At 39.5% G+C, this 144,179-nt stretch overlaps 7 protein-coding genes across 13 annotated transcripts in view; 4 read left to right on the top strand and 3 right to left on the bottom strand.

The window, feature by feature from the left end:
* Positions 1–15,770: 15,770 nt before the first annotated feature.
* Positions 15,771–37,162, top strand: sim2 (SIM bHLH transcription factor 2). The gene is made up of 11 exons (XM_066699484.1): positions 15,771–17,247; positions 24,310–24,392; positions 25,343–25,432; positions 28,198–28,306; positions 28,973–29,058; positions 29,761–29,960; positions 31,807–31,913; positions 32,427–32,574; positions 32,796–32,961; positions 33,283–33,691; positions 34,664–37,162. Exons 1-11 carry the CDS (start codon positions 17,073–17,075, stop codon positions 35,389–35,391), a joined length of 2,301 nt encoding a protein of 766 aa, XP_066555581.1. The 5' UTR covers positions 15,771–17,072; the 3' UTR covers positions 35,392–37,162.
* Positions 37,163–41,376: 4,214 nt separating this feature from the next.
* On the bottom strand, positions 41,377–71,167 carry hlcs (holocarboxylase synthetase (biotin-(proprionyl-CoA-carboxylase (ATP-hydrolysing)) ligase)). Its single transcript, XM_066699485.1, has 11 exons — positions 70,846–71,167; positions 70,185–70,337; positions 68,301–68,463; positions 67,077–68,065; positions 66,790–66,972; positions 59,130–59,401; positions 45,845–45,912; positions 45,153–45,313; positions 43,931–44,045; positions 43,448–43,661; positions 41,377–43,093 (listed from the first exon to the last, which is right to left on the bottom strand). Exons 1-11 carry the CDS (start codon positions 71,095–71,097, stop codon positions 42,922–42,924), a joined length of 2,742 nt encoding a protein of 913 aa, XP_066555582.1. The 5' UTR covers positions 71,098–71,167; the 3' UTR covers positions 41,377–42,921.
* A 741-nt stretch (positions 71,168–71,908) lies between these two features.
* On the top strand, positions 71,909–74,370 carry ripply3 (ripply transcriptional repressor 3). 2 transcript variants are annotated; one of them, XM_066699486.1, is made up of 4 exons: positions 71,909–72,233; positions 72,651–72,714; positions 73,084–73,157; positions 73,467–74,370. In XM_066699486.1, exons 1-4 carry the CDS (start codon positions 71,977–71,979, stop codon positions 73,666–73,668), a joined length of 597 nt encoding a protein of 198 aa, XP_066555583.1. In that variant the 5' UTR covers positions 71,909–71,976; the 3' UTR covers positions 73,669–74,370. The 2 variants fall into 2 exon arrangements, with proteins under 2 accessions (XP_066555583.1, XP_066555584.1); XM_066699487.1 differs by having other exon boundaries at positions 71,910–72,233; positions 73,482–74,370.
* Positions 74,371–77,660: 3,290 nt separating this feature from the next.
* pigp (phosphatidylinositol glycan anchor biosynthesis, class P) lies at positions 77,661–82,703 on the bottom strand. Of its 4 annotated transcripts, none has more exons than XM_066699492.1 (6): positions 82,614–82,703; positions 81,748–81,873; positions 81,373–81,458; positions 80,953–81,025; positions 80,004–80,122; positions 77,661–79,132 (listed from the first exon to the last, which is right to left on the bottom strand). In XM_066699492.1, exons 3-6 carry the CDS (start codon positions 81,452–81,454, stop codon positions 79,011–79,013), a joined length of 396 nt encoding a protein of 131 aa, XP_066555589.1. In that variant the 5' UTR covers positions 81,455–81,458; positions 81,748–81,873; positions 82,614–82,703; the 3' UTR covers positions 77,661–79,010. The 4 variants fall into 4 exon arrangements, with proteins under 4 accessions (XP_066555589.1, XP_066555592.1, XP_066555590.1 ...); XM_066699495.1 differs by having other exon boundaries at positions 81,373–81,462; XM_066699493.1 differs by having other exon boundaries at positions 82,624–82,702.
* ttc3 (tetratricopeptide repeat domain 3) lies at positions 82,647–107,394 on the top strand. 2 transcript variants are annotated; one of them, XM_066699488.1, is made up of 46 exons: positions 82,651–82,835; positions 84,611–84,677; positions 85,397–85,442; positions 85,964–86,123; positions 86,297–86,378; positions 86,731–86,784; positions 87,023–87,152; positions 87,254–87,339; positions 87,736–87,830; positions 89,386–89,448; positions 89,695–89,749; positions 89,932–90,094; positions 90,199–90,247; positions 90,513–90,597; positions 91,072–91,108; positions 91,546–91,606; positions 92,946–93,036; positions 93,374–93,523; positions 94,975–95,055; positions 95,223–95,338; positions 95,486–95,612; positions 95,964–96,086; positions 96,299–96,400; positions 96,692–96,784; positions 96,989–97,053; positions 97,267–97,394; positions 97,621–97,938; positions 98,180–98,455; positions 98,646–98,689; positions 98,891–98,950; positions 99,173–99,255; positions 99,892–100,047; positions 100,182–101,043; positions 101,272–101,340; positions 101,452–101,601; positions 102,254–102,393; positions 102,646–102,714; positions 103,002–103,098; positions 103,186–103,289; positions 103,669–103,753; positions 104,026–104,127; positions 105,045–105,382; positions 105,522–105,648; positions 105,889–106,032; positions 106,296–106,388; positions 106,486–107,394. In XM_066699488.1, the coding sequence occupies exons 1-46, from the start codon at positions 82,696–82,698 to the stop codon at positions 106,612–106,614; spliced, it is 5,895 nt and encodes a 1,964-aa protein (XP_066555585.1). In that variant the 5' UTR covers positions 82,651–82,695; the 3' UTR covers positions 106,615–107,394. The 2 variants fall into 2 exon arrangements, with proteins under 2 accessions (XP_066555587.1, XP_066555585.1); XM_066699490.1 differs by lacking the exons at positions 105,045–105,382; positions 105,522–105,648; positions 105,889–106,032; positions 106,296–106,388; positions 106,486–107,394 and adding an exon at positions 104,742–104,952 and having other exon boundaries at positions 82,647–82,835.
* A 305-nt stretch (positions 107,395–107,699) lies between these two features.
* On the bottom strand, positions 107,700–117,427 carry vps26c (VPS26 endosomal protein sorting factor C). The gene is made up of 8 exons (XM_066699491.1): positions 117,319–117,427; positions 112,220–112,363; positions 111,928–112,077; positions 109,656–109,736; positions 109,444–109,518; positions 108,972–109,122; positions 108,704–108,856; positions 107,700–108,590 (listed from the first exon to the last, which is right to left on the bottom strand). Exons 1-8 carry the CDS (start codon positions 117,373–117,375, stop codon positions 108,508–108,510), a joined length of 894 nt encoding a protein of 297 aa, XP_066555588.1. The 5' UTR covers positions 117,376–117,427; the 3' UTR covers positions 107,700–108,507.
* A 2,948-nt stretch (positions 117,428–120,375) lies between these two features.
* The window catches only part of dyrk1aa (dual-specificity tyrosine-(Y)-phosphorylation regulated kinase 1A, a), a 32,036-nt gene continuing 8,232 nt past the window's right edge, over positions 120,376–144,179 (top strand). The window contains exons 1-5 of one of the 2 annotated variants that reach the window (XM_066699497.1): positions 120,378–121,051; positions 134,289–134,401; positions 136,056–136,125; positions 142,355–142,551; positions 143,601–143,693. In XM_066699497.1, the coding sequence (XP_066555594.1) occupies positions 136,116–136,125; positions 142,355–142,551; positions 143,601–143,693 (300 nt within the window). In that variant the 5' untranslated portion in view covers positions 120,378–121,051; positions 134,289–134,401; positions 136,056–136,115. Of the gene's footprint in view, positions 121,052–134,288; positions 134,402–136,055; positions 136,126–142,354; positions 142,552–143,600; positions 143,694–144,179 lie in introns of both variants that reach the window. The other variant, XM_066699496.1, reaches the window with a different exon arrangement.

Here is a 144,179-nt window from a genome sequence, read left to right on the forward strand (position 1 = left end):
TATCATAGCTTTATTATTATTATTATTATTATTATTATTATTAATAATAATAATATTTTGACAATAACATTGTATAAAAGACAATAAAAAACGTGTTTTTATATCCTTAATGAAATGTATTTACAAATATTTGTAAATAATATAATAACAATAACAACAACAACAATAATAATAATAATAATAATAATAATAATAATAATAATAATAATAATGTCAATTGAAGATGTTTGGTTACTTTAAATTGTATGGCTACATATATTATTCTGTTTTTTATGCGTATTTTCTTAAGATAAAGACAACTTTACACATTTCGAAAAACATTTTGTACATTGCATTATTATTATTATTATTATTATTATTATTATTATTATTATTATTATAAAAAATAAGGTTTTATTGGGGAAATAGTTTGGTTGAAGTAATATTGCATCAATTATAAATATAGCACTTTTCCTGCATGATTCCCGAAAAAGGCAAGATAAGAAGCGGGTCGCCAGTGATTTGTAAAGCACAGTTTATGTCATTTCTACTCCAGCAAGTGGATACGTGACAGTTTTGTGGAGACTAAGGCACCTGAGAGGAGTTCATTAAGTGGCCCTAATGAGTAATTCATTAATGTGTAGGCTATGCATCTTCTTCGTGTGGCAAAGCGGGCTGTATTTCAGTAAATCCATTGTTTACCTGCCTCAATTTTCTCAATATAACGTCCCTTCCCTTTTTTAAATAGAAAGCATCCTCCCCAGTTTGTGCTTAATCTACAACTCAACATGTTCTCACTTTGTGCTTAATTTTTTACCAAGTTGGATCCGTTTGATTTATGTATTCATTTAGTATATTTGATAGAGGAACTATTAGCCTGCTAATATTTTCTTTAAGATTGATAGAAGTTAATTATTGAAAAAAAAAACTAATAAAGACGAGTGCGAGAAGAGTGCGGACAGATGAAAGCGATTTGTTTTACCGAGACAAACTGGCCGCTGCAGACCCGCAAAATCAATACAAGAAAAAGAAGGACCATTTTAAGAGGCAGGTGTTGGTTTGAATACTGTGCTATAGAAAGCATTTAATTAATGTCCCATTCTATGGACATAGCATATCAACTTCAAACCTTACAATACAATAAAAACATGCAGTTTAATTTAAAAGCATTTTATAATAATTCGATTTAATTTTCCTTTTTAATCAGAGATTGCAAATTAAATTAATTATGATGCAGATTAGCTTGATCTTGATAGGCGTACTTTAAATTGTATAAGGTAGCTATCAGGCAGCTATCAGTAGACAATTCAGTTATTTTACAAAATCAAACATCTGTTTATTCTATTCATTCATCATCATTATACAATCGTTAAACGTTTTTACTACAGTAGCCTATATCTGGTCATCAAACCCATAATGCAATAGTTCAAATACTGTACATGTACTCTCAATTTGTCATTGATACGTTACAAAATTATTACATTTGAAGTACATAATAATAATAACCTTTGTGTTGCATATTATTTTTATTTAAATATTTAAATATTTTTCATATCCTGTTGTCAAATTATTTTATAAATCTAAGTAGGCTATGATGATGATGATGATACAAATAATTTAACATTTACACCTCCCATAATAATGTGCACACTTTATAGAAAGTAAATTCAAAGCTAGAGACATTTTCAGCAATCATATACAAATGCAGGACGGCCGTGTATTTTATTAATAATTTGACTTTCAGAATTTAATTGAGATGGAGATATTATTAATTTGCGTTCATCCCGCATTTCTCCTAAAGTCGCCGTGCTTTCCAAGTTGTTTTCTCGGTCACGATTTTTTTATTGAAAGGATTATTTTGGCACGTCGCATTTCTCAGTGACTAGAAACGCTCTTGTGTGTTTGTTTGCTGCATGATTATTCTTTTAAGCTCGTTCTGATCCCCATTCATGAATACAATGTTAGTAATAGAGAAATGTTATACGTAATGTCCTTTGACAGCCTATACCAGCCCTTTCCTTGGACAAGGAAGGCAATGCAAACAAGCTAATGGTGGAAATGTATTCTGCAGCATGATTGCCCTGTGTATCACATTACCTTAGACTGTTGCTTCCCACATGTCCAAACCTCCACAGCAAAATTAACATTGCGGACTATGTGGTATGTAAAACACTGTTGAATTTACGTATGTATGTATTTATTTATTTTCCTTTGAAGATCTGTACCCATGACATTTTTCTATTCATGTTTTGTTTAATGCTGGAAACAGTTGCGGTTTACTGAAATACTCAAAAAGAAGCTTTGAGCATATCTTATTAGTAGTATTATTATTTGTTGTGGTTGCTGTAGGCTACTAAACAGTATATCAGTATGTAGGAGTACAGTATGTTGACTTATGTTGGGTACAGCTGCTCTGCTCGAGTCGCCTCTTGACTCGAAACCTCCTGAGTGCTGAGCCGAAGTTCAGATGGGGTCATGGATCACAATATTGATTCAATCAGGCCTGAGAAAATATAAGCACACGTCACAAAACCACCACAAACTTCACCAGCTTAGCATGCAGCCTTGGGAGGAGAAGGAATTGAATAAGCATGGGGAACGAATTACTGTAACTCCTCTGCTGGGAACAGTGCCTCTTAGTCTGAGTGGTTGGACAAACTGGAAAAGTCTACATGGGCGCCATTCAGCTAAAGTACACCTGCACTGTGTGAGACATAAAGATATATGCCTTTTTATAATGGATTGTAGACTTTAACCTTTAGTAAAATAGCAAAACATAATGGATAAAACATAAATCCTTGTAAAACCCAATAGACTAATATGTTTTTTTATGAATTTAATACTTCAAATATTCTTTAAGCAGATACAATCATGCCCCCTGTTTACACACGGTCCTCTGCATAACAACGGTCAATCGGTGCCAAGATGGCCAAAACAGAACAAAATCTATTGCTAAAGTTTCCTTCCACAAAACAAATGTTCCAACAGCAAATCTTGACAGGGTTTCTGCAGATTGCGTCGCCCTCTGAGAGACAGAAATCTTGTGCGATTCCCTATGTTATTTGAAATAAGACCTGGTCTCTTGTAACACGTCACACAATCTGTTGGTTCAGATATGGAGGGAAAATCAATGATCAATGTCAATGTCATTTTTCCCTTCATTTTGATTTTCACCCACACTAATGTAAATTGCAAAATAAAACAATAACAGGTGACATCAATATTTGCCTGTTATTGATTTATTTAGCAATTTCCATTTTAGAGACTCTTAAAATTAAGTACAAGTGAATTTGCCACCTCTGTGACACTGTGTGGGACACTATAGAGGGTAAAACCAAATCCTGACAGACAGGTGAGTAAGAAGTAAGCAAGCGCGAGGAAACACGCAGAAAAGACCAGCGACAAGCGAGGCCAAGCAGAGGTGAGCCTGGGAGTGCTGTGTCCTCTGTGTGAACTGGCCGCGGAGCCCGGTGTTCATACAGGTGTGCAAAGGCATTGTCACATGATAAGATAAAAACAACAAACGCCGAACCAATCTCTTGGCAGTGTTTTAACACCTGAGCGTTCTTGTTTGTTTGTTGTTGATGTTGTTTTTTTACAGTGTGACCAATTGCCGAGCTGTTGGTCAAAGACACCCGTTCAGGAACTGTGACAGGAAACAAATACATCAAGTCAAGCCATGGGACGGTGCATTTAGTTTACTCCTATATGGAAGCAGCAGCAAGTATCCAAAATAATAATAAGGTAAGGAGGGTTTCTGGAGACCATAAAGGTAAAGAAAATTGCATCAGTCTCTCAGAAATAACGTGACAGAGGTTGTTGCAAACAAGCACACATACTGAAAAAAAAACAAAACATAAAAAAGACTCGACCTTATGGAGAGGTTAAAGAATTCTGGAAAAATGTCTTTGTGGCACGGTAGTAAATTGATCTATTCACTGAAAACACTGGAGAAAAAAACACACACAACAAAAAGAAAAACCTTGCTGATACCATCCTCCAATATCAGTGTTTGCCCGACAGATTAGCCGTTCTGTTCTTCTATACAAGGGCCTCTGCTCAAAGCTGGGAGTGCAGCTGCTTGTTGGGTAGCCCTGAGCTCCTTCTCCAAAAGGTTTGAATTGTGCGGCCCTACGGCTGTGTGTTTGTCAAAAAGCAGAAAATCCAGTCTTTAATAGAAAATATTTGTGTGTGAGGGAGACGGGGATCATTCGAATGCCTCTAAACAAGAATATGTGTGAGTGTGTGTGTGTCAGCGTGAGTGAAATGAAGGTGCTTAATTTCTTGTGAGATGCCAGAGTGGGACATTTATGTCCAGATGTCACAGGCGAATATTTGAAGACTCTGAAGATTAAGAAGAAAGCTGTACAGTTACGCCTTTTGGTTTACCACTTACTACACAAACAGACCTCACAACCGGACCTGAAGAAAGTCACACATTCACAAACACAGCAGCAACCCTCAACCAAAGGGTGGTGCAGAATTTGCTCTTCTCCACCTTTTTTACAATCATCACATTATTCTTCATGTAAATCGGGGGCCAACGGGGTTTTGAAGGAAGTGTCCAACATGACCATATACATCCCGTCCACTTAGAGGATTGGAAACATCAGAAATTAAAGAATATTTCTAACCACGGTAAATTATAATGAATGCATTGGATTCCTCTGCCCTTCAATGCACCGTAATAGGTTTATGAATCAAGGTTGTTGCATGTGTCAATGATTCCAGCTGTTCATAGGAGTTGAAATAAATACAATACAAAATAAAATAAAAGGTTACAAAATGATGTCCCCTCACCGCCTTCAATGGAGCAATTTGCACTAAAGAAACTACTACAGTTTATCAACAGCTGTTTTAAGGCCAGGTTTAAATGTGCAGTATTGTTAACTGGCAGGGTTTTACTTTAAGCTCCTTTGGGACACCCAGAGCAGATGACAACAACTCTTGAAAAAAAAAAAAAAAAAGGCTTAGGCGTACCTAGTCTTTAAGACAACTCACCTAGACTTGCCACCCAGAGTCTTGTTACAGATAAGCTGACCTACATCGTCTTTTCTCTTAAAAGCCAAACTGCAATTTGTATAAGGCTATAATAAATAGAGGTTCCTTTAAACATTCCCTTTTCAAGAAAACAAAAGGTATTTGGAATTTAACCTTTGGCATACTAAACATATAGTACTGAAACGGTTGCTTAAATTTGCGCCGGATAAAGAGCCAGTGAGCCCTGACCTGTTTAAGAATGAGGCTGCGTTTAGATAAAAATGTGTTTCCAATATGTGTGACAAAACAGTTTGCTGAATATCAGAATTATCAGTCCTAGTTTGATTGTTTTTTGTTAACAGGGCCACCATTACTCGGTTAAGTATGAACATCTTTCAACACCGAAGATGATCCTTTTTCTTTAAGTCTCATCAGAACAGAAACTTGTAATTTGAGAGATGAGGATCTGAGCGGTTGGTTAAAGACCTCACTTCAATATCATTCACACTGCTTGCCTTAATCAAGTGTGATAAGCATCACAGTGAATGAAGGCAGAGAGGATCACATGGCCTCTCTGGGTGTGGAGGACATCATATTTGCACAGCCTATTGAAGGCATCAGATACTGTCTCCCCGAGACCCCAAAGCCAGGTCGGGCCCGGGCCTCTCTATTCTGAACTCTGAAGATGAATGGCTCAAGAAAGACTAAAGATAATAACAGCTTCTGTAAAGTTGGTGCACCTGACTTCTGCTAAAGGTTTTCCGTTCAATGTTGTTGTTGATTTTATTTTTTCAAATGCCTGCAGGACAAATTATACATGAAGGAAAAAAGAAAGGGAAAAAAGGCTGAGTTCACCCCATTCAGCGAAAGGAGGCCGGTGAACAGTGCAAAACCGAATAAACTGAGGAGACAGATGTGACTTAGCGTGTCCAATGTTATTGTAGTATCTCCTGTCAAATATCATAAGGATTACCTGGTCAAAGAAATTAATATAACAATGGCCAAACCACATGCAGCATGTCCTAACAGGGCCCGTTTGTCAAACAGTCTGCAGTTACAAAAACACAGACTGGCGGGAGGTTGTTTCTTATAACAGTTCAGCAGACTATTGCTTTGTTACTCTTTGTCTTTGCCTGTGTTCTTGCCCATTAGCTTACTCCCATAATGACCTGCATTTACCTAATATACTAACGCTCTTAACATAATCACTTCAGTAACAAGGATACAAATGGATATCATTATGTGGGTCTTTAAAATGGATTGCAGGTTTATGTGCTGCAGACAGGAAAACAATTAAATGGTTCCTATTTCACGTTTGTGGCAAGCATAGTATCTTGGACGCTTTCTTTACAAGTACAATTGCGCCTGAGGGGACTGTTAATACTCTGGAAGACCGAAAATATTCAATTGTGCGTGCATGTGCGTTTCAGAAGTGTCATTCATAATAAACCTATTTCATTGAGAATGCAAGTGTAACTGGCCTTTTTAGTAAACGCATTCCAGTTTCCAATTGCAAAGAGCTACAGCAAGATTGCTTATCTGTAAGAATCTTGGTGCTGAAACCATCCCCTTTCTCCTTCCTGACAATGAAGTGAAATCCTCAATCTCTTCAAACCAATGCCATACTCTATAAATGTTATAATTCCCCGTTTAAATTGGTTCCATAATCTGTGGCCCTGCGTGGGGCAAAGAACAGCATTTAATGCAGGCATGTCATGTGATGACTCCAGTATCAATGTCTACTTGTGGTGTATTACACTTACTGCACTACCAAGGCCTTTGATATCACGATTGCTGGTCACTGTGCTGAATGGCTACCCTGTAAGAGCTCCATTACTGGTCAGGCTGCTGAGCTAGGGTGCAGCCAGTCTGAGAGGGTGTGCAAGATGGGCTTTCAAACCCAGTGGCTCCACAGCTGCTAAATAAACATTTGCCCATGTGAAATGCACTGTGCTGTAGAGAGCTGACTCAAAAGAAGAAAGCCTTGGCAGGACACACGCACTTTGTGGCGAGCACTGGCACCTAAATCTGGGAAATAGCTCTTTAAAACATTAATCCTCTTGAGAAAACTTACTGTATTGTGTTATGCTTTCTAAATTTACATTATTTTGAAAGCTTTTTCGTTTTTCTCCTTTCAAAACTGTGGGGAGCTGGTCGAGTATTTGCTTTTCCAGTCCACAGTTCCCTGTAATTCTCCCTGGCGTGTGTGGAGCGAGATGCCACAACCTCGGCCCTCTGATATTCTGGTTTTGTTGCTGAGCTTCCTCTGGGAAATCTGGCGCACGGGGGCCACAATTCCCTCGACCTCAGTATAATAACGTGCTACTGATAAATGCCACATATAAAAGAGTGGGGGGGGGGAATGGAAAGCTCTAAAAGAGATCATTGTCAAAAAATAAAACCTGCTCAGCCAGCCTGTATATGAAAGTGAGCAAAACAAGAAAAAATGAAAAAATGAAACTGCTAACAGTCCACTTGAGTATCTGCAGACCCACGTATGTGTGGCCTGATTTGATCAGTGTCTTCTGAGCGCACATCTCTCTCTGACTACAGTAAGAGCTCCCTCAGCTCCCTTTATGGCTCATGTTAGTTTTCATTAGATTGACATGCAAACGCTGAACTTCTTCAACAGAAACGGCAGTGAGGGAATTTCCAAGGTAATGCCATGGCAGTCCGTATTTTATCATTAAATCAACATTAGTACAGTTTTCTGGGGCCCTCCTTACCGGCATGGTAAAAGAAGTTTAGCAAGGGGGGGGGAAGCAATATAAGAGAGCCCATGTTTCCAAATTGGCCTAAATGCATTCAGGTCTCCCAGTGGTTTATTTTAGAAAAAAAATATCCTTTGCAGAGGAAGTCTGTTATTAATCACCTCTCCTCCGGTTAAAGCAGGAATATCAGTGATATAGAGGACTGTCTTTTTATTTTGCAGATGTGTAAATCCTCACATGCCATGTTTTATCCAGCTTCTTCCTCTGCTGTGCTGAACATGGATGCCACACAGACCTACTAAAATCAATAGAACCCACATTAAATTGTTCCCAAACGTTTTTATGAATGTATGCGTCATGTTAGTCTGAACGTTCATTCAGTTGTATTTATAATCCACAGTCAGCCGAACTAAGGCACTCGGACAATCCTTACACTCAAGTCTGCACGAAGACAACTTTCTCAAATCTACTAAGGCCGGTTTATTATTTATTCGGGCAACCTAACTTCAGACGCAGCGCACACTTGAGATGTTTGTAATGGCACTTGAAGAAGAAATTCTAGGCTATAAGGACCAAGAATATATTATAAACACATTTCTAAGGAGTGCTCACCATACAAAACACAGTAATGGATATCCAACAGATCTGTTTTTTAAATTAGAGAACTGTCCCTAACTGGGAGGCGGATTTTTTTATTATTATTATTGTTGGCTAAGTGAGCATAGCACGGTCTGCACCCTCTTGTTGTGCTGAAACCCCCAGTGGAGTGAAGGGCTGATCATTCAATACTGCAATCCCTTAACCCCCCCTCTGTGGCAGGCTCATATCTCTATCAAGTCCAAAAAGACAAAAAAAGAAAGAAAAAGTCTACATGAAGCACCACATTAAAAATACTTGGCCTTGGGACTCCACGTGTAAGCTCGGCTTTATTGTTTTGCCAATTTAAAATAATCTTGTCTTAAAAACCACAAAAATAATTTAAATCCGGCCATATGGACTGCGCGCGCATGTAAAGTTATTGCAAGATAAGCATAACAGGAAACAGGGTGTTGATGGGGGAACTGATATCCAGATGTTAATTTGGACATTAAACTCAGTCATGTATCATTAATCATCTTTCCTTCTGGCATTTGGTATATTTTCGTTTTTCAAGCAAATTGAAGTTTGATAGAGGGGAAAGTGGGCTATTGATTTAGTCGGCAAGAACAATTTTGTGTCCGGTTGTAGGTTAGCAGATGAGGAAAAACTTGAATGCAGACATAATTTAGCACCCAAAGGCCAGTCAATTTGAATACCATCTACTAGTGCTTCATTATAACAAATATATACAGGCCTACAATTAATTTGAATATGAATCTTGTTTGACAAATCTAATCAATTTCAACAAAGTATTCATAGACTTTTGGAACCTTTTCCGATTAATCAATTATCTTGAAATGGTTGCTTGTTAATTACCGGTTATTCATTATTTTTATTATGATTTGAAATTTTCTACTTGATTTAGTTCAACTTTGTGAGGATCTTATTTAATACAAATTGTCTGTGTTACTGTGTCGAGTTTGAATCCGTTTGACACTTTTTGTTTGGGTCATAAAATCCGGCAAAGGGTTAAAATACGATAAACGAGCGCCTATAGTTCATTTCAAAGATGCTGTGTATTTGTGTATTTTAAAGTTGTTGTTGATTAATTTGGAGGATCTTCTAGAGGTTTATGTGCTTCAGAAAGAAATGAAGGCTACAGTCGAGTATCCCTACCTCAAGTGTTTATTTTCTAAAAATGTCTTTTCGTTTCCTACACCTTTTTATCCCTGTATTTTTTCAACCCTAAAACTACAAAAATACCTTCCACTTAAATTAATTTGTACAGCAATAAAATAAATCATTGCGTATGGAAACATTTACTAGTAATAAGAGCTTATTATGTTAAGCTATTTAGTTAAACTTTATCCTTGCTGTAATTCTATTATAGACAATAATATGACGAGAGAGAAGGATTTAAAAAATGTTTTATTATTATTATTTGATTAATGTATACGTTTATCAATATCTATTTTAACGTGTAAGTGGGTCGCATATGATTGTACTTATTTATACAGTTCAGTAGAACAAATATGTGATTTAATAAAATAGACCAACGCTTTTCTTATGATTGCACAGATATCCATGTGTTTTTAAATGTCTCAGAATAAACTGAACTGGACTCTTACTGAACAAAGTGGAAATCGAGTGACCTTGTTGTGTGAAAGTTCAATTAGTGAGTAATTTCCACTAACTTGGGTTAATAGGGGGTTATAGCATTCACTATATCTGCGCCATTTCACAAACACACCTAGACCTCTGGGAGAAAGGTTCAATTATTATTAAGGGAGGGGGGACAATGTTTGAAATCTCAACAATTTGGTTTTAGAAGGGAGTGGAGAGAAGGTCTTTCTGAACGTGATGCTAATGGATTGAATCACGGGGAAGCCTATATATATATATATATATATATATATATATATATATATATATATATATATATATATATTAGTTAAGCAAAAGTCGATCATGTTGTTTTTGTTTGTTTCTTGCTTTGTTTTGGCACCCCTTAAACAACCCTTCAAAGATTTTAATTAGCAAGCCACTGCGATGCATCACTGCCACCAGACAAGGCTGACCACGGTTTAAGGTCAATCTAAGGTTGTGCATTTCCCTCACCTCACATCACGTCTGATCTAGATGCCTTACTTGTTTGTTGTATTCTGTGTTAGATGGTAAACATATATATTCTATATCTTACCCCCATTCGAGTAACTGAAGTTTTTGTTTGCTGCATGCGTACTATTCTATATTAATTAAATATCGTTCATAAAACAATGTTGACATTTTACACAATATAGTAACCTACTCACACTGTGTTGTTGCTGATACAGTAACTTTCATAAATAGTCCAACTGTTTGTTTCAACCAGTCTCCAACACGCACTGCATTCAACTCAACACAAAATGCGTTGTCCTGTTGGCACTAGGAATAGGTCAAAACACATCACAATATAAGTAGTGAACTGTGTATCCTGGGGTGTTGATGATATCATTCATCGAAACTAATAGACAGTAACTATGCGTGATGTTTATTCACATAAATTCGCAGTGTCCAATAAAAATAAATTAATTTCTTAAGGGACTTCCAGGGGTTATGAAACCACTGGATTTGGCCAGGAAAAAGATCAGCACTCAGCATCTGAGGATTTTCCATATCGGGGTTTCGCTGAGTTAATCCATCAGCTATGACAGGCGCACAGAAAGTGATAGCTTGAATATCACAGCCAATGGTGAAACATAAATAAATGAACTGATTAGACTTTTAAAAAGGCTGCCCTTCAGCTTGTAAAGGACTCAGATATTTTCGTGGGGGCAATTATCCTTCTCGGGTATTTAAAACGCCATATGTGGAATAAGAAAGACTTCTTGAAATAAGAAAAAAATAAAATAAAGAAACAGTCTTGGCCTAGCTGGAAACGTAGTTATGCTACAGCCGCAATGCTACACTAAACAGATACACCTATGTGTATTTTATTTTTTATTTTTTATGCTATCACATTCACTCTACCACTGCCAATGTGGTGCAGTTTCACAGATGACATGTTCAAAGTCATGCATCTGAGCTATATACCTGCTAAATAAGACATGGTTGATCTATAAAAAAAAGTGCGTTTTATAACTAGTACAAGACTAAATCTAAGCGTTTGCTATTGTAATATTGCACCCTGTTAAGGCTGACAGAATACTGGAGTGTCTGAATGAGTTCACACCACACAAAACGTTTGAGAATACTAATCATACTCTGCCATATGATGTGTACATTTATTCTCTCAATATCATTGTTTATATCTATATCCGTGAATATATTATATTACACCTGTGTATTGTCCTTCTTCAAACTCACTGTGCGTTGCTTTTAACATATTCTCTCTAATTGTGCTATACGTTTGTAACGAGGTTTGCTTATTTTCGGGACAGTGAAAACAATGTGATCTTACAGCTCTAATGGACAGGGCGGCCTCTCCCGTATGGCGAGAAAAAGCTCTACTTACGACAAGCTATTTAACGTAGAGACAGTATTGGGCGTCTATGGCCTCCCAGGTCCCCTAGGTGTACGTGATAGAAAGAGCATTGCCTCTTCAACCTGTCTGCAGATGGACTCAGTGAAAGTCTCTGTCAATCTGAACTTTAAAAAGGGTAAAAACAAGGTACTATGTCGGGCTGTTTTGCTCTTCTCTCAGAGCTTTTGTTCGGTTGCAGTATTGGCTACATTCACTCCATTGCACAGGCAAAAATTGTGTATTGGTTCATTACCTATTAGTAGTAGGTCAGTATCATGATTTGGGGGAAAATATATATACATATATAAAAATGTATGTAATTGAAATGTATTTCAGTTCTCGCGAGTCTATTGAAAATGAAGGTAGGCTAATTAAAGAATTCAAGTGTGTGGGAGTCAAATTGTTGTTCATTTATTCTGGTTGCCTACACTGAAAATGGTGTATTTTACAATGGTTTTAATTTTCCATAATTACAACGCTAGGCATGAACACAGCATAGTTTGTTCTATTTGTTATGTTTATGGTCTTTTAGAAAAAAATATTAAAACATTGCAGTTTTGGGGTTTGTGTGTGTGTGTGTTTGGGGGGGTTCATTCGTTAAGTTACCCGCATTATGATTAAACAATAGACTGAAGATTCAGTGACAAATGCGCAATTCAGAGACCACCCAAAAGCTTTTCTAATTAAATTTGATATCATCTTAAAAGCCCACTCAAAACACATCTCAGAGAATCTGCCAGCTATAGATGACAAAGTCTTTATTGGCAAGTGTTAATGCCGGCATTTCTTTAATTGTAACTGATAGCGCATTAACTGGAACTGATAGCCTCCAATCCTTTCTATCCAGAAAGCTAAACTAAAGCAAATCGACTATTATTTTTTAATTTTTTTGTTAAACTGAGACTAAATTATATTTCAAATTTATTGTTTAGTCCAAGGCAATACATAAGGAAATTATCTTTAAAATGTATTATAAAAACGCTGGTTCGTGATGCATCTATTTGACCGTGGGCGTGATTTTATATCCGTTGTGCACAATAAAATAGTTATTAATTAACTAATTAACGAGCAATCATTGTTCACGTGGACACGTAATTGAGAGATTTTCTCAATATAAATCCTGTACAAGTGAACAAGTCTGAAGGGAGTCTCCTGTTTAACTGAATGGCGACATATCTTTTGGGTGGGGGGTCGCAAATCCGAGTTTAAATCGCAGGATGAGAGAATATTGCGCGGATCTCAAAGAGCCTTCAGATCAAAATAGACATACCTTGGGTACAATTCTAACTGAATAGACAAACAAAGTATATATTTTAACTTACCAAAGAAAAACAGTCGAGAATACTACACATTTTTATTAAAGACAAATTAATAAACTTTCAGCTATTCACAATGTACACTTAACCTGACACGAAACACCTGTCTGGGGAATAGGTTTGGGTGACTGTAATCAAATTTGCCTGTATTCATCACCGGTACGTTTCACTTTTAGTATTTAAAGAAAGACACATTGCACATTGCAATCAATGTGTTACATGTGTTTTATTGTTAAATTGTTGTGAACGTTTCATTCAAGTTTCACGAATAATAATGTAAATAAATGTACATGAATAAGTATACAACACTTACAATCCTGCCAAATAGTTTCAAGTTCCTTAGTGACACATATTTGGACACACAAAATTGAAAATTACAATAAAAACATATACAATAAAATAATATTAAGAGCAAATTAAAAATAAAACTTAGCCTTGATAAATTGGTAGGTGGGGTGATGTATGTGTCAGAAATACTATAAAATATAAATTAATTTTCCACGTTTTCCAAGAATAATACAAAGATATATTCCCATATTGTATAATTAGTACAGTCGCTGGTGGATGCAAGTATGGTAATTATGGTAATGTTTTCCATATGCCATCACAGCCTAAATGCGATATCAAGAGTTAACAAGTCGCTGAAATGTATTTTACATTGATGTGAAGAATAATGTACATTGTACATGAGATTCAATTATTTTTCCACAAACAGGCTCTGTTGGTCTTTTACTCATCGTAGATTATGCCGTGCATTGCTTACATTTCTGAATTGTCAACCACTATTGACAAATCCCAAACTCCCCTCCTACAGAAATTTTCATGAAAAATAAAACCAATATCACCATCATCATAATTTTGTATTTTCCAAATAACAACACAGAAACATTTCCAGGTGGACATTATGTATTTTCTATAATTAATATTAATATTATTATTATAGAATGTCAAATACGAATCAACTTTGCTGATACTTTGTTTCCAACAAGTTTCAATCTTACACCAGCACAAGAGTACAACAGTCGCAACATTCATACTCTTTACATAGCCTGCATCAAGCCAGATATGCGGGTAATTCATTAATTAGTAATTAGTTAATTAGATTAATTGGTTAACGTTTAAGTGGGCCATTTAACATATTTTCTTAAGTAAATATGCAGATGTATGCATGTTTCCTAAAAGTGGCTGTAAATACCTGTCAGGATAGTATATCAATTAGCATGGACCATGCGCTTTACAGTACTGTAATGCATCAAATGTTAACGTTGGAACTCTCTAAATATCTCTCCCAGACCTAAGGTTAAAATATTTACAAATGCTACAATTTATCTGTAACGTGATATGTAGTCTATGCAATGTATACACAGTACAGATATTACAAATTGTCCTTATCTAACATTCAGAAAAAAATACTATTCCACTATCTCGCTGCGTTGTCAGAGCAGAACATCGACTGTGCTACAATATGCACAATTTCTCTCAGCAATATATTTGTTTTCAATATTGGTTAGGTAGCAATAAACTTTTGTATCTGTCCGTGTGTCGAGAGTGAGAATGGGAGTTGGAGCTGGAAGGGTTAAATTAATCCACTAGAGCGACAGAACGGCGACAGTTAACATTTACCAGAATTTTAACAGATTCCAAAGAACACCGGAAAGATAATAATACAAAAATCCTTAATTGATCCCAACTATATCGTAAAATCCGCGCACGAAATCTGAAGCCATACTGCGGTTGTTTAATTTAATACATGAAAAATAACCTGATCCTTTATTATGCAGCCTTGTAGAAGAGCGCTAAATTTGGAAAAATACATTCAAAGCACAAGACTGTTTAAATGCATGCGTCTTCTATGCAAAAGCTTTCGGATTCGAGTGAAATAGTGGTTAAATTGTGGCTTAAATAGGCTCTCTATCAAACGTGCTTTAGCATACATAGCGAGCAATGAAGATGGGCCATAGGGACAGCTTGAAACCCGAATACACAAGTTTACCTCTCGTATTAAATTAAATTAAATTAAATTTAAAATTCTGCATGTAGAAATAATTCAGGTCACATGAGCTAAAAAAATGCATCCTGTTATTTATGTCCTGGCTATCTGCGCCTGGAAATGTGAAACTCAATTGTGAAAGTACAGATTTCAAAGAAGAAACTGAAAGATTACAACCACGTGAAAGAACAACATTGTACACAATATTCCATACGTGCTGGATTTAATATATATATATATATATATATATATAACAACAACAATAATTATAATAATAATAATTCTTCCAGGTTATGAGGTTTATTTATGCATATGCACAATGCGTCAACGAATCCTATGGTCATGATGCCGGGGGAAATGGACAACATAGTGTTTTTTTATTCTCAAACAATGTATACACAGTAATGGGTTCAACTCCCTTCAGTATGCGGTTTGAGAACCGGCATAGACAATTGCAAGACACCCAACGATACAGAACACCACTGCAAAGCCTGAGATCCCACCATTGATAAAGCCCCATCAATGCCCACTGCTGTTTTACTGTAGTACATTTCAACCCCGGGCGAGGTGACACCGTGACGTCAGCGTCGGGAAGTCTGCCCTCCCGCTCCCGCTCCGCCTCCCTCCCCCGGCACCCCCTCGCTCCTGCAAAAGGAATTAGCGGGTGCTGCTTAGAATATCATCCCATCTTTTAGGATTATCGACCCCCCGAACAATGCACGCTCGCAGCTCTGTTTGCAGCAGCACCGCGCAATTACTGACAGTGATGGCACGCCATGCGCCCTCTCTATAGCAACCGCCGCCGGGGATGCAGCCTCTGTCCGCGCGAACCTGGCGTCGCCTTGCAGAAGCGAGAACCGGAGCTGGATTCGCCCGCCGTTCGTGAAGCCAGGTGCGGGTGTCAATCGGGATTCACTTCAATTCGTATTTCGGTGTGAGGACATCTGAATGGTGTGGACCAACATCATTATTAGACAATTCAGCCCGAATGCGAGTTCAGTTCGATTCAGTCACTTGTAAACAAAGCTCACGTTCTGTCCTGGATATATGCAAATGTGTGCCAACCTGCCTCAGCTACCGGAGAAAGTGTCGCTCGACCCAAATTACAGCTTGACTATATTGGCATGGAATACACCTGAAGGAATTGCTCTGATAGCGAAGAGTGTGCATTTAAAAAAAAAGGTTATGGACCTGGAGCCACTTCCATCTCACACTAACTTCTAAAAGTGCAACTTCTGATCTGCAGAGGAATTGTGTTAGGGATCACTACAGTGTAACTGAAAAAGTGCGGTGCAGAGAAATAGTGGGCATGCTCTCCAAGCCTGTCATGAGGTAATCTTAAAGATCAGGAACATCTAATTTTAAAATAGTTTACTTGGACTAATCCGAGACCATTTGCACTTGGAACTGGTTTCTTGACACTTTTATGACTTGGTTACAGAGAAGCAAGACATATATGATCGAGATTTTAAGAGGATTACGCCACATTGAGGTTTACAAAACAGTAACATTTTACATTAAGATTATGTTGACATTAGTGCAATATGGAAACTTGTAACCATTGCATATTTGTGTCTGTATCCAACGGTTCAGCGAAATGTTACGGGAACCCTTTATAGCAAATCAACTTATTCGTTTACTGTATGTGGCCTGCAGCCAAGTCTGACACCACAGATTGTTTTGTTGACTGTCTAGAAATTACCTGTAGCAGTCAAGAGTCCTGGCACTATTTTGTTAATGAATATAAGACGCCGTTTATGCATTCGAATAAGGAATCCCTCTTATTAAAAAAAATATGTATTGGTTTCAACATGTCCACCCTGTTGAACACAATGCGAATTTAACTTTTATGATGAGGCAGAAATATGAGATATGCAAGATGAATTATTCTGTCAAGTGTGAATATTTTCTGATTCAAAGATAGAGGTACAAACAAACACAATTCAGTATTTGTGGAACTGAAACGGGGGGAGTTTTATTATGCCAGTGGCATTATTTCGCATTAGGGGTCAGAAATGAAGGAAAAGTCTAAGAATGCTGCGAAGACAAGACGAGAAAAAGAAAATGGAGAATTTTATGAACTGGCAAAATTATTGCCCTTGCCTTCAGCCATCACCTCCCAGTTGGATAAGGCTTCGATCATCCGACTGACTACAAGCTACCTGAAAATGAGAGCTGTGTTTCCCGAGGGTGAGTCCAGCAAAGAATACATGCAAATTAAAGCCAACAAATAACACATTTAAACGTATTTAAACAAAATAATAATACTAATTATTATTAGAATTTTATTTAATACATGTTTGCTTATTTCAGTGTTTTATAAGTGCATCTTAAGATCAATCTTAAATGTAATTTAAAATATCAAAACATTGCTTTTTCATCATCATTGGTCTGGACTACTTTCCAAATATTTCATGATAATATTACATTTCAACAACTTGCACCTTATCTTGTTTGTTCTAGATTCAAATCCTATCGTTAAATATTTAAATATCCAGCACAAAAGGATTGGTACAGTTTTTGTCAAATTCAAAAGTTGGTAGCATAACATTTTGCATAACTGAAGCGCTGCATGGTTCTGACGTGGCTTCAGTTGAAACGTCACGCTAACGTGTGCATTGATTAACTAGTTTAATTAAGCTTTAGATAAAGTCTGTTAATGTTTTCCATTGACAGTTGATGTTTAATTATTTCATAGACTATGAATAACTTATATGCAAAAGCTGGCTAACTACACGTACAATGCTAATTTCCACAAATAATTAAAACAGATACAATGTATTGTCTATTAACACATACACACATTGTAGAAATGTCCTGTAATTTGGATGCGTTTGGACGTATGTAAATGTGTTTATGTGTATCTGTATAAAGAAAGGCCTTATTGGAGCTTCACAACTATACATTAAGTACAAAATGTAGTATAAGCTGGCACAAATGTGACTTACTAATTATAAACATGCAATAGGTGCAAAGATGGTCATTTTGATGTGCGTCCCAGTTCTCAGTCACACTGGTTTATTTGTTTTGATGAAGAAAAGTTAATTCACACCATTATTATGTTATTTTCGTGTGTACTTTGTAGCAGCAATAAACACTGGCAGCTTAGACATTTAATTAAAACCAAGTTAATGTTTTACAGGGGACTAAATAAACAATATAAACACTCTTTACTGACATGACCTCACACTGATGTGCTAAATAAAACGAATGTGAATGTAGGATTATAATTAACATGGATTTTGACATTTTCAACCATTCTATGCTTAACAGGTTAATGTTAATTTCATGTAAATGGTTTAAATATGTTCAAAATATTTGTGAAAATAAAATGGATGAAGGGGAAAAAAGCAGACAGTCTACAATCGTATAATAAACAATCTAATTATCCTAAATAAATCGACCACTTCACAATGTTTGTTTTCCCCCCTTAAAATTAATTTGTCATCCGTCATCATGTCACACAAAGCTTACACTGAAGAAATTAAGGCCTGTATTTACACACAATTTGATATTGAATCTCTACATTTAGTTTTTATTTGACAGTTAAGATTAATAGCTAATAAACGGCATACACGTTTTATTGTAATTATAATTGTGTTTTTAAAAGACTATAAAGCGAATATAATGTAGGTGTTACATATTTACATTAATTAAAACAGAAATCTGTGCAAAATCATAACTATTATACATAAAAGGCCTTACAGGACACATTATTGGGGTGAAATTGAACTAACCCGTTTAAAACCCTATATTATACATTCGTGGTGTGATTTTACTGGAGTATGTAATCGTTTTCCTAAAAACTGTATAGTATGTTTGACGAAAAGATAAAACCAAAAATATGTATTGAAAGTATTACATCAATTAACGCTTCGGCCAATTTTGTCTTCCAGACCTGAGATTTTCAATTGAAAAATATCCTAGAAAAAATACGCTGTTTTCTTTTTATTAAATATCTATATTTCCATTATAACTGGAAATATGTAAACCGAAGGCTACGTAAGTTTGGAAATTGTATGTTAAATACTGTTATATATCTTATAAGACTGACACGTTTATTAAACACAGAGCAATCATTTAACCATCAGTCATATTGAGCTTTGCGATATTTGTTTTTATTGATGCAATAAAATGAGTTATCGACCACTGTTTTTGACAGCTGTTGATCATTTCACAATTTCAGTTAAATACCACCGTGTTTGAGAATTTGTACTGTAAGTGACAGAGCCATACTTTTCCATTTATTATATCACAACATGCCCCCCGCCTAAATTATAAATGCGGTTCTTAAAAGCATTTACATACTTCTATTCGATAGGGAAAAATAAAGCAAATCTCCCATGTCAGAATATAATTAAGTTTTTGTAGTTAATTGCATGACAAATATTTCTCCAAGCGCTCTCACGAGTCTTACAAACGATACATTTTATAATATATAAATTCAATAAATTATATTCAATGTACAGGATTGTTTAAAATCAAATTGACATTGGTGCTCAAACTATGCTATATTGTTTTTCTTTTGTGGATTGTGCTGTGTGTGTATTTTGTGTGTGTTTTGTGAATTGTGTTGTGTGTGTACTTTAGTTATAAAATATGACACGTTGAGTGATCTTTCCCAGTATTTATAAAAAGCTTCATACACTAACTCTAACGTCATATAAAACCGTAACATCCCATAGTAGGCTACTGTTCTTATGAACCCAATATGAATGTGAATATAATTTAATCCGATTTTTTAGCCAATCACGATGCGTGTTTTCTCCAGCTATCTTTCAATATTGAAATTGACAGATAATAGTTTGCAGAAATGTACAAGTAGGCTATTTTGTAAAATGCTGTCTACAGAAAATTCAAAAATATGTTCTTACAATTTTAATGCCAGTAATAAAAAGTTCAACTGTCATAGAGCAATTGAAAATCATAAATCTCTACTCTGGCTGGTGCAGGTCGGTCTTTTACTCAGGAAAGGCAATACGCCTATTTCAAATAACATGACACTAAAAAAAGGCTGCCTTAAAGTAACGTTGATTTACTAGTAAATTAATAGTAAGATCTGATTTCCACCAATATATTCGAATACATGTTTCATTCATTGGGAAAACTGTTGAATCCACTGAGTACCATATGTAGAATTTAATTTGCAATGTATCTTAGCCCAGCAACATATACATTTAGTGATATGCTGCTATTATTATCATCATCATCATTATTATTATTGCATAAACTAACTCTGAGAACTACTAATCCTTCCTGAATTAGTTTCTATGTCGTTTAAATGAAAGTATATTGAAATTGCTGACTTTTCAGACGTTTCCCTACGGGCTCAGTTAAGTGAGTGACAGGCGGCTAATTTTGAATAATCTAAGAAATTCTAATATAATGCACTGCATGTATCCCATAATTATACAGCACATATCAGTAATAATACAATTTGATTTACAGTCTCAAGATGTGTTAAATGCAGGCATATTGCCATAACAATAAATAATTATTTATTTCACAATTCATATTGTAGGGTATTTATGTTGCGATTCCATCCCTTCAATAAAGTAACTTTGTACATTAGTAGGCTTGCAGTCTGAGTTTGAATATATTTACATCAATATACTATTATGGCACCATACCAGCTAACAATATCACATTGCTAAAACGTTGTGAGGACGTTGTGCGTTAGTCTGCGAGGAAGGACCACGCATAGCAGAGGGACATTTCCCTGCTTTTCATCTCTACAGCCGGACAGCCACCATCACCGCGGTGCAGACATTGCCCTCACCTAGACAGCTTTGACAGCAATTGAAGGAAACGTCCTGCCTGCAACCATATTGTCTGTATATAGATTATTATTTTCAATGTCTTTCCTCTGAAGGCCTTAAGTCAACAGGTGGCTGGTTTTATTATTTGAGCTGGTTATGGGTTTTCACTCCCCACCCCCTCCACTCTTACTCTCTCCCTGTTATTTTTCTCTTCTCTGAAAAGGCCTAAATGAAAACTTTTCCGTATATATATATATATATATATACATTCTATGTCCAATGCCCAAGAAAGAACTTATACTATAATGCACTTAATTGGTTATTTATTAATCAAACGCATAGCTTACCTATTCGATAATTGGCTGCAGTTTGAGAACGCATCGTGTAGTCCCAGATTATTCCGTTTCCGAGTTTCTTGGGCTAAATAACTGAAAAGTATTTTCAAAGGAGGAATATTTTTTGACATTTGATACGTTAACGACGTAGTGCGATAAATAAATGACATTTGTGTGGCATGAACGGTAAAAGGTAATGTATGTCGACATCACGCAAAACCGACGGCTTTCTTTGCACTACAGATCGTTTCAGGTCATTATCTAACGCTATAGCTAACACTAGGTACACGCATAAAGATATCGTTTTTGCATAGTCAATTGAAACCTAGAGTAGGCCCACCTCAGCCTATTATAGACTAATAATACCCACCTCTGCCTCTGAGTATTGTTTCATAGAGCTTTGCATTGAATATGCAGTAATGCTAAAATGTAATGTGCTGTTAAATAATAATAATAATAATAATAATAATAATAATAATAATAATAATAATAATCAGAAAGGAGGAATTGTACTGAAAGTGCTGAAAATAATAGCACTACGAAACTAGTGCTTTAGTTTGATTGTAGTAAAGGAGGGCAGCGAGCATGTACATTTATGTCTAACAATGCCACCATACTTCTATATAGTTTATTTTTTAAAGCAGAAAAACTAGATAAAGCACTTTCTTTTCATTCCCTTTCCCCTCATAATCTCAGACAAAGCCTTTGCTACCTGACTCAACAATGACAGCCATTGTAAAGAAGGGCCAAGTAGTAAATACACAGGCTAGATGTTTGTTTTATGTGGCAGTGAGGCACAGAGAACGTCCCAAAAGTAAATCTGCTGTAATAGACTACACCTGCTGGAAAGTGAAACCAAGGAATTATTCCAAATACATTTCTTTAACCACACGTTTTTAAATGAATTCAGATTGTAGTATAGTTAATGAATGACTAACATAAAGTACAGATATCTCATGTCAAAAAAACCTTTAAGAAAGTTTTATTTCCCGTCTCGTGGGTTGCCATGAGAAAGCGAGGCATCTACAGGTTAAACATGCCAGTGAATCATGGAAACACAATCATGTAAGAGTCACAGACCAGATCAGTGTTATGCCCACTACAGTGTATTACGTCTCTTACATTAGGAGGGGGCACATCGTAGGTAGAACATGCCCTTTAGAAAAGATAACAACAAATAATGTAAAGAGGTACATATGAAGGTAGTTCAACATTCATTCCCAATACACCGCTAAATGAAAACAGAAGGAATGAAGGTTAGAAATGGTGAAGCAGCACATTTCCCCCAAAACGCCACCCCCCCTCCAGGCTGGTGTCCTCTTGTGTATATTATGAAGTCATCACTACAGCCTGACATCTCAACATTAACAGGTAGCCCTTGGGGGTCCATTCATCATCCCAGTTATAAATCAGAAATGTCTCCAAAACTTCAGCTCTCTCAGGAAAGCAAACATTTACACAAACGACATCTCAACCTGTGTGTACAGCAATCGTAGTTGTGATTAATTGTTTTCCTTAATTACACTAATACATTCATATAATTTCTGACAGGAAAGTGTTCAGAGTTTGGGCAGTGGAGGGGTTATTTTCACACAGGATGCTGGTTTTGTGTGCTCACTCAAGACCCCATAGCTTGTTTGCTATCCACAACTGAGATGAATTGTTGTGGGCGATTGAAAAAACGCCTGGATGGCATAAGAGCTGGTGGTGTGCTAATGCTTTTCGAAAAAGACCTTCTGCACCTCATTTACGTTGCTCATAGCAACAGAGAAGATATATAGTTAAGACTGAGCAGAGCAATATATTTGTCTGACTCTGGTGCATAATCACTGGAGCATGCCTGACATCTAGGCAGTTATATTTTTAAATTACTGTTAAGCTTGTGCCGATTGATGCAGATTGGCGAACCAAGTTGTTGTGCGTGAGAGCAGCTATGGGCAAAACGATGATTGAATATCTGCGATGCTGCTGAAGTCAATATTTTTGTAAAATCGGCTCAATATGTCTTGGTTTTTGACCAAATACAAATAAAATAATAATGATTTAAAAAATAAATATAGGCTACTTTCTACTTTCTATAAGCATGATCGAAGGTCTGTCCACAGAACCCACAGGCTGCACCATCAGTCAAAGGGACAGATACTTTCCGCTCTGCTCCCTTCACGAAAGTCTCAGGTTCTTGTTGGATACGTAATGGGGCTGGGTGTCTCATGTCTCAGGTGGGCCTGAGCCTTTTTCACAGCAAAATATGTATCGGTCATTGTGAATCTGTTTCCAAACAGGTCACTCCCCGGAGAACAATACATTTGCAATGATTATCCGCGATTTAAGTTTTTTTTTTTTTTTAACACATGTACTATACAGCACATACAGGGAGTGTGTGTTTTTTTAATGAATTAATATGCATGTAGCTGGAGCTATCTAGTTTCAGAGAATTTGTACGTTGGACTTTCCATTTGCCAGCCAATGGGGTGAAGTGTGAAGGGCTCAGGAACGGCCTCTTTAAAATAACATTGGTGCCATTAAGACGTCGTTTGGCAGTTGTGCCTGGATCTCGGCCATTTGTTAAAATGGGGTGGGAAGCATTGTGTCAACAGTGTTGTGTGTGCGTTTCCGCATTATTCCAGTCAGTGCCAAGGACAGATGATGCCGAATGATTTGTTTCGAGTTATTAAATCTCATCAGTGAAACAGGAGCAACTGGTAAGCATATATCCAGTGACAGTGGAGGGCTCAGGTGCAGAACCTGTTAGCAGATGGAATCACTTAATCTTTTTATTTACTCAGATGATCAAACACTATGAGGTCTCTATCTGTACACGCTCACTAGCAGTAGTTATAAGTGTCTGCTGCCTGTGCTACTTCTGCATATGTTTCCTGTAAAAAGAAAGGCATCAGAAATACTGTTCCAAAAAGCATGAACCTACCTCTCTTGTATGATGACCACTAGGGTGAGTTTTTGAAACCTGACTAAAACTAAGGACTTGATAATTTTCTGAAACCAAATCAGCACAGTTCATCTGCCAATTGCATCACAACCTGCTTTTGTTGAATTGCAGACAGAAGCAAAAGGCTGCATGCATGTAGGTCTCTTCAGATTAAGTGTGAGAAATGAAACGTGCAAATATTAAAAGACCTGTGGATTGTATTTTATTGCAGGTTTAGGAGATGCTTGGGGACAGCCGGCACGCATTAGCCCATTGGACAACATGGCAAAAGAACTGGGCTCCCACCTGCTTCAAGTAAGCAGGCTTTGTTGTTCTTCTGAAGTGGAATTGTGTTGAATTGTAACAGCGAGAATTGCATTTTGAACCAGGCATTTATGGGAAATATATAATTGTACACAATGGCATCTTCAGTGTTTTTTGTTTTTGTTTGTTTGTTTTCCCCTTCTCAATATCATGCAATTTTGGAAACCAGCAACTTTGTCTTTAAAGCATTTTTATAATGTATTTAATTTTTGAATGATGGATTCTGGTGGTTCCAGAAATGTGCTGGAATCTAGCCCTACCCGGACTTGCTAAAGGAGCAAGCACTGAATTAAAATGACCGAAAAACAGCTGCCAATGGAGAGTGACTCATAACTACAGTGCTAGTGTTAAATGCTTTTGTTGTTATTCAGCAACATTCAATGACTGTTCAGCAAGGTATTGCAAAGTCTGCACAATAATTCCTTCTTTGCGATGAGGGCTATACACATTCCTGCTAGAGGGAAATTATTTTGTTTGTGAGAAACAATTCCTGCGACAACTGAAGAGACAAAAAAAAAATGTAGCGGTGTGTTCTTTAAAGAGGAACATTGTGTGGCTTTGGTGATTTTCCAATGAGATGATAATTAGTTTAGATACAAAGGCAAGATTTCATTCCCTCCTTACTCGCAATGTTACCAGAGCTATTTTTAGACACTCTGCCATGCTCACAATCAGAGGTCACAGAAGCAATGGTATGGTTCTTATCTTGCTTTTGAGAATTGCCTTATTAAAGCATATATATAAGCAATAGTAATCTTGCGCTGGGGTTATGGGGGATATAGGTACTGTGACTCCACACTACATTTTTCTGAGCCCATAGAAACAAAAGATTATGGTTTATTCTGTTTGCATCCAATGGCAGCAGAGCTATGATAAGCTCTTCATCCGACTCTTTGTGTTAATTGATTTCCACTCTCTGTGACTCTTTTTTTCCCCCACAGACGCTGGATGGCTTTGTGTTTGTTGTAGCTTCTGATGGGAAAATCATGTACATCTCTGAGACAGCCTCTGTCCACCTGGGATTGTCACAGGTAGGTGCTAAGGAGTGATTTAAGAATACTTCAAAATCTGGAAGCATATGGTCCACTGGGAATTGGTACTTTACGGCAAGAGCACTTCAAAGTGTCAGTGATGAACTAGAGCAGGAATACTTTCTCCAGCTCGATTTTGGTAATATGCCGAAGCTTGTAATACGCTAGTTAAAGTCTCCTATGACACGTGGCAGGTATAAAGGCTTTTCTCCCCGGCCAGTCGTTCTCCTTCCTGCTACTATATGTCGAAGCATATGGACAAAGTCTCTGCTCCAGACGTGTTGTGTAACAGGCAGGGCTCTGTACAAACACAGAGGATTTAGTTAAGCCACAGGAATCACATTCACAGATTTTTTCCTGTTCTTAACAGCTGGGAGTTGCATGTTAAAAGCTTTCTCAATTGTTTCGGAGTTATCTTTGGTAATGCGGCAGGCCTCTGTCAGAGCCTACGGGGACAACAGGGGGAGTCGTGAATAGCAACGTGTGGAGAGTAAACAAACTCACAGTATATGTTTTTCTTCACAAAGTAGTACCGTTCAAAATATGGTCTTCAAAACTTCTGATGCACCCGTTAGAGGGTTGGCTTGTGACCCGGGATTACTCTTGGAGCTCACTAAATGACTTATCCCCTGATAACCTACACTACTACTGAGATTGCTTGAAATGAAAAATATCACAATATGCCAGCCCCACACACAGTTTCTCTAGTACAGGCTTACATATGCCAATCTCATTATTCAAACTGTAATCAAGAGAGAACGAAGGAATGCATCATGAACCATGAGGCATGTGAAGTGAACCAGGAATGCTCTGCTGAAGAGGACGCCTGCAAATGCCCTCTGGAACCCATGAGTCCACATGACTCACAACAGCCTCCAATGTCATGACACGAGGCAGGGGAGAGGGGGAGGAGGCAGGAGCGTCCTTCCAGGGAGACCCACGATGGAAACATCCAGGGGTAAAAAGTGAAAGGAATAAAAAAAAAAAAGAAATAAACGTATCCACACCAAGCATTTCAGTCCCTCTCACTCCACACCTGAGGAAATTCCCAGAGACATGACCTGACACGCCCCCCAGCATGAAAAAAACACTCAATAGTTATCTTAGCAATCAAAGCAGTTTGGTGGCAATCCTCGCTCTGCTCAAAGTGAGGGTGTTTAGTCAAAGCAGCTAGAGCTATTCATAATGTATTCAGTTCGCAGGCAGCCGTATGCAAAGCGCCGAGCAAGCTTATATGCGACGTGAACACCTGCATCAGCTAAGCATTCAAATACACATTCCTGCTTTGGCTTTTGACGTTAAGCTCCTTGACATTTACACTGGTAGGTAGACTTAGTCAGGGAGAGGAAATCCTGAATAAGGAATACAAACAACATCTACAAATATGCTGACCATGAGTAAGAAAAGAGAAGGCAGTGAGATGGACTAGTGAAGTCCAGTTCACACAATGTGTTTTCATGTCTCAGTATTGCCTTCAGCTTGGCTCCACCAGTTCAGCCCTGATTCCCTCAGTTACCATCGTTTCTTTGCTACTTTGCATTCCACAAAGTAGAGCAGTTCCTGCCGTCATAATACTCTTTAACTACAAAGGCCGGTTTAATCCCCTGAACTGATGCTGTGAAGAAACCAATTTGTACTTGAAGTGCTCAGCAACGACCTGCATGCTGTCTGATCTGACCCCCAAATTTGAGAAGAAAAATAGATCAAAGTATCACTGGGATGTTTTTTTTTTTTGTGTGTTTTTTTTCACATGCAAATTATTTTTGTATAAATTAACTCTTCTGTTCTCTTACCCGAGATCTTTAAATCTGCAAAGTCTCCCAGGTTTAACTTTTATGGCAGCCAGGCTGAATGAGACCCACAGAGATCGATTTCAGAAGCGAGAGCGAGGTTTACTTGGCTCACAATGGGGGTTTTATTTCACGTCGTCTTTTTGAAGTCACGCCTTTGCTAGATCATGGTACAAAATAGCATAATATCGCAGTTTCTCTGTCACAAAGGGTTACTTTTCTTTTTCTCTTGAATAATGAGAAAGGAGGACCACAAATACTCAAAAGAAGACCCTAATAATATTTTACATAAAATTACACCAAAGAACTGAATATATGTACTGTGCACAGAAGAATCACAGTTCCTGTCATCCATTAAGTGCCTCTTTGAAATAACAACCAGGCCTAAACCATGTGCACAGAGATGCTTTTGGCATAATGAATCAACCATGTATCTAAATCTAGGCTCCACATTCACCAGGCCAGAGCAATTTACATTCTGAATATCTCAAACCCACCACTTTGGTAAATGCGTTTCTCAAGGAATAGACGTACCTGAGTGCACTGCAATACAAAGTGAATCGTCTCACCCTCCCCCAGGTCTCCTGCACCCCCCTGCAGGCAGATGGCCCCCTTATGCACAGCATGGAGGTGTGTTAAATCAGGAATAATAGCTGGCAGGATGTGGCGAGGGCATTTGAACAAATGTTTTCTTTATAAATAACAGACATTGCGAGTGCTGGCTGAGGGATAACAGAAATCGCAACTGGAAGTCTTGTGACTCCAGCTGCAGGCGAAATTGCACCTACATTTGATCTGAGGCCAGCCTCCCCTGCACACACAGAGGGCGCATTTCGACCCCGCCTCACAGGAGACGGTGCTGAGCAGAGTTTTCAGGAACAACAACCTAATGTTAGATCAACTGACTGATAATGATCCTGTATCACTTTGTGTTGTGCCGCTTCTCACTCACCTGCGTCTGCGCTCTGGTTGCAGGTGGAGCTGACCGGGAACAGTATCTACGAGTACATCCACCCCTCTGACCATGACGAGATGACAGCGGTCCTGAGTGCCCACCAGCCTCTGCACCCTCACTTCCTCCAAGGTAGCTACATAGCAGATTGAAAAAAGGATTGGAGCCGCAATGTGTTTGGAGTTAGAGGAAGTGCAGAAAATTGTAGCTGTCCAAATTGCAGTGGTCAGCAGTGCGCACTGATTAATGTCTAAAGGACCCGAACAGACCCTCACCAAATTATATAGATATTAAAGTTAATTGCTACTTAATTGTACAGCCATCCCTCGTCTGCTGTTCCTCAGGCCTGTCATTGGTTTCCTAATGCCTGGGGCCAACGTTTCCCCTCACTTTAGCACCCCATGCACCTTGAATTCTTACAGGACTCCCTCTGCTCTCAGCCTGGTCTGCTTTATATGCCTGACAGATGGTTTCCATTGTTAAATATTTGTTTCTACTGATATATTATATTATTGATAAATTATATGTATTAAATTCCTTACTGATACGAAATCTGTTTGAAAAGGGGAACAGAACAATGTTGAGAACAAGATCCAACATTGTAAACTTTTCAGCATCAGAGAAAGATGACCAAGAGCACTTATCTCGGTTCTCTGTTGCTGCCCATCGATTTACACTTGTTTTGGGCCACCCAGCCTACAATGCCAGTCTATAAAATACCCCCCTACAAACCCTTCAGGTGTCCAGCGTCCCGTTCCCTCCAGCCCGAGCCTCAGTCTCCTTATGTTTTGATTGCAGAGTATGAAATGGAGCGGTCCTTCTTCCTGCGTATGAAGTGTGTCCTGGCCAAACGCAACGCAGGCCTGACCTGTGGAGGCTACAAGGTGGGGCTGTGGAAGGTCAAGGGTCTGGGATGGGTGATAGTGGGGGGTCAATATGAATAATAATGTGTAAATAATTATGATGCATCTGTCTTGTCTTATTTATGGAGTGTTTAAAAGTGCAGAGATAGCAGGCCTATATAATTTCATATTTGAACCATACACATCCTTCCTAGAAGAGGTGACTTTCTTAACAACCCATAGCTCCTCTTGGTGACCTACCAGAAGTGTACTGTTTTAGAAGTGTCTCTGATTTACACAATTGTTAGGATTGCCAGTCCATGCAATAAAGAAGCAGTTGACATGAAGCAGATTACAGATTATTCAGTACTCTTAGATACAGAAGAATGTGTGAAATGGAGGCTCCTATGAGAGCTGATCTGCCCTGAAATGTGCACATCTCAGTCAGGAGACAGTGACTGCAGGATCATCTGCAAACATCCCACACTGCTGTATTCAGCAGGTGTTGTAAGTGAGGACCTGAAAGGGAAGTAGACTACAGCTCTCTCCATACTCACATAGCAACTGAGAAATACTAGAGTCTAAATGTTCCACCCTTTACTGTGAAACTCGCTAAATTATTATTTGGGGAACAAAACACTCCTGGCCCTGATAAACACTAGAATGTAATCTACACACCGTGCCTAGATAACCTTAAGGCCGGGTCAACCACGGGGCCCTAACCTCCCAGCTGTCTCCCCCCAGGTGATCCACTGCAGCGGCTACCTGAAGATCCGCCAGTACATGATGGACATGTCCCTGTATGACTCCTGCTACCAGATCGTGGGGCTGGTGGCGGTGGGGCACTCGCTCCCCCCCAGCGCCATCACTGAGATCAAGCTGCACAGCAACATGTTCATGTTCCGGGCCAGCCTGGACCTCAAGCTCATCTTCCTGGACTCTAGGTAAGGAGGCTTCAGGGTGGGTTTGTTTTCCCTGCTGGGACTGGTCTTTATGTCATTCTGGGAAGGGTTTTATAATAAGTGTTGATAATTAAAGCATACTTATATACGAAGGAACGCTGTTCTGTTGAGTTAATCATGAAAACATGTGAAGTAAGGTGGTATTCACCACATACAGTGGGGGAAAAAATTATTTGATCCCCTGTTGATTTTATATGTTTGCCCACTGACAAAGAAATGATCAGTCTATAATTTTAATGGTAGGTGTATTTTAACAGTGAGAGACAGAATAACAACAACAAAATCCAGAAAAATGCATTTCAAAAAAGTTATAAATTGATTTGCATGTTAATGAGGGAAATAAGTATTTGACACCTTCATACTTGGTGGCAAAACCCTTGTTGGCAATCACAGAGGTCAGACGTTTCTTGTAGTTGGCCACCAGGTTTGCACACATCTCAGGAGGGATTTTGTCCCACTCCTCTTTGCAGATCCTCTCCAAGTCATTAAGGTTTCGAGGCTGACGTTTGGCAACTCGAACCTTCAGCTCCCTCCACAGATTTTCTATGGGATTAAGGTCTGGAGACTGGCTAGGCCACTCCAGGACCTTAATGTGCTTCTTCTTGAGCCACTCCTTTGTTGCCTTGGCTGTGTGTTTTGGGTCACTGTCCCATTTTCAATGCCCTGGCTGAGGGAAGGAGGTTCTCACCCAAGATTTGACGGTACATGGCCCCGTCCATCGTCCTTTTGATGCGGTGCAGTTCTCCTGTCCCCTTAGCAGAAAAACACCCCCAAAGCATAATGTTTCCACCTCCATGTTTGACGGTGGGGATGGTGTTCTTGGGGTCATTCCTCCTCCTCCAAACACGGCGAGTTGAGTTGATGCAAAAAACCTTGATTTTGGTCTCATCTGACCACAACACTTTCACCCAGTTCTCCTCTGAATCATTCAGATGTTCATTGGCAAACTTCAGACGGGCCTGTACATGTGCTTTCTTGAGCAGGGGGACCTTGCGGGCGCTGCAGGATTTCAGTCCTTCACGGCGTAGTGTGTTACTAATTGTTTTCTTGGTGACTATGGTCCCAGCTGCCTTGAGATCATTAACAAGATCCTCCCATGTAGTTCTGGGCTGATTCCTCACCGTTCTCATGATCATTGAAACTCCACGAGGTGAGATCTTGCATGGAGCCCCAGACCGAGGGAGACTGACAGTTATTTTGTGTTTCTTCCATTTGCGAATAATCGCACCAACTGTTGTCACCTTCTCACCAAGCTGCTTGGCGATGGTCTTGTAGTCCATTCCAGCCTTGTGTAGGTCTACAATCGTGTCCCTGACATCCTTGGACATCTCTTTGGTCTTGGCCATGGTGGAGAGTTTGGAATCTGATTGATTGATTGCTTCTGTGGACAGGTGTCTTTTATACAGGTAACGAGCTGAGATTAGGAGCACTCCCTTTAAGAGAGTGCTCCTAATCTCAGCTCATTACCTGTATAAAAGACACCTGGGAGCCAGAAATCTTGCTGATTGATAGGGGATCAAATACTTATTTCCCTCATTAACATGCAAATCAATTTATAACTTTTTTGAAATGCATTTTTCTGGATTTTTTTGCTGTTAATCTGTCTCTCACTGTTAAAATACACCTACCATTAAAATTATAGACTGATCATTTCTTTGTCAGTGGGCAAACATACAAAATCAGCAGGGGATCAAATACTTTTTTCCCTCACTGTATTCCACAGTCATTAATCATATTTCCCTTATTCAGTATGAATTACAGATGAACTTCTCATATAAAGTGTTACTGTGGTTTTGATGCTTCCCCCTTTACTCTCTGTGCATTGCAGGGTGGCAGAGCTGACTGGCTACGAGCCTCAGGACCTGATAGAGAAGACCTTATACCACCACGTCCATGGCTGTGACGTATTCCATCTGCGCTACGCCCACCACCTCCGTACGTAAGAGCTGCAACGAAGGCAGAGAAAGGCTTTCAACACAAATCTCACAATCCAAGGCACTCAGTTTGACTGTTGCCATTCATTCATAAGACAACATGTTGTAATAGCTTTTGCAGACACACACACATCTCCATAACCTTGGTAATTTGAATTACAAATGCAGAGCTGCAGAACATTTATTCAATTAGGCTTCACCAAAGTCATATTTGCTGATTTATGCTAAAGTGTGTCTGACACGCTTTTCATTACGATGACATGTGAAAATTAGATGAACACCGATACTTTCCAGATATGGAAGACTGTCTGATAATGGAGAACATCTGAGTGTGTTCAAATTAAGAGCAAGGGAAAACGGAAAATTCGAAGGCTCTTTTCAGTGAATTAAGATCGATTAAAACATAAAATATCAGCTCTAAGGCTGTTCTTCCCTAAATCGATATTGATGCGTTTGTGTGGGTTGTATTATGTCGTACAGGAGTGAGCAGATTCTGTGTTATGTTGTGTTGCAGTGCTGGTAAAAGGCCAGGTCACCACCAAGTACTACAGGCTGCTGTCCAAGCATGGGGGCTGGGTGTGGGTGCAGAGCTATGCCACCATCGTACACAACAGCCGCTCCTCGCGCCCCCACTGCATCGTCAGCGTCAACTACGTCCTCACGTGAGCCCCTCCCTCTCAATACACCAATTATACTGCATGTAATAGAAGGGAAGAGAAGCTTGTGGATTCCTAGGACATCTTAGATTTACACATTTCTATTTATTTATGTCTGATTTTGTAACGGACTCATTCCCAGAAAATAGCAATAAACACTTCCTGTACAGAGTGTGTGTGTGTGTGTGTGTGTGTGCATCACTAATGGTGTCTTTTCTGTGTGCCAGGGAGATCGAGTACAAAGACCTGCAGCTCTCCCAGGACCAGACCAGTGTGTCGAAACCCGGGATCCCCTACCGCAGCACCATGACTACCTCACAGGACTCCCGAAAGCAACTCAAATCCAAAGCAGTGAAGATCAAAACCAAACTCAAAACGGCTCCCTACCCACAGGTGAATACCCCCACGTTATCACAGTCCCGTCTTCCAGGCCCTAGTCAGAAACTGTAGCATGTAAGATCAGTTTCACATTAGTAAGCCATCCTTCAGCAGCCCATTACATTCTGTGCATCATTAGTACAATGTAAGTTCACATATTTTTATTGGCTAAATACCCTATATTTTAAACACCGTGAACACTACGGGGAATTGCTATTGAAGTGATAAATCAGTGTAACTGATGCCTTTTACTCCCGTTTCCTTTTCTGCGTCTGCCAGAGCATCTCAGTGACCGTGAAAGTAATAGTTTTTCTTTCCCCCCCGATTGCCTGCTAGCACTACAGCTCATTTCAGCCAGACAAACTGGAGTGCACCCCCCAGTCCGGGAGCTGGAAGGAGAGCCCACCGTACAGCATGGTCCCCAGTCAGGATCAGGTCGCCGTGCCCGAGGGTGGGGATGTGCTGTGTGGCCCCCCTTATGGACTGGCCTTCTCCTACCCATATGGACACTTGCCCGTGGAGCCCCCTGCCCTGGTGGGAAGGAAGACGCCCTTGGCCTCCAAGATTCGGCAACAGCCCCAGAGCTCCCCCTGCCAGGCGGCCCGGCACCTCCTGACCTCCCTGCAGGGCCGAGGGGAGACCCGCTGGAGTTGCGCCAACCCTGGCCTGGCCCGCAGCTCCTCCAAACCTCAGCAGAGCCATACGGCCACTGCCCCTCCACATCCGGCCACAGCAGCATACCCAGGTACTGAACACTGGACACTGTATATACACTAACCTCTGATACAACCTGATGGCGTGGGTCCGGTGTCTGCAAGTGAAACCACTTAGAGGGTCTCTGCAGTAAAATAAAAAGCTGCCCCAAGACCCAGCCAAGTCAGAGCTGAACCTCCCTGAAAGTTAGAAACAAACGTAAACAAATTGAAGTGAAAAGTATTAAACAGAAAGTGGACATGCTTGATGGAGATTAATCGAGTTTCCATAGTTTGAATCAGTTTGCATACAACTCTCCTTTGGATGGCTGTGGTACACAATCATACCATTATTGTGTGTTCAAAGGCTTCCAGACCCAAACCATTTTACATATTTAATGCATTCCTTGGCAGAGCAGTCCTGACGGGAAAAAAATAAATAAATAATGGATTGCTCAATCATAATCCGAAATTCCTTTGGAATAGTTTGCAGCAGTCTGCAAGTGGTTATATGAAATATCATATCCCAGAATCCTTCTCTGAACTGTTGCTCCAGGGTAAGAACTGAGCTTTAGAGTACTTTGCATCAATAGTGGCCATCCTATGAGATGTACCACGCGTGTGTATATATGTAAAAAGTTGGTCTTTCTGTACGGTGCCATATTGCTATAGAACAGGGGGAGGGTTTAGGACCCCCGCTTGGTATGGGCACCAGATGTGAAGAAAGCGCATTACTACAGAGTGAGGGGAACAACACCCTTCCTCATCTCATCTGCATACAAATAGTTTTGCCAGTGATTAATAATTTGGTGTCGTTGGAATATCTTCAACACCTTGAGTCTGAACTAATCTTTATATTTAAGATACAAACCCAAGGCTGGTCTTTTTCTCTTGGCGTCTAAAAAGCAGGAATGGGGAGGAAGGGGGGAGGGGTGTTGTCTGTTGTATCACTTAGCAGATTTTTTCCCGATATCATCAACCAGGTTTCAGCTGCTTTAATGTACCATTTCATTTTTCAACTGCAGGGCCGGGGGCGAACAGAAGATACAGTGCCGAAGCAATACCTGAAGGCTTTTCCAGCTGCTCAACCTCCAGACCTAACAGCAGGTTCAAGGAAGAGCCTTATGAACATAACACGGTTGGGCAGAACAAAATAGAAGCCCGGCTACACACTCCTCAACAGGTCACTAAAGACGACAACAAGACGCAGTTCATCCGGGACCCAAAGGAAGCCCTGGGCTGCGTGGAAAAGCCCTTCTCCAGCTCTCTGAACAGCACCATGGCCGGCAAGGCCAACTGCGAGCACCCCAAGCAGCTCAACACACTCAGCCAGCACTTGCCAATGCAGGTGGTATTTGAGCAAACGAGAAGGATCTGCATGAAGGAGCCTCAATATGCACACCTGGCTGAGCATGCATCCTTAGAGCAAATGGACAATGGCGAACGGGAACCCCCCAAATTAATGGAGCAGGAGAGCACAGAGGAGCAGAAGATGTTCATGGGAATGGGCTTGGCGGGACAAGCTCCATATGTGTCTCTGAACTTCCACCACGTCTTGGCCAAGCATAGCTCCTTCCAGGCGCCGCCATATGCACTGGCGGGCCATTTAACGGACAATTACAGCTACAGAGGGGAGGAGATGAACCCATACCTTTACAAAAGCCAAAGCCCAGCTTCCAGCTCCTCGCCCGAGACTCACAGAGAAATCCCCCATTACATCGGAACGTCCGTAATCATAACCAACGAAAGGTGACGCCTTTCCCCCCCCAGCGGCTCAAACACAGAACGCCTGCCTGCCTGCCCCCGAGCTGAGGCACGAGAGCTCGAAGACTTTGGTATGGAGTCACAAGGAGTTCCCAGACATTCTTGCAGTAGCAGAAGATGTCAGGAAAGCCACCAGCGATGTAACTTCAAAAGCCCAGAGCTGTGTCTTTCCCTGTTTGATGAATCTGATGAATCTACAGATGACTGATATTTTGTGTACACGATGATTTGCCAATATTTCTCTGCCTGCTCACTCCAAAAGAGGGGGGGGTTGTGATGTCAGATTCAAACACCCCAAAAAATATATTTTTCAAACTATTTAGCATTTAACATATTTAACGTCAACATCGCATCTCAGTTCTCATGGACAATAGCATACAGTCTAAACAACAAGAACAATAAGAATAAGAATGATCTGAGAGGGTCCACAAAGGTAAATTAATCACTTGCCTTTCTTTGTAACACTCCTCATATCTAATATGGTACAGCTAACCTTTCAATACAGTGATTCAATAGAATAAACCTCAAAACGTATTTAATAGAACATGATTTATTTTATATTATTGGTAGGCAAAGGGCAGGAAAATACGTCTATGTTTTACCCTTGTAAAAGATAAACTCTTTCAAAGATCAACGTGTGCAGAACCGATTTGGACTACTATACAGGCCTGAACTGCAGATTCGACCTGAGGTTCTGAACTGATCTGTAACACGAAAGCCGAGGTACTGAGAGAGGCAACCTGTCCACCCACAGAATCAGGTCAGGATAAGCTTGCTTTACAATCCCCCACCACAGCAATCACTGCCACGTCATAAAGAGCTTTTGTCGTAGAGTGAAATTTTATACATGAAGTGGAAAACCATTAAATTGCCTTTGGCCTTTAAAAGACAAAAGTAGTCAAATGAAACGATTAGCAGTGTCTGCAGGCAAAGCAACAACAAGTAATTCTAGTTTATGTTTCATAATAAGGATATTTTAAAATATATATTTTAGTACAACTAGTGGACTTAAAACTTGTTTTTTTTGCTAATCGTTGAAGTACAGTTTACCTTGAACGGGGAAAAAGAAAACCTTAATTCAACCCAGAGTTGCATACTTATTTTCCAAACGTAACTGTAGACACAGATGTTGACTCAGTTGAGTGTGTTAATTCCAGTTGTACCTCCAGAAGAACAGGCTTTCCTTGGGCTCAGAGAATTCTGTTTAGTCTACGCAAATCCCCATAAAGGAAAGAAACCAAAACAAACTACAAAACCAAAATTCAATACTTAATTGTTTCACGCACCACATGTATGACACATAATTTAGCAATTTACTTTAATGTGGCAGAAGGAAACAAACTGAAGATGCAAACTATCATAAAAACAAACATGTCCTGGCGAGAGTGAATATGAATACCAAATGAAATGACTTGTATGAACGGTCTCAGTCGGCCAAGGCTCAAATCAAAGCTTGATTATTTACAGTATGGTTTCTCTGGAGCACGCACTGCCTCTACTGCTTTTTATAAAAGTAAGGAACGGCTGCTTAGGTAAGGTTTAAGCCAGCTCCTATCCCACAAGATCAGGGGGTTATATACTACCTGAGCTATCAATCACTGTATTGAACCATTTCTTTAACTGTAACTGAATGTTTTAAGCAGCTGCTTAAAGAAACATATAAAACCTGGCAAAAGGCAGCCATCCAGTACTGTAAAGTCTTCAAAAATTGGCATTTTGTTGAAACGTGGCAAATTAAAATCCCTGTCTGTGTGCTCGAAGCTATGGTTGCTTTATAGTAACAAACTGTTTATTTGAAATAACTAAATAAAATCTGGTGTGCACAGGCAGGCCTCCAAACCACAGAACACAAATCATAAGATAAATTAAAGCAATAAGTGCACTGAACCAAAGTGGGCTTTTCTGTGTCCTCGAGAGCCAAAACAATGCCCATTCATTTTTTTTTCCCCCCCAGTCAGCAATGAGCAAGGAGAATATCAGTTAGCATAAGGACTTGCTTGTATCCCCATTTTAAATGGACAAGTTCTCTTTTTCCTTCTTGAAAATGCTCAATTTTAATGTCAGCAGAGTGGAGGAGCAGCTGTGGATATCTGCTCATGCGATTTCATTCTCGATCTGGATGGGGTCAGATATAGACTCTGTGCCTTTCTGTCACCTGCCTTCAGATTGACCAGAGGACTCCATTGTAAATGTAACTGTGGACTTTAATTCTGCCTCCCCACCCCCTCTGTCTTAACAAAGAACCTATACGGTATGTATTTATTCCTGTAAAATACATAGCAGCTTGCTTATTTATTATGTAAAACAGAATTCTTAACATGCATAATAAAGGAAAAAAACAAAAACACAAGTGCATCGAACAAGAAAGTTGTGTACCTTAAAGGTCCATTTAAAACTGGACTATGTGTAATGGTCTGTAAAGTCACATTTTCCATGATACTTGTACTTATTCTTAGACACCATTAGACAGTTTTACACTTTCATTCCCTTAGGCCTATTTTCCATACTGTGTTGATGGATGTTTTTTTTTTAATTCCATCAAAAACCAATCTGAGTAATGAAATTAAATATTCAGCAAGCCTCCTTTTGTCCTCACTCAAAAAAATATAAATTTTATATTTTTAAAGATATATTATTATTTATTATATTTGCAAACACTCCCTTCTGGTTCAGGGCTTGTTTGGATTGTTCCTTATCACATTTGCTGAAATGTATTGTATGGTTTAGCATTTTTCTATTGCTCATATTTCCGGGATTAAAATCATGTCGAAAACAGACGCGCGCACACAATCAAATTGTTTCAAATTCCTTCCCCCTTACGAACCCAGTGACCAATTTCGATCAATTTATACTGTACTGTATTAAGTCACTTCTGGATTTTATTAGCTCCTTCAAAGATGAGTCTTCCTGGATTGCATCAACCTGCTATCACCGATTATCCTGGGATTACTGTTTATAATAAGTGCTCAATACACTTCTGGGCGTTTCTCTAGGGCTGCACTATATTGTAATAAAACCCATGTGTGTCTAGTGCTGGCAAGGTAAATGCTGATCAAACAGAACCCTTGTGGCGCAGAGAGGGGCTTCGATAGATAAACACAAGCTGGAAAACCTTGAGTGTGGAGAGGAATACAACAGACACGCCTCCCATCTACGCCAGGTTAATACCCAAGACAGTGCTGAATAATTTTCCACTTGGAATGAGGGAAGACTCTAAAAAATAAAAGATGAAAGCTGACGAAACCCAAATTAAAACAATGTTGTCGAATTCACTCGCAACAGCACGAGCACTTTAGAGGTCTGATTCATATTCTGAGCCCCGAGTGTAAGATAAAGCTTTGAAATGTCTAGGATTAATAATGTACAATATCAAAAAGAGTGGCAGACTGTAATGGTGTCATTATTGGTTACATCTACTCAAAACATGTTGTTACCTTCTCACATTCAAACAAATATCCACTAAAATGTTTTCAAAAATGATTCCTTAAACATAGCAACACACAACCCCCGTGCTTAGGAAGAAAGCGTAAGGTTGTATTTAAAATGCAATAAATGTCAAATATTTCAAATATGCTGTGAGTAATAAACTGTAAACCGGTAAAGGTGTACATATTTATTTATTTTTTAAATATGAATTTTTCCATATGTGAATTCAGGTAGCTGACATAAAGGTCTCCCAGCATGCATCTATGTCAGTCTCTGGAGACTTCAGATGGAAATGTGGTATTAGGCTGCTAATATTAAAGAGCCACGCAGTGGGATAGATTCCTTTTGACCCGGGAGACCTCCCAGCAAAATTGTTTAATGGGATATCGAGATGGCGGAGTTTATGGATCAGGAGATAAGCTATTTGCGTAATGAACTTTCCAAAGTGCTGCTGGTGGAGGGGGTGGGAGCCGAGACCCACCTCAACAGGGACAGGGAGTCCAGAAGCTCCGGGCCGCTCCTCGGCTGCTCCCTTCTTGGATCCTCTGAGGGAGGGTGAAACAACCTTTACCATCGGCCCGTCTCCATCCTCGTGTGGAAAAGGCCGGTGCAAAACCAGCCACCGTCTCAGTCTCTCTGTGGGGCTTAAAGCTGGGTGCTAGGGCAACGCCTTCACAGGCCACAGCCAAATTATCCTGGGAAATATGCAAACTGCATCAAATCACAACAACACAGTTTCACTTTGCTCAATATGTTCACAGTTTTGCGATTTTTGCTGCTCCTCCCTCGTATACCATTGACGACAGTACAAAGTGGAATTAGTGACGTACGTGAAAATGTCCACCTGACAATAGTGTTTCCTCCAGGGGTGTCGCTAGACCCTATTTAGGGGAGCTTCAGCCCCCCTGTATTTTCTCTCAGCCACCCTAAAAATAATACGATTATGAAGTAACGACGGGGTCAAACAGTCCGACAAAACACCATCAGCCACCCCCCCCGCTCTGAAACTGAAAAAAATCACTGTCAGCACGCCCCCCTCAATCCTGGACACCGTTTGGAAGCCCCCTAAACCTTGAAGTCTAGAGACGCCCCTGGTTTCCTCTCTCTCTCTCTTAAAATTATCCCATATTGTTGGTAAACACAAGACTTCTTTACTGGGTGACTAATTTTATTTATGCATCCCACCACCATCCAAAAAAAATAAAAACATACATATCAGTAAATACATGGATTAATTCATAGATAGATGAACAGATAGTCAAATAAATAACGTTTGGAAGCTGGCTCTCAACCACTGCAATGGAAAACTAAAAACAGAACCTTTTAATTTGGGATTTGAATTTGGAACTGGGCTGTATGTTGTGGCCTCTGCATTGCTTTCTTACATATTTTCACCTCATCTGGCAAAGATGAGCCATGTTTGAAAGTGTTGAAGACAAACGATGTGTCTTCTAAAAGCCCAGCAATGAGCCAAAAATCGATGAAGACTCCCTAACCACACAGGAACGCAGCTTCCAAGTGGGCCTCCCCGCCTCTCTCCGCAATCGCCCACCGCCATCCACCTGCACCGTCCACTTGGCCCGCACTTCATTACTCTCGGCTGGGGAGCGGAAACCCATCCGGCCGGCCACTCTCTCTGAGACATAGGGCAGAGCTGCTCTCTCCCACTGGCATGGTTCTCATTAGCCATTCCCCACGAGGAGTGTCCCCTGCAGCCAGCGCAGCGCAGAAGCCAAGGCAGCGAGGGGGGGGAAGAACACATCATAAAAATGCCCCAAGTTCCTCACAGAGGTGTCTGGGCCAGAACTGCATCTGTACGGTGAAGCTCCACACCGACCCTTGTTGATTGCTTCCCTATCACCTGCTGAGAAATTGAAATCAGACTGCCATCAGCCCCTTGGCATTTATGTAACTGGCATTGCTTAGTCAAATAAAGCATCCCAGCCAAGGGCCCTCTACATTGTGAAAGCAATCCTTCAACAAGGAAAAACTGTCTTCCTGTGGAAAAAAAATTAAAAGTTTAGAAATGCCCTGAGCGAGGCTGCTAATGTGCTCTGAAAAATAAGTCATCAGGCTGTTAATGAGGCAAAACACTCAGGACTACAAGGTCAGATCGCTTTCACTAGGAAAAGTTACTAACTTGGTCTTGTCACCTTTTTCTTTGCCACAGGTAAAAGCACACATCTGTACATTTGTTTACAATTACCGCTTTACAATGATGGACTTTGTTCATTCCCGTTGAGTCTACATCACTGTTTTATACAGATGATCAAATATTAATATAGTTAAACAACTATTTTAAACTAGGCTGATTATACTATCCTTAGATATTGCAATAGTTTTCACAATTAAACTTAATTACACAGCATATAGTGATGATGTACACAAGACAGGACCCAAGTTCTTGGTTGGAGTGGCTGACACTGACTGGATAAAGCTTTAAAAATTACAGTTATAAGAAAAAGACTGATTCTAGAGATTTATAGTCACTAGTGTATATGACACGAGAGCTTAAAAAGTGTAGACATTCGAATTAACCACACCCATGTGAGTCAGACATGAATTTATTGTCACAACCTTTAATTTCAAATGATATTCAAATCAAACCTCTACCCTGAAATGTTGTTATATAATCAGATTTCATATCTTATTCAATGAGATTATGCTAATAGTTGCAAAATGTATGGGTACATTGATTTATTTAAATTAGTTTCTTTTTTTAACAAAAGCATTCATGTTATTCAGTGTCTAAACAATGTTCTCTGCTCTGACATCACAAATACTGCAAATCTCCACAAGGTGTTTTTTTTCTTCTGACAGTAGTCTTGCAGCAAAATAAAAACTCTGCCACAGAAAATACACAAACAAATCGAACCTACTTCAGTATGCATTACAGTGAATAATGGAAATATGAATTAAGAACATTAATACAAAATAGTTTTACAAACCAAGCATGAAAAAAAAGGTCATGTTCCTTGTACACCTGGAAATTGTGTAAACCTGTATATTGTAGTCAGGGACAGCAGCCACAATTTCTACAGTCAGCAAATCTTAAAATACTTGTGTCCTTAATGAATAAGTACATCAGAAGCAAAGGCAAACTGTCATTCCCCCAGGCTCCTTGCGTTTGCATGTGTGTGTGTTTATTAAGTCATTCTGCATTTAGCATTCAAAGTGAGTGCTCCATATTTAGGAATGTGCTATTAATGATGGCAGAGTGCAAAGTTCCTGGGTTATTTGTGAGCTCTGAAACTACAAATGTTAAACAAAAGCTATTTACATGGGACATACTCTCTCTCTCCTTGGACCAGACCCAGCATCTTGGCAGTCTATTACAATGTGTTTGCACTTTTAAGAATAAATTTGCATTAAACCGAGTGACCTTGCATGTCAATCGCATCTGAATGTTGTTAAGCAATTCAGTTTTGGTCCATTTCCAGTCCAACAAGAGATGTTTTGAATTTTAAAGCCCCTCTTATATACTGATGTTACAAAAATAAAAAAAATACAGCTTTTGGCCATTCAAAAGAAAATGCACATGCACCTTGTAAATGTTTTTTCTCCTAAAGGCGTATAAATAATAGTGGCATTTATATATGGATCCAAGTAGTCCGGATAAAGTGACATCTCACTAACTTTTATATTTAACTGGAAAATAACATAATCTGCGGTAAATCAATTTTATTCTGAAATAAGAGCCTATATAGTCAAAGAATAATCTCACCACCCCCTGCAGAGAAACAAATGACACATCTAAATTAGCAACTACCTGAGGTATCTACACATCTGTCTGCAGCAGAGCAGGGTATCCAAATACTGAGTCCTACTGGAGAAGAGTCTTCAGTAAGCATGTATAAAGCAGTCATCATATAATTACTGTATTTCAAATGAGTGTTGCTTGTTCATAAACAAATAACCAGGGTTTTGATTATTTTCCAGTGTTGACGAGTCCTGAAAATGTTTATATATAAACACATGTGAAACGTGGAGCTCCGAGTGGCTCCAGCTGCTGTACCTATAGCAGAGTCTCCCTCAGTATGGGGCTCCACAGGTAGGGAGGCTGCTGTAGGCCAGGGGCTGCAGCGTGGGCCTCTCAGCGCTGCTTGGTGACGATGAGGTTCTTCAGCATGTCGAAGGAGTTGCCGTCCGGCTGCACGGACACCACGCCCTGCTCCTGAGACTCCACCTGCAGGAAGCCGTTGTCATCCAGGCCCACCACGGCCACCTGTGGGCCCGTCTCACTGCCGAGGCGCACCTGGGTACCGCTGGGACAACCCACACAAAAAGAGCACGTCAACAGCCAGAGCACCTGATGTTTGCTCAGATGACTCAAATGCAGTATTTGCTTTTCTTACCTTGTATGTCCCTTCCACTGTCCCTTCCTCGACCTAACACCCACTAACATCAGAGCTAGGGTGTACAGCCCAGGTCCAAGGGAGACACCAGGTCTAGTGTTTGTTTTATCAAATGCTCTTAATTAATTAATCTGTTCAGTTAATTGGCTTTTAACTGGTCAAATAATTAGTGGGTGATAATTTAGAGAGATCTGTGAAACAGAAGGGTAGGAATCCTTTGTAATAAATACATTGTGAGTAAAACAGAGTCTCCGGGCCGCCTACCTGTGCACCCATCTCTTGTAGTACAGGGAGACAACACCCTCTGGGCCTTGTTCCTGGAAAGATGCAATGAGCTGCTCCAGGACTGTCACGCTGCGGGCAATCAGCTGAGTGGTGCTCAAGGGGGCAAGGGCGGCACCCTTCTCCTTGTTGTGCTGATCAATCAGGTCATTGATACAGATGGTTGGGTTGCTGTTGCTCACATTGAAGCCACAGCCTAAAAACAAACAAGCAAAAGATGGTCAAGATAAAGATAAAGAACAGACACAATTGTCAAGTAGTTTGGAGCAACTGAAGATGTCATCTCTCTTTCAGAGTGTATAGCTTCCTTGCCTCTTGCACCTCTGTTGATATTATCCTCATCAACTCCAAAGGTTGAACAGGGTTGCAACTGGCCACTGCTTTATAGTTTTCCTGTCCAAACTCACACAAGCACTGCTAATAACTGTGCAACTGTGACCAAGGACAGGAACAAAAAACACTTACCAATGAGAGCATGGAAAGTTAATCCCATAAGTGTGGAGGTGACCAGGACTCCGCCCAGCTTCATTAGATCACTGTAGTAAATGTCATTGGGCCACTTCACTCTCAGGTCAATGTCCTAGAGGTAAGCGGCAGATTATTAAAATATGTAACATCAAAAACTTCACTTTCCACTGAGTCATGGGGCCATTAATGAAAAGACATTGGTGTCGTGTGAATTAATACCACAACTAATACTGAACTATGGGAAGAAAGAAGAAAGGAGTTGGAAATAGATGAAAGCCTTGTGGGTACAGAATGAAGTCCTCCCCGGGAACCATATTAAAGGTAGAATGAATGATGCTACTGTGCAAATAATGTAAATCTACTGTATTATTCAAAAATACTAGCTTTCAAATTACCCACCCAGTCCCCTAAAAACAAAAACAAAAACAGAAGCAAGTCAAAAGGGGATGCAGAAGACAGAAAAGTTGAGTAATTAATATCTAGTCAGGAAAATAACTGTGTAAAAATGTACCAGTGAAGAACACTAAATCTAAAGTGACATATCGTATATCCATTACTCCCAGCTCCTGTGGGTATCCAGTGTTTTGAAGTCTTGCTGTGGCCCATTTGTAGCAAAGTGTAAATTGCCGTGCCGCTTATTTTCTTTTACCCCTACCCCTCATCAACAATTTATCCGACAGGACCCACTGCAACACACTGCAAAGGCAAACTCGTCAGCATTTAATCTTCATTACGAAAAAACATATTTATGTGAACCAATGCCTGTTATTTTTTTCACGTCATTTAATACTTCCTGTGCAGCGAGCTTCCAGCGCCTGAGCTTGTCTCAAAGGAGCAAGGCCATAAACAGTCGCCGCACAACAGGGGTGTTTTTCATCAAGAGGCAAAAAAAACTAAGCCGTGTTGATTTGATGAAAGAAAGAAAGAAAACAGTTCAAAATAATGAACTGGAACATATATCAGGTGGAAATGAAGTGGGCTATGGGACAGTCATGTTACTAAAGAGCGGAGCTTTCTGCTCTACTCAGGGCTTTCTACGTCTACCGCAGACATCTTTTGTCACAGAAGCTTTCCAACCCTACCCACTTCTACTTTCAGAGCATGTGTCTCCCCTCCTTTCATTTATACATGTTTAAAAAGACCTCCCCCTCACCAGCGTTTACCAGTTCAACCCAGGAGGACTGAGCCACTGTGCCTGAACGTTTTAGAGTGACAGTACCTCGTATCCGGGCAGGCCGCGCACTGCCTCCACCACGGCCAGGGCTGCCAGGTGCTGAAGAAAGGGGATCCTCTGGCCCAGCGGTGAGCAGACGGGCACACGGACATGAAGGGTGAACATTGCACAGCCCAGTGGACTGAGCCACGCGTTGCCTCCGCGGCCTGCCAAGAAAAGGCAGACAGAGCACCTAAAAACATTGGATCAGCACCTTCTTGATTCTACTCATATGACTGACAGTAAAATGGTCGCAAGCTCGCAAGTTTTTCGTTACTGTGACGGCGCTAATTGAAAGGGAACGATCGTGACCAAGTGCTATAAGAATGGTTTCTTCTTAATTTGATTAAATACAATATTCTCACTCATCCATTTATATCTGTAAAAAGGTATATTTTGACAGTACTAGTCTTCGTGGTAAAGGTTTTCTAAATAATTCAACATTTTCATTACTTTCACCCACTCTTTGCTATACCAGGACAATCTGCCCGATATGCTCAAACTGTCAGGTAGGCCACCTTGAATCTGTATATTTTTTACAGAGCCTGTTATGTTATTGACTGAGAAATTAGCATCTGTGGCATGTAACACACAAAGGTTGACAACAACAACAACAACAACAAAAAGAAAAGAAAAGAAACAGAAAAAGAAAACAAGAAAAAAAACTGGATTGGTTGGTGTGGTTGAAAACTACTGACCTTTGCCTTGTGTCTGTCGGGCTGCTATAGCTATTAACCCCATTTCCTGAGGCAGCTGAAGCATCAACCTGTGAATTGTGGGAAAAACCAGTCAGACAGAACCAAAAAAAGAAGCGTTAAACTGCATTGGGGAGGCAGGGGGGCAGTTAATGGTGCACTGAATTGATTTTCTTTCACAGGGAAATAGTTGAAAATGTGGATTTTCTTTCTCATTTATATATATATAGATGAGAAGAGATAGAAAAATAAATGAATGGATCCCAGAACAAAACAAAATGTGTGATATCATTGAAAAACTGAATGTTATAATGGCAATGGGCTGGACACATTGCAAGAAGAGAAGATTGGTTGGTTGGACAAAGGCAGCTATTTAAGGGAAACCAAGAAATGAAAAAGGACCTAGCCAATGTCCACATAAAAGATGGGAAGATTATTACTGGATTTCTTAGCAGATTATATCAAACTTTGCAGACGTGACATGGAAAGACAAGCTGTGGATCGAAGCAAGTGAAAACATCTTGGGGTGCCTTCATCCAGCAGTGGATCGATATAGGCTGAAGGTGATGTATATGTGAATAGTCAAACACTTTGATATTAGTCAGGTGGTTCAGACTGGACTCTCACAGCAACCTTGAGAAGTGGACCCTAATGCACAGCAACATACATAAATCATACACAGACCTGTACTGCATAAAGAAAAGCACTGTTAGTTCTTGTCTGCTCTCTGCCCTGAAGTAGACTTTAAGGCTGCTGGTTTTAAGTTTCTTTAAGCTCATTAGTTTCCTTTACAAAAATACTTTAAAACAAATCTCATATCAGTAGTTGACAATTACATCCAGTGCAAATGTCAGGCAGCAATTAGAAAGACTATCTTGAAATACCACCAAGGCACTCTTATTTACTGCCTGCGGACTGTAATTGAACCCATGACCTTAAGAACAGAGGGTTCATATCCCAGTGTGGCAGTCAAATAAAAACCTGACAAAAGAAAACAAGTGTCCACTTGACCTTCATGTCAGTATATACATTTCCTCTAGGCTTCAGAAATCCACAGATCAAGGGCACGCAGGGATGTCAGTCTCCCAAGCTGCACACAGACCTCTTCTCACACAAAATCCAGAAGAGAAAATAAAATAACATTAAAACTAAGACCGTTTCTTCTGGACACAACATTTTGGGTTGGAGGGGTTTATCAAAACTTCCCCAGTCATGAGGATTCATCAGAATAGCTGAAATTAAAAGATGAACAGGGGCATTGCTGGCCTGCTGAGTCACAGTACTGGGCAACAGAGGCCAGATGAAAATGTTTCAGACATGCAATACACAAATACACAACCAGTGATTCTCTTAGAACACTGGTTACAACACTGCAAGGCCGACATGCATAGGGAAGCCAGTTTGCATTGTAAACCTTGCATGACTATTTTGAACATTACATTACATTTGTCATTTAGCAGACGCTCTTATCCAGGGCGACTTACATTTGTACCCATTTATACAGCTGGGCATTTTACTGGAGCAATCTACCTTGCTCAAGGGTACAACAGCACTGTTTGAACAGGATTAGACTTTTACTGAGAAAATTAAGATCTTTTGTGTGTGTGTGTGTGTGTAACAGTTTGAAATGTAATAGTTACATTATAACATATACATCCGTTGTATATGACAAAATGACAAAAGACATTATTTCACAGGACTTACAGCAATGGACTTACTGCTTGTTGTAATGCTAGTCCACACTTTTTACGCCCTTTTGTTACATGGCCAGAAGAGTACTGTGACATTCCTCCAGCAACAGGTTGTATGTTTGCAAGAGCGGTTTTTCTAGTTTTCTGCATTATAATTTAAGAGATGTTTAAGAATAATACAGTGTCAATTTATTACACACTGCATCGAACTTGTGATCCGCGACAGACTGATCTATTCACTTCAGCCATGACAAAACATGACTTCAGTGAGGTAAATGCCAAGAACTGGACCAAATTTAAAACCTATATTCTATAGAAAACCCAACAATTGCATGAAGCTGCTGAAAGGATGTTACACAATGGGGGATAAAACTGCTTTTATTCCTTTTCCTACATTACAATCAGACTGTTTCCTTAAGATGACTACTGTGAGGTCACCCATTAGTAAAGTAATAATAATAAAAAGTTAAGGGGGAAAAGTTGTAAAGAAAGCGATTTCCTTGTTTTGTTGTGAGCACGGGCAGTAGGGATTGCCAGGTTAATGTTTCCACTAAAGAAGGCTGCAGGCTGTTTAGGTTTATGTCAGACCCTGAAGCTTTTTGCATCTGTCCCACAGAAAGTTAAACATCAACCACACTCAATGCATAATGCCCAGAGGTTAAATGAAGCACATACAGAATGGTACTTCAAGCTTAAAGTGAGATGATATGAAGTCACTGCTGTCAGTTAACATATATATCTTTCCAAGGCCAATATCCGGACCAAGGTGCGGTAGTTGTATCATTTTCTTAGCCATCAGTCTCAGCTGGGGACCCATGTTGGAGTTAAACCTCATTCAATGAACAGCAAACTCTACCTGGGCATTAAAGCAGTCGTGCTATGAAACCCCCGACACAGAAAGGCATGGGGACCAGACTAGACTTTAATACATGTAACAAATGAATTGGTTTTGTACACTGTAGGAGTTCACGTGTAAATGATTACGCTGCAGCACTGAAGACTAGTTCTTACCAGCTAGAGATTGAGGCACTGTCACTAATGGTCACTTCTGACAGAGACGTCCATTCAGTGTCTGAGTGCGATCAGCTCTCAAAGGCACTTTGGCAGGAAAGAAAACGTGGTTCTTATGCACTGAAAATCTTGACAACCATATAATCAAAATGAAAAATTCCTGAAATATAGTTTATTGTATATTTGATTATGATGAACAGTCTAGACGAAAGGAAAAAAAAAATCTACATTTTTCTATGAAAAGCATTCAAATATACACAATATATACCCCTTCCTTCTCTTCAAGAGATGAACACATTTATTTTTAATGTTCCCACAACAATGATAAATTACCCTCAACCAGGTTTCATATTCAGCTTTTATATTAAGAACATGAAGAAAATGCAGCCACAAGTATAGAACTGTGGTGAAAATCGAGGCAGTCTAATTGGCAAACTGATAACAATTAGTTTAAAACGGTGGGGTGAGATACACTGGTAATAATCTGGAGAGAAACCCATCAACAATCTGTCATTTACAGGGAGAATTAAGTTACCCAAGGGATTAGCAGAGAAGACCTCAATTTACTCACCAGTTAACAAAGAATCTAAACTGGCAGTGTTCAAAGAGAAAGGGAATTCATGCTTTTATAATGCAAAGGAACTGTGTCAATGGAGCAGATTAAACAGTTCACAATGAATCCTTCCAATTCACAAGCTACACAACCATTTCTGCAATTGCTTCTCACCACCATTTTTTCAGTTCTCAACTGTTTTTTTCTTTTTTTGGTTTATATAAAATTTGATTTTATAAGTAGTGTAGTTTGAAGATGGTCTTTGTTTTCTTGAACGGAAATAATAGATAATTTTACTTCTCGAAGTCAAAAATACATCCTCATATCTTATGAGGAAGAATTTTCCTCAAGCCTGCAATCAGAGGGCTTATTGATGTATCCAATCCTATAAACTGGTTTTAATGAGGGAAGGGGAAAGCTTGATTTTTATGCTGTGGTCCACATTGATCGTACTTAGTAGTGGTGTCTCGAGAGAAGAGCTGTTTTATGACAACAGCATTCACACAAAAACAAACACGAAAGCTATCCTGACCTAAAATGGGATACATGTACCAACTCCTAAATGTATCTTAAAACTGTAGTTAAAAACCTGTCCGATCAGAAATTAAAAGTACTTCTCTACTCATTTGAAACTGTAGGAATGTGAATTCTCAATTAGAAATTAATGAAACGGGGCACAACTGACCACAGCAAACCAAGCAGTTGCCGTCACACATTGAAAAGCATCAACAATAAAAATATAAAACCTGGTTACAGTGTAAAAAAACTGTAAGGCATGTCAGAACAAAACATAAATATAGATGTCAAGCCTATTGGAATCCAACAGTGAAGGCTATTCTTTTTAAATGAATCACAAAAGTCAAATAATGTATTGTATTATAACTGAGGGGATTAAGAGCAGTCCAATACAGGATGGAAATAGGATAAAAAAGGGATTCCACATCAGATAATTGAAGTCCTGTGTTTTATAATTTTTTGTGCATTTGTTTTCTGATATTCTTAGTTTTCTAATCATTTCTGTGAGCATTCAGGTAGAAAAAAACACTTAAGAGGAAGAAGTACAAAACAAAATTGGCAATCCAGCGATTCTTTTTTATCCCCCCCCACCCCACCCAATCTAGCACAGGTCGGTGTCTCGGCCACAGCGACGGTGAGCACGGAGAGGCAGAGCAGACCGGTTCCTGTTGCTGTCTCCATGCAGGCTGTGCAGTCGGCAGGAACATGACCTCCCCAGCTCTGAGGCAGGTTAAGCAGTCCGATTGAGCACCGCGCCTAATTGAGAGCTTTTACTGTTTGGCAGGACCACCAGAGAACCCTGTGCACTTGTTCGTGACGACGGCACCTCCTTTGCAAATCAAGGCCTGATGAGCGTAGACAGGGGGCCCAGCTGGTTCTCTGGAGTCCTTCAACCAAATAAATGAACTTTTAATAAGAACATCAGCACCTAACAAGGCAAGGAAGGCCAGTCATGACCTCTTTGTCAAAGCGCTAGTGTACTTGTGCAGTGACTAAATTGAACACACCTAAGGGAGGGTATGATACAGCTGTGTGTGTGTGTGTGTGTGTGTGTGTGTGTGTGTGTGTGTGTGAGGTTTCGTATCAAGAATGAAAGGGGGAAAAAACAAGAAAACACAGCTGCCTAAAAGGAGCAGAATCAGGGCTAAAAAATTGTAAGACTGAGATCTAATGTCAAATCTGTAGTCTGGAGAAAGTATGAGACTATGAGATTTCATTAGAAGTTATGCATGAAGTATTTTATAAAAATGACTCCAGCTAAGGACTATCTCAGACCTCAGTCCATCCACATATATAATCACAGCCATAAGTCAGGCTGCCACTTACAGTTCACTTTTTTATTCTTATTTTGTGCCCAATTTTAAATCAGCTTGGCTCACTAGTTAAACCCTCGGACAAGCATGTTACGAAAAGAAAAAAAATACATCCTCACCCACCACAAAGCAATCTGTCAGGTCATCTGATGGATGACCAATCCATCTACTCAATCCTGGCACTGCTCGGCCAATCCTGAGTCTCAGTCCGCTAAAGACAAAGCCCAGATTCCGAAGCAGCGGATTTGATTTTCCTACACATTAGATAAGAGGACTGGGGTTCTAAATGAATTCTAATTGCACTACGTACGTGCATTCATTCGGACTGACATATTAAACGGGGAGCTCTGACGTTTGACTTTTTGAGCGTGAGGAAGGAACCATGTGACACAGCTTCAGCGCGCTTGTGTTGGGAGTGTGCGAAACTGTCAGCGATTGTTGCCGGCTGTCACTCTGAGTGAAGACCTCAGACAGTTTGAGGTTGCAGATGAGAAGGCGTGTCCAGATTTCCTGCACACTGTGCTGCCTGGTCCGGCTGCGAGATGCCAGGTTATTCCCCTGCTGTAGCTGAGGCCGAGTGCGGTGTCCAAGACCTAAACCTGGGAAGCAAAATGAGCCGCTCTGAGTGGAGTTTCATTTTCTCCTACCCCTGATCTCTCTCTTTTGCGAGGCTCTCTGCCATCGTGACCCCACCGAAATCAATCCTGGGCGGATTAACATGTAAAGCAGTGTCGAATTAATTTCTGAAACGCAAATATGAGATCAGTCTTGGATCACACAAAACATCTCACTCCTAAACACACTAATGCTCTTAGACGCGCAGTGAGAGGCTGTCAATAAAAGAAAGGGTGGGGGGTACGGTGTGGGGCGCGGGGGAGGAGGCTCAAGTGAAGAGCAATCTATAATAAGGCCAGCTCAGGCCGGCCGGGTTCTAAAGCTGGAGCTAATGCATTCCTCCAGAAGTTAATCTCATTTTGAAAGCACATCCACTGAGAAGCACAGAGGTCGTCCCTGTGAAACGAAAAATGCATTAAACAAAATCTCAACAACTGCAGGCTGAAAAAAAGGAGAAAAAAAAAGGCACACAATTAGCAATTAGATGCCAACAATGGTCGATTTTCACGGCAATGCAATGTATCAAAGGTGGACATTCTCCTCAGCGCACCGCCCCTCTCCCTCCCAAGAGCCAGGCAATGTAGCTTAAGTTTTCTGACAAAAACAAGTAATGTGTTAATCCTCTCAATTTCACTGGGAAGCTGAAAACAGATGAAGTCAGGCATCACACTGAAAAAGAAATGAAGACGAAGGCTAAATTAAACTTTAGAATTTTTTTTTTTATTATTAAAAAGAGAGAAAAAAAGAAACCAAGTCATTTAGAAATCATTATCTAGGCAGTATGCTGTATAGGAAAATACCAATATTGTTCTGCTTTGGGTTTTTTAAAGTGTATATACCCATATTCAAACTGTTCTGTGTTTGAATAAAAGAAAAAGTCATTGCGGTCGTCACAAAATTCCAGCGGTTCAATTTCAGTGTAGCTATTCTTTAGAATACCTTAGCATGTGAATTTAATAGGATAATGTTAAGCATTTCTTATACAAATACTGCAAGAAATGGCTACCTAGAAATAATCCCGCTTGAATTCTGTGTAAGAGTTTCCTCGTATCCACACTGTTCAACAGCAACAGCCGAATAAGTTACCAATCCCCCAGCAAAGCCCACCTCAGTGCCTGCACTCGGGATTAAGCACAGAGCACTACTATCAAGAGCTCGGTGGGGCTCTTTTCTTGTGTGTTCTGCCTGTGAGGAAGGACAGGCACCCAAAGGCTGCTAAATGACTTTCCCAGGTGGCCAGGGCTGCTGTCCACACTAACAATAACACAGGACTCGGGGCTTACCAAGTGTGTGCGCTTCAGCTGGGCTGGATTAACGCTCTCAGCAGGGTGGTTGTAGCTGTGCAGTCCAGCGCTGTGGTTTAAAGTTACTATTCTCAACGCTAGTCACCAGCCCCCCGAGTTGTCCAAGTTTGAATCCGTCCAGCAAACCATTAGTTTATTTAAAAACATATATACTACTTTGCTTAGGGTATACATTTCTCTTATTTTCTTTTATACTGTACAATGTTTGCCTTTTTTGTTTTTCAATCCTCGTTAGGTCGATTGTAAAGTCAGCTGGTTTTAAAACCTGGAAGAGTGGAGTTGAGACACCCATGGTTTCGTGTCCCCTGGCAGCCCAGACCCTGCCCCTAGTACCAGCCTGTGAGAGCTCTCCAATCCATTCCCACAATCAACAAAAGGAATCATGGTAACTGCTTTCATTAAGGTAAATATGGGGGCATAAACAAAAAGGTGATATTCATAAATTAAGGAGGGAAAGGGAATCACCATGAATGGAGATCTTGGTGTTACAGGAAAACTAAAAGCTTCCCAATTATTTACTTAATTAAACATGTTAGCACTTATAAAACTCATAATAAATCTCCAAGCTTGAAAAGTAATATGTATATATATTTGTTTCCTAGTATTAGGGCGTCCGCTGACCACAGCCTCTGCAAGACCATTAACACTAGCATAAAGCATAGCACACCACACCTCACTGCTGTCCTGCCACACTGACCCCACTGTAGTGGACAGAAGCAGGAGTAGGAACCTGCAACATACTAGCTCATGGTTATCTGGCAGAGGATCCTTGTCCTGCTGGTAATTGCAACAAGTGGAGAACAAAGACAGACAAAGCAGTGCGTCCACGGATGAAAAGGAAAGCCTCATCTCACAGTAGAAGATCAGACCTTTTAAGTCAAGATACGTCTCTGTTTAGCCAAGCCGAGATGTCCCGTAGTCTCAGCTCAATGGCCTTTGTCACGGCAGCTGAACCCAGAAGGTCACTTATCCATCAGAGGTCAGAGGATAAATGGACACCACCCAAGTCATCTGTATGACAAGTGGATATAAGTGGTTACATAGACCAGTCTGGGAATTTTCTCAGTGCTGGATTAGTCAACCAGTTACCTTGTTGGGGACTCGTATCAAACAAACCTACAAAAGAGGAATTACTTCTAGAAGATCACTACATCCCCTACTAGCTTCCCAAACACTCCTACACCTGCTTTTAAACAAAGACAGTCTCCTGTAATTTTTGATTAAATCTTAAATATATAGCGGTTTCAGAACAGCAGAGATTCTGACTATTTGAATTAGGTGTTGTAGAGATGGTTTGCCATAGACAAATGAGAAGGCATAGCTTCTAAATTCACCAGATTCAACTGCTATCAGATATAGTACCATAAAAATATAGAAAGAGAAAAAAAGACTAGATGCAAAACATTTCAAACAAATACATTTCAATTAAAAAAAAAAAAAACACACCAATAGTCTAATGACAGACATACCATGAAAAATCTGAAATCTAGATGCTGAAGTGCATTTTAAAAGATACTTTAAAAGAACATAATATTGTAAAATGAACAGGATTGATTATTCCGAAAGCTACACTTCTTACCCCATTACTAGCCAGCTGATTTTCATTTCAGCAGGTAATAGTAAAATGTTTCATGCTAACTTTTTTTCCAGCTTAATTTGAGAAAATCACTTGGGCAGCAACAGAACTGCTAAAGCATTGAAATAAATAGTCTGTTTACTGGTTAAACATCCCCACACCAATTTTCGAACAATAATAAAACTGCCCTAATTTATTATGACCATCCTATATATAAACACAAATCAAGACTCTGCCCAGATTAGGCCAGACGTCAATGCTGATTTCAAAAACTGGATTTGCAATTAACACCATAAGCATATTTGTATTGATCATTGGCAGGCAGAAATGTTTTGATCAATAAAAGTAAAACCAATCTGAAAATGTGATTAATTGAGCTAATCCTGTTTCCTAAAAAGCACTGCGAATTATCATTTTCAAGCAGTGCTATTGCAGTGATCAGTGGAAGATGGTTTCCCCCTGAATACAAGGGTATCATGCATTTTCCTTGTCCATGCTGTCCAGGTTGTTGCATATCCCACCAGCAAGACACTATCTCACCAGTACAGTGAGGCTACCGAGGGCTGTAGGACACAGCTACTAAAAACCTTACTCTGTGAAAACAACAGGATCCAATACTGGTCCTATTAAGTAATACTGGCATACAATTGATCTTATAATCCTGTAGGTTTCTGAAATAAATAATCAGTCTGGTCAGTTTACTTTTATAGATCCTCTCAAATAATGCATCTATCTAAGAACCACTTTTACCGTTAAAAGCCAAGATATACATTTAAAAGCTCTGGGTATAAAAATAAATGAATTATGAAAAATAAATGTACAATAAAAATATCCTGAATAAGAAACACATACTTTTTTCTTCTAGTTAGTTGTCTTATTTAGGTGGGTCTTTTGATTGTTTCACAATCCAGATTAACACTTTACATGAAAGTGCCCTGCAGCACCTTTTAGCTCCAGTGTGACCCCAGTTTCAGCTCGTTAGCATGCTGCTCGTTTGAGACGTAAACTTTTACTTTAGAATGCAGAGCCACATGTTGAGAGAATATGAAATGAGGACTTTAGGCATCTGCTTACAATTTGAGATAATTGGAACGAGAGCATGCAAGGTCAATTGGACCAATTATATTTTATGTACAAACCTGCTGCAGCAGTTGTTCACGTTTTTTTTGTTTTTTTTTTTACACGGTTCCTATTTTTTCACAGGAAACAGGACCTAATACCACACTGTGTCAGTTTTGATTGTGGATTCCCTGTCCAAACAAACACTGATTGCCGGTTCCTTATGCGAGACAATTGGCACATTTTTAGTCAAGCACCTTGTTCCGCTGCACTTACAAAAAAGAAAAAAGAAAAAAAAAGTATTATGCAAAGACTTGTAAATACGCCCCTTGAGGATTTAACGCCGAGCAGGTCTGACTGACTCTGAAAATAACGTTTCCCCTGGATCGGCTCCTGGTTTATGCCAAGCAAATTCTCAACACCACACAAAGAATGATTCAGGATAGAAAACTCTGCTAAATAAAATGTTTTATATATATAAAGGGGGGGAATGAAACTACATGAACTGCAAATATATCATTATGGATATATGAAGGATATAAACATGTCTGAGGTAAGAGATTCCACCTCAAAGCTTGAAACATGAACAGCATTTCTGTCCAACTAATGCAGGGCAATACCACTGACTTTTGGTCTCGTACACACAAGAGAAATGTTGCTGGACAACACATTAGGTTTATTATTTTCACACTCTTTATATGACAGCGAGGATAAGAGGATTTCTTTGCTGTGCTTGGGATCTGGCCATTGTTCCAGTCTTCATACAACACTTGTGGTTCCTCACATTCACAATGCAAATGGCCCCAGTACATCATGATGGTAATCCTCATACCTCTCTGGGATCAGAAACAGACTTGGGCTCTCTTCAGCTCACTGTTTTAGAGTGTCTCGAGCCCTCTTCAGGACTCGGGTTGTAACCAAGCTAAAACCCATCCAGTCCTCTGTGAACAGCCTACAGCCCCCTGGCAAAGCACTGCACTCGCACTCTGTTACTGCAGTTTCGTTCTTCCTACATATTTCAAAGCGCATGCATTTATAACAAAAGAATCTTCAACGGAAAAAGGAAAACAAAAGGATCATTAAAAAGACAGCTCTTGTGTTTTAAGTAACGGCTTCACAAACACCACATTGAAGGAAACTGGTGAAAAGAAACTGAAGTGTTCTGGGCGCAAGGATCATGTTTTTCAGAACAGAAAAGGCATCATTAGACAGTTGTGACTGTGTGCACAGCGCCTAAACCCACCTATGCTCTAAGTGCATCTGCAGACACGTGCTAAACCCACAAACTTCAAACAACTACTGGAAATTCAAAACTGGCCTGGCTGGCAGTTAATTGTCCTTAACAAATCTATCCATTTAAAACCACAGGTAACTGTAATCACTTTTTAAGGCAAATCTAAACTAGAATCTTTTTCATATATAAACTCTGCATCTGTGTCTTGTCATTATGAAAATCAGCATGTGTAGTGGTACAGTCAGTAGGCAGCCGCAATAAGAGACTTAGGCGTGAGGCATTGAGATTCCCCCTCTGTCCTGACCTTGTGGGAACACTATCCCCTGTGTAGGCTGCCTGTTATTAGCTGCTTCTAACCAAACAAAGGGCTAATACCCTGGGCAAACAGGCAGGTCCCAGCCCCACACTGCCATTAATACAACCTGTCTTCATCAGAGCACCAACAGAGCTGAATCAAGCATTTTATCACCAGCCACTACCTACTTACCAACCCCCAGATCACAGGCCTTTAATTTCCTCCCCAAACCATCACCATTTCGCACGGTTATGCATATATTCAAATACAGAGACGAACATTAATATCAAAGCTATGTAAAGGCAGCCCATTCTGCAATGAATAGTGGAAACAGAAAGCAACTGTAAAGCCAGGGGTCTATGAGGGCCACAGCTGCGGGTTATTACCGTATTACAGTGGGATATTACAGTCATACAGTGTGAGATCAGAAGGCTGAACAATAATATAAAAAATACACTGCATAGCAACTGTTGCCAGTAATAAATATATATATATATATATATATATATATATATATATATACACACACACACACAAATGTATTCCTAATTGCTGTTCTAAGCCAGTTCAATTATGTCCGTAAATGATTCGGTCTATTTTCACTACCGGTTTTAGGTTATTTTAAGAAAATAAAAAATAAAAAAATTACCGCACTTAAGACAAGGGACTATTATTTTTGCAGCACTTACAGTTGGCAAAAGGGAGTCCTTTACTCTCTTCCTGCTGGGGAAATATCACCATCAGAATAAATGCTTTCTAATAAAGGAAATGATTATTAAAGAGTAGAGGTATGGGTTCTGATTCGACGCCAATGAAAACACAACAGCAAAAAATAAAATACAACCACCCGAAAGGCCTAGCCTCATCGTTTCACCTCTCTGTCTTTTTACTATCCTTGCATACAAAAAAAACACCCCCTGTACACCTTTCCTTACTGTCCCAAAGTCACATGCCTCTGCAATATTATATTACTAAACTTCCAATACCCGGGAATGTGGGAGCTGTACACCGACAAACTGCGTAACAGCACAATTATAATTCTAAAGGGTTGCTACACAAGGTGGGTCAGTACACTCTTCTGTACAGATTGCACTGATCTCTCTCTCTCTCTCTCTCTCTCTCACGAAGGGGGCTGCTGGACTAGAGGGACAGTCACACGGTGCGCTTCCACGCCTTCACCCCAGCTATTAAAGGGTTTATTTAGAAATAGCATCAAATGCCATGTTTCTATTTTCTGCACCTCGTGTGTGTGTGTGTGTGTGTGTGTGTGTGTGTACGTATATATATACATATATACATATATATATATATATATATATATATATATATATATATATATATATATATATATATATAGGCAAAGCTAGAAAAATTACTTACGTCAAGAATAATAACATTTAATCAGAATGTAAAACAGCAATGTAGGACATCTGGAAATTAACCGAATAATCAAGGGATGTGAAATCAAACTGTAGACCTCCTCCCCCCCCCCGTTCTTTCCCCCTTTCGTTAGCTTACAACCCTAATGACAACACTGTCAGTTTCAATCAATTCAGCTCAGGTCCAGAATCCATTTTTCAAACTTTATGACAGCCTTAATAGCTTCCACCTGTTTCTGGGATCCTGCCTGTTGACTGGCAAGTTCCCAGTAAGATGTGGAGATGGAGACAAAGACCTCTATTAGGTGCAGGCTGCTTCTACTGCTGTGAGGTCATTCAGGCATTAAATTAGTTCCAGCCCACTGGACGGCCCCCCTGCATACTGAAGTGGTCTCTCTCTCTACCTCTCTCTCACTGCAGCCAGGCTAGGCTGTGTGCACCTCAGCAGTGTCTGACTACATTATCATTCCAACAACAGAAATAAAAAGAACACAAAAATAGCATATATGGGCCTCGTAATCTCATAGTTCACAAAAAAACAAATCCTATCAGACTTTAATCAGACTCTTCAGAAGTGGGTAAATGAATAAGGCAGTGGTCAAGATAATGCCTTAAGTGTGCACCAGAGTAAACGCAGCCTGCAGCAGGAGTTCAGGAGAAGGAGCAGCCTCAGCTTACTTCCTGCTGAGTATGAGTCTACCCCCTCCCCTGAACCCACACCTGGCAGCGAGAGCTACATTACCCTTCCAGCAGATCCATGGTGGTTGGTGTGACTTCAGCGTAGAGCACAGTGTGGCCCAGTGTGCGAGTCTGCAAGTTGCATGTGTAGGTGTCCAGGCTGAACTGGTCTGACGGGGGCTCTGGGGGCTGTGTGAGCAAGGCCAGGTGCCCCTTTTTCAGCTCCGTTGGGGGTTCAGCAGATGAAACCACTTTCATGGACACAACGGGAGATTTCAGCACACCCTCTCCATCCACACTAGTCCCCAGCCACTTCAAGAACCTGTCCTTGGCATCCTGATTCAAGGAAAGAATAATCAGTAAAGAAAAAGTAAATCACAATCAGTATTGCTACTCCTGTTACTATGCTTTTATTTTAAACAGACTGGTTTGACTCAACACAAATGGAAATTGTCTGGGGTGAGCATTGAAAGGGTTAAACACCCTCCTTTGATCACCTGACCAGCACAGTGAAGAAGCAGTTTCTGCAGGTCTCATAAGCACACAGAAGTGTAGCGATCTGTTCAAGCCAAATGTATTGAGGATAATAAAACTGGCACATAAGAAACAAAACTATTTTTGCAGCATTAAAAGCAGCTTCAGCCACCCAGCCCTCCCAGCCACACTTAAGCATACAATGCAACAAATGTATTTATTTTCAGACTTCCAAAGACAAGCTTAAAAAAAAAAAAAGTCTGAATGATTGATTACCATGTGCTTGATTAGGTCCCATTTCAAACAGTCTTTATGAATAATTAAATGTTTTACAGTTTCTCCTTCAAAGCTCTTGAAACAAAAACAATCATTTTATTTAAATCAAATTCAATTCTGCAGGTATAATTAATTAATAGATTTAAAATATAATCCTGGTGAAACAAAGTTATGTTGTTGTTCGTTCTGCTGAAAACTTAAGATTCCAGATGTACAAGTGATTATTTGTTTTAGTATTGTAGGAAGGGTGAACTAATCTAGTCATGAAGCACATAACTAATAGTTAAAAACATATAAACAATATATAAATATATAAATACTTGGAGGAAGTCAACACATTTTTTCTCTTTTAAATTTTTTTTTTGACTCAGGAACTAAACAACTAAACTGTGAACTAAACAAATATAGCCAGAATGGATTGCCAATGTACATCTGTTTAATGAATATCTGATTTGCAGAAATCACTTATAGGAGCCTCTAACGTTTGCTTATGGTAAACCACATTTTCAATGGTTGAAATTTACACAGCACAATCTCAGCACAGTGCCCTGTGCCTATTGCCAGCGTTAGCATTTATGCTGAGATTTCATCATATAAAGTGAGCACTGTGTCCATACAAATAAAAAGATAAGGATCCTTTATCACAGATAAGAGCTAGACTGTGCTGCAGGAATCCAAACACAAAACATTAACAGTCGGACACCATAATCAAGTTTTTTGTGGTTCACAGTTCAGTGGAACAGGTGCCAGTTCCAGTCCCTGTGATCAATCTAGATTATCCTCCAGAGTAGTACTAGACGCCACAACAATTGCTGAACAAACACTAGGATACGTTGCGCTCCGACAGTGCTACTTTCAGGGCTGGTTTCACAGTCCCAAATTGGCACGAGTCATGGACTATTAAAGGTTATTATAGGTAGAGTAGTCCTAAGGCTGGTGCTAATCAAAGTCTTTGAAAGAGCATCTTCACTCCATTACCGAATTCATGCCTCTTCAGCAAGACCTTGGGTATTTCCAGAGCGATTCTTACAGGTGCTACCAGATCGCTTATTGCTCATATGCTGTACAGTGCTGCTTTTGGATAGAAATCAGAGAGAACTTAATTTATATCATATACATATTAAAGCCTATTTTTGAAATTCCCCACCCAAGAAAAAGCAATTTGCTCAGAGAAGGTTACACGAGTGAAAAATAAAACAAATTGACATTTGTGGGGCAACGTACAGGACACTGATTAAACTTCTGCTGTGAAATTAATGTTCGAAATGTTTACATAGGAGATTGAGTAATTTTTTCTTGAAGTTTGCACAAGTTGGTAGGTGTTATACAGCAAACAACCACCTTTTAAACTCGATTCCCGACTCCTCAATATTTATAAAGTAAATAAGCACAAATAGGCTGAATCAATCATTTTATCATAACAGCTGGTCCAGGGAAAAAACCTTCCACAATGTTATGTTCTCTGATGGGGATAGAAGAGCCCAAAGAAGGCAAAAGATTGTTAATTAGGTCTGAGGGAATATTATTTTCTAAGGAGGTCCTGTAAGTGAATTCACCATCACAAGGGGGCGAATCCTTTTCTAAAAGCAACCATGTGTTTTGAGTGTCCTGATGACTCTCCAGTCAACCCCTGTGTCTGTTTCCTGAAGTACTCTACAGAAGCCTTGCCGTGGACAAACACGATGAATCATATCTGTTTGTTTAACTCGCCTCCCCCCTCTGGCGGCATCTACCACACCATAGCCCAGCGGCTCCACAGAAAGTGCTTTATTTAACCTTCGCACTGGAGAGAAGTTGCCTAAAGGGATGCTTTTTGAATTAATAACATCATTAGACAACAGCAAGTCCATCACAGCTTCTGACTCCTAGCCCCACCAGAGAGCACCTAGCTGGCATATTTCCATCGTTTGGAAAGAAAAGAAGAAAAAAAAAAAAAATCACAGAGTGAAGTAAGAAAATGAAATCGGCTTCTTAACGAAAGCCTTGGAATGAGGAGCACCAGAATGAGAGACAATGGCAAAAACTCTCCCTTGGCGGCTGCTGGAAATATTTCACATTGTATTTCTCCTGCGTTCAGGGAGCCGAGCCGGAGAAAACACACCTTCGCGGTCACATGCTTTACATCTTCAGCCGAGCTAAACAGGGAAACCAACAATACTAAAAATAACAACTGGGCCTTGGAAAATGAAAAATGTTTCATCTGGGAGAAAAAACAGCCTCGTTTGTTGTGCAGTGAGCCCTTATTTTCCTGGGCAACATTTTAAACATCGCGAACGGAAGGTTTCAATAATATTGGAGGAGGCCTTTTCTCGTGTGTTTGTTTTATTCTGTAGGTCATAAAAACAGGCCCTTTTCCACTGTTCCCACTCTGCTTTAGGAAACCTGTAACAGGGGCATAAATGCTTACAGGAGAGCACTTCTTAGTCTTTTCTTCAGATGAGGGGGAAGGGGGAGAGAGAGGAAGAAAAAAAAAAAACCTTTTCAGTCACCATCTGGTACCCAAACTGTGTGATTAGCACCCATGAACATAGATGATAGCGTAATTAGTGAAAATCCATATTAGGGGATGGGGTGATAGTTAATCAATTAGAATCGCTTATCAGCATGCTTCAGTTATCTGCTTTGTGCCCATTACAACGCAGTAATTAGTGTGTGTGTGTGTGTGTGTGTGTGTGTGTATGTGTGGGTGTGTGCGCGTGTGTGTGTGTGTGTGTGTGGATGGGGGGGTGCGGACAGATCAGCCTCCAGAGACTAATTCAGCTCCTATTTACGAGCTCCCCGTCCCCCTGCTTTTTCACAATCCGGGGAAGAGGACACTGAATAGGTTCTGTCAAACCACAGCACAAGCGCGAGACAAAAGAGTCGGCCGCCACAGCCCTTTCTTCTTCTCAAACTTCATATTGGTTTTATTTTTATTCAGAAGAGCAGCAGAATACTAAAGAAGCTCAGTACATATCCGAGGGTAAAAGATACAGGTTTGATCTGACATGGGGAGAGCCAGCAGGAAAAGAAACAGAGAAGTGTGTCACAGATATTTATTCCTTTCCTGACATATTATGCTTGTTATGGGACTTCATAATTTTATGTTGTAAAATTATGTTGCAGCTCCAAAATTTGGATTATTCCCATTTACAAAATTAAGGAGAAACAAAAACGTATTTTTATTGGACAGATGAGTGGAAAATTTATTTCCAGTGATGAGGACTCTCACTTCCTGACTTTAGAGATACAAACACAACAATTTAAATCATTAATGGCAACTAAGGTGATTTTGTTTCCCCTTCTAAGAAGTGGTGTGAGGCGTCACTCGCCCCGGATGAGAGTAATGTTTTCTAGATGAATTAAGCCTTGTGCATTTCCCTCTTAGCCCTGCAAGTTCTCCAAAGTCACGGGAACTCTGACTCGTTGCAGACAAACTTTCTTCTCTTGAGGTCCAGTAAGGTGCACAGAGCTCTACTATTTGCCTCTCTGTGCAATTTAAAAAACAATCTGGAAGCAATCTCACAGGCAGCTGCTCTCATCATCAAAATGTTTGTTGTAACAAAGTGGCTGGGCCAGAGGTTAGATGTCAACCTGAACTCAAAACAAACCTAATAATAATAATAATACAGTTTGGCTTTGGGAAACACTATCTTTTTGTGTCGGAGTGAAAGGCCAGCAGGGCCAAGTGGATATATAAATGAGTAACTTAACTTGTCAAAGTCATTCACGTGCCGTATCAAAAATTATCTCGAAACAGGCGATGAGTAGTGCATCCTCGACGTGCAACTTCCAGGGTAATCTCCTATTAACTGATTTTAAAAGTTCTCTCATTACCTCACGCTCAATTACATATATATATACACACACAAGCATATATATATATATATATATATATATATATATATGTATATATAGATAGATAGATAGATAGATACATAAACACACACACACATATATATATATATATATAAATATACACGCATATAAGCGGCAGTATGGATTAATGCTTAAGGCTCTGGATTCATGGGCTCAATCTCAGGCAGGGTACACGGCGCTTTACCTAGATTTATCAAGTAAAAAATAAAAAACTGCCATAAAAATGTAATTGTACGTAAAAAAAATATATATTATATATATATAGTAAGAATTGTTAGTCACTTTGGATAAGGGCATCTGCCAACATTGATAATATAAGCACACGTGTAAAATTAAACAGATTGATTTGTGTGCTTAACGTTAAATGTAAATTCAAATCCAAAGATCACCAGCAACACACTCACAAAAAACTTCTTACACTATTACACTTTGGTTTCCAACAAGCTTGTGGCCTCTAACAAGCTTCTACTTTCCCAATCTCTATTTCTATCTCACACTGATTGCCCTACTTAAAATTTTGAATAAATTACACAGTGAATTTTAAGTTGCCTGTTATTATCTTTGGAAAACGAACACTTTACCTAAATGCTAATCCAAAACATGCATTATAAATTGGCTCTTGAGTCAGGACAGCAGCTAATACGGTGCAGGAAATGAACTGTAGAAGGAGGCTGCCACCTAGTGGGTCTGCTTATACTCCAGATGAACACTACTAGTTTTCTATTTTTAGTTAAAAAGATCATGTGGTTTTTGTAGGATCAACCTGTAAAATTTTAAAGGAAGTAAAGCCTTAATTTTTCCTCAGCCAAACAAACTCTTGATTAAATGTTCCTGATGAGAGTTTACAAGTCCTTTTTTTCATCATTAAATGAACAACCATTGGCCTCTCAACTGCTCTGACCTGTAACTCCACACCAAACTGCTCTGTGAACATGCAGCGAGAGCAAATCACATCCCATAGATTATGATGCAGCTGCAGGTTGAGTGATGGTGGCTGATGTGGTCCAGTTATTTGTGATCTCTACCTCTACACTCCTTCACAGCCTCATACAGGTGTAGTGGAAATTATTCAAACCCTTTATGTGAAACTGTGATTCGTTCGGTTTAATACATTCTTATAATTAAATTATACCTTATAAATTATGTCTTTCCAGAGTTTGTAGAAAGTGAAAGAAAGAATAAGACGGTTTCAAATGAATACTACGCTGCGGAAGAAAAAACAACATACTAACTTTTGAAAGAAAAGAACACCACTAATAAATTTAATGAAACAGCAGCTCAGAAACTGATGAACACTTTGCAAATTCTCAGCATAGCTTTGCAGTCTATATCACAGGCAGCAGGGCCATTTGAATATCAATACCCGGGGCCTCACACAGACACAATGGAGGAATTACCCCATGCCTGCCAGGCCCCAACTGACATCCACACTAGCTGATAATGCCGCCAGACAAACCATTCTCTCTTACTATTCACTGCTTGATTTTACAACACTGCTCATAATTGTCCACCCAAATATTTATCATGGCAACCAACTAGAGAACTAGTGCAGGCATGTTACACACATGGTAACCATTTGTACGCTTAATATATGCAAATATGTGTCCAAGATACGCAAAAGCTTGCAAGGCTTATATGTCCAGAAGGCCCGGTGGAACATGTCTGACCAGTATTAAATGAAAAGACAAACAGTGCTGTTAAAATATCCTTTGATCACAAAAACAATGAAGTGGTGAAAATAAACCATGGAATGCAGTTTCTTAAAAAAAGAAAAGAAAAAGGATTTAAATAAATAAAAAAATCAAACATGTTAAGTACTCTGAACTGTTTTCTTTTTTTTGAGCTGGTGGGGAGGGGGGGGGCTGTAGCCACTCCTCACTTTTCTGCCTTTAAATCCTTTTATAAAATAATCAAAAAGGACAGATCAGAGCACAGCCAAAACGACTTAAAAAACAAATCCTGAAATGTATTTAGGCACGTGTATCTTCCACCCCTCAAAAACAGCTTACTTGGCAATCCCTTCAAAGGCTATAGATTCTCAATGGTATTCTCAATTGGATTTTGTTTTTAAGTTTTAGGTTAATTACGGGCAGGTAACCTACTAATGTAATACAAGAGGTTATAGTAAAAAGTCCAATCTGTCTGCACTGCAATACAGATTCTGATTTAGGTGTGAAGTTAATCGATTTTGATACCTTTATGAATTTAGGTAGGTACAGTGAGGGAAAAAAGTATTTGATCCCCTGCTGATTTTGTACGTTTGCCCACTGATAAAGAAATGATCAGTCTATAATTTTAATGGTAGGTGTATTTTAACAGTGAGAGACAGAATAACAAAAAAAATCCAGAAAAAAGCATTTCAAAAAAGTTATAAATTGATTTGCATGTTAATGAGGGAAATAAGTATTTGATCCCCTATCAATCAGCAAGATTTCTGGCTCCCAGGTGTCTTTTATACAGGTAACGAGCTGAGATTAGGAGCACTCTCTTAAAGGGAGTGCTCCTAATCTCAGCTCGTTACCTGTATGAAAGACACCTGTCCACAGAAGCAATCAATCAATCAGATTCCAAACTCTCCACCATGGCCAAGACCAAAGAGCTGTCCAAGGAGGTCAGGGACAAGACTGTAGACCTACAGAAACGTCTGACCTCTGTGATTGCCAACAAGGGTTTTGCCACCAAGTACTAAGTCGAAGGGATCAAATACTTATTTCCCTCCTTAACATGCAAATCAATTTATAACTTTTTTGAAATGCATTTTTCTGGATTTTTTGTTGTTATTCTGTCTCTCACTGTTAAAATACACCTACCATTAAAATTATAGACTGATCATTTCTTTGTCAGTGGGCAAACGTACAAAATCAGCAGGGGATCAAATACTTTTTTCCCTCACTGTATATTACCATTCAACTCATAAAATAAAGCACACCAATCTTTTTTAATTGTGTCAGGAACTTATTCAACAAACAAATGAGATGTTTATGCTTTTTTATTTATTTATTTTTCTCATGAGTGACGTCTGTGGCACCCCTGTTCATGCCCGATGTTTATGACACAGCACACTGACCCAGCAACACTGCATTAAACACTGTAGTCCAGGAGGAACGGCTGCCTACCTGAGAAGTGGAGAGGAGGTACAGGGGGCTGGGAGGGGGCACCTGGCTGAGTTCACAGCTCAGTCCCAGGGAGCTCAGGATCTCCGACAGCACCTCGTAGCGCAGGGCGTTGCTCATCTTCAGCTTATCGAAATCCTCAGGGCCCTGCACGTCTTCCGAGTCGGGCTGGGTCTCCAAACGAGCCTGCGTCACACAGAGGTAGAGAGAGAGGGGAGTTAGAGGCACAAGCCTTTTAACAATCATTTGGTCTTTACACTAGCTTGGGTGAGATAGACTGGAGCTCCAACCTGGCACAGGATTGCCTCTCCCCCGCGCTCTCCATGCAGAAGCCTGACGATCATGGGGTCTTTGTCGGGTCCCGTCAGCTGCCCCCACACCTCGCTCTCGCTCTGAGCAGTCGGCTCCCTCACAAACACCCCCCCGCTGGTCAGCACGGTAAGCTCCAGCTCAGTGTCATCCGCCTTGGTGAAGCTGAGCCGGTGGATGCGGTTCCTCAAGGAGTCCTTGGGGATGATGCTCAGGCTTCCGAAGCAGAAGGAGGAGGAGAGCCCGAGGATGCGGCCTCCCAGGGAGAGGTACGATAGGAAGCGCTGGCTGAAGTCAGAGGTCAGGGGCTCCTCCGAGGCCAGGACCAGCAGCACTGCATTCTCCAGCCAGGGCTGACTCAGGACCTGCTCTTGGCGCAGAGGGTACACCACGTAGCTGTCCATGTCAATGCACTCTGTGAGCAGGGCCCTCACCTGCTGGTACCTGCCCTGAGCCTGGGCTGACTCTTGGCCCGTATACACCAGCACATTGGGGGGCTTCCCTCTGAAATTGACCCTCCTGCTCTGGCCCAGGAAGCTCTCAACCTCCTCGCCGGCCGAGCCTGTGTAGTCGTCGGGCAGGTCGGGGATGTTCTCTGCAGAGGCGAACTTCACAGACTCGATGGTGCTGCTCTCCAGCTCCAGGCACTCGTGGCAGCTGGAGAGGTGAAGATGGTGCCCCTCCTTGTGGTGGTCCTTAGTAGCATCTGTTTCCTGCTTCTCCTTCTCTTTCTCCTGACCCTGCTCCCTTGTTCCCTCCTTCTCTCCAGTCTCTGAGCTCCGCTGGCCTTCAGGCTCCGGACTAGCCTGCCACCGCACACCGCCTGCTCTCTGCCCTGAGGACTGCGCTACCGGAAAGCCACATATCTCTTTTCCAGGCGTTTCAGTCTCTGAAGTTAATTCTGTTGGATTCTTCTTGTCCATCTGTCTTTCAGCAAGTTCCTTAAGAGCAGATTCTCTGAGTGACACCGCTGAAGGAGTATAATTAAAAAAGCTAATTAACACAATGTGATATATAAGCCAGAAAAATAAGCAAATTGCTTTATTGCTGATGTTTGACTCTTACAACAGCCTCACTACAAAGGCCAGAGGTGTATAAGAAATCAACCATCTCAATCATGCAGAGTAAACTAATTTGCCCTGTTAAAACACTACCTTATATACGGAAAACCAGACCACTGGAGACCTTGTAATTTGTCTACTCACAGACTATTTTCTCAGGGACCATCCCATTGTCCATCTGTAATGTGTCCTCCATGAAGGCCACACCCAGCCTACTGAAATTATCCAAACTGGCCTCCGCAACGGCCTTGAATGGCTGGCCGGGGCTGCAGGCCAGAGGCAAGCAATAATCTGACCACTTGAGGATCTGGAAAACAAAACCAATCAATACTGCTCTTATTGTCCATGGACGAAAGAACTCCAGTCTGTGCTGGGAATCACCTGATCACATCCCTGAAACTTTAGCCGATGAGGTTCACTGGTTTAATAAATAAAGTGGAGAGATATAATTTCCCACATGATTTTAATGGAAAATTATGACAATTTTTTCCGTTTCAAACCTTGAACTTCACTCAACAACCTGAAAGCTGAATCACGGCTACTCCATTTACCCAGAATGCCCTGCATTATGTAATTCAGGTCATTCTAAAATGGAAATCGTTAGAAGCTATCTTGAGAGTTTCTGTCAGTGAGTGAACACTGATCACAGTGTTTGTTTTAAGTTAGAGGATTGTAAGGACCCTAGACAGGCCAGTCCCCCGTTTCCTGTCCTTCTATAACCACTAGGCCCCTCCTTGTGACATGAGGGCATGAAGATCAGCCTTTCAAAAAGCTTCCTGAGTGACAGGATGCTAGCTCTCGGATATGATATGCTTCTCCTTTAAGCATGACTTCCCAGAAATATGCCAAAAGCGCTCTCTTTTCAAAGGCTTTCAATGGTTGGAGGCACAGGGCTGACATTGAACAGGTCTTCATAATCCAAGATGGCCACACCCAGCCTCCAAAGACAAAAGAAAAAAAAATTCCCGAGCTACTGGTTGGCTGGTCGTCCCAAGGGCTCCTGCGATGAGACAATGCAGCTCAGCTCGGGTTTCTGGCTGCAGGAGACAGCTTTCAAAATAAGTGCATCCTCCGTGGCCGAGACTTTGGGAAAAAAAAAAAAAAAAAAAACTCCAACTGTCTCTGGCTGGAGGCTGGTGGGATAGTGGGGGGATTAGTTAGCCTTATCAGAGCTGAAGTATGTAGGGGACAAGCTGCAGGTTAAAGCAGCAGAGACAGATAAACAAGAGGGCTGTTGGCTGATATTATTTTTCTCTCTGAGTTGGTATGTGTGGAAAAGAAGCAGATTTCTCCAACTCGGCAGAAGGATCAAAGGCAGAAGTGAGATGAGCTGCTTCCTGATTGATCAGCAGTAGCAAGAGGCTGCTATCTGACCCAGCTGACAGAGGAGTCCATCGACTGTCTTATCAGGAATCGATATGCAGAGTTACCATAGACTATCCAGGCCTGTGTACATGTCCAGCTTCCTCTTAAGAAGCCACCATGAGAATACAGCCATATTGGATGGATGGCATATGATTAAAACTACAATTTATCCATATGCTTCACGTAAGCCACCTGACCATGTTAATAAAATGGAAACCTCAAGATGGAAACAATGCCTCTAATAATAATACAATATATGTATCGGGAAACAGATAAGGGGTGCTAAACTAACTTCTGGGGACAAATTATAGAAATGTTCCTTAGATACAAATTCTAGACCTAAAATAAATACTTCCCTGGTTCATTATTTATCCTTTACAAAACTGATGTTCAGTGCACTGCGTTTGAAAATATTTTTTCCTACTACCCTGGGATCTTGGGGAGTGTGTATATCTGCATGCCGTTGTGCTGATTGATATTAATCGCATATACTCCTTGTAAGTATGTCTCAAACTTATTTCTCATTCAGTGCACAGAGTGGTATCAAGTAGTTCAGTTAGCTTGAGTTTTGTTGGTATGGTGCCTTACATCTCTTCCTCTCGGCAATATTGAACAGCTATCAGTTAGCCTGGTTAAGGTAGAACAATAATAATAACAACAAACTTTTTTGCTGGGTGGGGGCAATGGGTTTAAAGCGGCCTCTTGTCCGTGAGCAGCCTCAATTACAAACGCAATGATCTCTGCTCTTGCGCCGGGGTCCAAGGAAACCAGAGGGGAGCCCAACAGCAGGGTCCACTTGCTGAGATCGTCACAGACCTGCAAATACAAAACAGGGTTTCTAAGAGATACTTCTCATTTATGCAGTGATTCAAATAATAAAAAACACACATCTTTCCCCCACATCAGAAAGGGGTATGTGCACAATTGTGGTGGGTGGCATATTTTTTTCTAAAGGGTGAACTTCATATAACTTGTTTACTATTTGTAACCACTTGACTAATATCCATATACACATGTGGTTTTATTAAACTGTTCATATGCGGATATTCAGCCGTTCAAGTGAGCCGTTAAAATAACTTGCACAACACTTGAGTGTATGCAAAGCACTCTCTTATTACACTACACCTTGTTGCAGAAAACCTCATACAAACAATTGAACTTAAAGTGAAAATGACAACAGATGGGCCATACTTTCAGTTTCTGTAGGACAGGTAAGTTAACCTTGTGTCAATGACGCTGAATTAGACCTGAGAGTCAGTCATCGCGTACAGGCCTGGCGACAGCATGGCCTCTGACAGCACAGCACCGCGTTACAGTAAATCACCTGCGGCTCGGACGTGTAAAAGACCCTGCTGCCCAGCTTCAGACAGACCCTGTCGTCGGGCACGGAAGCACTGTGCTTATTGCGACTTTGCTCGCCGCTCAGTTGCCTTTTCTCAAGCTGTCCTTGTTTCAAAACGCAAAACGTGAAGCTGCTGCTGCCGTCGTACAGCCGGCGCACGGCCCTCCGGATCACCACTGTGTAGCACCGCTGATATCGCACCCACAGGTACACGTAGCACAGCGTTATTAACATCGTTCATCACACCGGAGCCTGACGGGAGCCAGCGCGGCCGCCCGCTTCCTGCTTGTTTTTGCGTCACTCCCCGCCACGCCCCCTTCCACCGTCAGCACGCCGGCCGGAGCGTGGTGACGTAGCGAACCAGCTACATGCGCATGCTCTGTGCCGACAGCAGAGGGCGTAAAACAGTAAACTAGAATTTAAAGTATCTATATTTTGTGTGCTTGTGACCTTTTGCATAGATTATTATTGACATATTTATTACTGCATATAGCACTACGCTGGTTAGTATCAGTGATAGTCTGTAGATTAGTCAAGTAGTTACTATGTAACAGTAAGGAGATTAGTAGCAGTGATGTAACCAGCACGTATGTTATACTTCACTGTATAATGGACTGTGTAACATACTTGTTTGTTACATCTGCACACAAGTTATAATACACTAATATGAAAGTTAATCAAAATTGGCAACGGCTTAATTAAAGCGCTTTGTTTTTAATATTCAATACAAGTTGTCGCACATACCTCTAATAATAATAATAATAATAATCATAATAATCATAATAATGTTAAATAAAGAAAAGCCTATACAGGATTTTATGACTTTTTACCATAAGTAATAGTAGGTTAGTAGTGGCATCACAATCATCATCATCATCATCATCATCATCATCATCATCATAATGTGAAATAAAATAAGTGATATACAAGATGGAGCATGGAATACTGCAGCCTATATATTTCTTAGGAACGGAATAATAATAATAATAATAATAATAATAATAATAATAATAATAATAATAATGTTAGTGAATAAGATTATTTACTATGATCTATAGGCTATATATTACTATAATGTCTCTGAAGTTGTTCCACGTCCCGGAGTAAAGAGAGATGAACTCCTGCCAGGTGGATCACACCCCTTTCCTCTGCAAGCCCCTGTTGTTTGCCCAGTGGTCCGGTCTGATGGACAGCCTTGATAAGCGCAGGACTCTCCGGAGCGGCTCAGTTGCGGACTCGGCTCCAGCGCCTGCAGTGACAGAGATGCTCCCCGGCCCCTCGGACGTGCGCTGCGCCTCCTGCACCGTCAAAGCGCCAGTAATGCATCCCTGCCAGTGCTGCACAGCGGTGCCAACGGGACTGCCGAAAGGGTATGGTATTAATAATGCAATGCAATGCAAAGGGCACAAGGTATTCATAATATCCTACTTTAATGTTATTGGCATTGGGTTTAGTAGTAGTTGCAATGTATAGTACTTATTGTAGTCGTATGTGAATTGAGCAACCGCTTTCCTCGTTTCAGCTTTAGAAACATTCATTTTGCATAGTTGCATTCAACCTTTTATAGATGAAATGTTTTTTGACACATTTCTATCGTTTTTTTCAAATTCAACAGCACAGTTTAACAGTTTCAGCTACGCTCACAATCATGTGGTTGGTGTGGCAGGTTTATACTACTACTACTACTACTACTACTACTACTACTACTACTACTACTACTACTACTAATAATAATAATAATAATAATAATAATAATAATAATAATAATAGTGCGCTCTTGCTTGCAGTGATCCGGATATATGGAGACCTTGGGTCCTGACGAATAGAGAAGTTGGCCTGAGGAGCGAAAAGGTACATTTCTACCCATATTATTATTTTTATTGTTGGTACTATTTCATATTTCTATCTTTCCCCTCCCTCTCCCTTCTTCTTATCATTTATTTTATAGCATAGCGTTTAAACTAAATGCTCATAATTTTAATATGATGTGTGATCTCTTTTTTTGTAATTTAAGAAACGTTACAGTAAGAATAATGTCGTTTGCAGGCGAATTCATTAAGTTAAATCTACTGTTTTACTGATTGCAAATGATAGACTAAATGTATTTGAGAACTTTAGATTATTTTTTTATCTGTTTCGGTAATTTGGCTAAAATAATACAGAGGGAAATGTATGTATCTGTGTTTTTATATATTAATATATGTGTTTATTTGTTTTCAGGCAGATTCGGGCAGTGCCACCTCCCTCAGAAGACAGAGCTCGAAAGGCGCGTTAGGATTTCAGCACCCGGTCAGGTTGGTATTTCAGCAAGTCAATTTTTGTAATATAAATGCATTCCTCAGAAATTAACAAAGACAACACAATTCAGTCATCTACTACGATCTACCTGATTAACGACAAATTCCCTCAGAAGACTGCACTTGAACTAAAAATAGCAACCCCCTTTTAATACCCCACTTTCAAGAACAAAATACCATCATTTGATATAATATGTACACATTTCAAATATGATTGATCTTATTTTGAATTGATAGTTAATCTTATTTGAAAACCATGCCTTGTATGTTTCTATTAGTTGACTTAAATGGCAGGGTGGTGATCAGGATTGTGTTTGTTAGGCTCTACATGCCCAAGTCCAAGACTCAGGAGTACCTGTGCCACATGGGAGAGAAGGTCCTGGCCAGTTTCCCTGTCCAGGCCACCATGCACTTCTACAACGATGACACGGACTCAGAGGAAGAGGAGGAAGAGGAGATGGCAGAGCTGTTGAGGCTTGGCTCTGAAGATCACATGGCCAGCTTTTGATTTCAGTGCCTGGCTGGAAACCAGGAGCCAACACGGGAAGACCACTACTGTTTTGGAAACAGAGAGATGAATGGACAGAGGAGGTGGACCAGCAGGTCACAGGAAACACGGTCTTGCTGTGTCAGAGACACAAAGCAACACGGATAATCATCTTGGACATCCACAGGAAACGCACCGGGGACATGTCACTCTAGACCGCTGACTGGGCAGAACTGATACTGTTTATAGCTCGGTCTTGTAAACAGACCTTTCACCTCAATATAACAGACAGCTAATGCTCACAATGATGGTCACTAGATTTGAAAGCAACAGAGACACTGAATTTGTACAAGCATACCAAAGTGAAGTTGGACAAATGTATTTATTTCTGTTGTTGCCTTATTCTTGTGCAGTTGTGCTCTCTGATTTCAGCACTGCTGTCATATCCCGAGATTATTGTCCCCTTTTACAGCCCAGCTAAGATATCACTTAGGACTTTCCAGGGATCTGTTTCCTTGGAAAAATAAAATAACTTTCCAGCAACCTTTGGAATTAAAAATGAAAAAAAAAAACCAGCTTTGCATAGGTGCTGTATGATATTGGAGTTTATCCAATTAATATTTCCATATGGGAATTGCAGTATTGTGTATGTAATTGTAAATATTTGTATACGGTTTGAAATGTATTTTTCCCTTTTTAAATAAACTATAGTTTTGTACCTTATTGAAGTGTTTTTCATTTTTATGGAGGGAAGTTTTTAACAGTCTTTATTGCCTACATACTAACTAGCATTAGTATCACACAAATAAAAGACATGTTTCTGGCGCATATTTCAGTCAATAAAATGTGACAGACTAAACCAATACATTTATTTCATAACTATATGTAAAGCACACATTTCTGAAGTCTTGGAACTTAGTGGAGCCACCCCTTTACATCTTGAATCCTCATTTCAGCTTTTAGACAGTTTGTCGAAGGAGTGAACAGGAGAGTCACTGTGCATTTATGAAAGTTGGTTTAGCAGCACACTTTTGAGACTGTGTATCCTGACCACACATCGCCTGAAGTGAGGTTTGAACCTGTGAACTTCAAACCCAGGGGTCACTGCCTTTCTGACCCACAGTGCCAGCAGTCCTCCCGCACAACAAAGCTAGCAGTGGGTCTTGGTATTAGCAGTGTCACTGGACTGTTTCAAGGTCCTGGAAGAAAAAAGAACAACAATAAAATAGGAAATGAAGAGGAGAATAGACGAAGGCTCCAGTATCCTTCCCGGTTTCTCGTTTCCTTTTCATTAATAAAGGAACATTGGTGCAGAGCTAAGGATTTTTTTTCCAGACACTTAAGATGTATCTTTAGACCTCCGTTTTGATTTGATGGATGAGATGACCATAAATCATGCCAGTCACACTTAAGTCACATCATTTGTACCACAGTAATGTAGCCACTGCAGGGATGTATAGAGTGACATTCATTTAGTCACAGAAATACTCCTGGTGTGCCTTGATTATCTCAGATTTAGGTAGTTCCTGCTCAATGGCATATTTAGTATAAAATCAAAACTAATAAATTGCCAGCAGTTTGCTGCATATGAGAAATATGAAAAATAAACCTTTTGCAACACAATAGACACCAAAGTATGGTCAGATCTAGTTGCTGAAAAGTTATGCTGTCCATGAATTATCCTATTTACTCACTGTCATCTCAGTAGAATATACTCCCCTTTGGCCTTCAGTGACTTAGTCCTGTTATGATCATTTGTTTTTAAATTATCCTGTTTTACATTTGTTTGACACTTGACTTTGACACAAAATCACTATTGATAACATCATTCACTATAAAAGTGGATCAGTTCTGACTACTTTTCCTTTTGTTCTGTACAGAAAAAGAGACTCTTTATTCAGAATGAAGACGTTACAATATCTGTGTGATCCTTCCAGAAGAAAATAAATATAATGATAACACACAAATGCTACATACTATTGTGATTATTTTAATATTTGACAAATTGTCACTTGCCTTCTAGATACTGAATGGTTAATTTTGACCACGATCTGTAGTCACCTACATGCTGTACAGGACTGCAAACCTACCAGTCCAAGACAGTATTTGCTTTCCAATCTATGTATCCCTCAGTGCTAGTGCTAACTGAATATGACCAAGATGCAAAAGATGGATTGGACATCCAACTGGCCACTAATCTCTCTGATGACAAGAAAGGCAGTGATCAAAGCAGGGGCTGAGGGTGAGACAGGGGGCAAGTTTAGCCCCCAGCTGACAGGGCAGGCAGTCTCTCTCTGCACAGTAGTGGATTCCTGACATCTGATCTGGCTCGGTTAACACGGAGGGCAGGGGACACCCCAGTACACATGGGCTGAAACACAGCATGGCCATTTGATCTGGGCACTGTTTGTTTTTGATGCTTTATCTCAGACACTGACGACAGTGCCGTGGGTCCCCTGGTCTGTCTGCGAGAGACTGTGGACGGCAGGGGAGGACTGAGCCGAGGGGTTTCTTCAGCGCAGACTGATTGAAGAGCACTGGTGAAAACCCCGCAGATAGAAAGATAGGGAGCGTCCATTTCACTTGCAACCTGGACGGTTCGCTGGGTCGTGAACTGCCCTGACCTTTACTGCCCAGACACAATCTCTCACCAGCAGAGCACCCACAATAGCTACTAATGGGAACAAAAGAAGCTACAAGATATTCTACATATCAGCATATGCACATGAATACTGACTAAAATAGAATACAATTAACATTTGGGTAAAAATAAATAACCAGAAAAATGAATAGATGCTTATGCAGGGTGCTTGCCCTTTTCACATAGACACATTCAAGATTTTTTCCAGACTACTTTCAAACTGCTTTTTAAGACTTCAAGGCAAATCCGTAGCCTCTTTTTGTGTTAGTGAAGTGCAAGATTATAGAGTAGATTCTAATCAATAAATCTAACCAATAAATAAAAAACTACTTAAAACATTACCCCTTGAACTTTTTGATTAATTGCAAACTAAAGGTAATCCCCCTGTCCTCTGAGAGTGTACTGTATTTTCATATGACTGAAAATACTGTATATATTTTAAAACTAAGTTTATTTATAGTAAAATTATTTTTAGGTCAACCCAAAATCATGATTCCATGGTTCCGTGGTTCTGTTCACAAAGCCCAGACAAATGGAAGGGAACAGATCCCTCGAAGCAGCTCAGCTTCCATTGGCCAACTTTTGAAGGCAGGGGGTCCCCTGGAAATATTTTCAAAGCTTTGAATGTAGGCTAAGTGGAGTCATAATTCTAATGAATTTGGATTGTGAGATAAACTTTGCTGTACTTAACTAGGAGAAGTGTAGCTGTTAATAAAGTATAGCTAAAGCATACCCATGATGAAGTGCAAGCTACATATTCTTGAATTTGCTGTTGGCGCCCATCCTACCCGTTTAACTGCTGCAATCTCTCCTTAAAGTATCTGTCTTTATAAATTGTTTGTTCCAGGTTGCACTGAACACACAATTACACACAACAAGAACCACATTTATCCATAACAATTTATCAAAGATAAAGGTTTTTGCTAAAGATACTTCAAAACCTACTAGAACTTGTCAGCTAGAATTTCAAATCTGGTCGAGTTTTATATGAAACAATTTTAAAACTGTAATAATTTAATATTTTATTATATTGCAAAAATACAGTGATACTCCAGACAACAACAACATATAACTTGAAGCTTTCTAGGGCACAGACTTGACTTCCGGCTCAATGGAGGACGGGAACCATGCAGAAATATTTATATATATATTTTATATTTGGCATTAGTCAACTTAGTATACAGTATTTTGGTAACAGGATTTCCATACCTTTCCCAATCTTCTTCATTATTTTCCATACCTGTGCAAGCAGCCTGTTATGTGGTTTGAAACTTTACTACAGAAATGGAGAAGTGGTTGCCATGATCATGTTTCCAATTAATTTCAATAACTTATTAGGATTAGAAATAACTTGTGTACAGAAAAGCACAAAGAGGGAAAATCCATGTTTTGTTTAGCTGTTTGCTTGAGTTCATTCAAAAGATAGAGGGAAATACTTCACATATTTGTTTGTAGATTGACAATCTACCACTCATGTACTTTTATCTTCTGTCTTCTAGGAGTTCTGCCATCAATTCACTAACACTGTCAATATTTAACACCTAATTACAGTCTGTATACTTTTTGAGATTTGACTGATAGCCAGCAATGTTTATTTTTGCATTGCCTTTTTTACTAATTGACAAAAAAGGGTCATTATGTTTATCTATGGAGGCTTTGAGCTTATGATGACCAAATACTGGAGTTCATCTACAAGTCAAATCTTAGTTCTGTCACTGGCTGTGATGGAAAAGCTGTAGTTAAAACCTCTTGTAATTTACTCTGGTGAAGAGAGATCCAGGTTACCTCCAGCAGTTTACCTAAAACAGTGTGCATTGAGCAAGCACATGAAAAACAGGCTCCGCCCTCAAGGTCATGTGATCATATGTGCTCAGGTTCCTTATGTCAACTGAAAATGAAGAATCCAGCGACTAGAACTGCACACCTTTCGTTACACAGCCATCGATATCTACATGCTCATCTGTTGTCCGGCTAAAAATTCAAAACTCATTGTGCTCATCAGCTTGCAGTCCAACAAGACAAATTAAAGTGGGGTTGTTTTAAACAAAGGATGCGTGTTTCTATTCAAGATGATTCCACTGAATAAATATATTTAAAAATGGAGTTGACACCACTAGATTTATCTCAGTGTATGTTTGGATCAACATCTTGTAACTCCCCAAAATAAAGGAAAGTGCTATTCTTTTAGTTAAGGGCCATTCTAAAATAGAGAGGGGGAGAGAGTGAGAGAGATAAGACTTTTGCCTTCCATTTCATTCTTATCTTTCACTGTAAACATTTTCTTTCTGTTTAACCCTGGCTCTCCTCTGCAATCACCTGACCAGAAGAAGACCTATTGAGAAACAGGTTACTTCCAACCGCCGTTAACAAACAAATGTTTGGACATGATATCAAACCTTTAATATACTGTATAAAACTTTTCTTTCTTTGACTTTAAATATATTTTCAGTTAGAGTCATTTTACAATAAATATACATTACATTATATTCAAAATTACAGGACTTTCAGAGAAACTAGGCAAAATAAATCAATTTTGTAACAACGACTAAATAAAGAATTGAACAACTTTTCAAATAAATAGACCACATCTGCAATGTGTTCAAGGGCATTTGGAGAGGACGGGTTAGGTAATGGACTGCTTACACCATAAGAAAAGAAACAACTCATGCATTTAACATTAATATTCAGATCCGTAAACTTCTGTACAAAATATATATAAAAATCAGCGAGGCTCCTGAGGCGAGAGGTAGAAGATGCGATTCACTTCGCTGATGGGGACGTCTTTGAGTCTGGGGATCGCCCCCTTCTGGCACTTCTCCACCTGCTGGCTTCGTGAATATATGTCTGCAATAAGAACAGAGACGGCAAATTCAACAATGCGCTCTTACTACTCTTATACAAACACTGCTTCAGAGGCTGGCTAAAAATAACTAAAAACACAGTACCTGAAACACAGGAACATAAAACTGTCACAGACCAGAAAGACGGTGATTTTACTTTGAGGCACTTAAGTGCGGTATAAAAAATGCAAATGATTAAACTGTAGATTGGAGAGCACTGTGTCACCAGTTATCTTTTTTTATTGGGTACGATAAGTATTACTGTAGTAATATTTTCTCCTTTTGATATTGTGCGGATTTAAAAATAGGGTAGGGGCAGTATTATATCAATAAACCTTCCGCTAATAACAATAATTTGTGTGGAATACAATTGTACAGCAAAACTAAACACACGGGGGGGGGAAAAAAGGCTTCTCTGGAAGTAAAACAATGATGTGTAGTCATGATGGGCGCCCTAGCACTTGACACACCCCAGGGTGGGATGACAGATCAGACTGGAGTGGTCTCTTGATAAGCCTTAGTTACATGAAAGAACAGTCAAGTGGCTCCAGTCTGGATGCCTCCTAAAGACAACTTAAAGATTGCAAACGAGACACAGGCTTTCTGCACTTAAGGAAACGCAGACTGCAGACTACTTTGCATTAGCTGATCTAATGAATCAGAAGAGTTCTCCTCTGTCCTTCAGTCCAAGTCTGAGAGCCATCTCGATTGCTCAGTCATGCTGCACTAATTCAGCGTTTTTTTGCTTCTTCTTTTTCTTTTCCTTTGCTTTCTTCCACCCCTAGAATAGCTACACACTGCAGTGCAATCTCTCTCTTTACACTGAGACCCCAGAGCAAAGCCAAGCTGGGACTGAGTCCAGCATAAACGCTCACCTGTGATAGTATCCAGCGAGCCCAGTGGCGCAGTGTTCATCATGTTAACGCCGAACAGAAGCACAAAACTAATTGATATTGCTACCAGAACATAGATCGGCACAGCAAGCGCCCAGTACCTGAAGAAAAATAAAAAACATCACAGAAACACAGACAAAGAGTACATGAAGGAAAAGGTATCATATTGAATGAAAAAAATAAACACACTTAACTTGATTTAGTAAAGAAAGAATGTTCAGGAAATGTCAATTTTAAAATGGTTTATGATTAAGATTTAGCCTACATTTAAGGATACAGACATTTAGAAAATAAAAGAATGTGAGATTATAAATCTGGAAATCAATAGGTTTAATTAGTGACACAGTACGAATGGTCTTACAGAAACATTAAGGTTGTTTAAATACAGCTATATTTTGCATTTAAAAGTAATATTAGTGACTAAATTGGGGCTACATTTCAGTCTTTGCCAGTTTGGGTACTGTGTCACTGTGTCCCCAGTAAAGGTAGACTTTGTTATGATCAGCATTGCATTTCTACTGTGCTAATTCACGGATGTGTTGCAGATTAGGTTTAGCTTCATATTGTGAGGGTTAATTATCGGGTAAGTAAGTAGGTATTTTACTTGTCTAATTCAACATATATAACTTACTGTCAGCATATTCTAACATAAGAGCAGTGCATTTCACTCATGCTAAGGAATTGACATTTCAAGTCTGACATTTTTATTACTGTATGCATTTTAAATGACAGGGAAAAACAGAAAATGACTTTTTATTTTGAAATAGACTGTATCATGAATTGTTACATTTGAAGCTATATATTATGGCAAATAATTGCTTTTTACCACAACATGATTTAAATGTTACATTTATTAATTGTTATCTCTGTTTTGTTCACCAAGTTGATGTGGTCACGTTATTCAGTAAATGCTCAGTAAATAATGACTTACTTCTGTGGCCAGTAGGTTAGTCCTACAAAATGCAGCCAAGACTCCGGAACATATGCCCACACCAAATACAGAACTACAAAGACAAAGGAAGGCAAATCTCTCTGTAAATGCCCTGCCTTTGAAAGATTTTGCAAAGTTTCAACAAGGCAAAAAACGGATATAAAATACTGTACACCTGTAAAATACGTACTCTTAACATGCATGCATTCCTACGTTTGTTGGTTTCTGACTGTAGCAAAGAAATGTACTATTAGAAAATAAAAATAAATAAAATGCATGTTGTGGAACACAGTGGTTTTGCACTAAATTATTATTATTTTCCTACAGAACTCTAAAAAATGGACTATAATATCTGTCCGTCACTAAAGTCAAAATGTACAAGACGATAAAGACAGGTGTTTATTTGGTACAGACACTTACAAAAACACAGCTGCGATCCCAGGAAAAGGACAAATCCATAAATGGCTCTTTCCGGCAGCGGGGAGGGGGAGTTTTCCACCATTATTCTGACTCAAAGAGAAAGACAAATTATAACTGAACAGTGATGCTGAGATTTCTTTCCGACAATGTCAGTACCAGAAACACAGGCCAATCCATATCATTCTATAGTCCAAAAGCATCTTATAATGAATAGGGTACATAACACAAAATAATAAATCGGTCCTCTGTCCTCATTCAAAGTATGGTGTATTTCACTAACAATTTGCACCGAAGGAGTGTGTGTGAAAAAGCCATTCTGTAGTAATTGATCTAATTAAGCTGCTTTGTTAACAACCCATAAAATCACAGTCATACCTGGGAGGAGTCAGTGCATAAGCAGGTGAAATGAAACCTTATAGGAATCAGAGCTGTTGGTTTGGTGCAACCGGCCAAATGAGGAGCTCCTTTAGCTGGTGATGACAGCCTCTACTGGGACCTGACCTGCGGGACAGTGGGTTAAACAAAGTTCATGCTAAGTATCAGACAATATGTGCTGCCTGATCTGTATTGACGAGTCCTCAGGAATATGGTAGACACTCTTATTTTATAAATGCAAATCCTGTGTGATTGCTTGAGCATGTCTCACTCTCTCTCATATGTGATACTTCATCATAAACTGACCTCAAGAATGATAAACGTCTGAGCACATCACCTCGCAGAGAGATTCACAGGCTCCCTCAGCTCAAAATCCACTATATGCATTTTACTGAACATTTCACAACAATCACACTATATTCAAACAATACAAATGGAAAACGATTCCTCTTGCTTAGGTAGACTTCAGCCTAACGTATGCACAGCTTTACTTGTGGAATAAATTAACATCACATTTCCAGACGTACTGGGACGCACATTTTCTTTTCATAAGTTATGGACAAACAGTGCAAAATATGGGTCTCGTTGGTGCAGAGCAGATTTCCGCAGTTCTGCAGCACCCCGCCGATACTGGTGCGACCATTATCCCACTGTTATTTAGTTATTTTCCTATTATGTATGTATTGCTCTGGATTGTAAGTCATACACAAATCGGAGGAAGCCAAGCGCGTAAATGCACTTGGAGAGAAGAGTGTATCTGCCACAAAACACAATAAAGTGCGTCCATAACATCTCATAAAGCCTCTTAGTGTTACGCCATTAACACAAATATAACAAAAACAAAACGCGGCAGACATGGCACTTGCCTCGACGCACCGTTTCTGGGCGGAGTGGAAATAAATCTCCGAGGCCAGAGCACAGGACAGGACAGGACAGGACAGGGAAGCCATGGCCGCGGCCGCTTCTGGTCATGTGACGGCGACGCATGCGCAGTCGGATGCTTCTGTGACGGCTGTGCAGTTCATTTGCTGTGGGGAAGCGAGTGATTTAGGCCTAGACATTTGTGAAACTGAAACTGTTGTGCTCTGGTAAGTATTACAGCTTTGCAATCCTGTCGCAGGGGTGCTCTTGTGCGCTGCTGTGGGCCGTGTGTGTGCTCCAGCTCCACAGACACGCGTGTGAAAAGGCGCAGTTCATCTCGCCTGTTATTGGGCAAAACCACGGGGCAGACAGTAGACAACGTGGCGGACTACTGTAACTTATTTATAAGATCGAGCAAAATGAGTTATTTCTCTGAATGGAAAACAGTCTCTGTGAGAGTTATGTGTACATATTATGTATTAGTTTACAGTCTATACAGCTCATACGACTGCACTGTTACATTGGGTCGGGGGGGAGGGGTACGTTTTATTCTGTGTGGTACATTGGGTATCGTATTATTGTATTAATATTTCAAGATCAGGGGACGGTCATTCAGTCTGCGCATCAGATTCAGAGATTGAATCCGCAAAACCAACATTTGGTTTTGAACCGAGTTTTGATACCAGGAAGAAACCTTGTGTGAACAGAAAGGGGGGAGGGTTTATCACCAAACCATGCATTTGGTCTTTAGTGTGTGGTACATATTCGCAGTGGCATGCGTGTTGAGCTTCATGTTTTACTACATAAATTCATGTATGTATTAGTATTGATTGCTTTCTGGAGTTTGTTTGCTGATATATTTATTTTCAATATGAGGGTCTTGTCAATCAACTTTGTATATGCAAAGTGTTACATTTGGAAAGTATTTCACTGGAATAAGCTACTCTTAAACATCACTTTTGTTATTATTTCAAAGCATTACAAGGTGCAGTAATACAATCAATACAAAATACAATCTAAAGCATTACAAAACTTGCAGTAGTCCAAAATCCAACTTGCATACATCCTATACAATGAGGCTGAAGTGAAGACCTATACAGTTCAGTCCTAGGTATGTGCTAAAGGGAGGGGAAGACAGGAGAAGTGCTAACAATGGATAAGTACATGAGCATAGGGGAGCATCGTTTCATAAGAGTAAGATTGCTCAGCAGACAAAGAGATTAGGGCTCTTGAGGAGGTGGGAGAGGGGGTACGGTGAGTCTGGAGACGTGACAGTCTGTAGGTAGCCAGGTGCAGGCTGTTCGAGATAATGATAGGTAAGAACCGAAGTCTTGATCTGGATGCAACACAAGATGCACAGATTGTGGATGAGTCTATGATATGGTGTACATCCATGCTAACATTTTAAAATGCGTCATTGCTTTGCCAGTAATCAGGTGTATACTGTATACTGTGGCTCCGATATTCCTGAGAATGGCATCATTCAGAGGGAAAACCAGTTAAGCAAGTCAGGCCGCTGTTACACGTGTTTTCAGAGAGATTTCCGAAAGGTTAGAATGGGGCGAAACCACCAGTCCGTTGTCATTTTTTCTGTAGAAGGCATTTACTTCTTCTAGTGGATCTTATGACTCTGGAGAATGGTAGTTGGTGATGGGGAAGCAGGGATGTGGCCTGGTATCCATTAAGAACAACATGAGTAGCATTTTGTAGCATCCCCCCCCACCCCCCATAAATTCAGACTCAGTTGTCCAATATGATGAATAATATTTTTGAACAGTAATTAAAGGGTATTGCAATGCCATATAAACTGAAGGCAAAAATCAAACACTCGTCATAAAATAATGTAATGTTTATTATTAATTATAGAATTATTTTCCTTTTACCCCACCATGTGCTATGTCTGTTGCTTATTTAGTTTGTTCATATGTTGTATGTCTGTTTTAGATAAAAGGACACTTTGTAAGTTTAACAGTTCCCTGCACTTTGTTACTTTTTTAATTAGGTGTTCGGGAACAATGTGTGACTCGGATTCAGACTCCGACTACGAAGACGTTCACCATACCAGAGGAGTGAGTACTGGCAATATGTGTTCATAGTTAATAATATGCCGAAAGGTTTGCTAGTTGTATTAACCAGTCACAATCAGACATCATTCTCTCATGTTTGTAATTTAAAAATTACTTCGAAAGGATTGAAGAACCAAAATAATTTTTGATTTATTACATTTTCATTTTAGTATTTTGTTGCAGATATATTTTTGTGTGTACATTTTCTCTGCAGCTGCATATGAAATCTTCACAATGATAAGCAATGATAATACAAATAAATGCTGAAGGGAAAACTACAATTATTCTGTGATCTGCTCTGAGAGAGACTCTTCTATCCAGTTAAAGCAGTCTGTGATGGGTTTTGTTCATCATATTTCATATCCAGTGTATAGATGTCTGTCCTTGAGATGGTATTTACAAGAAAGGAGGAATGTTCTGTACTATTTGGAATATCTCCTTTGTTTTCTATACAAATCTCCCTCTCTGTCTGGGTATTAGTATAAATAATCTGACCTCATTGGCTGAGGCTAAACCAGACAAAAGGACTGTTAGTGTGTATGTCCCCACCGCACACACACACACACACACACTATAGCCATGATTTATTTAAAGTAATGGCAACAGAGATGTAGGCTAATTTGCATGTTGTGAACTTAAATTGCTTAAAAGTGTTCATTAACTGTTCTGATCTGACTTTATTATTATTATTTGTAAACTAATGATAAGTATCTTTTCCACAGGCTTATGAAACAATTTTCCCATCAATATCTTCAATCAAATCTATAGGTCAGTATCACTTGTTTGCTCTCTTTAAAGCTGATCTCTTATTGACACTCCTGATTCAACTTTAGTGGTGTAATGGTTTCACTGAGCACCCCATACCACAGTAGTTCTCAACCCTGGTCCTGGAGAATCTCACTAACCTGCTGGTTTTGTTTTACTTAATTGAACCTTGAATTTAACAATTTCCTAAATCGGAGCCTTTTAATTATTTTGAACAGTCAGGGTTTTAAGTTAAGTATAAAATTGTATAAGGAGCTTATTATCTTATTAAGAAACCAACTTTTTATTAGTTACAGTTTAAAAAACAAATGTATTATTACTTCAGCTACGGGTTGAGAACCACTACCGTATTACAACAGTTGTTCAACAGTCATTACAACTTTAGCTGAAATCACTGTATTTGATTAATTTTTCTTTTCAAATGTACAAAGTGATAATTATGATTACGTGTCAAATTGAACCAAATGTATATTGAAGTTATTTGTGGCTAAGCTCCCCCCTTACATTTTCTGTGTATTTTAAAGATCTAATTAGTGAGAGATGGAGACAGATACATCCGTCTCTGAAGAAGGAGACGTGTCACGTGATGCACATCTATGTATTCTGGTGGCACATTCTACTAAGGCAGCAGGAGACTTCCAGGACCACAAAGTGGGCGGTCCAAGTAGGATTTCTGGATGCCAAGTAAGTTGAGCTATGCTAATGCATTTCACTTTATTTGCCTTTCTTATTAATTTGTTATAGTAAACATTTTTTGTATGCTCTGCATGTTAATTTAGGAATCTATAAAAGTTAATGAGTTGATCTTTGGAACCCTAACCTCTCTCTTCGCCTCTCCTTCTCCCTCTCCATTTCAGTATCCGCAATGATTTGAGCCTGAAGAGATTGTACAAAATAGAAATTTTGGAATCCATCCTCAGAGCTTTGGCCAAAGGCACTGTGAGTCCCTTTTCTGCAAATGAATTATCCCTGAATAAAGTGAAGATGTATATGTAATGTTAAATACAATATACATTTTTAAAATTCGTGTATATTTAAAATTAGCTTTACAGATGAATATTGAAATGATCTTATGCATACATTTTTTATTTTTTATTTTAATTATAGGTGATTGTGAAGTAATTTAGCTAAATTATATGATTACATTTAGCTATGAAATTAGGATTATATTCTAGTCTAGGGATAGAGTAGAAGTCCCCAGTAAACACAGGCTTTTGTTAAGGTGTATGTTATATTGTAAGGCAGCAATGGCTGTAACTATGATTAACTGTAAATCTTTTTTTCTTTTCAGCTATCTGATGATTTAGCAAAGCATTTGATAATAATAAGTGAAAGGTTTAGCAGGGTAAGTTTTCTACATCTTTTTAATTTAAATGTGTTTCTTAATCTTTTCAAAAATATATATGAATTGATTGGTTAATTAACTGCTCTCAGAAGCTCTTGGGTGAAGAGTTAGAATGATTAGTCTTTCATCAATGAATTAAACAATTGCCATGTACTGAGCTCAAAGATGCGGATACAAGTTTAAATAAGTCTGCTGAGGTTTCTCATGCATTTTTGATTGGTTCATGGTTGCTTTTTAGAGCTACAACTGCGTGGACGAGGCCGTGCACTGGCTGGAACGAACGGGAGAGCCGGAGATCGCATCGATGATATTGAAGCTGGGAACCAAGCGGCTGCGCTGGCTGATCCTCTCGTTTGTGTTCACTGAGTGTAAGGAACTCCATGCACAGAAGTACAAAAATAGATGATAAACTCAGACTTAATACAAGTGATTAACAGTTAACCAACCATCATCTTTGTGTCCTGAACAGATGCTCAGTATATGGAAGCTATGGCGATTAAGAAAATGGATGTGATTGCAGAGTGTAAAAACAGTTCTTGTGATTGCTGTGTAAAGGTGAGGGGAAAAAAGAGAAGGGGGGATGCATAATCACACCCTCCTGATTGGGGATAGTGGACACTTTGGCCAGACTTAATGTATGTACTATAGTCACAACATGCACTGCAATTAATGTCAACCAGGGTACATCATTTGAATCTTAAGAAAAACACTGATAAACTGCCTCTGCTGAGAGTTATACATATATCTGCAGGGTTGATTGTAGAAAGTAGTTAATTATGACTCCTTTTGTTTCCTTCAGGGATTTTAACTGACCTCTATTTGCCAGTTTTTTTTTAAATCTTGAATGTTATGATCTTCTTAAGGGAAACAGCATTCCACAACAAAGTACATGTTTTTTTTTGTTGTTTGTTTTTTCCCCGTCTTTAATTATGTTATCCGTTTACTTAATAGAAAAGTGAAGAAATGAGAAAGAAAGGAAACGACCAGTTTCAGAAAAGAAAATTTGATGCTGCAGTCAAGTGGTATACAAAAGCCATCAAATATCAGTAAGCAGTTCCTTATTCCAGTTCCATTAGTACTATATATATATATATATATATATATATATATATATATATATATATATATATATATATATACACACATATACACACACAGACATGCTCAAATTTGTTGGTACCCCTCCGCAAAAAACAAAGAATGCAGTTTCCTCTGAAATAACTCGAAATTGACAAAAGTAATTGGTAGTCACCAATTACTTTTGTCAATTTCGAGTTATTTCAGAGGAAACTGCATTCTTTGTTTATTCCATATTTAATAGAAATCAGATTTTGCTTTTGTTTTTCAACATAATATTGTAAATAAATGAAAATGGCATGGACAGCAATGATGGGACTCTCAACCTAATATTTTGTTGCACAACCTTCAGAGGCAATCACTGCAATCAAATATTTTCTGTAGCTCTCAATGAGACTTCTGCACCTGTTAACAGGTAGTTTGGCCGACTCTTCCTGAGCAAACTGCTCCAGCTGTCTCAGGTTTGATGGGTGCTTCTCCAGACTGCAAGTTTCAGCTCTTTCCATAGAGGTTTGATAGGATTCAGATCAGGACTCATAGAAGGCAATTTCAGAACACTCCAATGTTTTGCTCTTATCCATTCTTGGGTGCTTTTAGCTGTGTGTTTTGGGTCATTATCCTGTTGGAGGACCCATGACCTGCGACTGAGACAGAGCTTTTTGACATTGGGCAGTACGTTTCACTCCAGAATGCCTTGATAGTCTTGAGATTTCATTGTGCCCTGCACAGATTCAAGGCACCCTGTGCCAGACCATCTCCAAGCAGCATTTACCTTTACCATGCTTGTCTATTATTTTCTTTCTGATCTCCTCAGACAACTCTGTCCTTTGCTTTCTCTGGTCCGTGTTCAGTGTGGTGCAAACAATGATACCAAACGGCACAGTGACTACTTTCCTCCATTTAAATAGGCTTAATGACTGATTACAAGATTGGAGACGTGTGAAACTAATTAAAGAAACTAATTAGTTTGGAATAGCACTATAATCCAATTATTTATCATATTTTCTAAGGGGTACCAACACATGTGTCAAGGCCATTTTACAATATCTTTGTAGAATGAGCAATAATTCACCTCTTTTCACAGCTTCTTTGCTTTATTCTATGGCATACCAAAGGCATGCAAGTATACATGATGCAATAGCTTTTAATTTCATAATTTTTCAGGAGGAATTAAGCATTATTTCAATTAGCTGTAAGGGTACCAACAAATTTGAGCACATCTGTATATGAAAAGTTGCTTCTACAGCTCATAATGATTTATCTACAGTATGAATCTGCATTGCCAATAAGTACCTGGTGGATTTAATCCATTATTATATATTTTTGTACAGTTCTTTGATCAGCCTCGTAAGTTCAAGACTATAATACCTTCATGCCGCAGTAAGACTTTGACTTTGCTGAACTGAACTGAAAACAAGTAGACTGCTCAGTGCATTATTGATTTTAATGAAGGTTTTGGACAACATGTATATAAACAAACGAACATAATAAAATAAAAAGGTTTATTAATGTTTTGTTTTGCAGTCCAGAAAATCATTATCTGTATGGCAACCGAGCCCTTTGCTTTATTCGGAGTGACAAATATCAGTAAGTAAATGTGCTTTATTAATATTATTATTTAATTAATTAGTCTTGTTGATTGCTAACTTTAACTGAGATTAATTTATCAGAAAAACAAACATACAAAACAAACTGCTCATCCAAGTAACTTTCTGGTGCTTTGTGTCTCGCAGCATTTTTTAGTCCACCTTATTGTGTGTGGTTTTGGTGGCATAGAGATATGAGAGGCTGGATTAATAATTTGTGCTTCTGTCATCTTTTCTTTCTTTTCAGGAAGGCTATTGGTGATGGCAAACGAGCCACTATATTACAGCCTAGCTGGGCTAAGGTATGAGATGAGATCTATTTATAAGATTGTTTAGATAAACGTTAAATCAGTGTTTAATGTTAGTAAAATGCTGTGGTTGTCAAACATTTGTATTTATGTATTGTTTTTAAAGCAAGTAAGGCAGAAAGGAAGCAGAAAGCTGTTCTGGCCAGGTGTTTGATCAGTGTGTTTGTGTGTCCCAGGGTCACTATCGTTTCTGCGATGCGCTCTTCAGTCTGGGGGAGCATGTGCAGGCTCTGGAGGCCAATGAAAAAGCCCAGGCGCTGTGCAGACATGACCCCGACGGCACGAGGGACCTCCTGCAGCAGAACGCCCGCTTCCGCACCGACATGGAGAGCAGCAGGGGTACGTGCCCGGCCCACACACCCTCCATCCCGGGAAACAAACGTACTGCAGAATTTTGAAAATGATATGCTGTGCGCTTATACCTGTATTTTGTTTTCCCAAAGGTGGAGGAAAACGGAAGAAAAATGGAATGAAGAAAGATACAAGTAGAAAGTAATTATTTAATTTGTTTGACTGAACACTGTGAAGTCATGCATACACACTGTTGCTGCTTAATTCGATTTACAAAGCAATTGTGTGTTAAAAGTGGTCAGAATCACAGGCTTTTTGTACAACATGCACTAATAGACATTTGCTTGCAAAGGCTGTGCCAGAGATTCCCTGCAACTGTTAGGCTAGACAATATAATCAATGAAGGCCTATCAGGATTTTATAAAGAATTGTTAAATTGTCTTTTGATGATAATTTATTTTATTAGACTGGAAGCAGATGGAAAAACAGAAGCAGAAAATCACCAGTGCTCCGACGAGCCCGGCAGTAAAATAGACCAGAGTACCATCAAGGTGAGACGGAGCTCCCCAGAGCTGGACCGAGTTAAATCACAATCTTCGTGTTCTCCCTGAACAGGGCAAGGGTCATGCTTGTTGATAAAAACACTTCCATAGACCTGACTAATGCATGCCTGGGTTTTAGGGTCTTCACATAACATGATCCTTAAAACTTTGTCCTTTGCCTTAGGTAAATTTATGGATTGGCTTGGATTAGGTTGTGGACTATATTTTACGATGGACTCCTTTTATCGTGGGAATGGTCTTACAGTAACATTTAGGTTGGTTGTGAGCAATATTTTGAGTAGTTAAGCAGACATATATTAATGGCTAATAAATTGTGAGAAATGTTTGATTCAAGTCGAGAATTGTACCTTGCATATAATTTGCATAATGTATGAATATGATTGGTCTTAAACTGTCATTTTTAATGTTATTGGTAAAACCCTTTTGAACTTTACTTTTATGTTTCTGTATCAATGCCCAAAGGAGCCAGAGACCAGAGGGAGCCAGGGTGAATTCACAGGTGAGCTCCTGCAGTTTCATGTAACTCTATAGTTTTCTTACCCAAACTGTGGATTATCTCCAGTTCTAATGCCATCTGATTGTTTTACGTAATGCTTGTGACATGTTAACGTTCAGTTGCCAATGATGTAGCATTTTTATACAATCTCTGTTTTCATTGCAAGTCTGTCATCAAGATCTACAATCTAAAATGAATGTGTGAATCATATGAATACACTTCAGGAGCATGCTTGGACTAGTTTGTCATTCTTGGCTCTTGAATATGTTTGGTTGGTTTAACAAAAAGGGAGTGGCTATTCTCTTATATAGTAATGTGCCAGAAGATTTTTTTTTCCATTTGGTTTCAAATGAGTTTGTTTTTTAATTTTTTTTATTATTTGGATTTTTTAAAGATGTTAAAGATATTTTCAGCTAAATATCTTCCACATGGGTTTTTAGGTACAGGTAAAGAAGAAGGCCATTCAGAAGATCACGCAAAGCTGAGCGCAGAAACCATAAGGTATGTATTTGTTGTAGGTGCAATGAGTTAATCATGCTAGTTTTCTTCTACAGCATTCTTGAAGGCGGAGAGAGTCTTTTCAGTCTGTTGCTACATAGCACTGGAAATTTCCAGAACTTCACAAGATTAAATTGCCATAAATATGTGGCTTCTATTTTAATTCCAGCATATACATGGAGGAAAAAAGGTTTTATGGGTGAAATGGTTCTAATTGTGTCGTGGAGAATTATAACTTATTCCCATTGCAATGTTTAACCTTTTAAATACTGACTACTGGATTTAACTGGTACAAATTATATATTAAGTTTCCAGGTATTTCTGTGAAGGTCTGAAGTTAAGCATGTGCAGACCAAAACTTATAAAAAACAACATTCCCTTTGCATGTAGTTCCAATTCAGGAATACTTCTTTGAAACGCAAGTATGCTGCCTTAGGTTTCAATTTTGTGTAGCTGTCCAATCAAAACTGTTTCTAGTCATGGGTTTGAATTTAGTGCAATGAAACTGAAAGTTAAAAAGGCTTTAGTCCTCTTCTATGGTGGTAGCACTGTTTAATGCCAGAAAAAGGGGGAAAAGAAGACAGAGAAAGCGCTGAGATTCTGAAACAAAGGAATAAACACAGCAGTATGTATTAAATATCCTATGACTTTTTTAATTTTAGTTTTAGTTTTTAAAGGGAGAAAAATAATGGCCTTTGGGTTGTGTAAGAGAATCAGGAAATAACCTTTGAAGCTGAAATGATTTGTGTTTATGTATATAATATTTTAAAGGTCAATCTTCAGGTGTATTCAGTACTGTTCCTTCATTTTAGGTTTCTGTTGTGTGTTAATGCTTTAATTATCTTTATAAGGCATTTGTTTTATTTGTTTAAGTTGTTTTAGTGTTGAATAATCATATAATTTCTGCCATTGTTCTTTATCAGTGAATCACTAAAATGGGTTTTACCAGTGTTGTGATGGAGGAACAGGCAATGGCAGTTCTAGATCATTTCAGCTGGGGGGGCCTGGCTGGGGCCAGTTGTAATATTAGGGGGGCTGTCAGTTTCTCCGCGGTGCTGGAGTAGGGGGGTGTTTTGTCTGCTATGTACGTTTTGTACGTGGTTAGGGGGCTAGTTAGGGGGCCAAGGTTGCTGTCACGGGGGCAATGACCCCCCTTAAGAACCGCCCCTGCGTACAGGATTTCACTTTGTTACACAATATCATCCCAAATAATAAAAAAACAAAAACGGATGACTCATGTTTCCAGAATGTTTAATGAAACATTTGCTGTAAATATGTGGTGACAGAATAATGCTGCTGCTGATTGATTTTATCTCTGACCTTCTGGCTTTTCTTTCTCCAGAGAAATGCCGAGAATAAAAAGCCATAAAATAGACCCTGTTACTCCAGAAAAACAGAAAATGAAAGGCAGAAATCAGCAGCCTCAGGAAAAGGTGAAAATCTCTACTTACTATGTGTGTTTGGAGCATTTTATGGAACAATGTAATGTCTTAGTCTCAGATTGTAATACAAGTCATAATAACTTTCTTATTCATTATACCAATAACTGACCATCCTATAATAATAATAATATATTGATGGGGGACAACAAGTTAGCACACAGATGCCTCAACACTAAGCTTTTCCGGGTTCTTTAGCAGGGGGATATGCTTTTGAGACATGGATTGTTTTCTAGAACTACACTTTGAGAATGCCTGTATAATAGAGCTGGTTTTGTTCTTGTGGGGAATAAAGACTATCTGTGTTGTGTTCTCTGCGCTGTTTCTGCAGACCCTATCCAACCTAGCATACAGAGATATCCGCGAGACGCTGAGGTCCCTGGTGCACGATGCCCACACGGCCCTGGCAGACCAGCGCTGGCGAAATGCCGAACAGGCTTTCTCACAGGCACTCGGCCTCCTGGACTCCACCTGGATGAAGGTAAAGTGGTCACTCTGAGGCTGTGAATTAAAGTATTCTGCCAACTCCCCCCGTAGGCCTACCATTAATCGCACTAAAACAGGTGTCTTTTTTTGTGGTGTGTTTTAATAAAGGATTACAAATCTGACTGATTCAGGACTTCACTAGACAAGCAATGCCACATAAACAGAACCACTGTTTTACATAGATTTGTCTTCCTTGCTAGACTAACATATTTGCATTTGCACCTTTTTTTGTGCATCACTGTTCAGAGTGGATGAATATCTTGCATATTTGAATCACAGATGTCAGTGGCTAACCTCTGATTATCTGATGATGTTAGTGGGGACAATGTGAACTTGAGTTATTCAGTCACATTGCCTTTTGTTATGCATGTTCTTTTTCTATGCAACAACTTGATGCCTCAATTGTATTAGTTTTGTTCATAAATAGTAATTATTGGCACTTAATAATGGTCATTCTCAATACAAGTATAATTTAAAACGCTCAAAACAAGTATAAGGATACAAGCTATTTCAGATTTGAAGCAGCTTTAGTGAAATTTAGTAACATGCAATTAGCTCCTTCCTTTTCCACTTTTTGAAAAAACAAAAACACCTACTTCCTGGTTGCCGTTTATCCAATTGCGTCGCCCTCTATTGATCACGGGGGTCTGTCAACCAATCAGCAGCGCTCCAGAGGTCACTTCCCCTCCCACGTCCGCAGTGCGAGTTCTATAGGGCGGATTCGAAAAGGAGGATGGTGTCAGTAAGAAGGAGGAGGCTTTACAAGACCCAGAAACTTTGGGATTAATGAATTTAAGAGAGTGGGAGGAAAGGAGAAGTATGTGACTCTTCCGTTATGTTTGTCAAATGAGGGAAACTAGATACTGTACATGTACACTCGATAGAGATATTGATGTGTTTGCAGTTGCTGGGTAAGGGATTTCATGTTTGTATTCGGGCAGAACACGCAGAATGTCGCCACTCGCGTTCTGTTTACCTTTTTTGCTGGACGTGTTGAAGGTGTCCTGCGGGCTCGGCTGACTGAAGCGCCTTTATTACCGTTTCAAATGCATTTGCGACGAATAAGGAATCCCACTTGTGTATTTCAAATGAAATTCTGACTTGTATTTATTAAGGGTTGAGGTTTAAAAGAATACTCTCATCGACACGTTGCATCAGGGCTTAACTAATTAATAATGTATGTACCAATTAATAATACATTCGAAATTGGAAAAATATAAACCCAGATAAGAAACGCACTTCTAAACTTCTCTCTAATTTAAGGGCGGATTCTGGAGCAGTTTAATATAGTTATTTCTATTATTTGTGGAAAGACAGCGTTTGAGTTTATCCATGTATAATTGACAAGTAAACATTTTGAAAAGTTTCTGAAAGTGACTGTAAAGGAGCAGCTTTGGTTATAAATTAACTTGGTATTAAATTTAATTTGTGTATTTATTTTTGTAGGAACTGAATCTTTCCCCCCTTGATCATGTCATACTGATATATGGTCATGCAACTGCCCTTCAAGAAATTGGACAACCTGAGGTGAGCGCTTTGTTTAGAGACTAAATGGGGTGGATCTGAAATAATATAAAGACTTCATAAAACAAGATCACAAGCCTTAAAACAGAAATAAATAAAAATCAGTCTGTATCTAGCAATGTTAATATAATTTGAATTATTGTGAACTTCTTCCCCCCTCATCTCCTTAGGAACTTGCTGAAGCTGAAGCCCACTTTCATAGAATTGAGACAGAATTTAACAAAGTGCGCCACTTCCAGTGCCTGGTGTATTACGGGATTGGCAAAGTGTATCTCAAACAAAACAGGTATGCCTGTCATATCATAACACCACTGTATGAAGAGGCACTTGATTCTGCTTTGGGAAAGTTTCCTGAATGTTGCAGGATATGTCGGGATTATGGTTGGTCACAGCCAACACGGTTAATCGGCGTGTTTTTGTTCTTCTTGGTCAGGTTTTCGGAAGCGCTGGATCACTTTAACAAATCTTTAATCATGGTCAATCGACAAATCATCCCAGGAAAGCAGACCTGGCCCACAACGATGGTAGTTGTTGAAGAAACTCAGACGGAGTATTTAAAGGCAAGAGATTTCACTACTGATAACAGACTTGACAAAAAAACAACAACTAGGCAGTTCGTGATTTAGTGAAGGCTACTGGAAATATTTACATTAAAGAAGATAGTGCAGAGTACAAGAATGAATGGTGGGATCTTCTGGTTTAAATTGGTTTTAATGCAGACAGGTGGATGCATCTATACAAAGTCTGAGATGATGTCTGCAACCTAAAGGACAAAAAGTAATTGATAAATCAAAACGTAAGATAAAGTGATTTAATGTAAGTTTACGTGTCCTCAGAGCTAGCCTCTTAATACTGTAGAATCTTGAATTGTAATGATTTGATTTTTCCTATCTTCTTTTTTTTTTTCTTAGGATGTTTTGGAGACCTCTATAGCGAAGTGCAAATTTCCCCCTAAACCAGATGCTATTTGTCACTATCCGCAATGCTTGGGTCATTCAAAATTCCAGATCTACTTCACTGATCCAGATTTTAAGGTAAGGGCTTTCTCTTCAGGTCAGAAAACTGGCAAAGCACATTTACCCTGTCGCCCACCATACAAGGATTGAGATGGGGAACCATGGTTGTTCATTTAGTTTTACCAGAGATGAAATGCAGAGCTGTTGGTAGTGCAGTGAACTCTTAAAACTTTCACTATATATGGAGATTAGAGTGAAGTCGCTTAAATTGTGTTCTGTTCCCCTTCCAGGGTTTTATCAGAATGATATGTTGCCACATGTGTAGAGTGGAATATCACATCAGCTGCTGGAAGAAAATGAAATCTGCATTTTTCAGTGATAAAAACGATAAGGTAAGAGAAATTATACACAAGGTACACTCCCATACAAGGCTACATATTGCAATTATTATTAACGAAATTAACAAAACCCGAAATGCTTTGAATTTGTTGAACTCAGATTTCACTCCATCTTCTGCACATTGAAGGATACCAATCTGATTGAGCGCGATGATTTAGGGCCTTTAAAGTACCTCAGATGTTCTATATAAATGAACACAGTCAAGAAGATACTGAAGCGTTTTAAAAAGGATCGTTGTTTTCCTAAATGGTTGTTTTTTGTTTTGTTTTTTTCTCCCACAATAGGATTTTCTACAGAGTGCATGTTTTACTCCTGACTGTGGTGGTAAAATTTCCAAAATTGTAATCTATGGTTCAACAGGCCTAATCAAATGTGAAGTAAGTTGCTTTATTTAAAGTTTTTTTTTTTTTTTTTTTTTTCTTTGCCCTAATGTGTAATAGTTTTCCAAAGTAATCCCTTTTCTCCAACAGTCTTCCCCTTTTCCTCTCTTAAATAGCATCCATACATGTGGGGCTTTTGTCAGTAATATCAGATATGAGATGCAGTGATCTTTTGTAAACAATCAAATCTCTCTCTTTCAGTTTGAATCTCCTATTAAAAAAAGCAATGATTCCAGAAAATCCGCTGCCAAACAGAAATGCACAAGGTAAGGCACGATTCATATTTCCTATACTGTATCTGTATTGATTAGTCTGTCTCCTTTATGTATTGATGAGTTGTTGTTTTTTTGTTAAACCTGACATCTATTAATTGACTTTAATAAAAAAAAATGTAATTGTTTTTACTAATCTTTCCTGTGTTGCCAGTGGACATAATTGTGAGAATTCGCAGCTAAGATATAACCAAAATTTATTTTCAGTCTTAAGAAGCTGAAATCTAAGGAAGATCGTAAGTTGAGACGAAAGCAGTTCAGAAAAGTCATAAAACGGGAAGCCGAGTATGTCCCATCGAAGAGAGAGGAGACCGAGCTAGAGTCTCAGGACAAAGGTATGCAGGGTTTACCCCATCCTTTATAGCAGAAGTAATTATTTTATTTGCCATAGATGAGTGTTTTAATTGAACGGATTTGTATTAGTAATAAATAGTGGTATAAATTATTGTCCTAGTTGAGCTTGTTAAATGTTTGGACATTTGTGTTAAACACTTTTAACTTAATATGAATCCCTTTTTTGGTTTGTTTTAATGTGTTTTTTTATTTTTATAAATTCTCCAGCTCCTTCTCAGACTTGGCTGATTTATGGTGACCACATATTACAGCAGATAAGTGAAAACCAGGAGCTTTTAAAAGAAATGGACCAAAACATATCAGACTTTGTGAAATTTCTGCGTCCATGGACTGAAATGCACAGAGAGAAAGATCAGATGGGTTCAGCTGATAGTCTGGAAGTGATTGAGACTGTGGGGGATGTTTTGGACATGCTACTGGAGAAGAAGAACAGGGTGTGGGCCAGAGTGTTCCTTCACACCCTGAGCAACAGTGTGGCCAGCAACCCAAAAGTGCACCACTGGGCACAGCGACTGAATAACGCAGGTGGGCCTCATTTACTTATCTTTTCTGATGTACAAGGTTTTTCTTCGGCAGCTTGACTAACAGTATACATCTTAGTCTCCTTATTTGACTGAGACCGGTTACTACACTGGGCTTGTTATTTGATTCAAAATATTGACCTGCCGGCCTGTTTGCCATTGATCTTCATTGTGAAGAATCGAGAACTGTCCAGTCTTGACTGCAGACGAATCTTACCTGCTTGTGCTCGTCTCTTCCCTGGCAGGTTTAAAAGCTGCCGAGGCGTTCATTCACCGTTACTGCGAACACCTGGAAGACCTGGACCTGAACCCTCTGCTGAGCTTCCCCCTGCTGCAGGACGTCCTGATTGAAAAATTCGGCATCATGCCAGAGTTTTTCGGCAGTGGGGGCTTCACGATTACGGAATATTTAAAGCAAGCGCCTCCCAACGAAGTGCGCCTATTTATTTGGACTCTGGAAGAGCACCGAGAGAAATTTCCATCTTTCCATCACGCGCTGGATGAATATTTTGAAATAATGGGTAAATATGGATGCATTCTTAATGAATACTGGTCAGTCATGATATTGGTGCTTTACATCTAGATTGTTTGAGGAATTCCAGAAGCACAACAAGTGATTGTATCTGTCTCTTTAAATTTCTATTCCTGCAGAATTTTTCCTGTTTTATAAATGACTCAATAGTACCATTTGTTGTCATTGTTTTCTTTCAGATGGCCATTGTATTGTGTTAAAAAAGTCAGATGAAAATCAATCTGTAAGTATGACTACTAAAGTTTTTGAATGTATATAGGAAAAACATTGGAGAATCTCCAGTATGAAGTCTCATTCAAGATATTGCCAGTCTTGTGTTGTGCCTTCTGGTACCAGGATTTTGATTTAATTAGCTAATCACAGATTCCATTAAAGTGTTTCTTCATCAGATATGTAAGAAACTGTTCGTTATTCTGCATTTCAGAATTCAGGTATTAAGGGTAAAAACAGAAGTCGAAAAAAGAAGCAGAAAGAACCGGTAAAGGTAAGAACGATGGTCATTCTGTTCAGCATGGTTACCATCTCCTACAATTCAATTGTTTATGCCACTGGAGAAAGTCTGCATTTTACAAAGAACTTCATAAGAACCTGAAAAATAAAGTGTGTGGACTTGTCGACTCCCCTGGCACAATTCAGAAGTCTAAATACTTACCTTGTAACTCGACAAGTTTGCAACACGTTTAAGTGTTTGTTTTTGTTTTTCTAGCCTCTCTATGTCCTGTCTGGAATGAGGAGTGGAGCACACCGAGAGGAAGAGGAGGACGATTTTTTCATAGAAGAAGATGCCCTGTATGTTTGTAGTAAGAGGTTTTCAAACCAAGCAAAGGAGTCTAGGAGTGAATTAAGAGTGCGCAAGCGTTGTAATCGATGTCTGACCTGTTCTGAATACTTGCTCTCTGAGGGTGATGCATCTGATTGTTTGAGTTGCATGAAGTGGTACCTCTTGACACGGCTTCACATGCCTCACCATAATAAACCATGAAATGACAGCAGTGGAACTATAATTTAAGGCCCCAGTTAAATGATGGTGTTCTTCAGTTGGTTACTAAGCTAGTGCAGTGTCGCATGCCGAGTCATGCACTTGTTTGTTTGAGTTGGCTGAAAAAATACTGTGTTGCGCAGAGTTTTCATTGCAATGGCTTTTCTGGTAAGGGCTCTGTAAACATGGGGTTGATATGGTGTCGGTACACCACCGTCACTCTCCTCATGCTGCTGCATTTCATCTGCAGCCAGTGCTTGGCAACGTGCTGATTTTCATGAGAGGGTCTGTGTTTGTGTCAGAAAAGGCCACAAGACTCAATTGCTCCTTAGGGGAACTGGGCTCAACTGCTTGTTTATTTGAATATTCAGTGGTGAGGAGCAGCTGTAGAACATCCTAGAACCTGCTGTGAGTAATGAACTTTGTGTGTGTTTGTTTTTGCACAGAATGCTTCTCGACTACCATGATCCGTTTATTGTTCCTGAGTACCTCCGTGATCAGGTAGCAGAATTTGAGGGAGAGTATACCAGTAATGCGAACAGTAGTCTTTACAGAAGATTTTTTGACAATAACCCAGATCCAACACGAGAGAGTTTATACGAGTAAGTGGTTTCATTCATTTGTTTATTTTCTTAATGCTGCCTTTTGTTGCATGCAGTTTTATAGGTAAAGCGTGACTGTTTTATTCCACTGGTTGGTTTCTACTGGTGATTAACCCATCTGTGCTCCCCTGCAGCTATTTTGCCCAAGTGCTGGAGGAACACGGCCCCATGGAGGCAGACAACCAGCTGCTGGTGGGTGAGTTTGAGAACTTCCCCCCAGAGGCACAGCAGAAGATTGAGGAGGCGGGGGGCCTGAAATCATTCCTCCTGGGTTCCCTGCGATTTGTCCTGACTGATAACCTCCTTGGGCTGATGAAGCATGCTGTCTCGCTGCAAGATAAGATGGTCGAAGAAAACGGTTATGCCGTGAAGGAGCATCCGATCGACCTTTTGAGCAACAAAGACCCAGAGGACAATCCCCAGAAGACTGCTCCGCTTAACCCAACTGCCGAGGAATTTAAACCTGGTCATCATAGTACATTTGATTTGCCCTTTCATAATTCGGATATAATGGTTTCTCCTGGAACTCCTCTTCTTTCTGCTGATGAATCTTTATCAATTACGACGCTACCTTTGATAGAAACCAACCCTTACACCTATGCTGGAATAGCCCCTGGACCCATTTATCCTGTACCTGAAACACCCGGTGGATTTGAAAACATGGCTATTTTCACACGCTACATCCAACAGCCTGTGGTCGGACAGTGTGGAATTGCTCATAATCTTAGTGTGCTCATTCCTGAGACTAGAAATGGTATTGTTATTGATAGGTCTGATGGAGTTTATTGCCCTGAAAGTACAGTCTCTTCAGAAACATTGCAACCCAATGACGACTATTCAGAGCATTACTGTTTCACACCTAAAGAGGCAGATCTCCAGCAATATAACTATAGCCTTGCCATTAAAAAGGGAGATATTGACAAAGTGAGAATTACACACCCCAAGCAGATGATTTATGATAATATAACTCATTTTAAAAAGTCAGTAGCTGTGCAGGTGAGATTTCATATTGCTATGGTTCCCTAAAACCCTAGAACGTACAATTTAAATGCTTTTGCTATATAATTGTTACTGTTTTTTTTAAACTATGCTTAATTTAAAAATAAATCCAGATATAATCTTGACACTATTTTTAATCTAGATGTCATGAACTACAAATTTTCCAAAATGGGAGCTGCACAGCGTTCACATTTTTCAGTCTGTTTTTTCCCTTTTCTCCTGCAGGTATTGTTTAAACCCAGTGATGATGTTTCTGTTAATACAGAGCCATATGAACCATTTGAAAAAAATAGAGTAAGTATTGCAGAAACATTGTTCCACTACTTGATGGTAAATGTTGAACCAAAAATATTTTAAATGTATATGTATACAACTTCTGTTTATGTAGTTATTTGGCTTTTACAGGGTGACCTACTGCAAAAAGAAAAGGATAACCTAGATTTTGAAAAGCAATTGGAAGAAATGAAACAAAAAAATGAAGAACAGCATCAAAATAGAAAACTGGAGTACGCTGCCCTTGAGGAGAAGTTAACAAAAGTCAATCAGGAAAAAGAGGTAAATAGGGTTTGATACATTAGTAAGAGAGCTGGGGCTTGTATGAGCTTAGCGGTTTAATATGGTCAGTAATCATGTCCATATTTTATGTATGTACTTTTTTGAAGTCTGGTTTTATGTAGTTAAAGCAGTGCTTCTCAAACTTGTTTTGGGCTGGGAACCCCCCAGAGCCCCATCCCAGGTAACAACGCATCTCTCAAAACCAGCAATACAAAATTATTCACATTATCTGAACATCAAAACCTGAGCAAATACAGCTTGTGTTTTTAGGGGGGAGGGGGTTTGGATCCTATCCCAGCATTACATATCAACCTAAAACCGCCGCTGCACTTACCTCATCCTGTCCCATTCGCCATGCAGCAGGAATGTGGTGGGAAGGGCTAGTAAGAATGAAATACGGTTAATGAAAATCACTAAACAGAAAATGTTGCTTTTATTGAATCGGGGTAGTTTACCAAACTTATTTTTTTAATTTTAAATATATGAATTCATGTCCAAAACAAAAGGTATAAACCATTGTCATTATTTAGGGATCAACCTGTATTTGCATCTGTCCACGGACCACCTGGAGGTCACTTTGAGAACCACTGAACTAAAGCAAATGACGATTCATTGATTGTCCACCTGCTGATTTATGATTACTGCCACACAGGTTGCAGAAAGAGAATTGCAGATATTCCATCAAAGGTTAGAAGATGAGATAAAGAAGGATCAACAGGAAAAAAAGGAGAACCAGGAAACCCTAAAGGCTTTAAAAAATGAGATTAAGGAGCTTACTGAATCTCAAGAAAGGTCCGTACTGCCAGCGTCTTTCATTCCTCCTTTTGTACCCATAGTTTTTTTTTAAACTTGCTTTTACACGCTGAAATCCCCTCGTGTGCCGATTTTTGTTCGGTTCATCTTATCCTTTTCTCGCCTTACTATTCTTTTGAATGAGTACTACAGATGTTTGTGATGCACACGTTTGTTTTGCTTCCAGTCTCTCAAGTGAAACGCTGGTCCTGTGAACGGTTGATTTTATATGCATTTGTTTTCTATCCCAAGCTATGTGAAAAAAATTAAGGAGAAGAAGAAAGAGCATGATTCACATCTTGAAGACTTCCTAGACTTAAGGTAAGTGTCTCTTGGTGACTATGCACAACTTTCTTTTCAGCTCTGCACTGAGCATCCTTCTAAGTGCTCTGATTATTAATGTTGACTCCAGACATGATCTTAACCCTCCACAACAAGGTGGCATTTGCTGAAGTACATAAAAATGGACTTCTTTCTAAACCACATCGCCTACCACACAGGGCACAAGTTTAATTTTAAAAGTGGATGTTTTATTGTTGAACTTGTGTGAGAATGGGGGTTGGTGCCATGTGGGTCAGGGCAACAGAATAAAAAAGTTTCTTTCACAGCAACATGTCAGCAGCTGAGAAGATGAGCCTGGAGGAAGAGATGAAGAGGAACAAGAGTCAATATGAGGACATGCTGAGAAGGTCCCAAGCTGCAGAGGTAACACATTTTAAATGTCTTCTACTGTGTCTTGTGGTTTAAAAAATCTTGGTGTATCTTTTTGTGTAACATTTTTTTGTATTTCAGATTCATTTCTTGGAATACAAGTGCAGGGGCAGCCTCCGCGGTCTGTACAAGTGCGTCTCGCACGGAGAAATCATTCTTGCCAAGCTGAAGGAAATGGCAGCCTTGTAAGTAGACGTTCATTGGTTTGATCTCTGCTCTTCTACAGACCTGGACATTAAAAATCACTTCTGTGTGTCAGTCATCTGTAGTGATTTAAACTTGTACTTTAGAAACCCATGACTGCAAAACTGAAATCCCCACTCACTACTGAAAGAGCTTGTGGCGAATAATAGCTGGTATTATGCACAGAATCAAGATGAAAAGTGCTCGCAAGCGTCCGTTTTCCCCTTTTAAAAACTGATATAAGCAACTGGCAGCTGCGTTAATTTTCTCTAGGCCACGCTGTAGTTGTCCAATCTATGGCAGCTTGCAGCTATTGAATGTCTGACAGTGATTCAGTGTGTTATCCGAGGTTGTTCACACCAGGCCTGGCTCTTCCTGCAGGGTTCCCTCTCCCATGTTTGTCCCGGTCATGGACGCCTGGCAAGCATGTGTGTCAGATGCCAAGGAGAAGATCCAAAGGACAGAAGTGAGTCTGTTAGACTTATTAAAAACAACAAACATAATAAAACCAAATTGTATTTAAAATTGTATTTTCAATTGCATCCTCTGGTTTCTTTTCAGTTTTCGTGGATCAAATCCTGTTTCCCATTTAATCCCTATTATACAGCAAAAGCCTCAATTCCAGAACTGGCAAAAGAGCCTCCCAATTTCCCCTTTTAACTCCCATGTTATCCATCCTCCTAGATTCATTCAGTTGCCTCTTTATTGATCTATTTTTCTGTATCCATTCCAATGCAGTCCCAGTTCAAGGAACAGATGGGGCTTGTGAGAAAGGGTACAAAGTTAAGGAACCTCCCACCTGTGACTGTCCCCAGTGCACCACTAGTGCCATCTCATTCGGTAAGTGTGGCCTGCCCAGCGGGAGCTTGTCCTTCAAACTTATCTTTCTATCTGAGGTTCAGGCTTCCCTTCTCCATGGGCAGTTTGTGTTTTGATCCACAGGTGGCTCCACTTGAGTGACATGATCAAAGGGTTTTCAGCCTTTAGATTGTTGAGTGGGTCTTCCTTTATACATTTTTTCTTTTTGGTAAAGGTTGAAAACATTCCTACCACTTGGTGGTGTTGTCTAGTAAGGTTTATCGCTACAGACAAGAACTTTGTATGTTAAGCGACTGGCCATATTTCAGTGGAGATGCAGCTTTCCCTACAGGAACGCAATGAAAACACTCCTGTCTGATTGTTAGGGAGGCACTGAGTGAGGAGTCTGGGCCATTGAGTATCTTAAACCCCTCAAATGGACTCAGATGGGTGTAGTGGACCCTTCTTAATAGTTGTACTGTTCACCTCAGCTTGGTAGGCGAATCTCCTCCATCTCGATGTGCTGAATGTCCCTGACGCCAGCCATCCAATGGTTCTCAGAGCTGTACATGAAGGCTGAACGTGCACTGGGGTAAATCTGGAGAGCAGGCAGTTGTAAGTGGCTAAACATGCCATTTACTCCTCTGGTCTTATAGATGCAGTGTTCTCTCCTCTCGTATTTCCGGCCCGAAGTTCCAGCCACCTTCCCCCCTCCCCCTGAGCTGGGCTTTGTTTTCCGGCCCCCCGATCAGAGAGCAGGCAGGCAGGCAGGTCTGGAGCAGAGGGCCCCTCCGCCCAGCAGTATGCCACAGTGTAGAGACCATGTAGTAAGTGCTGCAGTTTAGGTCATTGCTAAGGGAAAAGCCAAGCCAGCAGTGGTTTATTAAATCTGATATAAAAGTCAGTAAACGTACTACCATTTGTATTTACTGAATTGTTTTGGTAATGCTTGTGTTTAGGTCTTACCATCAATAACTTTTCTGAATGCCCCGGGGGTCCTGCAGATTTTGCACTCGGCTCCTAGCCAGTCGGCTCCTGTGAGCTTCGGCAGTGCGTTGCCTGGGCCAGGTCATCCGCTGCCAATTAAACAGAACCAGGGCCCGCAAGGAGCATACAGAGGCCCTTCTGCAGTTTCCCCTGTCCCGCCTGAACACCACCCAGCTGGCAGGAGCCACACACCCACCAGGCCCCCAGCAGCCCAGCCTGGCCATGGACCCAGAGGTGCCCCCCTGCAGCAAACCAACGTCTTCCAGAAGATCATTGACCGCCTGGGTGTCCTGTTCCCACACTACACATCGTAAGTGTCCCGCACGTATGATGGTGACTAATGCCCTCCAGTGTTTTATTTCAGAGCACATCAACGGGGGAGTCCACAGATTGTATTAAGGTGGCTCAAATCTGTCTCCTAATGGTCCTCCACTGTCATTGCATTGCAGACAAACCCTTACCGGTTTCATTCAGAGGGTCAGCACTGCCAACCACGGCAGTCTGAACAACCTAGCCTACGAAGACATCGTCAACAGAGTGGCTCAGCTCATCCTGGACCACCAGGAGAACACCAGAGTGAGTGAGAGACCTCCGTCCTCCTCCCACACCAGCTCTGTCCTGCTCCGCTCAAAGGATGCTGTTCAAAGCTTTATTTACCTTACTGAACAGCATCACACATTGCAATTGTTGCCAGGTTTCCAAAGGCATCATAGAAGAAATGGTGTGAAAACCTAATATATTTTATTCCCCATCTTTCTTTGCATGTGAATTGGTATAATATGAACTATTGATGAGCTTTTTGTTTCTTATGTACAGGAGCAGCTGGGCACCACACACAGGCCTGATCTACCCAAGCCAACCTCCACCCCGCCCAGCCGGGGCACCGGCACACCACCGCCCTCGCAAGCCTGGAGGACTGTGGGCCCTCGGAACAAGTCCAAGTGGTCAAAAGATACAGCGGTGAGACTCCGTATACAGGCATTCTGTACTTGTTTGGTCGGCTGTTGCAGTAAATCACTTTGCATACTCTGTTCTTCATATAAACTAGATCTTAGAAAAAAACGCAAAGATGGATGTATTACGGTGGAGCGTCAGACATGGGACATAATTTCCTCCCTAGTCTCACTTATGATGTCCAGATTGGATTTGATCGCACTACTGCGGTCTGTGTTTGGCATCTTGGAAGACTTCTTACAAACTGCTCTGAACATGTTTCCCTGCAGCTGAATGACGAGGACCCATGTATTATATGCCATGAAGAAATGACCCAGGAAGAGACTTGTGTGTTGGAGTGTCGACACAGCTTCCACAGAGAGGTGAGGGGCTCCTGTTCTGTGCCGTGTTTATACAATCCATGGCAACTCCATCTGATCACAACTAATGGCCGTGTTCCCCTGGCCTCTGTCTCTGCAGTGCATCAAGGCATGGCTGAAGGAGCAGAGCACCTGTCCCACCTGCAGAGTCCACGCCCTGCTGCCAGAGGACTTCCCTGTCCTGCCCGGGAGGATCCGAATGAGCCACGCACCGGCCTCTTATTACTGAAACCCACCACCAGCAGGGGGCGCCCCTGACCTAACCATCGCATTCCTGTGACACCTAACGGGTGTCTGAGTTGATTGAGGGAATGGTAAGCACTGTGATCTTGCTGCCCCTGTTAATCTGAAAGCCAGTTACAGGATTATAGTCCCAGACTTGTCCACTAAACCTGAGTAGCAGTGTTAAGCTTTGTTTGAAATTATCTAACCTGTTCGGATTCATAAAAACATATTTTATTGATAAGGCTATCTTTTATATATATGTTCTCGATAGTGGTTTCATTTTATTTTTTATCTTCGTTTGTAGTCTGTGTTCACTATGCTCTTTAAATAGTGGTCTAGTTCGGTGCCATTAATCCTACGGCTTCCGAGTTGATCTGTTAACACCAAACAAAGTGTAAAATCTACTATAATCATGGTCTCGGGTGTAAGTTGGTGGTGTAGGTTTAGTACCAAATTGGTTTGCTGTTTGAAAGATGGCAACTGAAGAAAATCAGGAAAGTGAAGAGAAATGGATGTCAAAAGCCCTTGAGTGTTGAAACGTCACTGAATTGATGTTAAATAAGAAGCTTGGGTTCATAGTTCATGGCTACCTGCATGGAGTTTGGTTTATTATTATCAGTGTCCCAGGCATGTACACTAAACTGCTTTCAACTTATTAAAACCTTTTGCTGTTTTTTTTTACTTCCGATCTGGTTTTATTTCTAGTATGGACCGGTTCATGGTTTAAATGCCATTTTTGTGAATTTGTATTAATTTTCAAATTAAAACAAGCATTTAAACGGTCCAGTGTTGTCTGTTGTGTACTTCAATGACAGGTCTGGCCTGTGTTGGCCAGTCCACAGCTGTTTTAGATGCAGCTCCACACAGGACTTATGCTAGAGCACCATCATTGTTTATGGGTCACAATTCTGATGCTTTAGTTTCCACATCTGAAAAGATCCTTAGTACTTGCAGATGAGACTGCACCATAAGAACTGCCTGCTTTCATTAACTGGGAATAAGTAAAGTGAACCTTAATCACTTAATTACTTTCTGCTTATTTCATCTAGTTTCTACAAGCAGGGATTCTTTTTGTGATGAGGCTTTGCAAAGTGTAAATTGCATTTTAATCAACACTACTATAAATTAAAAAAACACAAGGCATGTTTTAGCACAGTTGATGCCACCAATTTACAGAAACCACTGTAACTTGCATTAATTAAACAGTACCTCAGGTGTTAATTTACACATCTCTTCCTGCGATTCCCTCGTCTCATTGCGGAGTCTCAAAGCAACCCCTCCGATGCTCCAGCTGTAGTTTCATACTTTTTTTTTTGCTCTATGTGCACTTTTTCCTGCAAATTCATTCAAGTTCAGTATGCAACTTGGGCAGGTCCTCCGAGTCCAGAATAAGCCATTCTTTACAACAGAAGATGTATTCTCAGGGTTCTGTTACCTGCTAATCAATTTTGTCATTTAGACAGACTAGAAGCTGGTAGTTATTTGAAGCATTATATGTATGTTCGGAACTAATCTGAATTTAAAAACAAATTTGTCTGCTGTAGTTCACATTGCATTCTCCAAATAGCTTCGGTTTTAGTTAGTGATTTATACTAGAACTTATTTCATTAACAAATGTTTTCAGTTGTTAGTAAATGTTACAGTATAGGTGTAACTGAATAAAGACCCAGCTTCAACCAGTTATAATATCTGCTGTCTTTCTGTGAAGCCTTTTTATCTTCACTGGACAGATGACTACAGAGAGACAAGAGTCCTGTCTTTGTAGATGTGGTCAAAGTTCTTGGCGTTAATCTCTGTAAATCATCCAGCTCTAGCCAAATAACTCCCATCTTTTTCTAGTGTCTGTTGAGGTGGGAAGTATGAAGCCACCGGGATCCTTCCTTGGGGTGGGGGGTGCTCAAACCCGGCACAGCTTCAGGGGGAAGTTCTCTGTGATGAGGTGGTCATCGTGCAGAACCATCACAACGTTCACTTCAAACTCTGCAGAGGACAGAGGGGGGTTAGGTATTTCAGTGTCGAAGTGAACACAGCCACAGCATGTGACATCACTACAGCTGAGCAGTGCTTGCTCTGCTGCTCGTCCATGTACTTGCCCACTTTAAAGTTGGTGGTCTCGAGGGTGGGGCAGGTGAAGAGCCGGGGGAAGACCATGTAGATGGGGATGGGGAGGCTGTGGCAGACGTCTCCCTCTGCTATCTGGATGTTCTGGATCTCTGTAGCCTCCCTTGCATATCCCTCTGCACAGCCTGGCAGGAGAATATGGGAAGAAAAGGTAAATCTACATCTGGACTGTAGCCCAGTATGATTTAGCCCTAGCTTGGATCAATGGGGGTGGGAGAAGGCCATCTTTCATCCACTCACCGCAGGTCTCCACCCGGACCAGCTGGAGCTCGATGCTCTTGATGGGCACCTCCGAGCTCTCCACCACCAACTCCCCGGTCAGCGGCTGGGTGATCACACAGTTGGTTGAATTGAGACGGCCTCGGATTAGGAACTTCGGGGGGGCACTTCGCTGTAGGAGGGCATGAGGGTGAATAATTGGGACAGGTCCTACACTCTAAAAATGGAAGGTTCTTAAGCAATTCTTTTTAGAACCTTTGGGTTCTTCGCAAGGTCCATCATAAACACAAGGGATCAATTAAGAACCCATTTTCATCATGATTGCAGTTGATTTAAGATGCATTTAAGGTTCTTTAAGGATCCTGGTTCCTCCACAATATCAACCCCAGAACCCTAAAAGGTTCTTATTAGAACCTTTACTTCTTAGAGTGTAAATTCAAGGTAAAATCTGCTCAGGTTTTGCAGTCACGTGTTACAGGATGACAATACACACCTCTTTGATGTTCTGCAGTGTCTCGGGGGTGATGGTAAAATCCACTGGGTTGGGCGGGAGCTTCCCTTTCTGAGGCTGAGAGGGAGAGAGGACACCTTACACAGGGCAAGGAACTGCCAGCACCCGAGAGCGTGAAGGGAAGGAAACTTTCTACTTTTTCATGGTTTGAGATGTGGGGTTTGGGAATCTATTCTTAGGCAGCTGGATCTTACCAGAGAGTGAACCATGAACTCGCAGGTCTTGCTGAGGTCTTTGGCCAGCAGGGAGCGCTTCATATCACATCTCAGGGTGTACTACCAACAAACACAGTGAAGTCCATCAGTAAAATAATAAATACCTTCAATGTATACTGTGTATCAAATGTGAATTTATTCTGAATCAGATTCTCAGACTGCTAAGTGTCATGCATAGTAGTTTTTGCCACAGTAACTAAAAAAATCATTCAAATACTTTCAAATAAACTAACAAATAAAGACATTTTCCATAGTATGTTAATGGATTGGATTATGCTTTTTCACATTTTAAAGAAAGAACAGTAACTGTAAATATCCCAATATGGCAGAAATGAGGGTTTGCCTTCCACTGCACATTTCTGTACTGTGAACACTGTTGACTTGGGGGGAAGGGAGACAATATCAGGAAGTAGCAGTCACATGTCTTCCTGAAACTATCCACCTCCAGCCCCTAGTCCTTCCCTCCTCCTCGTCTTCTCACACCTCCCTCCTACTCTTTTTATTCACCTCTTGTTACCCCCACCCCCCCCCCCACCCCCGTCTCTCTTCCTCCCTCACATATTCCTTACTTGGCAGAGGATAGAGGCTGTGTGCGGTGTACTGAGAGAGATCTCATTCCAGTTCTAATTACTGACAGAGATTTCCAAGAGCGCTCTGTGTTCCAGGCAGAGACGGCGGTCTTTAGACGCCCACCAGACCACCCACACCACCTCAGAGATTGAGGCCTCCGACCGCATGGGTGGCTCGGGGGAGGGGGAGCGGGAGGCGGGGAAGGGAGGGAGGCCCACTGCCCTGTCACAAGATCCATTTCATAACATCTCAGTGAAAACCACAACAATGTGCGCAGCTGCAGTTTTGCCAAGGTGAAAGGTTGAGCAGAAAGACAGAAACACAATCGGAGCGCGTGCTGCAGGAGCCTGGTGATGCCGGAAAAAAATAACCACCACCTACCGCAGCGAACAATGACAACCTCTTAGTGTCGGGCAATGATTAGCAAAGTGTGGACATCATTCACTGCAGGCAGGATGGAAACTTTCTACCAACCAAGTACAATAGTGCTGAAAGGTTATGATGTATGGTGTGGCTAGAGGCACCAAAACAGAGCATTTATTTCCTGATATTTTTCAGTACGCTGCTGTATTGGTTAGTGAAAGCACAGCAGGGTATTTTATCATCTATTCTGCTGGGGTGGTGGAAGATTTATACCTACATTTTGCACATGGTTGATATATTATGGTTTAAACTCCACTGACCTGCTTCCTTAAAAAAAAAACAAAGGGATACTGTATTACGAATGCAATTGAAAGATCTCTGGGAGCCCCAATATCACCATTTTTATTTTTCTGAAAACACAAGAGCAAGCGCAATTCCAATTATCTAAAAAGCATCCGGAGTCCGAGAGAGAGATATTGACAGGAGCGCTTTTGCGAACCACGCTTCCCTTGACCATTAAATAACATTCTGCTTGGTTTGCACCCCACGTTAGCGAAACAGGAAACATCAATTAATTTGTTTCCATCTCTATAATTATTCCTCATTATCTAAATTTAGCGAGGCCCACAATCACAGTTTTGTTTTGCACAGATGCCAACAAAATCAACAAAAGGCTCTTTAACGATCGACAAGCATAACACAAGCACATTTGTGGGTCTGTTTTTTGCTTTGTTTTTTTGAGTAGCTGTCACTGAAAGCTTAAGAGCTTGGGAAAAAACAAACCAAAAAACAAAACTCAAGTATGGAGAAGAAATGTCTTTTTTTTTTTTTTTTTTTTGGTCCATGTAAGAGGCTGGTCGAGGGTGACGGAGGGGCTGGCACTTCCTGTTACTATGGGTAGGGTGGTTGGACAGAGAGAAGCGTCCGATGTGCCCAGGTGGGTTCACAGAATGAAAGGAAGGCCAGGCTTCACTTCAAAGCAGGAAGAGTCCAGGACCAAAGAGATCGCATTCTCCATTTTCCATTAATTCATTAATTTATATTTTTGGAGCAATGGCCCACAAAAAACAATCAGTATCGGTCAATTAGTCTGAGAAGGACTGCACTGTGTAGAAGTGCATTAGGGTGGATGTAATTCTTGAATATGTGACCCCTGCTAACCTGTACATAATCAAACTGTATTGGGCTTTCACATTCCAGGCAATGGCGAAGCCCTAGATCTATAAAGAAGTGTGTTCAGAAGAAAAAGCTTGAATGAGATCTGACCCCTCCTGTCCCCAACATGCAGGACTACAGTGGACAGGGAGGCGTTTGTTACCTGGATGTTGACAAAGACGCCGTGGTAAGTTTCGTACAGCACTTTGTTCCCCTTAACGAGCAGTGGAAATTCAAAGGGAATTTCTGTTTTCCCACTGGGGACCTTCCCTGGCTTGACCACCTCAATGTTGCTGCTGATCAGCTGAATTGGCTGGAAGAGAGAGAGAGAGAGAGGTGGGATTAAAACACCAGATCCAGACTGGCCTGAATCAGAACTTCCTGCCTTGACACAGGACTATTCAAAGGTTCCCTGGTAAGCAGAGCCTGGGCCGTACGATGCCGTGGATACAGACCTTGACAGAGTTGTAGAAGGCTTCAAAGACACCCACACTCTTGGTGCTGAGCTGCAGGTTCACTACACCCTCCATGGTCAGAAAGATGCCCTGGTGCTGCACTGCCTCCCGGCTCACAATCACCACGATCCCCGCCAGCACCTCCTGCCACAGAGAGAGAGAAACAGTGCTTTACAAATACGACAGCCACGAGTCACAGAGCTGCACTCAGTAGAGTACAGATTGCTCCTACCGTCATACCCCTGGGTAAGGGCATCTACAGACAAACCAACAAACAAACAAACAAAAAAACCTGATAAAATGTGAAGTATCTGGAGATATCTGGCAGTACTTTTGGCATATGGTATTATAAAATATAATTTGTGATTTGCTGGGTGAATAGGTTAGAATTTAATTTCTAACAGAAGCAAAATTAAATGCACTAGTACACACATTAACATAAGTAAAATAATTAAAAGGTTAGCAATTTACTAGTTAATTTCACATAATTATCCACAATTGTGTTGATCTAATTACAGCTGTATTCTAAGGATTCACCTCAAAATGCTTAACACAGGCAATGCCCACAAAACCCACTAAGGGGCGACAATAGCACAACAGCATGTCAACACAGTGCGCTGCCCAACTTTCTGCTGCGTAACCTATGTGCTTTGAAAGTTTCAAAATCGTCTTTCCTTTTATTACAACAAATTCAAATCAGGCCTTTAAAGCGTGTTTCCAGTGTCTGAATTCTAAATGTTTAGGTGATTTTTTGTTTTATGTTTGTATGTAGTCCATTTGAAAGTTTCTCACAAGAAATGAATGTGAATGGATCCAAGAAAAAGCCACTACAGGTTAAAACAAAAACACAAAGACTCAGGTTCTCATGTCCACACTGTGATTTCCTGTGTCGCTGAATGCAGCTTTGTGAGACGCAGCGCACTTTGCCAGGTTGCTGGCGCTGTGAGTGAGTGAGTGGGTGGGCGGGTGAGTGAGTGCTCATCCTCCCCACCCCTCTCCATTACCTCACCTTGTACTCCAACACACCCGCGACAAGACCTCACAGAGCCAGGCACTGACGTCAGACACACACACTCACTTCACAGAAAACACACACACAGGACTACGTCATGCCCCTTCAGTGAAACAAAGGTGCTCTACCACACAGATGGCACAGAAACACGATTGTACCCACATATGCACAGGCAAGGGCAAACATTAAGACTTTTCACACGCCCACACTTAAGGTTACACTTGGTATTGGATCTCCACCAGACTGACTTTACCATTTATATCTGTCATCTTCTACATGTTTCTCACTTTCATTGGACAGATTAATACAGGGCTTGGGTCAAATTCACTCTACAATCAATTTCAACAGCAATAAAGACCTCATGTTTTTGATTGTTGGTCATTTTGGTGTGTTTTTTGGTTATTTAGCCTTAGCATTAGATATGGGAAATACAGTGTACGTGCTGATATTCTCAAACTTTATTTACAAACCTTTACAATCCTTACTTAATATTCATTTTGTTCTGTTACTATAATTAAAAATAATGTCAAGGTGGGTAATTACAGCACAGTCAGTGGAAATGTGTTTATTTACTTCACAAATATCAAATATTCCCAAAGGTTCCTGGCTGAAGGGAGCGCTGGAAGGGGCTCAACACATTACCTCTCTGAGTGAAGGTACAGAAACCAAATCCGTCCGGTCACAGGCCGACTGCTCCAGTATGACAGCTTGGAACACTTACAGAACCCGAGAGCGTTTTTCAAATAAATCACTACAGTGTGAGAGTGTGCAGCGCTCCAGCAGAAACAACACTAGGGTCATTGAAGAGGCAAATTCCAAGAAGAAGAAGAAGAAAAAAAAAAGGAAAAAGAAAGAAACATTTTTTTCCTTCCAAGAATTTCCAAGGGTTCTTATTTCTGTGAATACCTGATCTTTCCCTTATTGCCTTCCCCTTACAAGAGAGAGGCACCGTGAAGGTAAAGCATGTCCATTGGCCACGATTCCCAAATCAACATATTCACCAATGGCTACCACCAACTAAGGCCTGCTAAGCGACGCCAGCGATTCTAATTAATAAGCAGTAGTCGTTAATGAGTGGAATTACATCCCACACTCCCTGCTATAACTGCAGTTCACTTCCAAACTGCTTCCTGCTGGTTCAGTTGTATATCCAAATGATACATTTCTAAAACATTCTAATCATATTTATTGTATTAATCTCCCTATTAGACTTCAAATATACACAAACTGTACTGTTCTTAAATTTACAAGAAAAATGGAAAGCTGTGAAAGCTGCAACATAAAGTAAACCCCAGTATAAATTCTAAATGGGCCGACTGACACACAATTTATTTGCTTGGCCTAGAGCAACAGGATAGACAGCATCAACAAACATCCTGAATCGTTTTACAGTCAGTGACTTAACCAACACACACGCCCCGGCCTGAGCTCCTCTGTATACTCTATAAAAGTTGTGTTACTGGCTTATTTGCTCTGTTCTCGCTGTATTTCCCTTTTCCCAACACATGGTCTCCCTCACCCAGTTCCTGGAAGTGGAATGTTTACTCCTTGAGACAGAATTCCTAGACATTCTTAGACATTCCAAAAGGGGCTCCTCACGGAAGCCTTCCCAACAGCAGACTCTGAAAGGTCAAAGGGATTTCTGTTTCCACTAGCACATGAGTAAAACCAAGCCCTGGCCGAGACAAATTCGTTCCTCTTTTCAAAGCCCACTTAGGCGATTCCCTGAAAAGGTGGACATCCATGGCAAAACTACTAAAATCATATTATGAGGTGAATTCTCTGTATTTCACAAATGTTACGTTTATTTACCATCATTCAAACAAAAAGCACTAAACATAAGCCTAAAATGACAGAGGCATTAGAGTGCTGTATTCTCAATGCAAAACTAAACGTGCAATAGATTTCTGTACAAGTTTTGGCTGTCCTTTCCTTATTTGGCTAGTGTTTACATGTTTGCTTAATTGGTCTTGGCGACTAGTTCCACTGCGTGAGTAGTGCAGACGTGGAACTACTACTATCTGTTCACAGTTTTTGATTGGAATCTCTGATGAAAAAAGCAGCAGGGGTTGTAGCGTTCTGTGGTCCTTCTCATAGAAAATACACCCCAAGTCTCGTCATTTTAATTAACACGACAATCAATCCCTGCCACTTGCCTAATATGTAAAGTTAGTCATACATAATCAGAATATCATCCCTAACCACTCTCATTTTGAAGATAGTCTAACACAGTGGTTCCCAAACCGGTCCTGGGGGACCCCCTACCCTGCTGGTTTTTGTTCCAACCGAGCTCTCAATTACTTAATTGAACCTTAATTGAAGTAACAATCTGCTTAAATTTAACTTTTTAAATTGTGTAAGAAAATAGTTGTTTCTTCAATACGTTTTTTAATATAATTCTATACTTAACTTAAAACCCCTTTTAAAAATTGAAATTATTAGTTCAATTAAGTAATTGAGAGCTTGGTTGGAACAAAAACCAGCAGGGTAGGGGGTCCCCCAGGACCGGTTTGGGAACCACTGTGTTAGACTATCTTCAAAATGAGAGTGGTTAGGGATGATATTCTGATTATGTTTCTTGGGAAGAGAAGAAAACTGTTTGGGTGTCCCACATGACACACACGTAATCGTCACAGGAGTTAAATAACAATAATAAATAAATGATTAATATATATATATATAATTTCTGTGTTCGGATTGGAGTGTGTCAGGGTAATCTTTACAGTTTACACTAGTCTGCAGGACAGCGGAGTACACAGGCTAGGATACTGACATACCCCCAATAAGATTAGAGAGCTGCAAGACTAGAGTGAAGTGTAACCTCAAAATAAAACCGACAACTTCACCCCCACAACAGCACCCTTTCTGATAGACTTGTCTGACATGCTGGGACAGCTGCCTGGCCAGGGAGCAGATGGCTTTATTTCATTTTCAACTCGTTAAGAGCATTGTGAGCATCTGCTTCATATCAAAGTGGCAATAACCCTAACTTGGTAACAATCAGTACTCACATTACAGTCTTATTGCAAAATCCCTTTTCCCCCCTAAGTGTTGCACTATGGAGGGCCAGCCCTAGGACACAAAAATCATTGGTACGAGAATGTGACTCCACATGGAAAAAGCAAGACTACAATCGAGAACAACCTAAAAATAATTCTGCAACATAATCTACCTACAAATCCAGAGGAGTGAGCAATAATCACTGTGAATAGACATTTTAATTACTCCTGTACTGATAGCTATTTCTGTTTAAATAGGGCATACAATGTACTAACTCTCCAACAGGAAGCCCTTGGTAACAGCTTGCAGCAAAGACACAGTCAGTCCCTAGTGCTGACAAACAACTCTGTGCCCTCAGTAAAACACACAGCAAAGCCAGCTCCTTCTGCACAGCACTTGAAATACTGGCCCAGTTTTGCAGTCCCTGAACATGCAGAACCTGAGTTCAGCAAATATAATAATAGGGTGTATTAATAGCTGATGCATGGACACCTATAAATGTATAACTAAACAGACTTATAGTTCTTGATCTATCAATAAACAATGCATAATAATGTTCATATTGAGCAACATGCATATGAATGGATCCTAGTAAATAATCATTCAAAGAAATGGACAGTTAGTTTTGTCTTAAGTAAAATTGTATGGACTGCTATTCTTTTTATATTAGCCTATAAGAAACAGAATTTACATGTAAATGCATACTAAATCCAACAGAATAGGTAGACAGAAGGTAAGCATTATATACGAATAAGTACCACAAGACATAACGGCCAATACATCACACAGCAAACCAGCTTCAGCAGAGCTTTTATAACAGTCCCAGTGTTGTATGAGACATTGCATAAATAAAAATGCTGTTCAGTAAATCGTGCAAAAAAAAAAAAAAAAAAAAAGAGAACCAGAAACTAGCACTGCAAATCCTAACTTTGCATTAAAATGACCGGTCCTGGGACGATGTGAGTGTGGTAAGAAAGGTACATCAGGTTTGTGCATCAATCTACTGCTGCCCGTTCGCAGACTAGACGTCACTGGACAGGGGGCACGTCTCACTGCTATCCTCAGTAGCATATAGAGGATTCCTTACCCCTTCATGGTAGACTTTATTTGCTCTCTTAAGTCTGATGTCCACGCTAGCACTCATTTTGATTTCTTCTTCCTGATTCTCAGCGGCAAATATTTCCGGTTACGCTTAACCACGTGATTAGCGCCGCTCGGCTGCGGTCACATGACTGTGCCGATCACGTGGTCACTACGCAGGGCAGAGAATCAACTTTCTGCATGTTATTTCTGAACACGTATATATGTGTACAAAATACACCTATACAGAAATGTGACACTAAGCGTAAGGCAATGTAATGTAACACACTTTGCCGAATACACAGCAAAGCAAAAGGTTACAAAAAAAAAAAGATGCTGGTGCGTATGGTCTCGTATTCTCCAAATCCAATTGCGCACATGTTACGCAGGCAGAGTCGGCTGGCAGCATTGCGCAATCCAGCCACTGTGGAATTGCATAATATCAGACGTTGGTTGCAAAACACCCGCTTTATATATATATATTTCCCTTGTGGCTGTATGGTATGCATCTATATCTACTACTGATGTAGGGAGAAAGGCATTTGGTATGGAGCGAGTAAGAATTAGAGAATATAGGTCTTCATCAAACCAAGTTTTTGATCAGCAGAGATAGCCATTGATCAAAAGGAGACAAAACTTATTATAGAAGTACTAAGTATAGAAGTAAATACATTTGTATGTACAAAATAATTATATCAATCACAACATAATAGAATTTAAGCATCTAGCCTATGCCTGGCTACAATAACCAAGGCCAAAGCAATTCAGATAACGTGGCACAAATATGGTAAAGTGTAGTGTACCATGGTTCAAATATGGTCAAGACTGGTGTATCACTGTAAGCTTGTGGTAAAAATGTGGTAGTGTATTGGTTGAACCATGAAATATGTTGACTGACAAACACATTAACACTGAACAATGGTGTAATGGTAAAATAATAAGCAGGTATACTATATGGGCCGAAGAAGAGGCTGCACTTAACCCCTATGTTGCGCCTTTGTCACCTGTGACACACGGTTGCCCACTATGACACGCGGTTGCCCACTATGACACGCAGTTGTCCACTGTGACATGCAGTTGTGCCTTACGACACGCAGTTGTCCCCTATGACATGCAGTTGTCCCCTATGACACGCAGTTGTCCCCTATGACACGCAGTTGTCCCCTATGACATGCAGTTGTCCCCTATGACACGCAGTTGTACACTATGACACGCAGTTGTGCCTTACGACACGCAGTTGTCCCTTACGACACGCAGTTGTCCCCTATGACACGCAGTTGTACACTATGACACACAGTTGTCCCCTATGACACACAGTTGTCCCTTACGACACGCAGTCATGCCTTATGACACGCAGTTGTACACTATGACATGCAGTTTTGCCTTATGACACGCTGCTTTCATCACAATTTAGTGACTGACTGAATGATAGACTGGCCTGTGTTGCTTGTCAAGGAGTATTACTATTATGTATGTGTCAACAGGCAGAGTACTGTACTCTTGTAGGATTATTATTATTATTACCCAAAGATTTTGCTTTAGACATGCAAATGTGTACGTCGAATCTGCCTCATACAACATATTTCAGCACAATGTATTATAGTACAGTCTTACACGGCACAATATTGCATTGCACTGTACAGGCTTCTCAAAGGCAATAGACTAGGTTTAAATTATGTAAATAATGGGCCTAATGATGTATAACAAGCATTTCTCCAAAACGTGCATTAATAATGGTGCACCTTGGTGTTCCTACGTTATTTTATGATTGCGTCTTCAAATGTTTCGTCACATATGAGCCTTTTTTTAAACTCGTATTACATTTTCTGTTGCGTTAAAAACACTTGTATTATTATTATTATTAGTAGTAGTAGTATTGTTGTTATTACTGAGGCATAATGAGGAGTGCAGTTAATAATGTAATAAAAAGCAAAGCTTAAAAAAAAAACTTCGCCCGTGTGTATATATATATATAAAACAACAGCAACGTGTGCCCATTTGTGTTTTGTTCCACTTTCCCTCACCCAACATGAACACAGTGTGCTAAATGTCACCGAGTGCGTTAACCATTACTGCGCCGGGCTGAGGCGGTCGGGCCGCGTACAGGATCTAATGGCAACTCAAGGTCCTTCTTTTGTGCATCGCAAACCCCGTCAGAGGAGCTGGGGGAGGGGTGGCTACACCGGACATACTGTTTCTGAAGAAAACACAAATGTAATTTATCACATCATCTGCTTTCATACCAGTGCTACCACACTTACTGTCACACACTACTCCTAAACAACTGGACTACAACTGGGTCGACTAGTCTAGCAACTATCACCGACCTGCACCACCATACATAATATTACACACTGTCATTATTCAATCAAACGTACTGACGCTTCAAAGTTGTTATTTTTTATCAAGACGCATTTGACTCGGTTTCGTTTTATTTCGTATGTCTTTATGATACAGTAACCATGTATTTGCGTCCGCTATGTACGTTCTTGTAGTTAGTGGACACTTTCTGGCTGGATGGAAACACACAGCTGAGGGCAGTGACGTAAGCGCCTAATAACTTAAAATGACCCTTCATTCATTCCGCAAAATGCAACAGCAGCACATTGTGTTTGGCATACTTCAGAATAAAGCTGACAACTTCCCGGCCGTCCACGGAAAATGGCATTGCTACACAAACGGGATGCCACGAACCAGAAGTTAAGTTTGAAGTTGCAGCCGCATCGTGTTGTCTACATCGCAAGACTGTATTTCTTAGAAAAAGACACTTCTGTGGGGTGTAATACATTTCTCTCACATTATAATGTTCATGCACTGTTGTAGGAAAGTAACAAGTACGCCGTTTACGCCATTCCGGCTCAAACTAAATGACAGCTCCTGCTTTCAAAACGGGGCATATATAGTCAAAATGGCAAACACGCCGAGGCAGTTTCATAACCTTTCATCCCACCTCTGAGATGGAACGTAACCCTGATTGACAGTTGCCACGACAACCCGCACTGTCTTTTTCTACGTCAGAGCCTCATCCGGGGACTTCGCCGTTTGATTGACAGTTGCCATGGTAACACGCTCATTCCGCCGCCATTTTGTTAGTCGCTTTTTTTTTTTCAAATTATTTCCCTTCCCGCCGGAATAATAAATGTATTTAAAATCCTCATGGCCTCGAATTTGGAACTAAAGCATCGCCGGCATCGGATGAAGAGAATTCGGAGGCATACGATTTAAGAAAAGCCGAGGGTCGTGAGGCGGCCGGGGCTCCGCGGCTGTGCGTGTCTGTGGTCCGCCGGGCCGGCTCGCTGCGCAGGTTTGGAACGCGCGCCATTTTGTGAAATTTACAAAAAAAAAAAAAAAAAAAAAAAAAAAAAAAAACCTTGCCCAAGAAAACAAGCTTTATAGCTAACAGGACAGCAGGGTTTTCTTTTAATTCCTAAATTTGGAAAAATCGCAAATTTGGACGGACAAGAGTCGCCGACCGCCCGCGTTTTCTCGGGCTTCGGTTTGAATGGACAATTTCCCAGCCTGCGATCGAGTAAGTTTGTGTTTAGTTGTTGGAGAGGCGCTGTTGATTTGGAAACTGAATTGACACCGAGTCCGGAGGAGTGAGGCTTGTTGGGTTGGAAATCTGGGGTGGCTCGTCGGAGGACAGGAGAAGCTGGATCTTTTACTTCGCCCCACGGATTCCCGGACCTTACACGCACGGCGCTTTTCAGACGGAGAGGAGGGGAAACGCGCCGAGAAAGGTGAGTCCCGCTGCAGAATGTCGGGAGAATGTATCGAATGGATGGACGCGCTAGAACCCCGGTTTGTTGATAGAGATGTCGCTTCTCCTGGAGAGGGCAAAGCGTTTGATCTGACAACGCCGGGATGTTGAATTATATTCCCTGTTAATCGTACATAACTCGATCATATTCCGGTATATGTGAACGCACAATCGTGGCGGTACTTTACACAGGCCACGCTTGCCTTTAAATAAACGTATACTTGAAAATGACAGTTCCTGTACCCTGATGTATTGGATACTTTCACTCCACTCAGGAATGTTTGATGCCTGCAGTGAGTTACACGTTTAAACCTAGAAGTGGCTGGATGGAATTGAATTTGACACATGCATGTGTTTATAAATACTGGTACTTGAATGATTTGGTGCGTTATCAGGGATGCTGTAATAAAACGGGGGAACTACAGTTGCCATCCCTCTGGAGTGTACAAAAAAACCCCAAAGGTTTTATTTCGTAAATAAATGACAGACACAAACACACAGAATAAGTAAATCACTTCCTTTCGGAGGTGTATTGGAAGAGCGGTGGACCTTATGCACAGGCAACATTATGTGCTGTAGTCAGCTACTACATCGGATACATTACCCTCTAATCAATATTGCGATATTTAATAATACAAATAAAAAAACAACGTGAGGTTTCAGGTTGGGCATTTCCATATTTGCAGCAGTGTAATGTAATTGTTACTGTAAACCATTGATGTTTAATTTGAAAGCAGAACCGTTACCCAACTCAGACACTGCAGCCGAGCCGTTTCCGAGTATGAGATTGCTGTGTAGCTCCAGTGGCGGCTGGGCAGACCAGGGCCTGTTCGTGACTCTTTATTTCAAGGATAAAAAGATCTCACGATTATTGGCTGGTGTCGTCTTCAAGCAATGCCTCACTTCTTTTGAAATATGTGTGTGTATTTGGAATTAGCCAAGGTACATACAGAAGGTGTATAACGGTGGGGGGTTTAAATGCTCATGAGTTGAAGTAGCCAGTAATCTGGGGTGTTTAACCTAGTTATGGCTTCTCTACAGTCTTAGTGTTGGCATAGCATTTCCAACGACGCCTGCTTTTTGTAATTCACATCTTTCTACATCAGGCTAAGCCAAATTCACAGACTTGGCCCTCTAAAATTACATTATCAGTTGTTGTAAATCGGTATCTTTGACTTCGTTCCCGTTATATACTTAACTATACCATTAACACTCAGCCAGATGATTTGCTTTTCTTCTAATATCTTGTCCTTTTCTGTGAAGAACAGTTGCTCTTGATTTGCTCTGTTAAATAGGCTATAATTTGAAGTTTGTCTTTGAGTTTCTCCATCCATCTCTGGGGTTCATGGACTGTTTCATGATGATTTTGAATGATAGATGTATGAATTGATAAGCTCTTGTATGCTACACAGAACCTGAACAGGACATTTAAATGTCTGTTTGCTTCTACCTTGGAGTTTAACATTAGATATGGCTTTTATGTTGAGATTAAACACTGTTTAGAAAACTGCTTTCAAGGAGTATATTTGAGCACCTCGGTTGTTTAAAAAAAAAAAAAAGGGAAACACGGAGGACATATTACAGAGACACCTGATGTGTTAGGATGATGCTGGTTTTAAGGCTAACAAATAGGAAATACACTTTAATCTTTCTAATGAAAGGTCATGTTTCATACAAGTTAATGATTAGAGGGAGAATTTGTGATCTGAGGGTCCTTTTGTCATGTGTAAGATGATGGTATTTACATCCAATGTCAAAAAAGTCATGACCCATTTTTACACAGACCTACTTTCTTGATATAGGAACAACTGGAAAAAAATGCCATTACTGTACTAATCATTGTAATATTCTTGTATGTAATATATTTGAAGATGAGAGTTGTGCCTACACACTTGCTGTCTTGATTACAACTGGTTTTAATATAAGTTAAACTAATATAAATAGTGCACCTCAGTAAGTTATTGGCCTGCTCTACAGAATGGCCACTGTGGAGGAACTTGGTTTTAATTACCTCTCAAGACAGGTGTGTTTGTTAACCTGAATGAGAACTACTGAAGTGTGGCACTAGTGTTCATCTAAGCAGTTATGGATAGATCCATCAGTGAGTTTCTTTTTCTTGGGAGTTATCTACAAATAAGTTTTCTGAACCATTTTACTGTTAAGGGCCCTGAAGAATATTGAGAAATCAGTATAATTTTTAGTTTACCTTTGTAGGTTGGGACAAATTACCAGTCAGCGTGTATTTGTATTTTCTCTCTTTACTTTTTTCTTAGTTTAAATTGGTATGTCTTGGTAAGTGAATTGCTGTGTTTACTACAAAATCGTAGGCAAGTTTCTCTTAGGCTGTTCTGTTGATGGCTGTAAATTGTGAACAGCTTATAATTACCTCTCCAATTATAGCTAAATCACTGTCAAACTGTAGCAGATGAATGAAAAAAACTGCACTTCTATCTGAACCCTTATTTGAATACATATCTGGCTTTATGTAAACACCTGATAGACTGTTAAAAAGCATGATTTAGAAGCTTATTTTAGATCAAGGATGCAACAGCTGTAAGTGACAAAGCTGGAAGAATCCTCTCTTGATTTTTGTCATTTGCTATTCCTGTATGTGCAGTGCAGTTTGATAGGCAGCTGTTTTCTAACACCAAGGGAGGGAAATGCCATTTCTTTTTCAAATTCTTTATAAGCTGGAGATTGAAGAAAGATTTAATCTTTGATCTGTGATGAAAGAACTTGTATCTCCAGGAAGAAGTTATATTTTGTCTGTTATATCTTACTTACGTCCCTGTTCAAAACAATAACACTGATACAATAGTGCAAAATTGATGATCTGACGTTCCAGGATTTCAAGGATGAATTCTCTTTTCAGTTTTCCCAAAATTTACTGCTCTAAAGGGGGAGGGGAGGTTAATGCCAAGCATTTTATTATTATTATTATTATTATTATTATTATTGAACAAGCCAATTAACTTGCTTTTAAATTAACTTCTTTGACATAATGATAATATAACTGAGAAAACAACACCCAAAACACAATCACATCTGTATATGGTGGCTTGAACTTGTAGATCATGAAGGGTCTGATGCAAACAGTCCAGCAGGCCACTGATATTGATGTCATAGATTACTGTGTACTGTGTACTGTGGGTAAAACCTGACAATAACATTCTTTTTGAATGTGCTTATTTTAAGATTCTTACTTTTTAAACTCTACTTACTGGGAGTTTGTCTCGTAGTGCAATCATACATAGGCTAAGTGGTCTACTTTATACTGCACACTTACACATCACATTTATCAATTTTATAATCTATATAGTTCTCAGTTTTTGTTTTGCTTGACATTTTCAATTGGCAGGTTTGAAGAATCTCCCTATGTTTATGCATCAGTGTTTTAGATCTTGATATCTCTACATAGGTCTATATCTATCTATCTATATATAGATTGATAGTATGGGGGAGGGGAATGGAGGGTCATATTAGGAATAGGATAGGATCTCTGGAGATGAAAGCCACATGTAAAAGCATAGATTTTCTTTGGAAGATCTGTATTGTTCTAAACATTAATTTTTGCAATAGGGGGTTCAATTATTAATAATTTTCTAAAAAAAGATTAAACCAAGACAGTCAAAGTGCTGATGTTTTATAATTAACATTTAATCGTAATGTGTATCTTTCAAGCAGGACCATATGTTATTTATTTTCTTCATTGTTTTCATATTGTCTTTATGTTTGTATTTCAGAAATGGTTGATCGTTACAATTAGTGGAATAGGAGAATTACAAGTGCTGTGGTAGGTGCTGTTGAGGAGAAATGAGAAGGGTCATGATGTCAGTGCCTGGTAGTCTCATGAATACCAGACTAGGAACCAGACTTGTAACTAGGAACCAAAAAACACTTCTGAGTTAGATGTTGTAATTGTCTACATATAGAACCATTTCTATCGTCCCTGCATGCTGGGAGGCCTCTGTGCCATGGACACTGGCATTCTGCATGTGACTTTCAGAACAGGGGCAATTGTCAGTCCTCAGCAGTTGGAAATAGTTCTCTCTTGGTGTACTTCCTGCTCATGCCTCAGTCACACTGCCCATATTTTTAATAGAGACATTTTTGCCTGTGTACCCATTGAATGAACATGTTGATCTTCAGCATGCTTATGTGGAGAATTGAGACATTGGAGATAAATTAATACGGTACTCACTCATATCTAATCCCCATGCCCCTCTCCATACAAGAGGCCACACACCCTGTGTGTTTCCAGTGAACAGTTTTCAGCCTGTTAAAGTGTATTCTTCTTTGTTGCATTGACATCCTGCTTTTGTCAAAGCACACTGTGCTCTCTATTCCGGTGGCAGGTTTCAGTGTATATAGAATAGCATCCTAAACACTCTTACCAGAATTAGCACAAGATGATCACCAGATTATTTTTTTCTTTGATCCATCTATAGTTTCTACTAGTTTAATTTTAGATCTAATGCTTGAACAATAATAATAAAGTAGGGGGAACAAAAAATAAAATGCACAATGTAACCAATTTTAAACTAGGAGTCATTGTTCTAAAATAAATTGAGTCAAGGCTCACTAATCATAAAGAAAACTTGAAGCATTTCCAGGGCTCTTGAATTGTTGGCACTTTACATATTGCTGAAGTTTATACTAATCCTCGGAATATGACATTTGTATTAAAATATTATATATTGTAAAGGTCTAGTCTCACTGTGGAAAACAAACCCTAAATATTTGTAATGGAATCTCCAGTCCAAAAAAGCACACACCAATTGTATTTTGTCTGTTTAGTAATAGAAATAAAAATAAGTTTGTCAGAGGTTTAAAAAGTTATTTGGTTAAAGATATTATTAATGCTTGAATTATGCAAAAGAGATTAATTGTAGCATTTAGGTGTTAATTACAGTGTAGCCAGAGTATCCTTTTTAGCTTTTTAAACCGGTGAATTGTATTTATGAAGTTACAGTGCTTGAAAATGTTTCTATGACCTTGGTGGTTCACTTCTGCTAGGAGGCGTAAGTTTAGTAAAGTTTGATTGGTAGAGCTACATTTTAAAAGCCTGGTAAGTACTTTTTATAGTAAAACTAACCACTTTTGTAAATTTTGAGCATGGATATTGTTTCTAATTCTATAAATTGATATTATAAGTGCTATGTATTTTAATGGGGAGAAAAGTTCCCAAAATCCAACGGACGTAGTGGAAGGATGGCAAGTGGTATGACATAAAACCATTGAAGGATAGAATGAGCTGCAATGAGTCTGCTATATATTGAGAGAACCTATACTGGTAACATGTTGGAGGTTTTGTGACTGTGTACTGTTAGTTTCCTTTTAATGACTTCATTATGATGAATACAATGGTGCGGGGAAGTTCAGGCTCTGGATATGTGTGTGGGGGTACAAGATACAGTAGTCATTAATTTCACATTTTATCAAAATCATTGTGAATTTTTCTAATGAAATTTTTTGTATAATACACAATACACATCCAAAGCTGATACAATGCATCATTTGACTAAAGATTTAAGATGGAACTTAGAGCAAAAGTATGGATTCTGTTTTACTCAAGTTGATGGACGTCCTCCTCTTGGTAAGAAAGCCCTGAATGAAAAAAGACTGTGTGCGGACAGTTGTCTTGAATCACTGTCTGTGAAGTCCTCCAGCTTTCTTTAATGCTTGCAGACTGAGGCTACCTCATGGACCACTTGTTGGTGGATCCAAGTTGCTTATCCTGTACCTGGTGGAGTTTTCCTCTGCTGTGTAAACTGCCTGAAGTTTAGAAGTACAAGTCCTTTGTGTCTCGGATCTAGAGTAGTGCTGATGAATGCTGCATGGCTAGCAGTTTCAACTTCATTATTCTGGAGATGCTTTTTAAGTGACAGGCTCACAGTAAATTACTTTGTTGTGCTTGTGGTGTCATGGAAATGGACATCAATGAAGCTCATAACGATAGGGTACACCAGTGAAGCTGTAAATATTGCTTCCCTGCTAGTCACGTGTGTGGCTAGCCATAAAGACTCCACTACAAGTGTGAGACCTTCAGCACGCGGTATCTGCTAGTTTGGCAACAATGTGGTCTGTTAAAATCAGTGCTTATTGCCTGCCGCTGCTCTGCCAGCCATGCAGACATGATGTACACAGAGTTCCACCTTGTTTTACACTGTTGGATGAGCTTGTGTTGTGGAAAGCTACCCTGTTCTTCCTTGTCCTGTACAACTTTTATGACAGTAAAGTTGTTGTGAAAATGTGAGACTCCCTTGCTGCATGTTCCATCACTGACTGCCAACTAAAACTTGTCTGACAAAGTGATGCCCCACAACATTTAATGCACCGTAGTATCATACAAAGTCATGATCTTAACTTCTGTCCATTCAAAATGTACTGACATTTATCTGGTTTTGTTCGTTGTCGCTTCTCCATTTACTAACTTATAAGAAGATCTGATGGCATGATCCAGGCTTGACCTATAATAATGTTAGTCATGTGTGATTGGTAATAATCTAAATCTAATGGTCTCCACATAAGCATTCTTGATTGTATTCCCTTTAACTGATGTAGAGCATGTGTATATCTGTTTGTGCGATAACTGTCTGTAGACACCGCTATCCATAATTTGGCTAAACAAGATTTTTTTAAATTGAATATGACTCCCATACTGCTGTTGTGTAAGTAATCTTTTACAGAGTGTAACCTACTTTTGGTCTCCCTTAGTCAAAATATGCCCAAACAGCCCTTTAATTATTACAAGATCCTGGTCACGTGAGCCAAAGCAAGAGCAGAAATTGGGAGGTAAAGCTAACTAGTTACATCACCGTGTCCAGTGATGTCGCAGGACAAATGTAGGAAGTAAATACACCTTCCTTTTTTAAAATGTGTGTATCTGTGACTGTGATCATGATTTAGCTCAATTCTAAATGACCAACACATTTCTGTTTAAACATTTGAACTCTGATCTACGAGCATACTGAATTTTAAAAGATACTGACAATACACATAGGGCTATATTAATAAAACATTTATTGTGCTAAAATGAGGAAAAAGTTTGAAAGAAGTGCTGAAAGGTCACACACAACTGAAGTGCTGAAGTTAACAAAAGTAGTTTACCCGCTTCCATTTTTTAAATGTTGCTTAATTGTGTACTTATTTATTCTCTTTTTCAAAAGTTTTATGAATATTTATGAATCGTGTTCCTTTGCTATATTTTGATTTCTTATTTTAGATATAGTAATTGTGTACAAGAATATGAAAAGAAGTTTGAATTTACTGCTTTGCTGGCATTTTCCTATTTATTTATTATATATATATATGTGTGTGTGTATATATATAAGTGTATATATGTATAATTTGAGACTTGTGGTATTACCCATTTAATCCAGATCTATGCTTCTTCCACACTTGACCTAATCCTGACTCTATGACCCCTTAATAGAGCTGTATAAGAGGGTGGAAATGTCCTAGTCCTCTGCCCTGCTTGAGTGGATTTGTTTTGTATAGAGTTCTTAGTTATAAATGAGACGGAATACAGAAATGTTACTAGTATTTGGCCTCCTCCCAGGTTGAAGTTTACATTGAAGCTGTTTATCATAATGTACTCAGACCCTGTTCATCATAAATGTTACCACAGTTCTTTTATTAATGCTTCCAATTACTTGTTTGGGGTAATCTTAGTTTTAGTCTCCCAAGATCAACACTTGTCAACATGGACGTCCCAGGAATAATTTGAATTTGCACTGAGAATAAAGAATAAAACAAGGTTTTTGAGTTATTTAGGGCATATTTTACAGTAAAAACAATGAGGTCATGTTACATTTTGTCATGTTTAAGTTATTTTCTATTGGAGAACAGTTTCAATTTTTTTCCTAAATGTTACGTTTAGGAGGACTATTGTCTCTTTCCACATCATGGTTTACTCATTTACTCATGCTTCACCTGGTTTTGAGTCTCAAGTTGTGTATATTTGACCTGGATTTATAGTGGTTGTACTTGTTAAGGATAGGGATTTATATTGATTTACATAGTTGCATTGCGTATTGTATTGTATTGTATTGAGCCATGTACAACATTCTAAATATATGTTCAACTATTTTAGACTCTTGACACAGTTTACTTGTAGGATGTGGGACTAAGTTTGCTCACTTTGTCAGAACTGACACTTCCCTCCAACTCTTGTCTAAACCTGGATATTAACAAAACTGGAGAGATTAACAAAAACACTGATCTGACTAAATATTTCAAGTGTTGTTTATGAGGATGCTCTTCACTGTGTAAGTAAAATAAATAAGACTACTATGACCGGGAGAAGGATGACTGTTCAATCGTTTACTGTCTGTTATGAGTGCAAAGATAAATCATGTGTAATAGGCTACTTCCATACTTTCTGATGCATATAAGAAGGATCGGGTGCATATCAAGGCTTGTTTACCACACACATTACAAGTATATTAGTAAAAGTGTCCATAGAGTAGAAGCATCTTTTTTTTTCTTTTTTCTGTTTTTGATGTTACATTTCAGTCAACTTTAACCTTCTTAATGTTTTATTTTATTTACAAAACACATCTGAGAAACAAACAAGCATAGCTCATAGTGATAGCCGTGATCATCCTTTTAGCTAGAAAGGTTAGCTAGAGGAGGCTTCACATAATTTATATATTGTTTTCATTGACTGAGACTAACTTCATATTAGCACTAATAGTTCCTATATATACAGTGCTGTACAGTTTTGCTCCTGTGACCCTGTTTGTATTTAACTTGAGTTCGTTTCATCTTGCAAAGTTAACCAAAGTCATCATAGCCCTAATAATTTAAGACATGACCAGAAACTGAATGATTTTGTGTCACTAAAGAGTTGTGGAACATCAAATAAACGCAGCTGATCTCAGTGCACACATGCAAGAAATCAATTGGCACCTCAAACTTAACAACCTTTAGTCCACTTCATCATAATACCTGTGCAGAGAGAGTACTATTTAATAGAAAGCAGTGCTGGGTCTCTGTGGATATGTGCAAATCCGCTCCAGTGTGTGTTTCTGTGCTGAGAGAAAGTGATGTGGTTAGTGCTGCGTGGTGCTCTGCCGTGCTGTACTGAGCATCACGACTCCAGTCAGCCTGCTCTGTTTACAGACTCCCTCTCCCACACTGACTCAACCTGCTAGGCAGTGGAGTGATTAAGCCCATCCCCCAGCAACCTACCAGCTGTGATCTCCAAGCTTTCTCTTGGTAACTGTTGGTCTTGAAATAGAGACAGCTTGTTAGGTTTTGTTTGGTGAGGGAGAGGACTGAATTTTATTAAATGTTTCAGTGGATTGAATTCAAAGTAGGGAAAAAAATACACCTTTACAGGGAATATGATTCAAAGGTGTTGTTTTTTAGAGGGACTGGTAATATTTAAAAAAAAAACATCCATATTGAAGATTTGAACTTGAACTTTCTATACTGCAAATTCTACCTTTTGTTTTGTTCTGTTGAATATGCACGTTCTATTTTATATATAAGGTTGAAATAATAAACTTTGACCCAAGGTATTGTAAGGACCTCTACAAGGCAGAGATTGTTTGTTAAGATTTCACAGAACAGACACATTACCTTTTGTTTGTTTAGCATTGATAGCAAATAGCTGTTTTTGAGAAGCCTGAAAAACTAGGCTACTGCTTTTAAAAAGTTATTTTGTACAAAGCGTGGCAGTTGATCTCATTATGGTCTAAAGGGCTTTCAGTCAGTTTAGTCCTCATGATTTCAGTCTTGCTTGTGTGAAGCCTTTTTAAGAGATTTCAAAATCTTTAGAAATTTCAGTCTGCATGTTTCTGTGTTGTGAAAATGCAGCACATGAATTGGTCAGATTTCAAAGAGTCAGAGACAGTTTGAGACAGTTAACAAGGGAATCTCCTGTCAATTCTGTCAGCAGCTAGCTGTATGAAAAGAACCTGGAAACCCCCCTTTTAATGTCAAGCAAAAAGGTTTGATCCTAAACGGTTGGCAACATTGAAAGTGTAGTACAACACTAACTTGTTTAATTGTGCGGAATTCATCAAGATTTATAGTATCTTCTCTTGCTAAATGGGATGCAGAATTGTTTATTTCATGACAAATTACAGATCTAACTTACTAACAAGAACACTAACCTGAGGATTTAATAAAATCAAATAAAAACATGCTGAACTGTAGTACATGTGCAATTGCTCTGCTTGGCGAGAAATGTTGAGATTTACAAATTTAGTTGAAACTTGTTACATGAATAAGATACTTGTTTGGGGTTCTTAAACAGTCCAAACCATGCATCTGTAAGTGATCATATAACAAAGGCTTGTCATTTGAAATTTGATAATCAAAACAAATGAAATATACATGCTTGGATATAGTAAATGTTACATGCCTTGCTGTAGTTTGAGCTGTAACTGTGATAGAAGTGCTTTGTTCTTTTTTTTTTTTAGGAATCAAAACCACTTAATTATCCATCGTGTTTCACTCCCGATAGTTTATTATTGTTCACTTCAGCAGGTGATTCACTCCTATAATTAGCTAAGCAGGGTCAGGGAAAACTTTTCCAAGTTCAGCATTGACATGTGTTTCAGGGAGCTGATTGTCATAGGCAAGTCAAAATAAGGTATCAATACAGCACCATGTACATGATATTGAAAATATATAATAGATATCTTATTACCAGAAAATAATTACCCTGACAGACCAGGCATTTATTGTGTGTTGCTCTTTTAAGACAGATCTGGTTGACTTTTGCAGAGAATACATTTGTTTAGCATGGGATTAAGTGAGGCAGGGCAAAAAAAACCTTTGTGAAGGCAAGTAGAAGTTTGTTTTAATCATTAATGTATTTGTTTATACTAGGTGTATAAACTTGTTAACAGTATGGTTATATCTAGTAGGATTAATATATTCTATGAGCCGTATTGTCTGCAATAAATCACACAATTTACCAGAATTGTCTATTTATTGAAGTATTTTTGTGAAATAATTTAACACAGATCCAATTTTGACAGACTGATCTGGAAGCGTTTATTGTAGATCTTTCATTATAATTTGTGAAAGTGTCCTGTAAAATTGTGAAAAGTTAAGACAAATTAAGAGCTGTGTGTTGACTTGGCTGGGGATAAAATTACAGGCACTTGTATTGAACAGGGAATAATGTATTGCATTGTTATTAATTATGAATGGAGAAATGTATCATTTTGGATCAAAGATAGGAATGTGCAATCACTGTAATATGGACATGTGGAATAATCGTGGGTGTCCTGCATGATATTTCACCCTGACAGTGCCTACAGGTTATGTGTAACCTGAACAGGTGTTGAATCTTACAGATGATTTCCAATCTGTGTTTAATAGCATCTGTCTAACAGATTTTAAAGCCGTCTCCAAAGATATGTTTCGCATACTATAGAGCAAGACTTCTTTTGACATGGAGATGCTTAAAAGTTCATCAGTGGGTTTCGACACAGACTGGAACAAACTTGTGTTGTTGTAACTGGTAGTATAATACAAACTGGATGTATGCTGATTGGCCACATTCACAAGGGGTTGATTTTGTGAAGGTTATTTACAGACCCACAGAGATTTAGAAACTCAGATAATCCTGTGTCATATGCACAATGTGCCTACTTTGCTATGTGCATTACATTAATATAAGGGTTGATTTAGTTTACTACAAATGTTTTTTGTTTGTTTGTTTTGTTGTTTTTTAAACTTTTTTTAAAACTTCCTTGGAATATATTATGATATCAAGACATAAACAGAATAGTTTAGGATGATATGTTTTCTGAATGACCTAGCCTGGAACTTTAGTATGACAAATGCACCATTGAAAGGTTACCATAGATTCTTTGGTTTGGTTTTTCTGCTCTCTACAGGTCATGTCTGCAGGTAAAACGCAAGATCTGGGTTTCAGAATATGTCATATAGGCAACACTTGTTGATTTCTGCAGTAACCAAATAATTGGAAATATATAACATGTACATTTTTTTAAATCTTAGTATTTTTTAAATGGGATTTATTGCTTATCCTGTAAGAAGTAAGTAGGTGTTCGCATTTCATATATTTATTGCTACCAATGCATCTAATTCTTGTTGAAAGTGGATTTTAAAATGGTTAGATATCATTCAAGCACCATATGCCTATTTTTCTATTATTAGATGAATATGCTCTAGGGAAATAGCATTGTGGAGTTCTTTAAAAGGTATAAGTCATTTCATTCATGTAATTCAAGTATAATTACCACCTATTCTTCCATATTTCATAAACACTTGTACACTATTACAGCCTACTTACTGATTACATACAATTACCAATTATTACATAACAGGATTACAAGAGGAAATTGGTTACATTGTTAAGCAGATTCCTTGCAGGATACCATTTGAGGCTGCTCTGTGGAAAACGCCTAATGACTTTTCAGTAATTTAGCTTAGGAAATGCAAATTATAATTATCTGTAACTGTTATATCGCTATTTTGGTGCTCACAAAGTAATTCTTCTGAGCATTGTGAGGAATTTTAAAATATTAGTTACAGAATCGTAAAGTTCACTTTCCACATCACATGAAAGTCAGTCATCCTGCACAATTATTTCCTTGGTGTCAATCATATGATGTGCCTTTTTATTTACAGAGCAGTCACTGAAGATTTAAGAGCAAGTCTCAGATTAAGTGAGGAGGAGATGGACTTTTAAGTATTCGGAATAACTGATTGTTTGAGCCTGAGCTCAGTACCTGTCTTAACTTTGTGTCCAAATACTTTGTTGTATAATGATATGTTTTTATAACATAGTTTAGATTTAAATTTAATTTTTATAATGTTATATTTTTCCACAGTTTCTATTTCTTTAATTGAAATGTAGGGGAGCAAATTAAAATGCAGTAAATGAATTTAAATATATAGGCTATACTGCTGAGGAATTGTGTAATTTTACTCTTCAAATGATGCATCTGTTAAAAGCAATTCCTATTTTTTGAACAATCAAGAAATGTTTAACGTAATCACATATTCACCATCACTCAACATGACACAAGTTGAAACCTCTACTAAGTTTCTATGAACTCTGACATCGACCGTAAGAGTCCATTCTGACAGCTGTGCAAAAGCAAAGTGTTATCCTTTTTAATTTCAGTTTTTGTGAACATTTCATTTTCTGTTTGACAAATCAAATGGTTATGTGTGTCAAATCTGTACTTTTTATTTAACATCTTTGTATGTTTATTTTGCAGATCCACACCAATGATTGTGTTGGCTATAGACAAACTAGAGCATCCAGCTGCAAGAGTTTCTGTTGCAAAGGAAGGGGTATTAACAGCCAACAACCACCTGCAAGTTGGCCTAGGTATGTTAAGATTTTAATTTATTTTACACCATGACAATATTCATTGTTTTCTTCCTTTCATGTCTGTATTAAGGTGTTTCTGAAATAAGTTTTGGTTTGTAGTTTACTAGTTCTGTTTTGGAAGGATTGGCTGTGCTTGTTTCATTGATGTATTCCCAATGAGTGAAAAAGTAATTGGTTGATGTTTGTGAATCGTTTAGAAAGCACATACAATGTTCTGTGGAAACAAAAATATCAAGACAGTTTTCTTTCCATATGTTTCTGAAGTTCAAAGGCTGAACATTGTTACTAAGGGCAGAGCAAGAATCCATTCATACAGTCAGTCACCCTGATTTCGTCTTTACTCTTGCAAGATCTTAGGGATGAAAACGGGACATTTTTGTGGCTGTGCAACATTCCAACCAAGCCTCTGCAGTGTGTGAATACAGAGATGGTATATTTTCAGAGTTTGTTCAGTTTGTTTGTTGAACTCTGATTCAGCCTGCTTCAGAAAAGTGTTAATCTGAAGCTGATTGATTGGAGTGTGGTGTGCAATATTTTACCTGCCAATCCACGGATTTCTATTACCAAATTTATGAGAATTGGGTTTTCTTTGGCCTCTGTCAATTTAGTTGGTTGACTAAAAAACAAAAAAGGTCACAGAGAAACAAGGATGCAGTACCTTCCTGGAGAGGAGCTAAAAATAAAAGCCCATGATACATATAAAACTTTCATAAACATGTTGATGAAATTATTCCCCCCCCCCCATTTTTCATTCAAGAAAGACAAGGGCTGCCTCTCAATTACAAAACTTGTACATACAAATGTATAAACAATATCTACTTTCTCCTTATCTTATACATGACACACATTTGTTAGTTACACACTAATCTATTGTTTTGTCAAACTTACCAGTTAATTTCGCGTCCCATCTTCACAGCTCAGCTGACAGTGCATTCTCATATTCAACAATTTGCATTTTTAGCAGTGGAATTATACAGGTTATGTTGAGGCCAAGTGAGAGATATTACTGTTCAGTTTGAAATTGATAAGGTGAGTTTAATTTGAGAAGGAAGTGGTGAAGTTGCTTGTCTGTTTTTAAAATGCCACTTTGTGAAGTCTCTAAACCACAGAGTCAGCCTGAAACCTAACTTCATAGAGCTCTGAAAGTTTCTTCGAGTGTGTTGTTGGTGTTTTGAGGAGGAGTGATGGGAGTTTCTGGGCAGATGTGGGATGTAGAAACTTTGTCAAGATTTAAGTATGTACACTCGGTGTAGCTAAACTGATGAATGTTTTAAGACAGTTTGCCTGTAGCTTGTATGTTGCAGCTATGTTCAGATTTGTTTATGTACAGTTTGGATCTGCCTCTTTTCTGCCAATGCAACAACAACAGGCACAGTTTGTAAAGCACAACACTTAAAAACAATCGTATGTCTGGAACTGTAACCGTGAACCTTGACCTAATTTTACCTTATAGACCAATTTAGAACCTTTAGACCAATTTCTCTGTATTGTTTTCTTTTCTCCCTATTATTGACTTTTTCTTTTTAAAGGGAGATGGGAAGGGGGTGTGAATGGATTTGCGAATGTATGTATTTATTAAAATTGTTTTTTTTCTTTAAATATAAATGATACATTCTTGTTTTTGGTTATGGTGTCTTTTTATTCATTGTAGTGGGTTGTGGTTTGCTGCTGGACTCTCCTCCCAGGATGATATGAGATTTAACAGAAGACGATGCATACAGGTTAGCTGCTATACTCTATTTAACATCTTGGACTCCAGACCAGGTGACACTAGTGTGAATTAGTCTTTTGTGTGATTTCATCAGTCTAATGAGAGAAGTCTCCCTGATCTGGATAGAATAATCTGGGTGGAAATAATCTGATATGGATTCTTTATTGATGTGTAAAACTTTATTCTGAGGCCTTTAAAATGATTAATTACGAACAAAGTAACCTCTAAGTGTTATTTCACGAAAAGAGGATCTCTTTGTATCCTGCAAGGTAAATAAAGTTTGTTGATAGTATTTAACAATGAATATTTAACCAACTTTGTTCTTGTTGAGAGGCCATTTCAAACTTGCAGTATCTTCTGTATTCTAAATTTTAAAATCTGGAAAACATGTCAGGATTTTTTCCACCCAACTTGTTTTCCTAATGTAGGCAGAGCTCTGTTCTGTGTATTTCTAACTTGTGTATTTCTAAATGTATCTGATGTCTTGAGATAAAGATTACATATCAAATGGAAAATACTGAGTTTTTGAACCCTACTTCTTTTTATGTCATGAATCCTGTTGACACATTCTTGCTTGATAGTACTAAATTCTGTTCTAAATGCCCAGACCAATAATTGTTAGTTTGATAATGGTTGGTATTACAAAATGGCTATTAAATAGGCATTATTGAGTATTCAACATTGTCCTTTTTAATTTTAAACCACAGGAGCCCCTTTCTGAAGCTGTGAAACATTAAACTGTGCAGTTTCCCATGCCCTCGTCACCTTTTTAATGATTCATGTCACTGGGGTCTAAAGTCATGCACAGCGTATTCTTTACCCTTAATAGATGTTACTGTAGCACTGTGGAATGCACAGGTATCCTTCCTAAAGAAGCTGTGTAAAAATAGTGTGTACACTAGGAAGTATTGCTAAAGATGTTGGGTATTTAGATAATGGATGCAACACTTTGTCACATTACCTGAATTTAGGAAGAGAATAAGAGTTTGACTGGTTGACATTTAAGCTGTTAAACATTAAAAAAGGCATATAGTTTAATTACTGCCCAATTAAATTATGAATTTACTTGAACGTAAACCTTCATTCGTAGTGCCGGAATTTCAGATGTCTTTGCAGGGTTAGGAGATTAGGAATTTACCCCAATGTCTTATATTTATTTATTTATTTCCCTTCTACATTACACTTCTCAGTCAATAGAAGAAAAAGGAATGCCAGTTTACTGTAAAAGCAATCGTAAATGTGCTGTCTCAGCCCTGTCAGATTTCCCAGCAGCATACTCACGCTGCTTAGGAGAATCAACCAAGCAGGGATTAAATTGTGCATTAATGTCTTTTGCTGAGATTGTATTTAGTGAGTAACCAAGAAAACCCTTCAAAACCCAGTACAGGCCCTAAAAGCTGTCCCAGCCCAAATTATCTCTTAAAAACATTTTCAAATATATGAATGAGTTAAAATGTTTGTTCAGAACATTTACCTGTGAGAGGTTTTAAACCTGATTCTCTGAAAATGAATAGCTACCAGGTTGTCATACCTAAAGATAAATACAAAATCCTCTACATTTACATTTTAATTGGCATGTTGTCATGGATTTATATGGTTTCAGAAAATGTTAAATTCGCATACAGATAATTAAAAAGCAAACCAGACTATCAGAATGAAAAATTGGAACAACAAAAAAAAGTATATTTATATAAGTTTCATTGTAATGGAATCACCCGGGAGGATTTGATGTCTGCTTCATCATAAAACTGAAATATCCCACATACCTTTTATGAATGTAAAGTTTTTACAGTGTTACTGGTTCTGCATTTGAATACCTAGACATTTGTGGTCTGTGTATTGCTCCTATCTACGTATGTGCAATAATATATTCATACTGGTAAAAGTATAATTGATGTAAATGTTAATCGCATGTGTATTATTGTTTTTCAGAACCTGCACATATGTCATTATTATTATTAGAGTAATTTTTATATTGAACAGGGCAATTAAACCATTTCATATTTTAACTTCTCTTTCAATTTTGTGAGCCGAGTTTGAAATATAGGACGAAAACTGTTCCTAAACTATAAATGTACTAAAATATAGGTCACTGTTTTTCATAGCAGTAGTTTTATTTTTTGCATCATTATTTTTTGGGGGGAGAGGGGATTAGGGCTCTGTCCTGTGTCAGGCCGAATGCATGCTCTGACATATATGGCTAATTTGCTTCCAGGGACTAACGTGTTAAAAGCAGCTTGGAAATGTGACAAAGTGCAATTTCATTTCTTGTTTATTACTTGTTTTCCTATTGGACAATAGATGGCAGCTCTGCCTTGGCAACAAAAGTAGGGTATTTGCATACCAGCCTCTGATTGGTCTGTGGTTTGACGGACTCACCCAATCATGCAGGATCTTCCTGGTGGTAGGCTATGCTAATTAGGTGCTGTTGCTGGGGTTCAGAAGGGTGGTTACTCGGAGTGATTCTGCTGCATTGTGTTGCCTGGTGAGAGACGTTGATAAATGAGTGCTTAATGATCTGCAGAATTCCCACTCACTGCAGACAGCCTGAGATTTCCAAATAGAGCCGGAGAGTCGATTGCTGAGCTAAATGCTGCTTTTAACTCTTCAGTGGCTGCAACAGCAAGAGTGCCGAGAGATCACAGCATTTTAGTCATTGCAAAAGTTTCCTTGGCAAGTCCGGTTTTGCTGGAAGTTTGTTGTAGTTGATTGCATGCCCCAGCCCCCTCCTTGCCAGTTTTGTTTTGATAAATTGCAGAATGTAGCCCCCTAAAAATGTGAAGAAATGTATAGTCTCCATTCATACAGTCAGTTGTTGATATATTTGGTTTTATAAGAGCAACTTTTTTTTTTTTTTTTAAGTGTACACAAAAGTTTTAATGAACTGGGAGTTTTAAATGTAATGTCTTAATTTCAATACATTCTTTACATTTTGTTACTTATTGGAAGTGTTTGCAGATTGTAGGTGATACAGATTAATTGTTTGTAGAAACAATCTAATTGTTGACCAGGAAGGATTTTTCATAGATTTTATTACTGTGCAACTCTGTAAATTACTACTTCTAATTTCACTAAAGCTGCCAGATGTAATGGAATTAATTACATATTGATAAGGTATGATATCAGTGAACTGCATATAATTGTTTTTACATGGTTTTCAAGAATGCATATATGAATGTTCACCAGTTGCCACCTAACTGAACAGTAATCCCATAGGCAGGGATTAGACGGTAATCTAAAATGGTGAATTTACCAAGGAAAGAAAAAATAAGAAATGCTTAATATTGCCGTGGGGGAATGTCAGAACACCGGTTACTTGATATTTGTTATTGTCTGCAAGAAGCGGTGGCAGGCCGGCCCCCTCACAGCAGTAGGTCATGCATATACTGTGCAGCACGGAAGTTGCTTTGGAGAATAACTCTGTGGAGTGATGCAGCAGTTTCCCCCGTCCTGACGATGCAGAGTGAGCGCTTTGCTCCGCGAGAGGGGGGTGTTACAGGCAGGCAAGGGGAGTGGAGGGGAGGGGAGGGGGCTGAGCTTGGCACCACTGTTATGATGCTCAGGCAGCTGAGTCACAAGCAGGTCCAAACAGCAGGGGTCCATTGGCAGCTGCTATGTCTTTCTCACTTCCCAATGGAGGGTTGCCGGGCAGTCTTCATTACAGTTTTTACTCAATCCTTTAGACTTGATATCGATATGTATGTATGTATGTATGTTTGTGTGTGTGTGAAGGGGAAATCAGCTATAGAACTATTATATAAAATAATTACACAGTTCTTCCTTAATACAAAAAAGCATGTATACTCTATCTTGCACATTACCAAAAAGCAGGAATTACTGGCATTTTCTCAGGTAGTGTTTCAGTTGGCCAGTTTGAAGTAACGTCTCATTATTCTAATCCCAACTGTTACCCAACTGTGATGTGCAGTGTCCTTTGGGCCTGTGGGTCAGATGGGCTAGTGTACTGCTTTGGGCTGAAAGCTGATCTCTGGGTCTGTAGCTGTGCTTGTCCTTTTGGGAGCATGTGATTAGTGACATCATCAGTTGTGGCTATTTGTGATCTCTGATGTCACGGTTTGACTTTGCTGCCAAGTGTTCAAGCAGCAACAGCACGCTGCCTTACCGGCTAGAACTGGGCAAAGTTCTTTAGTTGATTCTGAACACCGCTGTTTTCTGTAAAGGCAGTATTTTACATCGTAAAATAAGTAAGTATTAATATATACTTTCTTTTGCAAATAACAGTGAATTGTTTTGTAAAATTTAATCTAGATTAATTTTAGAAATTAGACTGAGACATGAGAGGTATTTCTCTTAATGGAAGAGATTAAATGCATCGATAGGACACACATCTGTCGTGCAAATGCTATATTTGAAGGGGAGCTATATTTGTACTTTTGTTTGTGAAATTATATTTTTGGGGAATTTTTTCCTATGTTGTCATGGACTCATAATAAAGTTAGTTTTATACTATCTATAGTTGAAATGGAAAATATTGACAATGCTTAGAACTAGTAAACTTATTGAACTACCAATTACATGTAAATTAAGTGTTGTGGGATGTAAGCTAGTGCAGAACCCTGAAAGCAGAGTCCTTTGCTGTAGGTCGTGTCCAGTGACCGACCTGTTAATCCAGGTCGGGTGAGCAGTGTGGGAGCTGTTTCGAGCATCTGTGTGCTGTTCTGTTCTTGTCTGATGGATGTAGCTGGTACTGCTCTAGGGTGTTTGTAACAGTTTTCCAGATCAATTATTAACAGGGGTTATATCTGGTGAATCAAATATGTTCCTAACCATTCTGTTGTGTTGCGTGAAGGTCTTGCAGTGGAGTCAAGATCCAGATTTTTTTTTTTCTCTCCTATGTCCCTTTTTGGGTTTTTAATTGCAAGTTCTATCAAGGGCAGAATAAAAGATCAGTTTTTAGATCAGCAGTGTCTTTGAAACTCTCTCTCTTTTTCTCTCAGCTGTGTCCTGTTATTTTAATGCCACAAGCTGCTCCACTCAGACTTCAGGCACTGCTGATGCAAAAACTGGAACACAGTGTGAACCGGATTGAAATTTGTAAATTCCCAGAATTATTTATGTTTTTTTAACAGATGCATTGTGTTTTGACTACATGCACTTTTATCCTATTCTATTACATGCAGCCAAGTTTTGGGTTTTTATGAATTCTCTCGACAGATACTGGAATTCTAGTGGCTGTTAGTAAGACAAAAATTCCCCCCCTCTTCTATTGTACAAACATACAAGTCATAACAATTCCTATCTGCACTATATTAACATTATAAACTTGATTCTCTTTTACAGTATAGTTTTGACTGGATTTAAATATCCATTTCCTAAGCAGCGTCCGTATATTTATTTATTTTTATAAGCATGACCATGATTCTACTGTATTTCTGAAGGGGAGTCAGTTACCATAGCGATGTGTTACACAAACATAGAAACCTGGCCTTCAGTGATGCTGAATGTTTTTTTATTTTTTCCCTTCTCTTTACACGTGAGATGATCTGAGGTAGTTAGAAAGGATTGTCTCTCTATGATTGGTTAAAGATCTTTTTTTTTTTTTATATTGGCGAGGAAGCTAGGTTACCAGGGAGATAAACATGCATAATCTGTCTATTCTAAGTTTAATTAATTCTTTCTGAACACTTTAACAAAATGCATCATAGTTGAATTAGTAGTGTTTACTGATGTACTTGTAGGTGGATAAATATATATACAGTTGATAAGGAACTTTTCAGTCTTTAGCTCCCTGTTTAAGTTATCTTTTTTTTGTGTATCACTCACTCACACCAAACAGTCTGAATTGAAGAATAGCTCTGGAAGTCTTAACTTCTCATTGTCAAAGGCCACCTGTAGGTTTTGGGAACAATATGACCTTAGAGGGGGATTGATTTTTACACAAAAGTTTTCCTTTAATTCATTGTGTAACCATAGAAAGAAAACCTAAGAAATAACTTGATCATCTTTGTGGTTTTTGCATTAAATTACTATCCATAAATTACTGTGGAATACAGCTTTTGTTTAATTAACGTTTGCTTGTATAGGCATGTCATGTCCTCAGTGTGTTTTATTTATTTGCTTTAAGAAGTAGTGTTCCTGGTATGTTCTTGGGCTTTAGCAAGACGAGCACACTTTTTGTCCCAGGTGTTGTGTATAAAATACTATGTGAGTGAGTGTGCAGTGTCTCGTTTGCAAGACTAGCGAGAACTCAAACGTGTTTCTCTGTGATTGTTTTGCAGGAGGAGAGACTTCAGCATGCAAACCTTCATCTGTTCGGCTTGCGCCCTCGTTTTCTTTCCATGCTGCTGGCCTGCAGATGGCTGCGCAGATGCCTCATTCGCACCAGCCGTACAGTGACCGTCACCAGCAGGGTACGGACTCATCTGCCACGGCGTTGCCGTACAGTGACCAGGTCCAGCAGTCTACTGCCAACCAGGTAAGCGGCAAGGCCCTTGAACATGCACAACTGCACTGATGTGATCCTCAGTAATACGGACATGGTACAGCACCATCGAATGTAAACTGTTCCCAAGCACCGCTGGATAGCTGGAGTACATATTGCCAAGATTTATACAGCTAATTTGCAGGAAAACAATTAAAGTGAAAAGAAAACTCAATACGTTAATGTATATATAGGCTATAAGGGCTTATGTGCTTTTATTTGGTCTTTGCTGGGTTCGTTTGTGTATTCATGATGTCAACACTGAAAAATGCTGCAGTAGTATCTATTCAAGTTCATGCCCTTTTGATATTTTTCCCTTTTCTCTTGTGATTCCTGGAAAGAGTGCTTCTTGAAAGTTGCCTTGACATTGTGCATGAGTTACTCTCTGTGAAGCAGGCATCTTGCCTCCTTACAGAAATCACAGTAAGCACAACCAAGGCAGTGACTCAGAATAGATGTGATGATGTTGCCTTGATTTTATTACACTAGACAGTGACATAATCGTTACAGAGAGATTTGTTTTTCTGTTGGACAAGCCTATGCATCTACTCTTTAATGGCTAATGGGTCATCCTATATTGGAGGACTAGTAATGTAATATTTAGGGTTTTTCAAATCAAACCGGACTGCTATGGTGTTTGGGTGAAATTGGGAACACTTTTTATTTAAGCAAAATATTGCAGACAATAAAAATCCTGTGTTGCCTTGTTTAGTGTTCTCTGTTGTTGTGAAAGTATATTTGAATATTATATGCTGTTTGTGATCACAGCAGAAAGACAGGAACATATGCACTGAATAAGAAATTTGTAGTAAATCCAATTATTTTACATAATACAATGTTATTTTGTAGACTATATTTTTCAAAACAAGTTTTCATTAAACAAATTGTATGGTGAACCTTAACATAAAACGAATCTAAATCAATAATGTTGGAAATGATGTAGTGATTGCAGGTGATAGGTGAAGGGGTTGGAGTGGGAGGTGGGCTGAAATGTGAGGGTCTCTTGTCTGTTGAAGGTGATTGCTGATGTGGTCTTGTTACAGAGGCGGATGCCCCAGACCTTTCGTGAACCAGCCACTGCTCCATTGAGGAAGCTCTCTGTTGACCTGATCAAAACATACAAACACATCAATGAGGTAAGAAGCACCGTCTGCTCACTGTGTTAAATATCCGTGTGTAATCTTGAGTGAACATTAATGTCTGTATATCCGTTCAAAGTTTCCGTGTTAATGCATGCAGATATTTCAGAACATGGAAAAATCAATCGGACGTAAAAGCTAAAAGCATTGTTTCCAGAACGTGCAGTTAGAAATTTCAGCCTTAAACGTCTGCGGTTTATCATTGTGTAGTTCTATATGTATATTGTTTTTCAACCTAACTTTTGATCCTTATTGGATCTTGCTTTCGGATTGCATCTTATCGGCCTCATTAACTGTCCATTACATCTGAGGTTTGTCATCACTGATGATCACACTTATGTCTTCCATGATATAACTGCAGTGCATGTTGTTTCTGGGATGATTTACAATTTTGTGACATGAAGTTTTAATCTCGGAGAGAATGCATTGCCTCTCAAAGAACTGGATGGTGCGAGCTTGTCACTGTTTTTATACTCGGCTGGT

The sequence above is a fragment of the Amia ocellicauda genome, chromosome 3 (genome assembly GCF_036373705.1).
Source record: "Amia ocellicauda isolate fAmiCal2 chromosome 3, fAmiCal2.hap1, whole genome shotgun sequence".
In the NCBI taxonomy this organism is placed as follows: domain Eukaryota; kingdom Metazoa; phylum Chordata; class Actinopteri; order Amiiformes; family Amiidae; genus Amia; species Amia ocellicauda.

Bases quoted from the DNA above. Each gene is read 5' to 3' on its own strand.
- hlcs (XM_066699485.1), bottom strand. From the start codon at position 71,097: ATGTTAATAACGCTGTGCTACGTGTACCTGTGGGTGCGATATCAGCGG. The intron at 45,314-45,844 runs GTCAGTAGTTTT...TTTTCTTGGCAG, and splicing joins CCGACAGACACAAGGCAAAG to GCCGCGGAGGCAACGCGTGG. The intron at 43,662-43,930 runs GTAAGTGTTTTT...GTTTGTTTTTAG, and splicing joins AACTTTCCATGCTCTCATTG to GCTGTGGCTTCAATGTGAGC.
- sim2 (XM_066699484.1), top strand. From the start codon at position 17,073: ATGAAGGAAAAGTCTAAGAATGCTGCGAAGACAAGACGAGAAAAAGAA. The intron at 32,962-33,282 runs GTGAATACCCCC...ATTGCCTGCTAG, and splicing joins AAACGGCTCCCTACCCACAG to CACTACAGCTCATTTCAGCC. The intron at 33,692-34,663 runs GTACTGAACACT...TTTCAACTGCAG, and splicing joins GGCCACAGCAGCATACCCAG to GGCCGGGGGCGAACAGAAGA.
- ttc3 (XM_066699488.1), top strand. From the start codon at position 82,696: ATGGCCGCGGCCGCTTCTGGTCATGTGACGGCGACGCATGCGCAGTCG. The intron at 90,598-91,071 runs GTGAGACGGAGC...CAATGCCCAAAG, and splicing joins TAGACCAGAGTACCATCAAG to GAGCCAGAGACCAGAGGGAG. The intron at 101,044-101,271 runs GTGAGATTTCAT...TTTCTCCTGCAG, and splicing joins AAAAGTCAGTAGCTGTGCAG to GTATTGTTTAAACCCAGTGA.
- ripply3 (XM_066699486.1), top strand. From the start codon at position 71,977: ATGAACTCCTGCCAGGTGGATCACACCCCTTTCCTCTGCAAGCCCCTG. The intron at 72,234-72,650 runs GTATGGTATTAA...TCTTGCTTGCAG, and splicing joins CCAACGGGACTGCCGAAAGG to TGATCCGGATATATGGAGAC. The intron at 73,158-73,466 runs GTTGGTATTTCA...GGTGGTGATCAG, and splicing joins GGATTTCAGCACCCGGTCAG to GATTGTGTTTGTTAGGCTCT.
- vps26c (XM_066699491.1), bottom strand. From the start codon at position 117,375: ATGAGTGCTAGCGTGGACATCAGACTTAAGAGAGCAAATAAAGTCTAC. The intron at 109,737-111,927 runs GTAACAAACGCC...GTTTGTTGGTAG, and splicing joins GCGTCTTTGTCAACATCCAG to TACACCCTGAGATGTGATAT. The intron at 108,591-108,703 runs GCAAGTACATGG...TGTCCTCTGCAG, and splicing joins GACCACCAACTTTAAAGTGG to AGTTTGAAGTGAACGTTGTG.
- pigp (XM_066699492.1), bottom strand. From the start codon at position 81,454: ATGGTGGAAAACTCCCCCTCCCCGCTGCCGGAAAGAGCCATTTATGGA. The intron at 81,026-81,372 runs GTAAGTGTCTGT...TTGTCTTTGTAG, and splicing joins GGGATCGCAGCTGTGTTTTT to TTCTGTATTTGGTGTGGGCA. The intron at 79,133-80,003 runs GTGAGCGTTTAT...TTCTTATTGCAG, and splicing joins CTCGCTGGATACTATCACAG to ACATATATTCACGAAGCCAG.